A 144,179-nucleotide genomic window follows, 5' to 3' on the forward strand; every position below is an offset into this window, starting at 1 on the left:
TATTCGATGGCAATCGTCCTTTGAAAGTGTACTCCCAGTACGATATGGTCAACAAATACCTCACTGATCCGGGCTTCGAGATTGTTGACAACCCGGACGATGCCGATATCCTGTGGATGACTTCCCACTTCAAGCAATACAAAGAGTTCAGCGAATCAACGCCCAACAAGTACATTAATCAATTCCCATTTGAAAACGTCATAACGATCAAGGACCTTCTGAGTGTTGTCTGCCGGAGGATGGCCAAGAAGGGCGGCAGCCAAGATCGGTTGGGACCGAACCCAAGATGGTTGCCGGTTACCTACAACCTCAAAACAGAATTGGTAGAATTCGTTAGCTACTTCCAAAATCGGGCTGCAAAAGGTTTGGACAACCATTACATCATCAAGCCTTGGAATCTGGCTCGTGGTCTGGACATGTACATTACGAAAAATCTGTCACAAATTATGCGGCTCCAGCAAACCGGACCAAAAATCGTCCAAAAATACATTGAAAACCCGGTACTCTTCGAGCGACCCGAGGTCGAAGGAAAAGTTAAGTTCGACGTTCGATATGTCGTTCTACTGAAAAGCGTCGATGATCCGGCTGCCTACATCTATACCAACTTTTTCTTGCGCTTCGCGAACAAATCGTTCGATTTGACCGATTTCGACGACTACGAGAAACATTTCACCGTCATGAACTACTCACAGTTTCAGTTGCGGCATATGAAATGCGAAGAATTTTTGGACCAGTGGGCCGTGCAATATCCAAAACATCCGTGGCAGACGATCGAAGACGATATTAGCAGCATGCTGAAGGAAGTTGTTTTGGGAGCCACTCAGCGTAAGCCACCTTGTGGAATCGGAGCCAGCTCTCAGTCCCGCGCCCTGTATGCCGTAGATTTGATGTTGGAGTGGACCAATGAGGGCACCCGGGTGCAGCCCAAGATTTTGGAAATCAATTTCACTCCTGATTGCGAACGTGCCTGCAAATACTATCCAGAGTTCTATAACGATGTTTTCAATCTGCTGTTTTTGGATCAGGAAAATGTTGACGTTTTCCGAAGAATCGTTTGACGAAATAGTGGATAATATATAATTATCAGAAATGATTACTTTTAATCGCGAAAGAAACTTTCCCTTGTTATATAATTTGTTACATAATTTTCTAAGCGGAGTGTTTGGTTTTCAAAATTTATCTGGATTTTATCTGTTGGGAAGATCAGGATCAGAGCCAAAGTGAACATGAAAAGAAAAGCACAGCCTAAAGCAAATTTCAGTACCTCGTGATTTTTTTTTCAAATTAGTGATTAAGTTCTGTAAAGCAAAAGTTCGAAGTGTCATAGGATGAGTGCGTGAAGAAATCGAAAAGCATCAACATAGACCGAAAATCCTAACGGTATTTGCCAGGCCTTTGAAAAAACAAAACTAACTCAACAACCTTCATGCAAACTTCATCAACGGTAAGTCAATCACATCTACTTTAAACTCTTAACCCATGCCCACGGTTACTACAAACATGTACCGTGTATTATAATTCAAAACAAACACTCAATTTCAGTTTATCTAAGAGCTGAGACAATATCCATCAAGCTGGTTTGTCAACATAGTCTGTTTTACCCGGTTTACCATTGGGCTCTAAATGGCCCTAGTATCAGTATTTACCAACCCTTTCAAAAATTTCTTGAATGAATTATGTAAGAAATGCATCCTTACATAAAAATTTGAATGATCTATTAAATCCTGTTAAACAGACCAAAGACCAAAATCTCGAACCAAATAACTGTTATTTTCGAAGGCACAATTTTTAATCATCTTTATTTCAGCGTCAGCTTCCCACAGCTATTTAAACGCCACAAAAAAATATTGTTATATTCTTTACGTTCACATTCAATAATATAATATTCTAATATTCTTTCAATCAGGCCAATCTTTCTTGTGGTTCTTCAAATCCTTTGAATTCTTCGTCTGAATTAGTTGTTGTTCCATCTTTCAACCACTGTCAAATATCAACCCCAGAATCAGTATTCACTGAAATTTCTGTTGGTTCTGCTGGTTTGTGGTTGATAGATTCGGGTTGAGAAGAAAATGTAAAAAAAATCTTTTGAACAATGCAGTTTAAATTTAACAAAATTATAGAAAACCAGTTTACTTAATCTGTCAAATGATTTTTTACCTTATCTCTATCCACACCAGCAGGAACTTTGTTGAGATGCTTTAAATTTCTTTATTTAGCTTTCCAATCTGAAGTTTCAGTAACTACTCTAGAATTATTCCGACTAATTTATTAGGATGAATTATATTTTCTACAAGAACAGTATCGCCAACTGCAATATGAGAGACATCTTTCCTTAGTATTTCTGGACTAAATCTTTATCGCGATAATCCGTAGACAGCTGTGATGATATCATCGAGAGTAGGAATCTTCGACTTAATAGTTTTTCCGTACATATGTAAGCGCTGATCGCCGGTCATAAATAATGTTCCTGTTGTTTTAATCTGTGTCTGTGACTTTAATCCATATGCTCGCAAACACCATTATTTGTGATCATACATAAATAAGTCTTGAATAATGAGGGACTGAGGATGGTTTGAAGAACGGTCTTTATTCTAAGAAGTGTGGTTTAGTACTGAACTAAAGTGAACAGTTTTCACTAACAACTAACGGTTGTTTATAATCTTGATTGTTTCGATTTCACCCCCTTTCAATCCGTGAGTCCAGTTCTTGAAAACGGGTCACTTCCAAAGCGTTGGTGAATAAATCGACTAATTGGCTAATTGGGCCTACCAATGGCCGGGATTCGACAGGATCCGTCCCCTGTATCTCACCGGAAAGCAGATGTCCAGTCGCACACACAGCATGGTATACATGATGCCGCCAAACAGCTCTCGATACGGTTCCTTTGTTGACGAGCCTTCACGGCTCAGTTGGAGTTTTTTTTCCATGGGGATTTTGATGTCCATTTGGCGGAATACGAGCCTGTAGCGTACTCCAACCGCAAAAACCGTTCGATCGTCATGAGTTTGACCACCAGTGCCCATGTCTTCTCGAAGTCCACTGCGGGTGGTTGTAGCTACCCTATAATCACGAGGCGTGCCTTGTGTCATACTGCTTGGCCGTTCTCGTTCCCTCTCATTCGGAAGACCCACTTCGTCCTCAGTGGTGTCATATCCGGTGGACAAGCTTCGAACCTCCACACACGGTTGGCTTCTAAGGATTTCAGTTCTTCTTCCACAGCACGTAGCCTTTTCTCACGGTCGTCCCTGGTCATGACATCTTTGATGGTTTCCGGAACGTGTGTAATATGCGAGCCGACAGAATTTGCGCTAAACCCAGTAAAAAAGTCGAAAAACTTACCGGGGAGCTTGCGCTCCCCTTCGCTGCACCTCAGCAATGCTTGGCCTGCGGCCACGAGCTGTTCTAATTGCGAAGGGAGCGCTCGGATATCGTCAGTCTCGTCGGGAAGTCCATCTTAGTCGGTCAGTTCGAGGAAATCAGGTTCATGTGGCTCTTCCTCTTCGTCAGTCGCCGTCGCAACATGGTCGTCTTCAGCAACCAGGGCTTCATCTGAATCAGGAACCTGGATTTAAACATACCCCTCTTGCTCGTGAGGAAATATCGCCATCAGCGTCTTGAATTTCACACCTTCGGGAGCCTTCTCGAGCGGAAAGTTGTTTTCATCGAATTTCACGTCATGAACAATTACGATTTCTCTTAAACTCCGATCCCACAACCGGAAATCATTCGACGCGTAACCAGCCATAGCGACTTCTGGCATCTAGCTATTTACACTGCTGACTCGGGATCCACGCAATGACCTTGCACCCAGCACCAGTAAGATCTAGCTGTGTGGTACCTTTTGAGTCGCAAATTACAGCGGATGAGTTAATGGCTTTTATGAAAGCGACGAAGAATATGGAGGCCCTGGCTTCGACAATACTTTTAACATAGAACTCAAGCACCTCAATAGAAGTACATGTGATTTTATAGCCAAAATATTTAATCGGTGCTTGGAATTAAGCTACTTTCCCTCTTTGTGGAAATTAGCTAAAGTTATCCCAGTATTAAAACCGGGGAAGGATCCTTCTATTCCCAAGAGCTATCGCCCTATCAGCTTACTCTCTTCCCTATCTAAACTTTTTGAAAAATCAGTCCAAAGCCGTATATTGTCATTTGCCGACACAAACAATATACTTCCTGAAGAGCAGTTTGGTTTTCGAAAGGGAAGGTCTACAATCCATCAACTCACTCGAGTTCACAATATCATACAGCGAAATCGGGTTGTTTCCAAAACGACAGGTATGGCACTCCTAGACATCGAAAAGGCGTTTGACAACGTATGGCACGATGGTTTGGTGTTCAAGCTGCAGCGATTCAATTTTCCAATGTATCTTGTTAAGATCATTAAAAACTATCTCACTGGACGAGAGTTTCGAGTCTACCTAAATGGTGCATGTTCCGAACCATACTCCATCGTGGCCGGTGTTCCCCAAGGAAGTATCCTGGGACCCGTTCTGTACAATATCTACACAGCTGACATCCCACCACTCCCTGGCGGAGGTATATTGTCTCAGTTTGCTGATGACACAGCAATTATGTACAAGGGTCGTATTATCCGAACATTAACACGCAGTTTACAGGGAAGTCTCGACGCTCTGGCGCAATATTATATCAACTGAAAAATTGTTATCAATGCAGCAAAGACCCAAACCATTTTGTTTCCGCATTCGAGATCACCCAAACTTATCCCTGCAAATAACGTAAAAATTCGGCTTGGAAACACCGCTATCGATTGGTCCTCCGAAGTGACATATCTAGGCCTCACGCTTGATAGTCACCTGATATTTAAATCCCACATTGATAAAATAGTATCAAGATGCAACATATTGATACGTTACCTGTACCCGCTGCTATGTAGAGCTTCCAAATTAAGCTTAGAAAATCAATTGTCGGTATATAAGCAAATAATATATCCGGTGATTGAATATGCCTTGCCAGTCTGGAAAGGCTGCGCCCAGACACATAAGCTGCGGCTCCAACGAATTCAAAATAAAATCCTAAAGATGATCCTTAAATTGCCCCCCTGGGCGAGAACAACTGAAGTCCACGAAAAAGTATGCATGGAAACCCTAGATGTTAAATTCCAAAATTATATTTCTCGATTTGGAGAGAGGTGCCTCACTTCTGAGCATGAAATCATCCGTTAGTTGCGAATGTAGTAGGTTAATTCATTAGGCTAAGTAGGTAGTGTTATTTTAATAATTCGAACAAAAAAAACATTAATGTTAACACATTGTAACACTTTTATTCTTTATGTAATCAATACTACACAATACAGAAATAACTATAAATGAAGATGAGATGCGATATGCAGAACACTTAAACTGATAAAAAATGTAAGACACAAAAATAAAGAGAAATAAAACTTTTTTAATGCAAAAAAAAATGTAATAAAAACACAGTTGTTATTTAACCGTGTAGTTGGTTTATCCATTCCGATATACGGCTAAATCCTACATTCCTGACGTTCGATCTCAATAGATTGTTCAACTGGAGTGTGAAGCAGCTATTCTTGTATATGACGGCCGAATACCAGACGGAACAGAACGAGCTAAATCAGGTGGTCCTGTGGAACAAAATCATCCTGCGAGGCAAAAACGCTTTGCTGGACTTCAAGAACATGGTCATCGAGAACTACTGCTGGGACGATGACAATGGTTTGAAGTGGTTTTCAATCTGAAAATTTGATTTTGTTTTCAGGGGCCAACAGAGCGTGACGCCGACCCTTTCCGGGAACATCGTTCCAAATGCAGGACTGCTTCCGAATGTATTTGCTCATGGACATCATTGGTTCAAGTTCTCGAAAACCTTCATGCCGTCGCTGCTCTAAAGAACTTCAAAAATTATTACACAGCTACAAGAACTTATCGGTGATTTTAAAAAAGCTCAAAGAAAAACGAATCGATACTAAAATAAGCCACCAAAGGATTCGTTTTCCGCAGAACTGCAGCTGGCGATACAGCTTTCCCATTTATTCCATTCTAATAAATTAGATTTTCGTTTGCAAATTTGAGCTGCCTATCTCAACATGATCAATCATCAATGAAAAACCATCTGCAGGAACATCTGCTTTAACCCTTTCCTTCCCACGAGATTTTTCACGTTTTAAAAATAGAAATATTGATTTGCAGCTAAAGTTCTAGAACAAAAGATGCATAATTTAAGCCTACTTTAATGATCCATTTGATAAATTTGGGTTTTGAGGTGGATCATATGTGCTCCATTGGGAAGATAACAACACATAGGGTATAAATGAAAAACAAGAAATAATTGCCAAAAAACATGGAATTTCATCACTTCATTGATCACAAACTAAAACGATCCTATTTGATGAAAAACTTCTTTGGTATACACATCCCTCGAAAGTCTATTTATTGAAACATCTGAAATTTTCATTTTTGCCTTGAACAATTGGCCGCCATGACACTTTGCGCAAGGGAAACAAAACATGCCGTTTTTCGAGAAAATCTCGAACTTTTACAAATATTTTGAGACATGTGGTCATTTAAGCAGATGAAATAACTATCCTGAAGCGATTTTTTTTATTGACGAAATGATTTTCTTGAGTATTGATAAGAAGCTGCATAAGAAGAAAAGTACGTTTTGTTCCCAGTGTATCACCAGTGATCCACTTTACTTACTCAAAAATTTATATGTTTTAGTTGAAATCTAAGTGAACCATCATTTGATTCTGCTTGCATAAGTAACCTTCTGCACGTCAGTATTTTTATTTGAAGGAAATTATAAAAACTTGTCAAGTTATTGAGCAACAAATGACGACTTGATTTAAATTCGAAAAAAATCCAACTTTTTTGTAGCTTTTGATCTGCCAAGCAAAACCTAGCGAACCGATTTTCTTCAAATTTTGTGCAATGTTTCTTCACACATATCTACACATTCGGTGAAAAAATGGTGTTGATCCAAAGCGCCCAGTTCAAATGCGAGCTGTGCAAAGTTGTGGATCACCTGTGCTACCATGGGAAGGAAAGGGTTAAATGATCCCTAGAACCGTTTGAACTTCTTCCTTAGTTCTTCAATTAGGTATGTATGTTTAGTTGAAAGGAGAAAATGTTCAAAATAAAACGAAATTTGAAATTATTTGATTTCAGTTTTCTCCAAAATCAGCCCTATTGTCAAACTCAGTGTTCACCGATGCCTTGCTTGAACGGACAGCCGAAAGAAATTCATTCCATCCAACTAACCAGGCAAAAAGAGAAAAAAACTGAGCCAAAGTTTCTTTTCACGAAAATCTTGTTTTGGTAAAGTAACGTTTATTTTTTTATGTTTACGTAGTTTTGTTGGTCGCATGAAAAAAATGCTCGGTTTTCAACTCGCATGCAAGTTTAAAACTTGAAGCCTTTTTCGCTGAGTAAACAGCACCGTAAACCAGGCATGTCAAACTCGTTAAGGTGTGCGGGCCGCATTATAAATTTTCTATGACGTAGAGGGCCGCAGCCAAAATCAGTTAGAAAACTTAACATATTAGTTTCGCGGAGATTGGATACAATACAATGGAATATAGTTATAATTAAACTTGGAATGCTTTTAATATTTAACATTCTTTTATTATAATGCATCTATTGTCCTGATGCTTGACATCTTTTCTGAGTAACAGACTTACTGACTTATTTGTAACTGACACTTTCATTATTGGTCATAAATTTTTATCAGATAATCTCGAACGAAGAGGAGTTTTTGTAGCTTTCATTATGGAAAAAAACTGCTCACATAGATAGATACTTGTAAACATAGCAAGAATTCTGGCAACAAATTTCCGTAACTCAACGGAGCGTTCAGGCAAATAGCTTTAAAATTTTTGTACAGCCACTTCAATGTATTTCGCTTTTAATAATGAATCGCACCGCAGCTCTATCATCTCTAGTTGCAAATTATCAGCAACATTTTCAGGAGCAAACGAAAATGGAGATACACACAACGAAAATTCTTGCTCGTATGAATAAAAGTCACGAAAACGGCTTTTGTATGCATCTTGTAAGGATGCTAGGGGAAGTACGTATTTACCAAATGATGTTTTCTTTGGAAGTTTGGTTGATCCATAACCGTAACTTCGCTTGAAAATTTTTTACATTGTCACATGAAGCTATATTATTTTTTTGTTCTTATCCTTGAAGTTTTAAGTTCAAATCTTGCAGGTGGCCAGTGAGATCAACGGCAAATGCCAAATCCTGAACCCAGTCGTCTGCTTGAAAATGTTCAACAGGTTCACCTTTCATTTCAAAAAAAAATATTATTTCCTTTCGTAGCAAGAAAGCCAGCGTACGTCTGTGTAGTAGGAAACACAATCGAATTCATGTCTTATGTCTTCCAAAAATGTCGAAAATTGGCGATGCTTCAAGCCACGGGCACGGGAACAGATAAAATTTATAATATCTGAAACTGGGTTAAGCACATGTTGGAACTTTTATTGCATTAAGTTGAAAACGTTACATTTAACTTTAGTTTTTTGCAGTGATATATTACATTAAAATCAGTGGGGTTTTTTTTTGTCACAATTTAAGACGGGGTACGCGGGCCGCATTGACCAAGGCCGCGGGCCGCATGCGGCCCGCAAACCCCCAGTTTGACATGCCTGCCGTAAACAAACGTATCGATGTCCCAGACTACTTATTCGAAAATCTATGCAGCCGGATATCTTGATAGAATATAATATCTTTGGTAGAAGTTACCTTTTTTGGTTTCACGATCTTGATTAGTTTCCGTGTACAATACTCGCTCGTTAATCGGACGCTTTTCAATCAGACAGGCTAGGTAATCGTAAGTTTATGGAAGCTGAGTCCAGATGTAGTTTTAATCAACATTCGGACGTTTTGTTAAAATGAATCTGCATTCTTTATGTTTCACTGATGGGGAGCATTTTAACCATGTTGTCTGGCAATATACGGGTCATTCCATGTCAAGTGTGCACAGCGAGAAAAAAAATCTTTTACGTAAGAACCAATTAAAATTCCAATATAATATTTCTTGTTTTCGAGATATGAAAGATTTAAGTTGGGTTGTCTAACAAATATTTATTCGCAGCACTCAGTGATTTCACTAAACGGCATAACTCGTCCAAAATTTTAGCCACATCTTTCATACTCGAACACATTATTTGTTTTATAACTTAAAAAAAATTCAAATAACATTTTGAACGAAAGAAAAAAAAATCGATTTACGAAATATTATAATTCCAAAAATAACTATATTTTTCCTTTTTTTTTTCGTTCCAACACTGCAAGTTCAATCATCTTAAAATTGTCTTTTAATTTTGCATACATTTTGTATTTTAAATTTCGTTATGCTTGAAAATATTTTCATTCCAATTTTTCTAATACCAGATTGCGGCATGAAACGAACGGAATCTTCTTCATGGTGTTACAGGTTTATCATGTTGAAAAAGTTGTTGTATTGAGCAACTGCTCCATCAGAAAAATGAGCATTTTCTCCAATTCATTGAACTTGGTTTTGAGAAATTCTACACTGTAGAAATAATATGCTCCAAGCAATTTGAGATGATCACGAAGTTTATTGCAATAACTTTTGAATCATCGGAGTAGTACATCTCAAATGAATGTAGCGATGCCTGGTTGTTGTTGTAGTTATTTATCCACTAAACATTGCTCATGAAGTTCTTTTCCAATTGTCTCGGCTATTTAGGAGCTGAACAATGTGAGTCACTTAAACAAATCCGTACTAATTTAGTTGAAGAAAGCAACTGGAAATTTCAACCGTAATCTTCGATTCAAGAAGTTGTTTTCAAAACTACTAGCAAGTTGCAGCAAGCTAGTGCGTAGCAAGCAAATGCGGCAACAATTCGTTCACAATGGTCAGTGAATCACTTAAAAAATCGCTCATGTTCAGTGCTCCACTCGGTATTAACAAAAAACAACTGCTGTGTTTAAGTTGTATAAATAAATGCGATATACAATGAAGAAATGCTGTACGTCAAAAGTCAATGTTCTTATATCAGTTCCGCCATAGTACATTTAGGGGATGAAATCCCAGAAAAACAAAAACAAAAAAGCCAAAATTTATGAATGTTTTGTAATCAACATACAAGCAGATTCTCGAGATTTACACATTATCTGTGAATAATTGATTTAAGATTTTTATCGCCGATATAATTGATAACATTATTCTAATGGCATGCCCCACATTATTTCACCCGCAGCATCCGCTGAGTAAGCACTTACTTAATGATGGAATACAGATTTATAATGTTTAAAATTGTTACCCAACAGCAAAACGAATTTAAACACAAAAGTGATATTAAGTACCTTTTCTTTGCAAAAGTTTGTTGCTTATTAAAGGTAACTTCAATATGCTGATTTTAAATTTAATTCGTCCAGAACATTGTGAATGGAAGTGTCAAATATTTAAGGGGCTACTGTGAGAAAATATTTGATGGACAGTTTAGTGGAGAACCCCTCGTGTGAACGAGATCGAACATGAATGTTAGAGAGGAACGACGATATTCTTCATACCCGGGATGGATGAAGACCGACCGAGAACCGCCAAGCGCGTGTAGTTTGGAAAAATAAAAGTGTAAGATTGTTCGTAATAAATAACTAATAATAAATAAGTGGTTTTAATAGACAGTAAAACTTAAATCTTTCATATCTCGAAAACAAGAAATATTATATTGAGATTTTAGTTGATTCTTACGTAAAATTTTCTCAAGAAAACAATGAAATCATAAAATTCAAGAAAAAAATATACTCTCCTTGAGAAAATTAACGTTTTATTTTTAGAGCTGTGTTTTGACGTTTAAAACGTCACTATTTCGAAAATTGAATAACATCAATCGATAGATTTTAATAAAATCTACACAACGCATATTTTGTCATTTTGGTATGATTTTTCAGTCTGGAGATATTGTATTTTAAAAATGACGAATTTTTCAAAATCTTGTAAAAAAGAAGGGAGGGTCCTGGAACGAGAGGTGGGCGGATCATTCTCAAAAATTGAGGATTTGTTTTGTAGGCCTCAGAAAGTCTTTCGGTCAAGTTTGGCGAATTTTCGATAAGATTTTTTTTCTGGCTGTGCACACTTGACATGGAATGACCCATACTTATTTTTTATCAAATGTTACTAACATCTTGATCTTGAAACTCATTCAATATAGTTTTTCTCATTACTTTTTTTTTATTTGAAACGGTTCATACCACTCCATTCTCCTGCACGCAGCCAAAGATAATTCTTAACATTCGTCGCTCGAATACTCCGAGTGTGCGCATGTCCTCCTTGAGCAATATCCATGTCTCGTGCCCGTAGAAAACAACCGGTCTAATGAGCGTCATGTACAGGTTACACTTGGATACTTCCTTTGTAAAATAAGAATGGTCTTTCGGATCCCAAATCAAAACAGCGATAGTTTTTGTATATTTTTTAATTTTACATATATGTATATATATATTTTTTGTTCTTACTATTGACAAATTATGTTTAACCTATTTATAATCACATATATTTATATATTATATAATTCATTTTAATAATAGTTATTAAATAGTTAATAGTTTTTTGTTTATACTTTCTTATCGATTCATGTGTGTGTGTGGTGACGATTTCCTCTTCTGGTTTTGTTTTTTTTTTGTTTCTTAAACCGTTTTGTTGTTCATTCAATTTTTCTTCTTTTCTAAGTGGTGAATAGAGAGGTGAGAGTGTTTCCATTACGTCCCTTTCGATTGCCACCGGTTTCTTCGAACGCACAACGGAAGTAAGACAACCGGTGCCTTCTCGCCCTTTGTTTCATACATTGTAGATTGTTTTCATTTGATCTCTCCCAGATATGAACGTGTGACTGTTGTTTGATTTTTCAAGTTCTCGTGCTCGTGTGTGCCGTGGTGATATTTGCTCATTTCGGAACTCACAATCTGCCCGGGCAACCTATTGTTCTTGTGTCGGCCGTTAAAATCTCCCACCTGAATACTTGTTAAGAAGAGAAGATGGGATGTGTTGTAATGTTGTTTCACTCTTGCTATCACACACACTCTCTCTCTCTCTCTTATTTGTCCGTTCTATACTCTCTTTTGGATTTTTTATGTTTTTGTTCTTTTATTTCAGCGGTGTGCCTTTCCCCTGTTTGATTTTACTTTCGCTTTGTTGGTTGATTTTGGTTTTCTTGATTCGATGCTGGGTTTGTTGCGAGTGATTGTAGCTCGTTACGACTTCGTTCTCTATGAGATTAGCCTTGCAACGAACCCTTGCTTGCGCTAGTGTTTTTTTTTTTATTTAAATATTAGAAATGCACCCCGCTTCAGCCGTTTTTAACGCGGGTATGTTTGATGATCTTTCAAACGGCTCTTCAACGCGTACACGTTCACGTAGTTCAGTAGTTTTCTCTTTTTCGATGGCGCTTCTCAGGGTTTGCTTTTTTTTATTTTCTTCTTGGTTTGAAAACGAATAACATCAAGAGAGAGATGCCTTTCGGTTAATTGTTGTTTGTTACACTTCTGTTAACTCAACTGGTTTTTCTTCTTTTCCAATTGATTTCGATAGATTGTGATTTGAATGCGTGTGTATATTTTTATGTGTCGTTTTTTTTAATTATTACTTTTTGTTGCGAACGCTCGCTTCCATTTGATTTTTCGTATTTGGGGGTGGGAAAGTTTAGAGATCGGTCCACTACTAGGTGATAGAAAGTGGACAGACTCTGTTATTCATAATTTTCGTTTTTGGCTTCTCTAGATGCGCGATTTTTGTTATAGTATATTGGTATTGGTCGCACTCCTGTAGTCTGATTCTTGTTATAGAATGCCCTACGTAATGCCGCTGATAAACCATCGTTCTGGATGGTTGGAAGATTTTCGAAGGCACGACCCTTGAAACCGGTGCCATTTGGACTAAGCCTTTGCTATGCGACTGTTACGGGTCGTATTCGGGAAAAGAAACTTGAAAAATGTTGGGGTGCAATTACTAGTCCGAATGGCATAGGCTCGATCTCAAAACACGTCGTTGGTTGCCCCAAAAATACATCTCATTTCGCTAAATAATGCGGCAATTTGCTTGACAGTTTGATTTTTCTTCAAGAATGTTGTTCTATTTTCGGTTTTGGTATAGTACGACATACTTTAGAGTTCTAGTGGTTTTGGTTGTTTTCTTCCTCAATTGTTCATACGAAAAAATATTATTCAATTAAATTTCTTTAATCATATCTGTAATATGTATATGCATTCTCGACACTACATCAACTCTATCTTGAGATTTTTTTTATTTAAATTTATTTTTAAAAGATATACTTGTTATATATTATGGTCATTGTTTATCTTTTACCTCTTTAATTACATCATAGTTATAATAATAGTATTCGCTATTATTACTATTGTGTGTGTGTTATGTTAGCATGGGTTTAGGGGGATTGAATTGAAACTGAAAGAGTAAAGTAATTGGTTCTTTTCCCGTATGTACGCTATACTAACCTAGAACACCTGAACTGATTCTTCCGTTTTGACTAACTTAGGGTACGCAATGAACCTGAATTTCTATGTTTTGTTTTTTTGATATTATGTGCACTGTAAAAAGTGCGTACGAACGATTTTGTCACTATCCAGAAAGGTGTATGTGGTACTAGATCTATGGTGAGAGCGTCTGTAGCAGATTGTTCCCCAACTTTTGGCAATGCTTCAGCTGAGTTCTCAGGAGAAACCGCCTTCCGATTGGCGAAGAACCCTAGACACGGCTCGGTTGCGAGCGCACTGAAACCTAATTCGACACCCGAACGCACCTCCGGAATCGTAAAGCTAGTAACACTGAGCCCCTACAGATTTCTGGATAGCGAGGAATAACGTTTCGTTGCACTGCGTTAGCGATCGATCTATTCCGGACCAGAGTGTGGTAACGCAGTGTTGCTAAAGCTGCTTCTCTCTCTCTCAAACTAAGGCTTCTCAAACCTAACGAACACAGGCTCTCTCAGTAATGCTAAACTGGAACTAAGGCGGAAAGATGAACATATGGCGACCGTGACCGTGCCGAGGATTGATGATTGTTTGTTGTTACAATACGCTGACTTTGTTTTTGACGTTAGATGAATGTGTATAGCTGTGTGCTTTATGTGTCGAGACTCGGTTCGTCCGGTTGGCTTTCTTTTTTTGTTGACCTCAGCCATAGGTTCATCTTCCATCGGGGAGTTTTCGTACATGCATACAACGGTTTTTTTTTGGTGTTCGCACTCCCCTCATCGGGAATGCGACTCTGGTTGTTGGTAGAATGACACTGAGAATGTTATAGGGAACGCACCCCTATAAGTAGATTTTTTTTCTCCGTTTTGACTTTCCGGCTCAACCGAATCCTAACCTGATGTTTCCTGTCTTGAAGCTAAAATCGAATCGGCATTTGTTCCAACCTTCCAATCTTCCTGTCTCGGAAGATTCCGTGCGTTGGCTAAACATTCCCAAGGTAGGTCATTCGTAACCGCGCTGGGCACACCACTAGAGACACTAGTTACGATACTCAATTTTCAGTAAAAGAGAGACCTTCGATCATGCTCTCACAGGTTGCTGTTCACTCACGAATTCGGAGCGGAGTCGATCGAGAGACTCGTTTGGAACATTGAGTGGTGCCATCCAGGGCGTGCTCGCAGCACGGTTTCCGGCAATGGTCAGGTTTACTCGTAATAATAGTTTTGTTTTTGGTTTGTTTTTATCGTTGGTAAAGGAAACTTTTTTTTTTCGTGTCTGCTATTATGAATGGTTACTTTCACCCGCTGCTGTACTATTAAACTAGTTGCATATGTGAATGAATTTTTGTTTTGACTTTAACTTCAAGTGACCAGTATTGGTGAAAATATTTTTGTTTTTGTGTTCAATGTTTTGGTATGCGTCGTTGATGCTCTCTCTAGAGTGAATGGATGTCAAGTTTGGGGTTAATTTTTCGTTTGTTTTTTTTTATTATTTTGTTTTTGGCAAGTGAGTTTCCCTTGTTTCGTGACTAGATTTGGGTATGCTTTGATCTACAATATTCAATAGATTTGTTTTATGTAGTTTTGGTAAAATACCATACAGAACGTAATTGTTCAAATTACAATTTACGGCTATAATTGTTTTTCATTTTTTCTTACGGTACGTAACACCTTTTTGTATCTTTGTTTTGTAACTTAATGCAGTTTTTCTTGTTTGTGTTTATTCGTAGTTTGAACTAAAATAACATAATCAATACATATATGCATCTCACCTATTTCACGCAGATTTGTTCAAAACCAGTTTCTATCGTTGGAGATTGATTCCTCCTGTTCATATGTCTTCTACCTTTTTCTGCTTCTTTGGTTTACATACGCGCACCGTGCTACACTTCCTGCTAGCATTGAAAACGCTTCAAAATATTCCTTCCGGTTCAGTGTATCTCTTATTCCTGTTTATTTCTTTTTTTTTTGTTTTATCCTCTGTTTTTTCATCAATAAGCGTATTAGAATAAGTGTTTTATTTCTTCCATCTCAATTTTACTTTGTTATGTTTCTGTTTCCCTATTTTTATTCGTTTTCTTCTGCTTCCTACCTTGTTTACTAGGGTTTTCCACTAATAATCATAACTTCTCAATCAAATATAATTATTTGCATACCCACCCGGCATTATTAGCTACTTTTCCATTTTTTTTCATCGCTTCCGCAGCTTTTTCTCTCGTTTGGAAGCTTCAGGTGATTGCATTGAAAATTTAATTTTTACCCATTTTTTTTGTTGTCACCTGCTCGTGTGTTTGTGTTTGTTGTGTATAGAAAAATAATAGAAATAAAAATCTCAGTAAATATAGTCAACAACTTTTCCGTATAAATACTTGTGTTAAAGATTTTAGATATCCCTCATGATTTTTCCATCAAACCACCCGTTTCGTCATTTCCGGCGAAGATAACGGATCGTTTTCCCAAATTTCCGGCACGATTTGAGGGTGTTTAATATTCTCGAACCCTGGTTTGTTCGCTCCCGTTTTTTCATTCTCTCTGTTTTTGGTTATGGTTCGCTGCATGAGTCAGTACGGTCTAAAAACATGGTACCCTTATTGTTGTTTTTTTCTCTCTATCGACGAGTTTGTGTTTGTGGTGTTTCAAAACGGGAGTCTTGTGTTCATGTGTATGTGTGTTTTTTGTAAGTGAGTGTATACTACCAATATGTGCTGGAACGAAGCTCAAACATTTGAACTTATATAGTGAATGGAAGAAAAAACATCATCAAAGTAGGTTGAAATGTTTTTCAATCGTTTGTATTATTTACGTTAACTTGAAGTTACTGTTTTGTAGATGGATTCTATAAAAATAATATTGAATAATTGAAAACACTTCAAAACAACAAAAACTAAGACGACACTTTCATAATGAAGAAAAGTGTGAACTTACTGTGTACTGTGTACGTGAAATGTGCTGTTTGCACCCTCTTCAGTGTTTGTGTTTGTGTTTGTGTGTATTGTTCCATTCCTGCATTGTCGAATTTCCCGCTACGAAATTTAGGTTATCGTTTCGTATTGTGTGTTCCTCATTGTTGGTTTGTTTTTTTTTTTGCTCCATATTTTCTTCTTCCTACGTTCCAGTGATTGCTATTTCTTTCTTCGATTGCTTCCACATTTTTTTTCCAATCGAGTAAGAATTAGCACTTTCTCTGCTGAACAATGTTTCCTTTGTTTGATATTACTATTGAGAGGAATTTTTCCTCTTCTGTTATTCTTTCATTGTTTTGCTGCGCACTAGAGTTGTGCCTGTCGGCGCACTATTGTTCCTCAAGTAGTCTGCTTTGGTTGTTTACACACGGATGTTATTTGTTATTGTTGTATTCCTCCGGAGCCATTAATTTAACGTTTCTTGATCGTTTGCTCGATTTGTTACTTTGCTTTTGTTTGTTTTCGCTTCGCGTTAAGTATTGGGCTATAGGATTTCAGTTTTGGTTTGTTTTGTTTTCATTATAGTTTTTTTTTTGGCAAAAGTTTTTTGTTCCCACGGGGTTGAATGCTGTACAGTTAGTAGTTTGCTTGATTTGAATATCGTTTGATCATATTTTGCCTGTTTCCAGAAGCGAAATTAGCACTGCCTGTTCAATGTTTCTGTGTTGTGTTCCTGTCGCATCGTCACATGCCGCCGACTTGTTTTTTTAAACTAGAATTGGATTTATTAGGTGGTTTCGCAACATTTTTATACGTCTCGATGAATATTCCAGTATGATTTGGTGTGTACGTGTGAGTGAATGAATTTACTAATTGTTTTGATTGCCTTTTGTCAATTGGGTTCGCATGTGTGTGTGGATGTGTTTGTGTTCGTATTTCTCAGTGCAGGTGTGTTTGGACCTTGTACTAGGATTTTGTTTTCAGTTTTCAAATTTATTTCTTGTTTTTTTTTTTTTACTACAATTACGTAAGGGTGGGCTGGGGAAGTGCTTGATACCGTTGGTATTTTGTGGATTCCAAAGTAAATCCTGCACGTTTTGCGTTTATCTTTTGAACAGCTGATTTTGCTTGATTATTTCTATGTGTCATTGTTTTTGTTTGTTTGTGTTCGTGCCGATGTGAGTATATGACTGTGTAAGTGAGTGTTCTGTCTGTGAGATTTCAAATCGCTAACTATAAATGTGTCTCCAATATTTCCACTAAATAACTACATTTGTGACGACGTTCTCGTCATCACTAGTTGAGATATCTATAGATCCCATCCCGAGACATGTGTCGCTCACAGACGACAAATGATAGTTTTCGAATTGTTTAACTTAAAAGCGAAAATTCTATTGGGGATCGGTTGCTTTTTAGAAGTTTGGATTATTCTCCTGTCCTAGGGGGATGGTGTTGTGGTGAGAGATGGTTGTGAGCCCGGGGTACCCGGTTCTAATTCCGGATCCGAGTCCGAATGGTGTGGAGCCCTTTCGGTGGCTCGAGCCGTTATTAGCGCCATGGTGGATGTGGTAGTGTCAACAAACGACGAAGCACGTTAAATTAATCGCTCGTTATACCAAATTCAGAAATCGGTATTGTTCGAATCGACCTCTTCCGGTTCCTGCGGGGCGGTCAGGGTCATTTGCATCCCCGACGGTCCCATCACCTGCATCGTGGGTTCGGTGTTTCGGCGCTTCATTTTACCCTTCATCTTTTTCAACATGGTCGCCTGTACCGTCCGGTCAGCGATTTTTTATCATTTTTTTTACATCGTTTGGGTTTAGTTGAGTTGGATTTGTGATGGCAAAATAGTTCGAATTCATTGGGAAAGATGCACACAAGTTCATAGATCGTTTCGTTTTTTGTTTTCAGATCGTGGAAAGGTGCAGAAAAATTATTTGCAACAAATCGATGGACAGTATTTTCATTTTGTTTAGGTTGAATTTTCATCGCACGGTTTATTCGGATTGTTGAGGATGGTTTGGCGTAATCGAAAGTATTTTTTGTGGTGTTAATATGTTGGCATTCGAGTATCATCACGTAGGGTGTTTTCCATGATTTATTTTTCATATTATTAAGAAAAAGAGAAAAGAAAAAAATGCATTTTGTGGTGAAAACAATGTAGGACTTAATCCAATTTTTCGACATCAGCAAATTAAATGTTAGAAAACTGAAACAAAATCTCGTTAAAATGCAAAGGGGAAGTTTAAAATTACTCATTCAAAAATAGCGAAATTTTAGCATATGTCAAACCAGAGAAGAAAAATATAAGAATATTGAGAACAAGAAATCAATGGCATAGCACTTAAAAAAATTTTTTTTGGGTTTACGGACAGTAGCAATGCATCATTCCAATATTGATAAAAGACACAATCACAGTCGAAGAAGATAAAAAAAATACGACGAAATGAATGCGAAAGAGACTGAATTTAGGAAATCAAACTGTAAAATTAGATAAATGACTAGATCTTAATTCAATCATTCTGGAATTCCAACTTTGGGAACAGTTTTTATTAAAAAAAAGATTTAAGGAAAATGTGAATTATGAATGAAAAATTTGAGAAACTAAGAGGTCTAAAAAGTCAGAATCCAAAACCCGATGTTCATAATCTGGAATCAAAATAATAATTCAAATTAAGAATAAAAATTCATAATTCAGAATTATCTGAGTTCTAATTCTGAATTCAAAATCAAGAATCAGAAATCGGAATATAAGTTCAAAAGTCCAATTCAAAATTCAAAATCATCATGTTTAAGAATGCTAATTTCGAATCAGGTTTGAATCAAAATTCAGAATCAGCAGTTAGGATCCAAATAAACAAAAAAAAACAGAATCACAATCTGAAATTCGTTGAACTTCTAGGAACTCGAGCACATTTTTTCAAGCTACGATTTCAGTTGTCTATTCTATCTTTGCCGTTGCCTAAACACACTTTGAAATTATAATAAACATACATCATCAGAGCCTAAAAGGGCTAATTAGATCGTTCATCGAAAAAAAAAACAAGCTAAAATATTCGGGAAAGACGAAAAGCATTCGTAAACAACAGAAAGACCGAGAAAAAAAACTAAACTAACGATGATTGAAGCCTTTTTATCAATATCAAAATAATTTAATCTTCGATTTCCTTTAAAAACGAGCTAGATATGGATTATGCCATTGCGATATGGACACTTCAGAAAATTGTTCTAACATTGAACGGTTTTTTATTTGAAACAAACGGTGAACAGCGCTTATTTTTGATTGAATTTAGATACTAGGTAAAAGGTATTTAAACAGATGAATGAAAGCAATACAAAACTAATCTAAGTAAGAGAGTTGTTTTCGAACAAAAAATAAAAAAGTTAGAAGAATATATTCGTTAACGATTAATTATATACTGGATAACTCAGTGTGTTATTTAGTATACAAAGTGTGTAGGGTGTGTGAGTGTGAGTGTTTTTTATTTGATTCTCGGAGAAGGGACGGAAATTCGGTGAAAATACGTGATAGAGAAATACAGATGACATCACTGGAAGGTGTGAGTGCTTCCGCTTCCGTTCTGTACGAATTCGGTAGATGGTGTTCGTGTTTCGTATTAAAAATTTCATATACTCGGAATAAATGCAATATGGTAAAAAGTGTGGGTGTTCACAAATCGAAAAGTGAGATTCGGTGGCGTGAGAGTTTTGAGGGGATTGGAAACGAAATCTTTTGAGTTTTCCATCACACTGTACAGATGTAGAAAAACTGTCCTACGTCGAACAGTTCGGATCAAATGTGCTATTATTCGTGATATAAGTGTTATATTTGCTTTCATTAAGTTTTACTACTGATGACTGCCATTAACAATTCAAGTTCAAACAGGCTCTCTAGTGTTTTCAACTAATACTTAATCTTTCTGCGAAAGTAATAACAATGCTATACTTTAAGTACACAAAACATTAACCGTTGTTTATAATGCATTTGTTTCGAAAAATAAGATCTCAGCCTATGCATAAAATCCAAAGCTCTCTACTTTTTCCCTTTTCTCTCTCTCTCTCTCAGAGACCTAGCTGATTGTATTCTTCGTATCTTTGGTAGGTCGTATTGGCATTATTGTAGTCTAGGGTTCATTGAAAAACACAAAGTTCTATTACAGGTGGTGCGCATCGTTGAAAGATCCCCAGCCCGCCAAACTTGTCCAGTAGGCAAGAGATATTTTCGGGGTTTTTGTTTTTTTTTTTAAGACGATTCAGTTAGAGGGAGGTTAAGAAATACAGGAAAAGTTTACAGAAAGCAGGAAAACAGAAAACTAGGACCGGACGGACGGGAACTCTATGCTCCTCCGCTCATCGCGTCTTTATCACGGTCTCCATTTTCCGGAGGTCCCCCCTGCGAGAATCCCGCCACGGCCGGCGAGATATGCGGCTCAGTGAGTCTCCGTTTGCTCTTAATCTTTTTCAGCATCGTGGCCTACGTATATAGAGAGAGGAGGGGTTTTTTTAGTAAAGGGTCAGGGACCGAAAGATGGAACGAATTGATTTTGCAGTTTGACGAGAAAACGCAGAAACGAAAAACATAATGGGAAACGGAACTAAAAGAAAAAATAAAAATAAGACACACACACAAGTTTTGATACAACTGGCTTCATTATAGTTGAGTTGTATCGATTTAAATTTAAGTTTAATTACAACAAGTCAATAGTTTGACGTTAGAGACTCTCTGGTCAACAGCCGTAGAATGCCACCCGGAGAGGCTTATGGAATGTCCAAAATAAGCACCGCAAAAACATTGAGCCAGTATAAAACACGCACACACAAACAAAAAAAAACATTTAACATTTTATCTTAACCTCATCAATCACAAACTGATGTGAATTATCCCTGCTAAGTAAATTGATTGCTGATCGGAAATTGCTTCACAAGAGAGAATTTCATCGTGAGCAGAGTTCTCTGGCGATGTTTAATAAGCCAAACTCTACTCTACTATTTCAGCTAGTTTCTTGTCGGAGGAAGATCAGAAGTCTGGATCAGGAGCCACTCTGAATCGTACTGAAGAGAACGGCAAAGTTGTCGGTTATCATGGTTGGCAATTTTCCACCTGAGCGGCTTGAAAAACACACCTCAGTGCAATTTTCCGTTCTCTTCACCAACCCAGCTCGGTTGAGACGCCGGCCTTACACCAAATTAAAGAGCAGTGAAAACCATATTACCGGGTAAAGGCGAGAGTGAAAATTCAAAAGATAAATTCAGAGGATAAGCTCTAGAGTCTATAGCAACTCGGAAGGTTGAAGTTTTTTGCAACATAAGGAAAAAAAAACTTTTCGTAATGTTTGTAACTTTTTTTTTAACTCAAAAGTGAGTATGACCGAGGTTCAAAACATACACTGAACCTCGAAAATACCCAAACTTGAGAACTTTCCCCACCATCCCGAATGAACCTACAGGTTTGGCTATTGACGGCTTAGTCTAAAGTTAAACTCTTGACAGAGAACTGATCCCCCAAAATCTGATACTACAATGAAATGGAAACAAAAAAAAAACGATGTGGGTTCGGGAATCAAACCCATACCGGCAGTGGCGCTGCGATTACCATCTAAGGATGCTAACCGCTCGAACACCGAAGGGCTGTTGGGTATGATTGCTTCAGCAACGTATATGTGAGGCTTTCTATGAAGGAAGCAGGAATAAAATTATCCCCCAAAAAAACAGTTCCTCGCTTTGAACTGACCACCCAAACGTAGATCTGCCACGATGGAGGTAGTAGAAGCAGATTTTCCAACATTAAAAAATCCCACAAAAAAATAGTTCTCCTCTTGAAGGGCAAGTTTGGCATGTTGATAAGCCGTGATTTCTTCACAAACATGAGTTGTCAATATTGAACTCAGGTTTGGGGGGTGGACGTTCTCAAGTTTGGGAACTTTTGATTTTCAGTGTAGTTCGATTCTATGAACTTAAAGTTAAGTATCATTTTTCCTTCTTGCGATGGTTGAAAACGGAGTTCGAACTGCGAACTCAAAATTGTTCCCTTTTTTTCCTTTGGCGAGGGAGCAAAGCTGAGCTCGATCTTTGAACTCGAAATCGAACTTTTTTTGTTGGACTGAAAACACTTAGCAGTTCACTTCCAACCGGAACAGCAACCAACGAACACGACGCAAAATTTTGTCGTTCCGGAACAATTACCGGAAGACTATGAAGGAACTTCATAATGAAATGTCCACCGTGTCAGCGTAAAATTCTGTCCGTCATTGTCATCATATAGTGAGCGGTTTGGAATGTCCGGAAACTTCCGGATGTTATTTACTTCCCGTGAGAAGTAACATCCGGAAGTTTTCTTCGACCGGAAGTGTCAAAACTTTCCAAAGCTCTGTAATTGCAATGCAATGTGCCGGAACAGAAACATCCGGGTACAAATTTGTTTAACCATCCTTTCATTTCCTGAAAATAAACAACTTTCCAATAAAAAGGATAAATTTGAGTTCGACTGCCGAACTTAGTATTGAGTATCCCGATCAGGAGAGCATATCAAAATATTAACTCAAACGTATCTCACCAAGATATTTACATCTGATTCAGTTATAATTAAGTACTCAAAATTTTTGATTTTAAGTTTCTCCAATATGAATTATATCTTATTCTGATTGACAGACTTGAATGGGTTCCCGATCAGGAGAGCATATCAAAATAATAATTCAAACGTATCTCACCAAGATATTTACATCTGATTCAGTTATAATTAAGTACTCAAACATTTCGATTTCAAGTTTCTCCAATCTGAATTATATCTTATTCTGATTGACAGACTTGAATGGGTTTTTTTTCGGATTGTCCCAGAATAAAATGATTATATCTTATTTTGATATACGTACAACTTTTTCTGAAACACGGACATCGAAGTCAACGGCTCAAACCTTACATTAACGAGTTTCGCTCAACAGATTCATAAAATTGAATCCAAGTTTTGGGAAACCAAAAATGGGGCATGGTTTTAGCAAATAATGTTGTTTATTGACATTCCACTAGAAAATTTTCTCGAAGCACTCATATCTGGATAAGTTATAATTTTGATAGGTTTTGCTCTGCCCAATATCAAACTATGCTATCTGAACGAGATATAATCTTGTAAGGAGCATATCTAAAATTGATATAATTTAGCTATGATCGCATGGATTTTTTGATATAATTTGAGATATTTTAACATCCTACGAGTACTGAATAATAACTCATTTAGATAGGAAAAATATTAGTATCAAAATATCTCATCTTGATATAATTTAGTTTTTCCCTCCTGATCGGGTTGAGCTCATTTTCAATGATAAAATTTTTTTGCGGATTGTCCTTAAATAAAACGATTATATCTTATTTTGATATACGAACAACTTTTTCTGAAACACGGACATCGAAGTTAACGGCCCAAACTGTACTTTAATGAAATTCGCTCAACAGATTCTTGAAATAGAATCATAATTTTAGGAAACCATAAATGGAACATGGTTTCAGCAAACAATGTGGGTTATTGACATTCCACTAGAAAGTTTCACGAAGCATGCATATCTAGATAAGTTATAATTCTGATAGGTTTTGTTCTGCCTAATATCAAACTATGCTATCTGAACGAGATATAATCTTGATAGGAGCATATCAAAAACTGATATAATTTAGCTATGATCGTATAGAATTTCTGATATAATTTGAGATATTTTAACATCCTACGAGTACTGAATTATAACTCATTTAGATAGAAAATAAATTAGTATCAAAATATCTCATCTTGATATAATTTTGTTTTTCCCTCCTGATCGGGATGCCTATCAGAACTTAGTTTTGCGATTGTCCAGTCGAACTCAAAGTTGAGGGCTGCCACTGAAGTGCTATTTTGAACAAAAAATTCTTAATTTTGAATTTAAAAAAGGAGCGTGTAGATTTGTTTTGTACTGAAAGTTTTTGAGGTTATATTTTCCCCTGTCTCATCAGTACACGATTAGCAAATTTGCGTGGGAAATTTCAAAAACAACTCTATTGCTGCTTGCCTTTACTCATCTGCCGATGTGTTCGCTTCTGCACTCACTTTTAGTTGCGCTAGTCTTGGTGAAAAAAAGTACCCGAAGGTTCTTCTGTCAACCATAATCGTGGCAGAAGGTAGAGTAGGATTTTTCCAGATTTTTTTTCCAACTTAGGGTACAAACCAGGCTTCATTTTGCTCATCTTGCCCAAAATGAGACAGTGAACTTTTTCGCTCCTAAGAACTGTGAGTCGATTTCAAATGAGCATTTCATCATCTGTTGCTGAGAGAGCGAAGAGAAATTTTTTCTTTAACGAATGATCACTCTTCTACTGTCAGAGTCAGAGCACTGTTGGTGTGTGACTCTGAAAAAACCTCTTCAGCGCTTCGTGTGATGAGTGAAACGAATTACTCAGTGAATGCAAGGGAATAGTTATGCCACAGACAAGTTATGCTATTCTAATCGCTCCTAGGAGAAAAAGAAATGAAAATGGAATAGGGCTGTTTCACCAAATCACGTGGACAGCTTAAATGTGTAAATGAACCGTCCTCTTTTATATGGAATTATGGAACATTGGCCCAAGCATTTGTCAACCTGCCTTTTTGCTGGGGATATTCTGACAATCATAAATTGAAGAATTTGACAGGCCGGAAGTAAAATTCAAATAACAAAAGTTATTAATTTCGAAATTTAAAGAATCAGAGATCACTGGGTCAGCTAGTGCTGAAATAAACCACAACCGAAGCATCACAACTCTGTTCAGTCGTTGATTTCTCAGCCAGTAACTGAGAAGCTGATAAACATTTCTCCCTGCGAGAATGAAATTGGGTGACTGCGTTTTTGAAATGCTCTGCAACAAAACATGGGCTGCTTGATCTCTTTAAGTGTGAGAAAGCATATTTCTCTTAGGCATTTGACAAGCAGATGAGAAAAAGTGAGCAAAAATCAAGAGAATCGAAGAAGCCTGCTGAAAACCGCATGAAACACCCACACTACGGTTATCTCTCTGACGCTATGGTACACCATTTTGAAATCCAACATGACAGCTTCCGCTCAACTGTAAAATATTGTAAATGAGTGAAAATTGCATAAAAAAAACTTACAAACCAATGACAAAAATACACAAAATTATGGAAAAAGGGAAAAATATGTCCAGGGCTAAAAGTTGGTCAGTTTTTAGTAACTTCGTCCCGTTTTTTTAAGCGTGTCACTCACCTGTTTCTTTTTTTAAATTTTGGTCACTGATGTCACTATTATAAATAGTTTTCTTACAAATTCAATTTTATTTTATTGTGCTATTTTTGCTTTAAGTCTCAAATATCCATGTATAAAAACGTATTTTATCAACGTTTATATGTAGCTTTACCCTTAAAAGCTTTGTTTCAGTTTTCTTATATTTTTAATTTATCTTTAAGTGAAGTCTAGACTTTTAATTTTTAATGGAATTCAATGTTCAAAAGTAAAATACAACAAATTTGTCTGGGATACAAAATTTCGACACTTTTTTCGTTAGTCAATTGTTTCAATAATTTTTTTTTTTTAATTTTCATATATTTCTATAATATTTTTACTTTTGCGTCGTTTTCTGGAATCGTCTGGAATTTTCATTTTTCCTCATTTTAATGTACTTGTAAAAGCTTTAATTTATAAAATGTATTATTCTTAAGCTAATTCCAAAAATCAATATAAAAATATTTCCAATATTTATTAGAATTCTCATATTTTTCAGTACTCATTTCCTTAAAAAAGTCTTTTTTGAATTTCTAAGTTTCTCAGGTCTCAAATTTTTCGTTTTGGCTCTAGGGAAATTGAGTTTTGGTCTTCGACAAAATTGTTCAGCAGAACATTGATTGAGTTTTATCAATTGGCACAAAAACGATTAGCTGGCTCATTTCCAAAATAGAAAAAAATATGCTCTTTTTTAAGAACAAAATTTCAAATTTCCCCGTTCAAACCTTAACGTAAAAAATAACTGACCTATGAAAACGTAAAATTCTCAAAAACATGGATGAGTTTTGATTCAAAACTTATCTTTTAAGACCTGAGAAATCCAAATATAACCCAAATTGACTCAGTCTGATGGCATGTATATTTTTTTGCTTGCCAGTAGCCTATGAATCCTCTTTTTAAAAAAATGTTTTAAAACAAAAAGAATTGACTAATAGTCTACACTAGGAAACAGTATTTTTGGTGCCTATGTTTTAATAACTGTTTTTGGAAGACGTTGGCGTCCTGAATTCGAATAATTTGCCAGATTTTGTCTATCAGTTCTGGTTCTAGTGATATGGCGTGTGGAAATGTTGAAATTTATTGATTTTGATTAATGATTTTGAAACTATTTATTATCCTCCATTCAATCAAGGAATCAGATTTTGCCTAGATATTATAGATTCAGAGAAATTTAGATAGATAACATCACAACTTTTTCTGACACCGCTGAAGAAAGTTTTTTCAAAGATTTTGATTCATTAAAGATTTTAATTCATTTAAGTTTTTTTTTGAAGATTGCAAAACGGTTGTACTTCTGGTTTAAGAAATATCTAAGATTCAATTTCAAAATCAAAATTTCTTAAAAATTTAGAATTGCTGTATTTTGCTTAATTGGAAACAATAAACATTAAGAAAACTTTTTCAATTTTTTTCTCAGAAGTCAAAATTACTCGCGATCTTCGGGAAAGTTAATCATTGAATTAAAAACTTTATTTTCCAAATCGTTGTACTCTTCAACAGTTTCATCCAAAAAGAGCACAAATTTATAAAATGAATTTTTACCCACTTTCTTAAGTTTTTTTCAAAAACGCGAGCTGCTAGAAATCATCGAATCCAAATTAGTCTCAATCAGTTCCTAAATTCTTTGCATCTCGGAAAAAAATTGTGTTGTGTGGGTTAATCATTTAATCGTCTGGTTGAAATTTTTGAATTTTCTATTGCCCTAATTTATATTAAAAGTAACTATTTTGATCTACTTTTTTGTCTCACGGTCGCTTCTAGCCCTGTATATAAAAAATTTGATAAATCTGACAATAAAATGCCATGATCAAAATATATAAAAAAAAAAAAAAAACATGACGGAGGGCAGAAATTTTCCAAGAAAATATAAAAAAAAACCTGAAAAAACTATCAAAAAAGTGACAAAAATTTATAATATAAAAAAATTCGAAAAAATACTTTGACAAAAATTTGACATCATTATTGAAAATATGTGATAAAAAAAATTACAACTATAAAAACTAAAAAGAAATGACAACTGGGACAAAATTTGGCAATAAAATTACAGAAATCTACAAAAAAAAATACTACATGTGATAAAAATTGACAAGAGTCGCCAAAATATGACAAAGATTTTGCAAAAATATGATAAAAATATAACAAAAAAAATGGCAAAAAAATATTACAACAAAAAGTTTACAAAACTTTGTTATAGTTCTGTCAGATTTTTGTCATTTTATTGTAAATTTTTGTCATAATTTTGTCATTTTATCATTTGTTAAAGTTATGTAATTTTGTTAAATATTTTTCATTTTACTGTCGTATTTATCATCAGATTATCACTTTTTTGACATATTTTTGTCGGAATTTTTATCCCAATTTTCATAATTTTGTCAGATTTTTGTCATAGTTTTGTCAAAACTTTGTCATATTTTAGCAAATTTGTCATATTTTTTTCATTTTATTGTCAAACTTTTGCCATATTTCTACCATCATTGTCATAGTTTTATCATATGTTTGTGATTTTATTGTAAATTTTTGGTTATTTTTATGTCATATTTGTAAATTTTTTGTCAAATATTTGTGTTATTTTCGATCGGTCTGGTTTTTGCCTTTTTTCCTAATTTTATCATATCACATTTGTCAAAGTTTAGTAATTTTTGTCATTTTTTTTTCATACTTTTGTCATAATTTTATAATATTTGTCATTTTTTCGGCATAATTTTTTACTACATGTGTCTTTTTTATTCCAAGTTCTGTCATTTGTCACTTTTTCGTTTCTCATATTTTTGTCATAGTTCTTTCAGATTTTTGTCATTTGTTTGTCAAATTTTAGTCATAGTTTTTTTTTCATATTTTTGCCACAGTTTTGTTATACTTTTGTCACGTCTAGGACGTGGCCGGCACCATTATTGATGTACAAAGAAAGAGCATCTGTTTTGTACGTTGTGAATGTGCTGTCAATCCCAGACACCATTAGGGGCCGTCCATAAATGATGTCACGCGTTAGGAGGGGGGGAAGGGGGTTTCGATTATTGTGACAATTTGTGACATGGGGGAGGGGGGGTCAGCTTGAACGTGACATCACATATTGTTACCCCCGGTCATTGATATGGAAAGTCATCAACATGATCTTTGGACTTATGATTGAAATGTGTTTTAAGCAATGATTGAAGGCTTGTTAAAAGTTGGTAACCTTTTTTCAATTCTTTGATTGTAATTGAAAATTTAAAATAAACATACATTCTTAATCAATTTTTAAAGAGTTTCAAATTTTATCCCCGGGGAAGGGGGGGTGGGGTTGATGAAAACGTGACGTTATACAAAAAGGGGGGTGACGGAAATTGTGACAATATGTGGCAAGGGGGGGAGAAGGGTCTTTTTTCCAAATTTTGCGTGACATCATTTATGGACTGCCTTTTATTTGCTTGACCTTTGAATAAAATTGGTGGCCTAGGTTTTACTGAGCCACGCCTGCGGTTATGGAATCCGAAATGTTTGAGAATTAATGATGATGGAATAAATTATGAAAGTATCAATTGTATCAAACTAGTTTCCGTCCAAAAGTTTAGACGCCGTTTCGGGTTCAATGAATTAAGGTGGATGTGAGAAGTCAATCAAGCTAAACAGCCGAGCTAAGTTTTTTTATATTTCAGTCAGTATTTTGTCTTATTTTCATAACATTGGTTACATTTTTATACATTTTTTTTCAGTGTTTTTTTTTCAGATTTTTGACATTTTTTTGTTAAATTTTTGTCATTTTCCATGTACTTTTTGAACCCTTTCATTCAATACCCATATTGCAGGAAATTCATGCGATTTTCAGTTATTTACAGCATTTTTAAGATAAGCCGCCATATTGGATTTTAAGATGGCGTCGGATAGCAAAATTCGACTTCTACTTTCACCCAATTCCCATACTGTGGGGGATCGTGTGCTTCTCAGTCACTTCCAGCATTTCAAAGTTGAACGAAATCCGCCAGACACGATTTCAAGAAGGCGTCGGACAAAAAATTGCACTTTCTATCCGTTCAGCCCCTGTACCCTAGTGAACCTATAAGTAAGAGAAGCGACATCTGAAACACAAAATTTCATTCGATGCAAAAGATCTCGTGTTCACAGCGACAGAATTTCATCGCTTTTGTGCAAATGTTGTGTAGTCTATGGTTCGCTTTAGAGTATCGTGTTTACATTACTTGCGGCACTTTTAACCTAATAGGGCGAGGTTAGAAAGTCGGCTCTACTTCATGTTTGTGCTATGAACACTTGATGCTGGAGCAGTTAAGAATCCACTATTTGACCGTGTCTCGTTTAGTAGATTTTTTTATGGAGGCCGAGTAAAATCGAAAACGACCGATTCAATGAAAGTAGGGAGGGGGATGGATTTCTGACAAAGAAGGTCAACCATTTTGTCTAATTCGTTCAGCAGGGATAAAAAAGAGTGGATTTCAGATCCACTTTTAAAAGACAATAAACCGAATACGGTGGCCAAATCATGCACCAATATATTGTACCGTAAGTGGTTGCAGCCTTCAAAATGCTTTTTAACGGTCACAGAACAGCAAATACAAATTTAATGCCACGGATTGAATAGAATGTGTGACATTTTCGCAGCGATTTTGCTCAATTTATGCTCAAATAAGGAAAAGCCTTTTCTCATCGCTTCAGCCAGAAGTATTCTTTTTCACACATCGTATCTGACAATCGTATAGTAGGTAACCTTTTTTCCTTGAAAACTTCCTCTTTTAAATCATGTTACCTAGTTTTAAAACATTCCTTTTAAGGACTTCCATTTAATACCCACACAAATGGGTTAGAAGATAATCAGCTGTGTTGTTTTGTGGGGTTTTATTGCAAAATAAATTGTAGGAAACCAAGGTATGTAAAACAAATCAAACGCAAGTTTAACCCACAATTATTTCTTATGCTCAACTTCTTCGACTCTTCCAAAAGCAATGTATCAAGACTGGGACAAAAAATAGGGGTTCAGCCATCCGCTCTATGCAACAACAACTACCGGCATAGGCAACACAGCAAGCAATCTACTTAGTGGGAACTTATCGCGAGTTTAGTTTGTTGTTTTCTCTCCTCCCTTTTCTCAACAGTTGGTCCCCAGGGAGCGCTTGCAGTTCTCTGTTTGGAAACTCAACTTTTTCCGATGAAAAGGCTTTTCATGACTAGTTTGAGGGTTTTTTTTCAGTGTGCGTTTTGAAAAAAAAAGGGTGGAACAGGTACAGCAACAGTAAGCTATTGGTTAGGGGTCAGGAAAATAACAACAATTTTCAATGGAAAAGTACTGGGGAAAAGAGTTATGTTTTAGGGAATCGAGGTTTGCTAGTTACGGATATTTTTTTGTTGAAATAAAAAGGACAGCTAACTGAAGTTTTGGAAAGCAGATAATGAAGCCCTGATAAAGGTGTTACATTGATCAGCACGTTGGGCTACCCTGACGTTAGGTGCTCATCAACTTAATTATTATGTGGGAGATAATCTTCAGAAAAACATGCTGTTTGGTTCAGTGTATGTGATGCCATCCCCAAAGCTCGCGCAGTGTTTGAGTATACCTTCTATACGTGCAAATTAACCTTATGTCTATGGATAGTTATGAACAATGTCTATTCTAATCGATCAAAATAGTACGAAAGGCGATGCATGCAAAAACTCATAACATTTGAAAAGAATTTAAAGGTTAAGAATAAATCAACTTTAATCCAGATAAAAAACTGACCTTGAGAGCTGATTTCAGTACTACCACATCTCCCGGACTTTGAACCCATGGTTCTCCGTCGACCTGAACTGGTATATCTGTGTGTAGGTGAATTTTTATGTGACCGCCCTAAAAGTGAAACGAGGTGAGTTTAGCTGAATTTACCCGCAAAATAACCATTTTGAATTTTACCTGTGCTATTCGCATCGCAGATCTCAGACCGGACTGTATCTGACCGAGATGTACCACTCCGGTTACTCCGACGACCTCAAGCATCCCGTCCCAATGATTCGGTTTACTGAACTGATCCTCCTTCTCCGGGCCCCATGGGTTTGCACCGGATCCCCAACTGAAAAAAAAAACATTTAAAAAAAATCCTCGATATACTCCGTAACCTAGGTTTTCAGAATGGTGGCTTACCTCAGGATGTTCAGGATGATGATACCCTCGACCGGGGGCAGATCCACCACCTTGCCATCGACCTCCAGCCGCAGCTCCTTGTGCAGATCCTTGCACATCTTCCGGCCGACCATCTTGCGTAGGCCCATCTTCACGTATACACCCTTGTTGTGCAGCCGGGAGTTGAACTTGTTCGGGTTTTCCTCGCGGGCGTTGTGGAAATCCAAGCACAGATCGGCATCGATGCCGATGCCGAAGTAGTTGTTCATCACGAAGATCTGGGAGTTGTCCTCGCTCTGGGTTGCTCCGACGACTGAGATTGAAGATACAGAAAAAAAAGTCGTTTCATTATCACCAGTTCACTAGTGCTTGCCGAGAACGACAATCATTGCAAGCATTTGGGATGCAGGCACTCGGTTTCATTACACCGGAGAGAAAAAGTTTGAGCGGGAGCTGTGGACATTCGTTTAGACCGTTTACATTCGTTTGGAATTGTCATTTTGATGAAAATTTGAAATGTAATTCATACATTTAGATCAATTTATGGGTTCCGTCAACCTTATTGATTCAACAGATTGTTTATAGGTTTTCGCGTTTCAATGAGATAAGTCACCCCACCAGATCGAATCTAAAAAGACACCTCACTTGTAGGCTTAATTTTTATAAAGAGATGCCCCTCATTGCATCTCTTCACATTCATCCACTGGCAGCCTGTCTGTGTTGGCTAGCCTATACAACGAAAATTAGAGAGTAATCAGAGAAAGGTACACGAGAGATTTCCTTGGAGATGCGTGCTCCGCGATGATTTGCCACAATCGCTCTCATATTTTAAGGCACACATTGTGGAATCGCCCTTATCTCCCTCTTTTACATTTTTTTAAATTCAAATGAATCTCTTTATTAAGGGCAAGGCCCATGGACGGCAAAACTCCTCAGATCGGCTTGCTCAGTGAAAGAGAGTGCTATTTTTTTCGTCGGCTCCCCGAAGAGAGATAAATCGCACTGAAATCAAGAGTGAGATCGTCAACACATAAGAGTGAGCGAGAGCATTCACATCCGCTGATGAGGAGAATTCCCTTCTCCAGACAAATCTAATGCACAGTTTGACATCACTTTCGGATTTTGTCTGTTTTGAACTTCTGCCAGATATTTTTTCAGGTTTCTAGACTTTCAGACTTTTAACATATCTTCCAGACAATTCCAGAATTTTAGGTCAGGACAAAAATTGTTCTTAGAAACAATGAAAATTCAAAACGTCCATAGTTTAAGATCACAGGATATGATAAGAAATTATTAATTATAAATTGAGAAGTGTTTGAAGCCTATTAATAATGGCAAATGCTTCGAAGATGTATGTTAAATTGCTATTCAGACAAAACACGCAATAAAGGGTGATACGGTCAAAATTTGATCAATATCAACTTGACGTATTTTTTTTTTAAATTTTGCATTTAAAAAACCTGAACACCCCTCATTTTGAAGGTATGTGTGTGTAGAATGTTGCTCCTATTTTTTTTTTTAATTCACTCTTCAGTTGTCAAAATGCCGTCCAAGGAAGAAGAGCAGCGCATCAAAATTTTGCTCGCGCATCGCGAAAATCCGAGCTACTTGCACGCAAAGCTGGCAAAATCGCTCAAAGTTGCCAAATCAACCGTTACGAATGTAATTAAAGTGTTCTGGGAACGTTTGTCGACAGCCAGGAAGTCTGGATCGGGAGGAAATCGAAAACCGGAAGCCGCTGAGGCGACAAAGAGAGTTGCCGGTAGTTTCAAGCGAAACCCTGACCTCTCTCTCCGAGATGCCGTAAATAAGCTGGGTGTATCGTCTACAACCGTGCATCGAGCCAAAAAACGAGCCGGACTATCGACTTACAAGAAGGAAGTGACTCCAAATCGCGATGATAAACAAAATACGACGGCCAAAGCGCGATCCCGGAGGCTGTACACGACGATGCTGACGAAGTTTGACTGCGTGGTAATGGACGACGAAACCTACGTCAAAGCCGACTACAAGCAGCTTCCGGGACAGGAGTTTTATACGGCAAAAGGAAGGAGAAAGGTAGCAGACATTTTCAAGCACATGAAACTGTCAAAGTTAGCGAAGAAATATTTGGTTTGGCAAGCCATATGTATCTGTGGCTTGAAAAGCAGCATTTTCATAGCTTCCGGGACTGTCAACCAAGAAATTTACGTGAAAGAGTGTTTGAATAAACGTCTTCTGCCTTTCCTGAAGAAACACGGTTGTTCCGTACTGTTTTGGCCGGATTTGGCATCTTGCCATTACGGTAAAAAGGCCATGGAGTGGTACGCCGCGCACAACGTGCAGGTGGTTCCCAAGGACAAGAACCCTCCCAACACGCCAGAGCTCCGCCCAATACTGGTCTATTGTCAAGCGGAACCTAAAGAAGACCAAAAAAATTGCTAAGGACGAGCAGCAGTTCAAGGTAAACTGGCTTTCTGCGGCGAAGAAGGTGGACAAGGTGGCTGAACAAAATCTGATGGCAGGGGTTAAGCGTAAGGCCCGGCAATTCGGATTTGGAAAAGCGGAAGCCTAACTGAATATATTTCCTGAATGTTATACTAATTAAACTTGGAAAATAAATTTAATTTGATTTTTTAAATAATCACCCTTTAGTGTCAGGTTTGTCCGGCCCGGATACGTGCTGGAAAAAAATCTGGCAAACCTAAGTCATACGCAATGCGGTTGCGCGGGGAGGTTAAATATTGCAGGCAGTCACGAATTGAATCATAGCCGCTCGCGTTCACATCTTATGCCAATAACGTTGAAATATCGGGAACTCATGATTGGAGTAAAGGCTGAATTTTGGGTGTACATCTAGTAATAGTCATGAATCTGTAGCTAGCTTGTAGGAAAGCACTCCATGACAAGTGTATTAAATCCTAATATTCTTCTTCATTCTTTCTAGTTTTGAAAACAATATCTTGAGAAAAAGCAGAATTTAAAGCGCTTTACCCTAATCGAATCTTCAGATGGAAAAAATCGAAAAGTCGAATATCTCATGAATCCAATTTTTCTGAATTTGTAATTTGAAATAAAAGGTTGCTTTTGCTACCCCGTGTTTTGACAGTCTCGTCTTGCGTTTTAAAACAAATTTACTCATTTTCCCGCACAATCAGCCACAATTAACATCAAATTCAATCATTTGCTGCACAACTTGCGTGATCATTGGCGTATCTTCTCTCTCCATGCCAGTCCCCCGACTTGAGGCTGATCCTCTCCGAACTGAGTTCATTTAATCGACTGACGAAGGAGATGAAGAAGAGAGTTTTTTCTCTCGACCCGTTTTCTGTATTTTTCGAGCTTTGCTCACTTCTCACATCTTCCGTTTCACCACGTCTCAGGTCTCACGTCTCACGAACAAGTCTCAAATCTCACGATTCATGTCCCACGTCTTAGGTTCGATGTGTCATGCTCTTGTTTCAGGTCTGAGATCTCCATCTCAGGGCCCTGGTCCCAGGTATCAAGTCTCGAGTCTCAGATTTCATGTTTTATATCTCAGGTCTCATATCTCGGGTCATAGGACTTAAGTCTAAGGCCTCAAGTCTCAGGTCTAGAGATTCCGGTCTCGGGTCTCAGGTCGCAAGTCTCATGCTTTTTTAAAACCATTTTTGCAATGAGAACGATTAAAAGTGAAAAAATTAAACTCGTGTATCAGTTTTGAAGTTCAATGTCAGATTTTAAACTGAAATTCATAATCAGAATCTGAATTTCAATTGCAAATGCAGGATGAATATTTGTTATCAAGATTCGTAATCTGAGTTCCGAACCAAAAATCAGAATTCAAACGGTGATTAAAAATTTAGAGTTGAAGTCCCTAACCGGGTGCAGACTAACACTCTGATATCATGGAATAGAAATTAAAACTCTTGTTTTTAATACAGGAATCAAGATCGGAATCCATATTCAGAATAGAGTTTCCATCCCGGAAATCCACGCATCCTGGTAATGATTGAAAAACACCGGGAATTACCAAACCTAAAAAATTTATTTACTTGACCTAATTTTTTTTTTGAGGGATTTTTAACTCACCAGGAGTCATTCGTCCCTAACCCGACCAAAATTGATTAATTATTCTAAACAATGGCTAACACAATGAATTCAAAAATTATCCCGAAATCCAGTGTTAAAAATAAAAATCTACAACGAATCATTGTTTTAAATGTTTTTTTTAGCTTTAAGACGGTCTGTGTCTTTAAAAAAAATTAAACTCTAGCCTTTAGAGACTAAATAAACGTGGACAATTTAAGATTAACATTTTACACCCATTTCCGAGATGGGAATCGAATTCAAACTTCAAATGAATCTTACGACGCTAACCACTTGACCATTGAGGCGTACTTTTGAAATAGGGAAAACAAATTTTTAACAATTAAAAAACAACGGTTTCATAATTGCAAATTGAATTTTTGAGGATTAGGATAAAACAAAAATTTAAAAATATCATGTTGGTATGGTTTTGTTTGTGGTAGAGTTTTTAACACTTTTTTTTCCACTGGGAATTCGTGGAAAAAGAATCATCAGATTTTCCGATTTCCGGGAACGTTGGAATGGCCGGGAAATGGACATCAATTCAGAATTCAAAATATGAATTCAGATATCGCTGATCACTGATGAGGAATTTTTTGATTGGGGAAATTCAAAAGTTGTTTTAAGTATTGGAAATGATTTCATTTTTACACACATTTACATGGACATCGATAACGAAAACATCATTCTAAACACGTAAATTACCATGTTGAAGAATTGCGATTCTAAGCATATATCAAACGAGATGAGCGTTGATATTTCCATAATTTGAAAAACAAATGAAATATTCTAAACATCAAAATTATTTCAGTCAGTTTTCACTCAAACTTTCGGAAACATGCATCTGTGAATACATTCGACAACTTATTTGCACCCCTTTAGTTGCACGATATTCTCCGATATATGCTTAGAATGGCAGTACCCAACACGCACATAAAATTAACATCAAGTTCATCATCCGTTCAGTATGCGATGCTCAACTCAACTTTAACTTCACACATTTACAACGTTACTGCGTTTAATTTGTTATATCAGTGGCGAATTCAGTTCGAAGGAATGTTCAGTGTTCTAGAAAATCATCAAAAGGAAATAAAAATGAGCTTGAATTTTGAAATTTTGAAAACGAAGTGAATTTTGTAAGCCACATTCCCCCAAAAAGAATCTGTGTAAGAATAAGTACTACTTCATGCTTGTTTCGTGTTTGTTCGGTGGTGGGAAAGGGTTTTCGAATTGTTGTGTTAAGTGTGGGTCAATGTTGCAAAACATAAGGTTTAGGTATGTATTTTTAAATGTCTTATTGTACAGCAACTTCAAATTGAATGTTTTTTTAGTTTATAGATTTTTCGCTTTTTTGTGGTATGACTCAGCAAACATAAAATCGTATCAGAAATGATATTCTAAGTCGTTTACAATGGTGTTGCGAATCGCAATTCCAACAGCATAGTGAAAAGATCGTTTAAAATGTCGTCTGAAGTCAGTTTTCATCGGACATGATAGAAAGTCTTCCATTTTTGTCCATTTGAAATGATTTTGCTCTTATCTTATCTTATCTTATCTTATCTTAATCAGAATTCAGAAATCAGCGTTCAGCATCAGAATTCAAAATCAGAGTTTAAAATCAGAACACAGAATTAGAATTCATAGTTCAGGATTCTGAATTCAAAACTCAGGATTCACCATAAGAATTTATAATAAAAAATCAAACTAAGATATCAGAATGTGAATCCAGAATCATATTTCGTTATGTAAGAGTCCAGAATCCCATTTCAGAATTGAACTTGGAATCAGAACCAGTATTAACACTAGAAGCACCGTCAAATTGAATATAACTATTTGGATTTGGACCGTGACCAGTCAAAATGGGAATTGTTCTATTACATATGATTTTGTTTTTTTTTCTTCTGATATTATTTTGTTACTTGTTCTGTAATATTTTTATTATAAAATGGAAATATTTTTTCACCATGGGTGCACGGAATCACCTCATTTTGGTATAGGTGACGAATGCGTGTATGTCATAAAATGATTATTTCAAATTATTTTCAAAAAAATCAAACACATTATCAATCTTATCAGAAAATCATGTTAAATGTTTATGGGTATTGACCATGGGTGCACGGTTTCACTTCAATTTTGTCGTAGTAGATATTTTCTAGCACCCATCCCTCTGAAGTTTTTCAACATGTTGCTTATAAATTATACCTGATATTGTAGGTTTTAAAGCATAGTTTTTCTATAAGTAGAGCAATTTACCATGTGTGCACGGATTCACCGCCATTGATCCAAAATCAACTTTTTTGCATGCTTAAGGTAAAGAATAAAGGGCAAAGGCTTTTATAGATGCGAAAGAACATTTGTGCTATATACATGATTTTTCACTATGGGTGCACGGATTCACTGCATTTTCATCAAATATTGCACTTTTTGCAAATTTTTAAAAAGCATTTTGACAAATCTTAACTAAACCAAAGTCGAAACCATGTTTTTCATGTTGAGACATAACGATTTAAATAACGATTTTTATTTGTAGTTCCGTTTTTTTTCATTCCTGGAAAAGAAATATTTCAATTATATCTTGAAATATTAAATTTATTTATTTATTATTAAAAAACAGGTTTTTGCAATCGTTTATTTGTCTGAGAGTTGATCAACATTCAAGAAATTGGAGAATGGTTACCACGGACCAAGTGAATTTTAGGAATAATGTGCATCAAGTTATGTTATGCGACGGAAAACAGTGAAAATAAAAATAATGAATTTACATTGCTAAATTTTACGTTGATTTGTTTTTCCTAAATTGTTTTTCTACTGTCCAATATTGCATTTCAAATACCTATCATATTCGACTCAATAATATTTTGTGTTCTAAAGCAAGTTGAAAACTATTTCACTCTATATAATTCACAAAGGCGAATTTGCTGCTATTCCGTGCACCCATGTTGAAATATCATTTAAATTATTCAGATTCATAGCCAGAGCTGCCAGGTGTCCTGATTTATCAGGATTTGTCCTGATTTTCGAGAGACCGTCCTGATTTTTCAAAATCCTCGAGTTGTCCTGATTTTTGAAAATTTGTTCCTAAAATGTCCTGATTTTCATAAAAACCTCGTAAATATGATCGAATTTGTCGTTAAACTATGAGAAATTCGAATAAATAGGTTATAGAATAGTTAATCCCATTAAACAGATGGTAATTTTCGGTTCAGATGATATTTGAATGGTATTTATCGATATGAACTACTGGCCAGCCAACAAGCTGCGTATTGTTGTTGCATAAATCAAGGCGTTTACAGCACCTGTATTACACCTTTATTTATGCAATCTAAGTAGAAATCCTTATAATTTTCATAAATCAAGAGATGTCCTGAAAAATCGTGATTTTTAACTTAGCGTTGTCCTGATTTTTGACGAAACCACCTGGCACCCCTGTTCATAGCTTATGTCTTCAAATTTGAATAAATGAGTACACAAGTATTTTACTCATACTAGTTTAGTATAAAACAGGCATGTCAAACTGGGGGTTTGCGGGCCGCATGCAGCCTGCGGCCTTGGTCAATGCGGCCCGCGTAGCCCCGTCTTAAATTGTGACAAAAAAAAACCCCACTGATTTTAATGTAACATATCACTGCAAAAAACTAAAGTTAAATGTAACGTTTTCAACTTAATGCAATAAAAGTTCCAACATGTGCTTAACCCAGTTTCAGATATTATAAATTTTATCTGTTCCCGTGCCCGTGGCTTGAAGCATCGCCAATTTTCGACATTTTTGGAAGACATAAGACATGAATTCGATTGTGTTTCCTACTACACAGACGTACGCTGGCTTTCTTGCTACGAGAGGAAATAATATTATTTTTTGAAATGAAAGGTGAACCTGTTGAACATTTTCAAGAAGACGACTGGGTTCAAGATTTGGCATTTGCCGTTGATCTCACTGGCCACCTGCAAGATTTGAACATAAAACTTCAAGGATAAGAACAAAATATCATAGCTTCATGTGACGATGTAAAAAATTTTCAAGCGAAGTTACGGTTATGGATCAACCAAACTTCCAAAGAAAACATCATTTGGTAAATACGTACTTCCCCTAGAATCCTTACAAGATGCATACAAAAGCCGTTTTCGTGACTTTTATTCATACGAGCAAGAATTTTCGTTGTTTGTATCTCCATTTTCGTTTGCTCCTGAAAATGTTGCTGATAATTTGCAACTAGAGATGATAGAGCTGCGGTGCGATTCATTATTAAAAGCGAAATACATTGAAGTGGCTGTACCAAAATTTTAAAGCTATTTGCCTGAACGCTGCGTTGAGTTACGGAAATTTGTTGCCAAAATTCTTGCTATGTTTGCAAGTATCTATCTATGTGAGCAGTTTTTTTCCATAATAAAAGCTACAAAAACTCCTCTTCGTTCGAGATTATCTGATAAAAATTTATGACCAATAATGAAAGTGTCAGTTACAAATAAGTCAGTAAGTCTGTTACTCAGAAAAGATGTCAAGCATCAGGACAATAGATGCATTATAATAAAAGAATGTTAAATATTAAAAGCATTCCAAGTTTAATTATAACTATATTCCATTGTATTGTATCCAATCTCCGCGAAACTAATATGTTAAGTTTTCTAACTGATTTTGGCTGCGGCCCTCTACGTCATAGAAAATTTATAATGCGGCCCGCACACCTTAACGAGTTTGACATGCCTGGTATAAAACATATTTATCACCTAAAATCACTCAATTTCTCGAATGGAAATGTATTAAATCTAACAATCTTGATGAATTTTCGTCAAATTTCGACAGAAAGTTTTATTATAGTTGAGCAACAAAACAGACCAAAAAAATTGGGAGTCAAGTGCTTGAAGCACACAGCGGCCAATCCGAGAACTTTTTCAACACATCTTCATGATTTCGCATCGAAAATCAATAATTTCATAACGAATGACTCACTCCTGCCCACCATAAAACAACTAGGGCTCATTGTTTTAAATGTAGATTGCAAATGAAACCAAAAGCAAGCGAAAATTTGTTATCTTGTTTGAGTTATAGGGTCGTGAATTTTACCAGCCATTTTGAATGGTGACGGTCCAAGTCCAAGTCCTTGGCGAAATTTTTCTCGCTTATTAAAATAGCTAGTGAAATAAAAAATACACAGATTTGTAGAGATTCAAAATTCATGAAAAGTCGTATTTTTTGCGAATTTTTAAAGCGAAGTATCTAAAAGATATCCAACAAACAAAGTGTCCAACCAGTCATTTTGACTTGTGCGGTCTTTCTAGTGTTAAGAATCACAATTGAATCTAGTAATCCGAATCCGAATTCAGAACTTGGAAGTCTCAGAGTTTAAAAACAGAATTGAAAGTGGAAAACTCATAGTTATAGACGAATTCGAAGCAAAAAATGGATTTCCTAACCAGGATTTAAAATTCAGCGCCCATAAATTATCTTCTAATAAATCTGATTTTTTTCCGTTGTTGCAGAAGAGTCAATTGGTTTCAATCCTCAACCGGTCTGGAGTGTTAATTTGACACTCTTGGAAGTTTGATGGCTTGTAAAAATTTTCAGACGCATCGCAAAAAGATTTATTTTCTTCTGAGCCCCTTGATGAATTCAGGAAATCTTGAAATTTTGCATCATTCCCTTTTTTCTGGAAGCTGCCTGCGAGACCAGACGAAAAAAAATCTTTTTCGAGTTCTATTTAGAGTGTCAATTTGACATTTGAATCGATCTTTTATATATTTACAACTTTTGAAACGAAATATGATGATTAGACAACATACTGCTACAATAATTTTCCGTAAATTCAAGTCGAAGGAAAAAAATCGTTAAAATATGTCCCAGAAATAGGATGTATCGAATGCTAAAAATTTGTGCATTTGTAAGCTCAAGTTATGAGCTAAGTTTAGTATATGAAGATATCAATGTATGGATGTATATTTTTTATTTTATTTTGGATCATGACTACAAAAATATCTAGAAATTGGTGTAACAACTGTACTTTTCAACCAATAAACCGTCATAGTTGTTCCAGTCCCAGTAGAAGAATTTCGGAAAGCAGAATGCCAAGTTGACGTAATTTGACATCACTAGTTTCTTAAAATATGAAATTCAGTATATTTGAACCAATTTTTTGATAACTGTGTTTCGATTTTTTTGCCAATCTTCAATTTTGCAGATTGTTTAAATACCATTGTTTAAAATTGTTACTACAAAATTGTATTGAAAAGTAAGGAAATTTTATACCGATTCTAGTGAAGTAGTTGCGTTAGCACATCGATGCTTTGCCATTATTTAAGGTTGCCAGACTGCCTGCGTTTATCCCGGTTTGCCCGGATATTTAACCTTCCAAAGCCGTTCGCAAAATATCCGTTTCTGGGAAATTTTAGTTGTAGTTTGATTTCGTTCTCCTGGCTGTAAATGTTAACCGATTTTTATGTTATTATATTCATTGTGTAGGTAATTTATTCTAATAACTCAACATTTCAAAATAGAGTCGATATGTTCTACCAGGTTACCAGAAACTGGTTCAGAAAGAAAAAAGTCCGAAAAATCAATTTTATTTTTAAAATACTCATAACTTCTGACAGCTTTTCTGTATTTAACTGTTTCATTGATGTTTGAAATCGTCAAGAATCCATCTATCCGACAATGTATAGATATACTGGGGTCTAATGAAAATTTTGACCGCTATCACAGATCATCCGGTAGAAAAAAATCTTACTTTCAAAAAACGACATCCAATTTTGGCTTTGCTTAGCTGTATTTTATTTCCTTATGAACCGATTTTCAAAACTCAAATTTTAATATTTTGGCGTTAATTTGATTATTATTTTCATAGAACATACTTGGTCTGTAAAAATTACCAGTTCATCAGTATATCGGAATGATGATAAAGATGTTTGAAATGTGGGCTTCGGGTCATATTGACCCGAACAGCTTTGGAGGGTTAATATAAAATTTGGGAAAAGTTCGGTCCGACCCGGTTGCCCGGATTTCATTGGAAAAGCCCGGACCATAAGTGGATGGTGGCGCACTCTGAAAATATTCAGTGTTGCTTGTGCCCTCACCAAAACTATCGTGAATTTTGACAGGTCGTGCTTCCCGAAGTGAACAAATTGTATGGAAGCGAAAACAAAAATCAGCTGGTGATGAATTTTCACAGCTTGATATTTACAGTTGGCACTATCGATTTCACGCACACCAACTATAGAAGAGGGCTAAACTCGATTTATGCTCCTGTTTGGCCGGGATGGTACAACACTCTCGAGTACCGAAAACGAATACGGTATTATCTATACAAGTTGCGAAGGTTTATCTACTATCTAACACGCTGCCAGGTAAAGGAATTTTTGGTTACCACACACGGATTCTAGCTCTATGCGTTTAAAAGTGTGATTCGAAAATGACACAGTGTTAGTGGGAGTTTTGTTGTAGTGTTTGTTTTTATCGTGCAACAGTCTGTGTGTGTGTGAGTGTGAGTTTATGCGCGCTTCTAGGTCTGTTTGCGTAAAAGGATGTGTGTATCGGGAAAAGTAGAAACACTGCCATCGAATGCCGAATTAAAAACCTTGCGTCGGACTCGCGCTGAACGCTGTCGCGGGATGATGATGATGTTGAGTCAGTAGAAGTTGTTGTTGTTGTTGAATTTTCTTCTTCTTACCCGCTGAGTTGGCCGGCGGTTTCGGAGCGGCATCTTCCGGTTTGTCCTCCGGATGGAACACAACGGTCCACCGGTCCAGCCGGATCTCCTCAGCGTCGATGACGTCCCGGAGCAGATTCAGCGGATCTTCACCGCCGGTATAGCCGGCACCCCAACGGAGCACCCGGGCCAAATCGTTACCTGGTGTGGGAGAAAGGACTTAAAGTACTGAACCCCGGACGCTTACACTCTGAATGGTCTTACCGGTTCCCAGGGGTACAATCGCGCACGGTGGACTGGAGCACTCGGAATCCTGACCGACGTTGTCCAAACATTGAAGCACCCACCCAATCGTGCCATCGCCTCCGCAAACTAAAATTTTATAATCCTGAATGTGTCTGAATACATACAGTCTGCAATAGGCAAAATTAAAGATTAGAGATTGGTACACAAAAGACCCGGAATGTATTCCGCCATCCTTACCCAGGCAGTGGTCCACCATTATCCAAATCAAATACTTGATATGGATTTAATAATTTACGAAAACTACTAATAAGCTCTAATCCTTGACATCCGCCAGATTTGACGTTGACAAATACTAGCAACGGTTGGACTCCAGCGGGGACCATCTTCGGCTCGATGTTCGGTAACAGCAACACTAGCAGATGTTTCTCTTCATACTTGGATTCCCTCAAGGCTTGGAATGCACGAACCTGTGAATGGAAAAACAAAATTTCCTTACAACTGTGATTATATAACTATTTCAAGGTCTATCTTACAGCTTTGGATGCGTTTTCGTAGGTTATCACTAGCGATCCGTACTCGTAGTAGATCGGGCCGATACTACTGAACTTGTTCTCGAAACCTAGGAATTCAGTCAGTATGTGCTCGTAGTTCCGTTGCGACAGGCCCGGAGGTAGATTCCCGACGAACAGCGCCAGATTGGGTCCGTGCGGGTCCTGCTTCAGCTGCAGGTAGAACCGCATCACCTCCATCTGCCGGATCGAGTCCTTCCCGAGCTGCTTCATGATCTCCCAGGGCCGCTCGTTCCAGGACAGGACCCGCTCGGTGACGCCCCGGTCCAGCAGTATCTCCGAGCAGCGGTAGTCCTCAATCTGGTGCCCCTGCAGTCCGAACTTCTTCAGCGATTCGCTGATCAGATCCTTCACTGTGGTATCGTTGTCGACCGGGACGTTCACGTACGGGTTCTCCACCTGGAGCTTGCCGGGGTAGACTCTCACGAAGCCGTGATCGTTCTCCCGATCGCTACAATGAGAGGAAGAAAAAATAGATTGTTTAATTTTTTTTACTTTAAAAAGAGTGAGGCTTTCAGAGTAACATCTGGACTGCTCTTAGACGACGAGGAGTGCCAGAGAAACTAGTACATCTCATCGAAGCACAGTACGAGGCATATTCGTGCAAGATCTTGCACGACGGTGTCTTGTCTGATCCAATCCCGGTAACTGCTGGAGTGAGACAAGGATGTATTTTATCAACGCTGCTTTTTCTCATCGTTATGGATGACATCTTGACTGGATCGATTCCCAGACAATCAGAAGTCGTATTTTATTTTACAGATTATATCGTATAGAATGTCATTTAAACACATTTTCGTATATCTGCATCTACAATGTGCGGCCCATGCATATTCTTTATCGTATTTAAATACATTGCATGGTTTTATTACGACAATACAATCCAAATCAAGAATATGTGTGCTAATGTACCTATATGGCCTCTAAAATAATACGTATATACTGGTTTTGCTGCATTATATACGATATGTTTACACGTAGGTATATTTGTGCTGCGAATTCGAAATACCCACCAGATGGTTGTATGGGTTGGCTGTAGACCAAACCGAGGATTGCTGTGGAATCGTTCGACAATAGATCAGCTAAACGACCTTCACCTGGCTGATAATATTGTTTTTGCTCGCCCAAAGACAACAAGACGTGCAGAGCAAACTCGACGACCTCTCCGTAAGCTCCAAGGCATCAGGTCTCAAAATCAATGTCGGAAAGACCAAGTCGATGGAAATCAACACAGAAAATCGTTCCAATTTCGTGGTAGCTGGGCAACAAGTTGAGAAAGTGGAGTGCTTCCAGTATCTTGGTAGCCAGATCACGCATTATGGTGGTACCAGGAAAGCCATCGAAACCCAGATCAGAAAGGCCCAATTTGCGTTTGCGAGTTTCCGGAACATCTGGCGGTCACGTCAGATCTCTATACGAACGAAAATCCGAATCTTCTACTCAAACATCCAATCCGTATTGTTGTATGGGTGTGAAACTTGATGCACATATGCGGTGACGACGCAAAAACTGCAAGTTTTTGTGAATCGCTGCCTGCGGAGTATCAACTCGGTGGTAACTGGATCTCAAATGAGGAACTACATCGCCGGTGTCATCAAAGGGCGCTAAAAATCGAGATTCGGGAACGCAAGTGGAGATGGATTGGGCACACGCTGCGAAGAGATGAGAACGAGATTTGCAGGGAGGTGCTTGAATGGAATCCAGAGGGACATCGAAGTAGAGGCAGGCTCAGAAACTCGTGGCGGCGAAGCCTAGCCGCCGAAATCCGAACTGTCGACGAGAATCTTAACTGGGACCAAGTGAAGACGCTGGCTCCGGATCGTCAACAGTGGAGGTCTTTCGCGGGAACATTAAGTAAGTAAGTAAGTGTTATAAACACAAGAACGGCTAATAAGAGTGAAGGCCCAGCAGAACGATAGATTTTGGTTGCCAGAAAGATCACGATCTTAGTCCAGCCACCAGGCGACAGAAACCTGCATCGTTGAAGGTCTTGGCCGGAATCACCCGTGATAGCCTCACCTCCCTAGTGAAGATCAACCGAACACATTGAAGAGGTGGAGATTAACCAATGTACGTATCGGGACTAGTTCTGCGGCATGCTGTCGAGTCGTTGACATTCTCCCAATTCGATTTTACTAGGTTGTTTTTCAGCAGGACTACGCCATTAGCTCACGAAGAAGAAGAACACACAACCGATCAATTGGGCGAAACTTACAGGCGTAAATGGAATCTAAAACACAAAAAGGCAAAACTCTAAAATTTAGTGAAAAAAGTTAAAGTTCTTGATAATCAACGAACAATAAGTTAATACAATGCACATTTCTTGATTTTTTTTAACAAAAAGTGGTCGATTTTTCAAATACGATTTGATTAGATGTTCCGAAATTTCAAACGCGTTTTTCTCGTTTCGAGCTAACTGCTAGTTTCGCCCTTATGAATGTTACGCTAGATTTGTCATCTACGAACGAAGGAAACCGAGGTGAATGCGAACTGAATCAAGCCTTTGCCGAATTGCTGCTTTTGCTTTAACTCAGACAGGAAACGCTTTGAGCGCTCAAGTCGCAGTGCTACAATTTGTTCTGTGATCAAATGGTGCTTTGCGCTTGCCTATAAATAATAGAATAATAGAAAAAAATCCAAATAATAGATAAATGGATATAGATAAATAGAATAGATAAATAATAGAAAAGATCCAAATATCATTTCTATACTAAACATGTTTAACGTAACTTTCATCATCATTGAACTTACTAAAAATTCACGTAAGTTGCACGTGATTTTCACCAAGCAAAAATTCTTATTAGCGGAGCGTTTTTACTTATTTTATTCGTATAAATTATGTGAAAATCAATTGGATAAAATTCATGTAGTTTTTCACGGAGCAGCTACGTGTAGATTATTTTGGGTGTATCTCTTTCGTATCAATAAACATTTCCAATCTTATTATGTTTTTTTTTTTCCAAAAACAAAGTTAAAAATCCAAAATTTATTTTGTCACAAAAAAATGTAATTTTCGAAATACGTACAAATTTTTAAAAAATCTTTGAAATCTTTGAATTTTTCCAAATTTCTGTGTTCTGTGACACAGAATCTGTGATGAAAATTTGCCTCAAATTCTGTGAAATTATAGATTTTTTCTGTGATTTCGGCAATCTTGCTGGAGAGAGCAGTTGAAACTAGGCACATCGAGTGATTATTTCTGAATATTTTTATCTATATGCCTGTAAAAATGAAACATTTTTAAATCATGTTATCATCAAGCAAAGTGTTTTTGAACCTTGAGGGCAGATTTTCTCATTTTTTGATTGATCATACTGTATGTGCCTCAAACTTCTTCGGCGTTTGTTTTGATCAAATTATCATTTAGTTCCAATATAACACTTCAATTGCCGGACCCCTGTTCATAGTATTGGGACATTTTAAACAGAGAATCAAATTGAGTACTACTGATTATGATAACTGATTAATCACTTGTTTAACGTTCTAGTTCTGAGTGAAGGGTGATACGGTCAAAATTTGGTCAAAAACGCGTGTAAATCGGTGAAATCGTTTATTTATAAAATCAAATTAAATTTCTTTTCAAGTTTAATTAGTATAAAATTCAGGAAAAATATTCAGTTAGGCTTCCGCTTTTCCAAATCCGAATTGCCGGGCCTTACGCTTAACCCCTGCCATCAGATTTTGTACAGCCACCTTGTCCACCCTCTTCGTCGCAAAAAGCCAGTTTGCCTTGAACTGCTGCTCGTCCTTAGCAGTTTTTTTGGTCTTCTTTAGGTTCCGCTTGACAATAGCCCAGTATTTCTCAATTGGGCGGAGCTCTGGCGTGTTGGGAGGGTTCTTGTCTTTGGGAACCACCTGCACGTTGTTGGCGGCGTACCATTCCATGGCCTTTTTACCGTAATGGCAAGATGCCAAATCCGGCCAAAACAGTACGGAACAATCGTGTTTCTTCAGGAAAGGCAGCAGACGTTTATTCAAACACTCTTTAACCTAAATTTCTTGGTTGACAGTCCGGAAGCTATGAAAATGCTGCTTTTCAAGCCACAGGTGGCTTGCCAAACCAGATATTTCTTCGCGAACTTTGACAGTTTCATGTGCTTGAAAATATCTGCTACCTTTCCCCTTCCTTTTGCCGTATAAAACTCCTGTCCCGGAAGCTCCTTGTAGTCGGCTTTGACGTAGGTTTCGTCGTCCATTACCACGCAGTCAAACTTCGTCAGCATCGTCGTGTACAGCCTCCGGGATTGCGCTTTGGCCGTCGTATTTTGTTTATCATCTCGATTTGGAGTCACTACCTTCTTGTAAGTCGATAGTCCGGCTCGTTTTTTGGCTCGATGCACGGTTGTAGACGATACACCCAGCTTAGTTGCGGCATCTCGGAGAGAGAGGTTAGGGTTTGGCTTGAAACTACCGGCAACTCTCTTTGTCGTCTCAGCGGCTTCCGGTTTTCGATTTCCCCCCGATCCAGACTTCCTGGCTGTCGGCAAAAGTTCCCCAAACACTTTAATTACATTTGTAACGGTTGATTTGGCAACTTTTAGTGATTTTCCCAGCTTTGCGTGCGAGTAGCTCGGATTTTCGCGATGCGCGAGCAAAATTTGGATACGCTGCTCTTCTTCCTTGGACGGCATTTTGACAACTGAAGAGTGAATTCCAAAATCAAAATAGGAGCACCATTCAAATACACACACCTTCAAAATGAGGGGTGTTCAGGTTTTTTAAATGCAAAATTGAAAGAAATACGTCAAGTTGATATTGACCAAATTTTGACCGTATCACCCTTCTCGGTAAAAACTGAAAATTGCAAAAAACTGACAAAATTTTTTGTTTTCCTGGATTTATTTGTATCAAATTTTGAGTGATTATGCATCAGAATGAAATGCAGTTTAGCACATGATGTTAGATTTATTTTTTGCGATGTTTTTACGAAAAAATTCGGACAAAGAAAATCACACGGGTATGAGTATGATTATTTAATCCTAGACATTGAAATTTGAGTCAATTGAAAGAGAAATTGTATCGATAGAAAATTCGTATTTATGGGACGCCCAATTGATGTTTTACACTTCTTTTCGGGATTATACGAATTATCTTGCTAAACACTTTTGGTTTTGAGTCAGGGACGGGGTTCTTCCATATCAACTGATTTAAGTTTTCCAAAATATTTGCCCTTGAATTCAATAAAAACACATCATGAACACTGTTTATATATTTTACAGATTTTTTAAGGTTTGTGGGAATGTATTGTTTATTATTTTCAAATGGAATGTGTTTTTAAATTCAACACTCTCGCAATGGGCCAGAGTGATTGGTCTTTTGGACCCAAGAGTAAACAAAAAGACACGAACTGATTCCCTTTTGAATAATATTTAATGCTTAAAAACTGCTTTAGCCAAAACTACCGTCGTTCAAACTTCGTGTTGATTTTATTTTGGCTAAAGGGACAAAAGTTATGCATATTTTATTCTCATATCTTCCTACTTACTCGCTTATTATGTAATTGATGACAAAAGCCGAGCAGTCATTTGCTCGTCTAAATTGTCGCTAAATCCAAATAAAAATTGAAGCATAGTTTCGAATGAAAATGACAACAATACATTTGCTTGCAGGTATCGAAATTCCAATCGGGATATGGCACATCTTTGTCTATTTTAGTCTTTTAGTTTTTCGCAACAATATTTGGAAAATTGTTCAACAAGGTAAAATATCAAATGCCGGAATGTTTTCCAAAATAGATAAACAGATCCATATCAGAGGAACAATGGTTTCCAATTAGTGGGTACACCAACTTCGTTTTGACAAATTTAAAAGCTTCTCAACAAAGGGTTTTGGGCTTTCGATAAATTTTCGCATTTGCAAAACGCAAATATCCTTTCGTGAACTGCCCAAAAACCCACTCGGTAGCTTTTGATAATATTTATCAACAGATTTTCGGAATTTATCCTTGCATAATTCACACTGAAACAAAGCTGCATTCGAAAATAATGTTTTGAAATTTGAACTTTTGAGAACCCAAAAATTGAAAAAACCCTTAGGATCTGTCAAAAGTTGGGTGAAATTTTAGCTGCATCCCACTTGCACTGATGCAAAACCATCACCCAAATTCGGCAGCGCTTCTATCGCCTACTGCAATGATAAATTCGCAGCAAGCCTTGCTCGGAAACCGGACGAGTTTTATTTTCCACTGTCATCGTCGCATATCCTCGGGAAAACGATGGCGCTAATTCGGTTTGTTGCTATAAATACTAGTACATATATTGAAATGAGGTGGAATAATCTGCCGCTGATGGCAATTAACCAGTGATCGTTGGAGGGCAGTTGGAAATATTTTATTGAATTTGATTAAAAATCATGGGTACAACGTGGGAGCTTCCAATTGAGTCTTGAGACTTTAGGTAAATACCTATATGAATCCCAAAATTTCTGTACAGTATTAAGCTTAGTTCATTTAGAAATGGGACAGTTAAGAATATCTCAAATACTATTCGTTTTTTCGAAATACTTTCTGTGATAGAAATGAAGGTAATCTTATGATCATTCATGAAAAAAAATTAAAAGAAATATTTATCGTTTTTTGTAAGAAAAAATTCTATTTTTTCTTGGTATCTCCCATCGACCGGCGAATACTTGTTTCAGTCATGAAATTGATCAGTTTTTTTTACTTCGTCAAATCTGTATTTTAGGTGGCTACATCCTCCTCCTTAAATTTATGTTACTTTTTGGTCCAACACTTCTGTTTTAAAAGAAACTGAGGGCAATTTAGTAGATACAGCTGTTTCAAAATCTACAAAACTTGATTATTTTTAAGCCACTTAAAAGCGGTTTTAATGGAATGTCTGCTAGCAAAATCTGACAATAACAAAGTAAAAACATAATGAGATTGAATTTAAAGTATAATCTGTTAGTATAGATCGTAGGTTGCGATGGGTACATACAAGAATACTCTTTTTAGGCTTTTAAAAACAGCAAAAAACCAAAGTTTTTGTTTTGAAAATTGTTGCTTTTTTCACAAGAACAAAAGCTTGCTAAATCATTATATTAAAAAAACAACCAGCAAACACATACTTTAATATGCTAGGGACCTTGCCACGATTCAAAGGCGGGAATTTGTTTGAAATTCTGGAATCAGGAAAAAATTGTTGTTTGAGGTTAAGTTTGAATAACTCATAACTAGGTAACACTTTCAGCTTATCGGAGAAAAAATTGTTGGACATTTCAGTGATCTACACTTAGTATTTCGCTTATTTAAAAATTAAAATTCTGTTATGAGACTTGACTTCCCTGATGACCCTTAACCGTAGTTGCCGATCTTGTGTTTCACTCCAAATGCTTGATTTTAACTTTGTGGACATTTTTAACAGTGTTTGCATACTTTTCCACCACTCACACACAGTAATTCTTCAAATAATCAACGGTTTTGTCAGCTATCAATTTAATAATGATGGATTTTGAAGGAAACTGTCACAATTATTATTATCTTGCATCGTTAATATCCTAGGACAGATGAGCGAAAACGGAGAGCTGTTTGTAGAATTTTGTGGCAACAACAACATGGTGATCGGTGGATCGCTCTTCCCCCATCGACCAGCACATAAGGTCACTTGGGTATCCCGAGATGGCCGAACAGAAAATCAAATTGACCACATCTGCATCAGCCGAAAATGGAGAAGGAGCCTTCTTGATGTCCGCAACAAACGTAGCGCAGACATTGCATCTGACCATCACCTCGTCCTTGGCGAGATACGACTGAGAGTTGCGCGTGTCCAACGGCGCGAGGAGAAAGTCGGGTGTCGATACGACGTCCGCCGGTTGGAGAATCCAGAGGTGAAAAGGGCATACGTTGAACAGCTAGAATCCCGAGCCTCGGAGCTGCCGACAGACGGAACAGTCAAAGAACAGTGGTGTGGAATCAAGAATGCCTTTATCACGACGAGCCATGGTACTCTCGGTAAAGTTTGTGGAAGACGAAGTGAATGGATGTCGGATGAAACCTGGAGGATGATCGATGATCGGAGAAAGGCAAAAGTCGGAATTGAGCAGGCATGTACCGGGTCAGCCAAAGCAGCCGCCCGCTTACGATATGCGGAGCTGGAAAAGGCAGTTAAACGAGCTTGTAGACGAGACAAGAGAGCCTGGACAAACTCCCTAGCCGAAGAGGGAGAAAGAGCCGCCGCCATTGGAGATATCCGATTATTATATGATACTAGCTGATCCCATACGAACTCTGTTTCGCTTTCAACTTGGAATATGTCATGAACAGTTTGTATGAAAGTCAATTGCCAAGCATTTTCCAGATTCATTGTTAAGTAATAATTGCAAAAATATTGGACGATCACTTCGTCTGTCGTCTGCTACTAAATATGAAATCAGGAATCAAAAACCACGTGTAGAAATTTCGACTAAATCATTGCATAACAACGCAATTATTGCCAAAAAGCTAAACACCTTTCAGGGGCTCTTATATAAACTTTGATATCTGAAATCGATCGCCCTCTCTCAAAACTCCCGTGTCCAAATTTTCAAAACAATCCATTGTATAATAACGTCAATATTGCTAAAAATAGTGAAAAATTAATTTATATGGACGACCCCTTTCGTCGACCCCTGGCAAAATATTTGACATCTGAGATCGATTGTCCGTCCCTTGCTCATCTCTCAAAAACCTCGTGTACCAATTTTCGTCTGAATCCGATGTATAATAACGACAATATCCCATTAACAGTGAAGAGTTAACATGGACGACCCCTTTGGCCGACCCCTTACTTTAATTTGGATAAGTGAAATCTATTGTTTGTCCCTAATAACTCCTAATAGCAAAGTTTCATCCCAATCCAATGTATAAAAACGTCATTATCACTAATATATTGAAAAGCTAATATGGACGACCCCTTTTGCCGGCCCCTTACACTAAATTTGATACCTCAAATCGATTGCACGTCTCTTAAGACTATCGTGTTCCAATTTTCATCTGAATACGATGTATAATAACGTCCATATCGCAAAAATAGCGAACAGTTAATATGGACGACCCCTTTACACAAAATTAAACACCCTAAATCGATTGCTCGTCTTTAAAAACTCTCATGTGCAAATTTTCAACATAATCCGACGAAAAATAACGTCAATATCGCGAAAACATTATTTTTCTTGTATGGACGACCCTCTTCAGAAGGGGTTATCCGAAAATCTGAAAACATTTTTCATCCTTCCTGGTCCTAATGAGCATCCATGGCAAATTTCAGCTCTCTAGCTCTTGAGACGGCTGAGTCTATAGAGGACAAACAAACAAACAAACAAACAAACAAACATACAGAAATTGCTTTTTATATATATAGATTTCTCGCCGCCTTAGTGGTGCAAGGACTAATGCAAGAATGCCGCTGAAAAACCGAGCAGGTCAGCTGCTGACAGATCGAACAGATCAGCTCAAGCGTTGGACTGAGCATTTTGATCAACTTTTTCGAGTTACAAATAGCAATGGCCAACAGAACCCGCAGCTCGAGGCGCCCACAGTAAGTCGCATTAATGGCGTCAACTCGGAAGCGCCCTCGCTGGCTGAAATAGAAGCGGCAATCAAGGACATGAAATCCAACAAAGCGCCTGGAATCGATTGCATTCCTGCTGAAATGCTCTAAGCCGACCCTGCCTTGTCAGCACAAATGTTGCGCCGTCTATTCGCTGACATTTGGGATACTGCAACATTCCCGGCCGACTGGATGCAGGGTATCCTCGTAAAGGTCCCAAAGAAAGGAGACCTTACAGAGTGCGGTAACTGGCGTGGCATAACTTTGATCTGTACAACCCTCAAAGTACTCTGCAAAGTGATCCTGAACAGGATCCAGGAGAAAATCGACGCTACACTCCGACGGCAACAAGCTGGATTCCGATCCGGACGATCATGTGTGGACCACATCACAACGCTACGAATAATACTGGAACAAATCAACGAATTCCAGGACTCTCTTCTGCTGGTGTTCGTTGATTTCGAAAAAGCATTTGACCGACTGAACCAGGAAACATCTGGGCTGCTCTTAGACGACGAGGGGTCCCAGAGAAACTAGTCCATCTCATCGAAGCACAGTACGAGGCATTTTCGTGCAAGGTCTTGCACGACGGTGTCTTGTCCGAACCAATCCCGGTAACTGCTGGAGTGAGACAAGGATGTATTTTGTCACCGCTGCTTTTTCTCATCGTAATGGATGAGATCTTGACTGGATCGATTGACTGTAGACCAAACCGAGGATTGCCGTGGAATCCTTCAACCATGGAGCAACTGAACGACCTTGACCTGGCAGACGATATTGTTTTGCTCGCCCAAACACAACAAGACATGCAGAGCAAACTCGACGACCTCACCGAAAGCTCCAAGGCAGCAGGTCTCAAAATCAATGTCGGAAAGACCAAGTCGATGGAAATCAATACAGAAAATCGTTCCAATTTCGTGGTAGCTGGACAACAGGTTGAGACAGTGGAGTGCTTCCAGTATCTTGGTAGCCAGATTACGCCTGATGGTGGGACCAAGAAGGACATCGAGACCCGGATCAGAAAAGCCCGATTTGCGTTTGCGAGTCTCCGAAACATCTGGCGGTCACGCCAGATCTCTCTACGAACTAAGATCCGAATCTTCAACTCAAACGTCAAATCCGTATTGCTGTACGGGTGTGAAACTTGGTGCACATATGCGGTGACGACGCGAAAACTGCAAGTTTTTGTGAATCGCTGCCTGCGGAACATCATCCGCGCTTGGTGGCCTGGCAACTGGACCTCAAACGTTGAACTTCATCGCCGGTGTCATCAAAAGGCGCTAGAAATCGAGATTCGGGAACGTAAGTGGAGATGGATTGGGCACACGCTGCGAAGAGATGAAAACGAGATTTGCAGAGAGGCGCTTGACTGGAATCCAGATGGGCATCGAAGAAGAGGCAGGCCCAAAAGCTCGTGGCGGCGAAGTCTAGCCGCTGAAATCCGCACAGTTGACGAGAACCTCGGCTGGCAGCAAGTGAAGACGCTGGCTTCGGATCGCCAGCAGTGGAGATCTTTTATCTCAGCCCTATGCGCCGGTCAATCGGCGCTGGACCCTTAGGTAGGTAGGTATCGTTAATATCTGAAAAATGCGTGGATTTTGAATTTAAACTGTCCCATTTCTAAAAGAGCTAAACTTTGCGAAGAGGGAGCTTCCAATTGAGTCCACCGGCATTAAAATTTGGACTATAACATTCAAACATCTACTGAACTGATTTGCATACATAATAGCTATTAATAGGTGACGGATTTCGCGCCAACTCGACACAGTATCTGGCATGACCCTCTCAGCACTGAATGAAACTTTGTGTGTGTATAGTCCTCGCTTAGTTAAGGTACTTGGCATACTTAGTTTTCCCAAAAATTATCTAGACTAACCTATGAAAAGGGCCAAACTTTTTAGGCCAATTTTTTATGAAAGTTTTTAGCGCTAAAATTACAAATCCTACACGAATGTAGTCTAGGGTAGAGTTTTAGAAAAATGATTGAATTTTTAAAAAAATATTTCACAATCATACACTGAGAAAAATGCATTTTATAAACCACTAGCTGACCCGGTGTGCTTTGCTGCACCTTTTAAAAATCAATAAATTGTGTGAACATAGTTTCATTATAAATAAATTTTCGATATCTTTACAATGAGAGCTTTCACATCACATGTATTTCAATGATTGTTTTGAAATCTGATATTAAGTACTCGATTTTATTTGCTTTTCTCCCCAGCAATGTGAGGAGGGTCCACGAACTGCCATAACAACATTTTTCGTAATTAAATAACATCACATTTCACATTTGGCTCTATTTTCTTGATAAGTTTTCAAGCTTTACATACTTTCCTTTTTCCCGTTTCTCCTCTGAAAAAAGGATGGGTCGTGAATCTTAAAAAAAACTTCTCATGTAAAATATGGTTTTTATTGCTTGAAAAGTTTTTAAAACTATGCGATAAAAGCTTCCCCATTCCTGGCTCTGTACTGTATGGATTTTTTCTTTGAAAAAAAATAGAAACATTTTTTGTACTCGAATACTTTTTCTTTCAAATATTTTTCCATTTGTTGGATAAGCTCTCAAGTAATACAAAAAATTGTGCGGAACTATTTTCCCATCTCTTAACCCCACTGGAAGATGAAAAGGGTTCTTAATAACCATAGAATCATTTCTCGTATTCTTATACTTTCCCCTGCAAAATTTGGTTAAATTTATTTGATGAGCTCTGGAATTTGTCAAAACAGACGTACGGCACCTCTCTTCTCTTTCCATCCCGTGAGGGGAACCAAATAATCAAAAATTCATCATCTAGAATTTAAATACTCTTCTCAATTTGTTACCATTTGCAAGATAAGCAATCGAGTTATTAAAAAAATTGTATGAGAGCTCTCCTTCCCCCTCCCTATCGAATCAGTGAAAGGAGGTAGAAGCTTTGAACAATCGTAGAAAATAGATCTAGTCAAATACACTTTGCTATTAAATTTGGATTATAAGTTCTCGAGAGATCCAAAAATATTGTCCCAAATTCTAATTTCAGTTTTATTTTGATAACATGATCATCATTTTCACTGAATGAATATACATAGTATCTCAAATATTACTGTTATTCGTCATATGTGAATTAAAACAAAAAAAATCGTATTTTTCGTACCCGGTTGTTATGATGCGCGCGTTTCTCATTTCCTTATCGTGATTTCTCAAAACTTTTGATCAAACCTGCCCACTTTTTATATACCCAATGATAGATTATAATCTCTACAATCGATTGATATGCTTTTGAAGCGGTTTTTCAAAAATTCGCAGCAACGTTTTCCGAATTTACTAAAACATGTCGGAATTCGACAAAATTTTTCATCTATTTGTAGCAAGCGAATTGGCAGCTTCACAGCCCCCCGGTAGAACTTAAATCGAACAAAATCCATCGCTGATAATATTTTTACGTAATTCATAGTTAAGTCATTGACTATATAATACTAAAAATATCGAGTATTAATTTACATCTGAAATATAAGACGAAATATGCAGAAAAGTAGCTTAAATCAAAATTTGAACTCTTGATGGTGTTATTGGAATAAAAAGATTCTTTTACTGAATCAGTAATTGCCCTATCAATTTGAAAAAAAAAAACATTGTGTTCAAGAAAATTTTCATATTTCATAACATTTTGAGCAGCATCTTTTGTTTCGGTGATATTATTTGAAATAGACATTTTTCTTTTACATAAGGTTGATTTTAATTATTTTACTCATATTTTCTTCGAAATTATTTATAATTTTTAACTTAATATCAGGATTCAGTACACAAATTTAAAAAAAGCTTCAAATAAATTACTCTTCCTACGGCCCTGTTATAGAAAGTCCGTTGTTACTTTATTTACCTTATAAGTTCCAGTCTGCATATTGGAAAGTGATTCGCAATAGGTTTGATTTTAAAAGCTATCGAAAAGTTCATAGAATATTAGCTCCCGGATTAAAATTTTTGGGCGAATGAATAAAAATGACATCAACGGATAAACGCATAGTCGATGAATCTTTTAAGCCTAGAAGGTTCGGAAGAAACTATTGGCTGCAAAGTGGTCAGCCTCACAACGAAAAAGAGTTTATGCTACTAGGCTATTGTTGAAGGATATCCATTTTTCAAAGCTGGAAGTCACTATCAGTAATTAACTTTTCGGACGAAAATTTTTCGAAAGCACTCACGAGACTGAACTGGTTAGCTAGGGAAAATGACTTTGGTAAAAGCCATCATGCGTTTGATGAAATAGCTCTAGCCGAATTTGCCCGGCCTTCATTCCGGTTGATACTTTTTCGAGAATGTTTAAAATTTATTTTGTTCGTAGGAAAACGTAATATTGGAGTTGTTTTTCGTTAAGATTAAATTTTTTCCTAATTAATTATTTAACTATTACTAAGAAATTCAAAGCTGCGAACACGGATCGGAAGAGCATTCAAAATTTCGGAAGACAACAGGCACACCCAGGATCACAGGCAGTTCTAAGTCCGTTAATGATCGAATTTATTCGTTTCAAGCAAAGATAAAGTTGTATAATTAATAAATAAAATCGTTCACCCAGTCCTAAACTTTCATTTCCGTCAATATTGAGGAACATAAAGATTTCGCCTATTAAAAATCAGATTTATTTTTTCACCTTATTTCAGAGCTAGCCTTTTTCCGAATTGGTTGAAATAATGAAAGGTTAAGAAAAATTACTGAGCATATTAATAATACAACTTTATCTTTGCTTGAAACGAATAAATTCGATCATTAACGGACTTAGAAGTGCCTGTGATCATGTGTGTGCCTGTTGTCTTCCAATTTTTTGAATGCTCTTCCGTTCCGGTTTCATAGCTTTGAATTTCAAAGCAATATTCCTTATTTATTGCCATTGTGCATCTACGCGTTTTAACTAACAAAAAAGATTTAAATCATTCTCGAAAAAGTTATCCACCTAAATGAAGGCCAGGCAAATTCGGCGAGAGCTATTTCATCAAACGCATGATGGCTTTTACCAAAGTCATTCTTTCCCTAGCTAACCAGTTCAGTCTCGTGAGTGCTTTCGAAAAATTTTCGTCCGAAAAGTAGATTACTTATAGTGACTTCCAGCTTCGAAAAATTGATATCCTTCAGCAATAGCCTAGTAGCATAAACTCTTTTTCGTTGTGAGGCTGACCACTTTACAGCCAATAGTTTCTTCCGAACCTTCTAGGCTTAAAAGATTCATCGACTATGCGTTTATCCGTTGATTGCATTTTTCTGCATTCACCCAAAAATTTCAATCCGGGAGCTGAGATTCCATGAACTTTTCGATAGCTTTTAAAATCAAATCATTTGCGAATGACTTCCCAATATGCAGACTGGAACTTATAAGGTTTATAAAGTAACAACGGACTTTCTATACTAATGGTAATTGGAGAATTCATGAAAATTTTATTACTATTTTATAATAAAATAGTAATAAGATTTTTTCAAATTTTAACTGATCGATTTTCATACAGAGCAAAAAAGTGATTGCTAGTGTTTGAAATAAAAAAAATATGAGAGTTACGTTGTTTGACAAAGAAGCAGAGGCTATCTAAGAACTTATTTTTTGTATTTTGAAAAACTTTGTTTCCTTTAAATTTATGTTTTCGACCGTGATTGATGTTCTATAGTAATTTTGGCTATCTTTCGCTCTAGGGATTCAATCCAACAACTTAGCTTTTGAAATGCCCGACGTCTTTCTCAAAGACCACCAAAAAATGGTCGAAAGGTTGGGCATTTCCAAATCAAAGTTGTTCGATTGAATCCCTAGACTGAAAGATAGCCAAAATTTGATTTTCCTGTTAGCTACAGCTCCACTTTTGTGTTCGATTGACTCAAAAATATACACACGCTCCTAGGGGGGGGAAGGAGTAAACTCGAGCGTTACGAATTGTGACATGGGGGAGGGGGGGAGGTAGGCTCATCGTTACGTAACGATTTTTTCCTAGAAAATTTTAGTCTTATCGCTGCTGTTTTGATATCATGCCATTTTTGCAAAATGATAAGCAAACCAAAATAAGCTTAAAATTTGTAGGCTTCAACATGATTGAAACTATAGTTTGTAACTTTTCCTCTTTAAAGATTTTGAGAGAGACTCCTTAAAATGTGTATTGAATATCCGTGAAATAACCATTAGAAAACCGAATGCTAGCAACATTTACCCCCAAGAACTTAATTCAACCTTAAGACGGAAATTTTACTATTTTTTCTCAATTGATTTAAAAAAATCAATTTTGATTATTCCGACGAATATTACTAAATGGGAGTATATTCGGCATAACAAGCTATGCTCCTTTAACAAAATAAAGTTAACAAGTTAGGCCATTAGTTAACAAGCACAGAGCAACTCGCATATAGACTATCATTTTATTTTATCAGAAAGTTACCATCAATCTATATATATAAAAATGAATTTCTGTCTGTCTGTCTGTCTGTCTGTCTGTCTGTCTGTTCCCTATAGACTCGGAAACTACTGAACCGATTTGCGTGAAACTTGGCAGGTGGGGGTATTGGAGGTAGGGGAAGGTTCCTATTATGGTTTGAGACCCCTCCCTCTCTCATGAAGGGGGGGAGGGGCCTCCCAAACAAAAGACAATTTTTTGCATAACTCGAGAACCCATCAAGCAAATGGTATCAAATTTGGCATGGGGTGGTATTTGGGAACGAGGAATATTTCTATGAATATCAGGTATCCCTCCCTCCTCTCAGTGGGGTGATAGGAAGGGGGGAGGGGGGCTATCTTACAATTTTTCATATAACTCGAAAACTAATCAAGATATTGGAACCAAATTTGGCACGGGAAGGTATTTTGATACGAAAAATACTTCAATGATTATTTGAGACCCCTCCCTCTTTCCAGTATAAAGGGGGAGGGTCCTCTTTCATATTTTTTTTACATAACTCAAAACCTATTAAAGCAAATGGAACCAAATTTGGCATGGGATGGTATTTGGATACGAAAAATATTTCTATGATTATTTGAGACTCCTCCCTCTTTCCAGTAGGTAGATATAAAGGGGGGAGGGGGCCTTTTTTATAATTTTTTACATAACTCAAAAATTAATTAAGCAAATTGAACCAAATTTGGCATGGGCGGGTATTTGGGAACGTGACATGTTCTAATGATTGTTTGAGACCCCTTCCTTCTTCCAGAGGGGAGAAAGGACCCTCCTTCTTTCAGTTTTCATACAATTTCATACAATTTTTACTGCATAACTCAAGAACTACAACAGCAAATGGAACCAAATTTGGCATGGAACGATATTTGGGTACGAGAAATGCTTCTATGAATATTTGGAATCCCTCACTCCTTCAAAGATGTGGATGAAAAGGGGGAGGAGAGCTCTATTACAGTTTTCAGTATAACTGGAGAGTTGATCGAGCAAATTGAACCATATTTGACATGTGAGGGTTTTTGGATACGAGAAATATTTCTATTATAAATTTAAGCCCCAACTTTTTTCAGTGGAAAGATATATAGGGGGGCTTCCATACAATTTTTTTGCATAATTCGAGAATTAATTGAGCAAATGAAACTAAATTTGGCATCGAAAAGAATTTGAGTACGAGAAATACTTTTTCTTTGTGAAGCAATACCTTTCTTGCAGTAGGATGATAGAATTGGGAATATAGGAAGGGAAGAGAAGGCTTACATTTAACTTTTCTTTTTATTAAATCCGAGAAATGGGCAAAACATAACATGGAAAATCATTTTGCTATGATTCTATGAATATCTGACACACCATCCTCCTTTCAGTGAGTAGGTACCTAGGAGGAGGGAGTTGAGCCCAATACACTTTTGTTAGCATAAGTTCTCAATTTATGCAAACAAAACCAACAAATGGAAATAAGTATGGCATGGAAAGGTACTTGGTTACGAGATAGATTTCTACGAATGTTATAGACCCTTACGTTTTACAGTGTAAAGAGGGGAAGAAAGAAGGCTCCTTTTAAATTATGTTGTAAAGCTTAAAAACTTATTAACCAATTAAGTTATAATTTGATATATAGAGGATTGGACACGAAAAAATGGGTATGATTATTAAAGACCACGACCTCCATTCAGCAGGGGGTGAAGGGAAGGAGAGGGGAGGCTCTCTTATAAGTTTTTAGCATAAATCCAGAGAATATCAAGCAAAAACAGTCATATTTTATAAGTTAGATTGTTTGGGTACGATTAATTTGAGACCCTCCAGACAGATCAAAATTATCAGATCTTTTACACAAATTTATAGAACAAGATATAGAATATTAGTTTAAGTTATCTTTGTGTTGCAATTCGAAACTCCAGCTGCAGCTTCCATTTTATAGCGGTTGCTTATGAATTATGTTATAATGCCAATAAAACAATAAAAATTTGTATAATTTTTGAAAAAAAATCATTTGATTTTGGAAGGTGTAGCAAAGCACACCGGGTCAGCTAGTGAGTACTAAGAAGCGATTTAGATACATATCAATTCCGTTTTGAAGAACGTTAAAAATTTTATGTTAAAATCTTTTCTTACCTTCGAAAATCAGATTTTTAAAACATGAGAAGAGGGGGGGGGGGTTATTATCAGCGTTACGTAATTTTCATAGGGGGGTATGCCGAAGCGTTACGATTTGTGACATACGGGGGGGAGGGGGTTAAAAAAGGGCATTTTTTGCGTTACGTAATTTATGGATGCCGCCTAATGATAAATTAAATCAACTTTATGCTGCTGTATCAAAAACAGTGATATGCAAATATTATAAAATTACGTAAAAAAATACAATTTTGCCATTTGGTCCTTTCTCTGTTTCTTACAGTGGATGCAATTTTAAAATTTTCTTCTGGACCCAATAAAATCCGTGTGCCAGGTCACAAGATTCTACTTCGGTTTACAGGGTGGCCTGCGAGCCGGGAAAATCCTGCAATTCAGAATCAAAACCGGGAAATTTCTTTATATGTAGTTTTTTTTTTTCATACATGAACCATGTACATATGTCAAAAGGAATTAATAAACAAATTAGAAATTCTTATTTGATGTGCTGAAAAAAGTTCAAATTTTTTAGAAGGTGTTGCTAAGCACACTGGGTCAGCTAGTCTAAATATATAAAAAGCAATTTCTGTGGGTTTGTTTGTTTGTTTGTTTGTTTGTTTGTTTGTTTGTCCTCTATAGACTCAGCCATCTTAAGAGCTAGAGAGCTGAAATTCGGCATGGATGCTCATGAGGACCAGGAATGATGAAAAATGTTTTCAGATTTTCGGAAGACCCCTTCTGAAGGGGGTCGTCCATACAAGACAAAGATTGTTTTCGCGTTTTTTACGTTAATTTTCATCGGATCGTGATAAAAATTTGCACACGGGGGTTTTGAGAGACGGGAAATCGATTTCAGGTATTGAATTTTGGGTCAGGGGTCGGCAAAAGGGGTCATCCATATTAACTTTTCAATATTTTTGTGATATTGACGTTAGTGTACATCGGATTGAGATAAAAATTTGTGCTCGGATGGTTTTAGAGACGGACAATCGATTTCGTGTAAGGGGCCAGCCAAAGGGGGCGTCCATATTCACTGTTCGCTATTTTTGTTATACTGACGTTATTATACATCGGATTCAGATGAAAATTGGTACACGAGAGTTTTGAATGAATTCAGTGTAAGGGGTCGGCAAAAGGGGTCGTCCATATCAACTTTTCAATATTTTTGTGATATAGTGATATAGACGTTATTATTTATCGGATTGAAAAGAAAATTTGCGCTCGGATATTTTTAAGGGACACGCAATCAATTGCAGGTATCAAATTTTGTATAAGCGGCAAGTCAAAGGGGTCGTCCATATTAAGTGTTCGCTATTTTTGCGATATTGACGTGATTAAACATCGGATTCAGATTCAGAAAATTGGTACACGAGAATTCTGAATGATGTGCAAACGATTTCGGGTATCAAATTTTGTGTAAGGGACCGACATAAGGGGTCATCCATATTACCTTTTCAGTTTTTTTTTGTGATATTGACATTATTATACATCAGATGGAGATGAAAATTTTCACATAGAAGTTATTAAGGCCATTTATTCCAATTATTCAATTTTGGGTCAGGGGTCAGCCAAAGAGGACGTCCATATTAGCTATGTACTGTTTTTTTGTGATATTAACGTTATTGTGCAATGGATTGGTTTGAAAATTTGCCCACGGGAGTTTTGAAGGAAAGGCAATCGGTTTTAGAGATCAAAATTCGGAAAAGAGGCCACTGATCTGCAACGATTGAGTCGAAATATATACACTGTTTATTGGAGTTCGGACGGTTAATTGATTTATGATTTCAATATTTGTATCAAACGACAAAAATGGGGGTCTATTAACTGTTAAATTTGCTTTGCAATAACAGGGTGGCCAGCAACCCGGGAAAACCGGGAAAAAACCGGGAATTCAAAATAGGACCGGGAAAAAACCGGGAATTTCAAATCAAAACCGGGAAAGTAATTTATGGATTATGTTTCCCTATATAAAACATATTATTTCCTTAAATTCTAAATTCCTTAAACTTTACAATCTATAGTCATTTATTTCAGAATTGTTAGCAATTCGGGAAGAGCGGGGAAACATCGGGATCTTATATTCATGAGGGAAAGGCCGGTAATATATAAAAAAATGATTTTTGAACTCAACGCATACATTTCTCGTACAAAGAAACGTCGTAGAATCACGCATATTGTGCACTGCAGTGAATGAAAAAGTGTTTAAATTTAATAAACATTTCACAACTGTGAAGTTTGATTACGCTTAGTCTTGGTAGTTAACATTTAAAGTGTTAATTAATTAATGATTTTGTATCAGTGTGCACTTTCTTTGCGAATATCTTTAAAAACTATACCTTAAAAATCTGCATTAAAAAAAGGTTGACGGTTGAAATTTATACGTTGAAATTAGACAGTTTTCGATTGAATCCACATCTTGAAAACAAAGATTTAATCTTAACATCTATCTTATAATTGTTACATTATAACAAAGATCTGATGATCAAAGGTTGTTTTTAAATAACAATGAGATTTTTTTACGTGATTTTACTTATTTTAAATTGTTCTCAATTGATTTTACAAAACCTTTATAAAAAAAACAATATTAATCATAACCATACTTCAAATTTTCATTAAATTGATAAAATATTTAAAAAAAATCTAAAAAATACAAATTTCTTTGTTTGTGTTTTATGTACTAACACACAAATAATTGTCAAAATCATTCAAAACGTAAGTAACATCAAATTTTTGAGCAACGACATAACTTCGAAGTACTTATCTTATTTTGTTTCGAACATTTTTTTTTTTTATAATTTAGCTCAATTATAACTTTTGTAAATCGGGACTTGTCCCATGCGGGAAAACTGACAGAAGAAAAGATGCCACCGTTTCATTCGGTTAATTAAAAAACGCACATAAAGCAGAAGATGTAAAAAGAGACCAAGTTTTTGTGTGATATACTTGTTTACATTTTTCGCTTAAACTAGTAGGTTTCCAATTGAAAAATCGCCTAGCGGCCTTTCTCAAAATCATGCATTTTTGAGATAGGCCTGAAAATTTCGACTTAAAATTTAGATAAATTTACCCGAGTTTAGGTAAATAGATTCAGCCATCCACTACTCAGGGCATTCTAAATTTTTTTTAAAGTTATCCAATCAAAAAACAATTTAGTATCCAATATGAGAACCGAAATAAAATTTCTGATTGTTTAGCATTAATAAGGTGCGTCGCAATCTTTTTTTTAAATTTAGAAGTAAAATATGAGAATATCAATCAGTAGATTTCGATAGTAAAATTCAGTCTTCCAACTTGAGAAGACGAATGACCAAGCTGGTAAAAATTTTCTATAAATAAACAAAATAAAATGAACTTGAAATTTTAAAAGTACTATTTACATGACATAATGCCAAAACTTTAATTTATCTTATGTAGATAATACAAATAAAGCGTTTCCCTTCTGATAAGCGAAAATGATGTGAAAGACTGGAAAGACTGGCAACAATTTTCGGCTAAGGTAAGGACAATTGGAATTACTTTCTTACCGTAATACCATCATCGTAATTTGAATAACTTTCGAGTTTCAAGATTAAACTAGAAAAAATTAATTCTTCACACGTTTACGTTAAATTTACATAAACATATCTCCATTCTTTGTCAAAAACCCTGATGGATATATTTATTTGGGTATTTTGAAAAAAAAGGAAAATCATAAAATCACAATTAGGAAAACCGGGAAAAAACCGGGAATTTGAAAATGGAAACTCGCTGGCCACCCTGCAATAATTGCGTGAGTTTGTATCGTATCGGAACGAAAATTCATAAACTAGGATATTTTGGCACTGGTGGCTCGAGACCAGAATTTACCCGAAAAACCGCAAAGAACTTTTTCTTCGGACGAGTGACAAAAACGCGTGTTTGTTGAACCGACGTAGAATTGATTATATTAAGATAACATATCAAACTCAAATCTTGGTAATCTGGTTATGTAGAATTTAAGTGACATTTCCATTAGCATCGTTCAGGGTCAACCTTATATTACGCTCTAACAGGCACGATCAATTGATTCCTGATTTCAAACTTAGTAGCATACGACAAAAAAAAACTGAACGTACATATAACGTGTTCAACATTTTTGCAATTATTTTTTTTTTAAAAGCATTCGGAATTGCATTTGGAAAATGCCTGTAAATTGACAATAATTCAAACTATTCCTGACATATTCTAAATTGAAAGCGAAACGGAGTTGGTATGGGATCAGCTAATAGGTTATAAAAATTAAGGTTGATTGGAATAAAGTATACTTGAATACACTTCATTTCCAAATGGAATTTTGTCAATAGTAAGATGTAATAAAATTTTCATGAATTCTCCAATTACCATTAGTATAGAAAGTCCGTTGTTACTTTATAAACCTTCTAAGTTCCAGTCTGCATATTGGAAAGTCATTCGCAATTGATTGGATTTTAAAAGCTATCGAAAAGTTCATGGAATCTCTGTTCCCGGATTGAAATTTTTGGGGGAATGCAGAAAAATTCAATCAACGGATAAACGCATAGTCGATGAATCTTTTAAGCCTAGAAGGTTCGGAAGAAACTATTGGCTGCAAAGTGGTCAGCCTCACAACGAAAAAGAGTTTATGCTACTAGGCTATTGTTGAAGGATATCCATTTTTCAAAGCTGGAAGTCACTATCAGTAATTAACTTTTCGGACGAAAATTTTTCGAAAGCACTCACGAGACTGAACTGGTTAGCTAGGGAAAATGACTTTGGTAAAAGCCATCATGCGTTTGATGAAATAGCTCTAGCCGAATTTGCCCGGCCTTCATTCCGGTTGATACTTTTTCGAGAATATTTAAAATTTAATTTGTTCGTAGGAAAACGTAATATTGGAGTTGTTTTTCGTTAAGATTAAATTTTTTCCTAATTAATTATTTAACTATTACTAAGAAATTCAAAGCTGCGAACCCGGATCGGAAGAGCATTCAAAAATTCGGAAGACAACAGGCACACCCAGGATCACAGGCAGTTCTAAGTCCGTTAATGATCGAATTTATTCGTTTCAAGCAAAGATAAAGTTGTATAATTAATAAATAAAATCGTTCACCCAGTCCTAAACTTTCATTTCCGTCAATATTGAGGAACATAAAGATTTCGCCTATTAAAAATCAGATTTATTTTTTTCCCTTATTTCAGAGCTAGCTTTTTTCCGAATTGGTTGAAATAATGAAAGGTTAAGAAAAATTACTGAGCATATTAATAATACAACTTTATCTTTGCTTGAAACGAATAAATTCGATCATTAACGGACTTAGAAGTGCCTGTGATCATGTGTGTGCCTGTTGTCTTCCAATTTTTTGAATGCTCTTCCGTTCCGGTTTCATAGCTTTGAATTTCAAAGCAATATTCCTTATTTATTGCCATTGTGCATCTACGCGTTTTAACTAACAAAAAAGATTTAAATCATTCTCGAAAAAGTTATCCACCTAAATGAAGGCCGGGCAAATTCGGCTAGAGATATTTCATCAAACGCATGATGGCTTTTACCAAAGTCATTCTTTCCCTAGCTAACCAGATCAGTCTCGTGAGTGCTTTCGAAAAATTTTCGTCCGAAAAGTAAATTACTTATAGTGACTTCCAGCTTCGAAAAATTGATATCCTTCAACAATGGCCTAGTAGCATAAACTCTTTTTCGTTGTGAGGCTGACCACTTTACAGCCAATAGTTTCTTCCGAACCTTCTAGGCTTAAAAGATTCATCGACTATGCGTTTATCCGTTGATTGCATTTTTCTGCATTCACCCAAAAATTTCAATCCGGGAGCTGAGATTCCATGAACTTTTCGATAGCTTTTAAAATCAAATCATTTGCGAATGACTTCCCAATATGCAGACTGGAACTTATAAGGTTTATAAAGTAACAACGGACTTTCTATACTAATGGTAATTGGAGAATTCATGAAAATTTTATCACTTTTTTATAATAAAATAGTAATAAGATTTTTTCAAATTTTAACTGATCGATTTTCATACAGAGCAAAAAAGTGATTGCTAGTGTTTGAAATAAAAAAAAATATGAGAGTTACGTTGTTTGACAAAGAAGCAGAGGCTATCTAAGAACTTATTTTTTGTATTTTGAAAAACTTTGTTTCCTTTAAATTTATGTTTTCGACCGTGATTGATGTTCTACAGTAATTTTGGCTATCTTTCGGTCTAGAGATTCAATCCAACAACTTAGCTTTTGAAATGCCCGACGTCTTTCTCAAAGACCACCAAAAAATGGTCGAAAGGTTGGGCATTTCCAAATCAAAGTTGTTTGATTGAATCCCTAGACTGAAAGATAGCCAAAATTTGATTTTCCTGTTAGCTACAGCTCCACTTTTGTGTTTGATTGACTCAAAAATATACACACGTTGAAGAAATAAAAAATTTGATTTTAGTTTTTGTTGTTATACAAAAACAGTTTTTCCTTGCGTTAATGATAAATTAAATCAACTTTATGCTGCTGTATCAAAAACAGTGATATGCAAATATTATAAAATTACGTAAAAAAATACAATTTTGCCATTTGGTCCTTTCTCTGTTTCTTACAGTGGATGCAATTTTAAAATTTTCTTCTGGACCCAATAAAATCCGTGTGCCAGGTCACAAGATTCTACTTCGGTTTACAGGGTGGCCTGCGAGCCGGGAAAATCCTGCAATTCAGAATCAAAACCGGAAAATTTCTTTATATGTAGTTTTTTTTTCATACATGAACCATGTACAAAATGTACATATGTATGTCAAAAGGAATTAATAAACAAATTAAAAATTCTTATTTGATGTGCTGAAAAAAGTTCAAATTTTTTAGAAGGTGTTGCTAAGCACACTGGGTCAGCTAGTAGGTTATAAAAATGGAGGTTGATTGGAATAAAGTATTCTTAAATACACTTTATTTCCAAATGGAATTTTGTCAATAGTAAGATGTAATAAAATTTTCATGAATTCTCCAATTACCATTAGTATAGAAAGTCCGTTGTTACTTTATAAACCTTATAAGTTCCAGTCTGCATATTGGAAAGTCATTCGCAATTGATTTGATTTTAAAAGCTATCGAGAAGTTCATGGAATCTCAGCTCCCGGATTGAAATTTTTGGGTGAATGCAGAAAAATGCAATTAACGGATAAACGCATAGTCGATGAATCTTTTAAGCCTAGAAGGTTCGGAAGAAACTATTGGCTGTAAAGTGGTCAGCCTCACAACGAAAAAGAGTTTATGCTACTAGGCTATTGTTGAAGCATATCAATTTTTCGAAGCTGGAAGTCGCTATCAGTAATTTACTTTTCGGACGAAAATTTTTCGAAAGCACTCACGAGACTGAACTGGTTAGCTAGGGAAAGAATGACTTTGGTAAAAGCCATCATGCGTTTGATGAAATATCTCTAGCCGAATTTGCCCGGCCTTCATTTAGGTGGATAACTTTTTCGAGAATGATTTAAATCTTTTTTGTTAGTTAAAACGCGTAGATGCACAATGGCAATAAATAAGGAATATTGCTTTGAAATTCAAAGCTATGAAACCGGAACGGAAGAGCATTCAAAAAATTGGAAGACAACAGGCACACACATGATCACAGGCACTTCTAAGTCCGGTAATGATCGAATTTATTCGTTTCAATCAAAGATAAAGTTGTATTATTAATATGCTCAGTAATTTTTCTTAACCTTTCATTATTTCAACCAATTCGGAAAAAGGCTAGCTCTGAAAAAAGGGAAAAAAATAAATCTGATTTTTAATAAGCGAAATCTTTATGTTCCCCAATATTGACGGAAATGAAAGTTTAGGACTGGGTGAACGATTTTATTTATTAATTATACAACTTTATTTTTGCTTGAAACGAATAAATTCGATCATTAACGGACTTAGAACTGCCTGTGATCATGGGTGTGCCTGTTGTCTTCCGAATTTTTGAATGCTCTTCCGATCCCGGTTCGCAGCTTTGAATTTCATAGTAATAGTTAAATAATTAATTAGGAAAAAACTTAACGAAAAACAACTCCAATATTACGTTTTCCTACGAACGAAATAAATTTTAAACATTCTCGAAAAAGTATCAACCGGAATGAAGGCCGGGCAAATTCGGCTAGAGCTATTTCATCAAACGCATGATGGCTTTTGCCAAAATCATTTTCCCTAGCTAACCAGTTCAGTCTCGTGAGTGCTTTCGAAAAATTTTCGTCCGAAAAGTAAATTACTTATAGTGACTTCCAGCTGCGAAAAATTGATATCCTTCAACAATGGCCTAGTAGCATAAACTCTTTTTCGTTGTGAGGCTGACCACTTTGCAGCCAATAGTTTCTTCCGAACCTTCTAGGCTTCAAAGATTTATCGACTATGCGTTTATCCGTTGATGTCATTTTTCTGCATTCACCCAAAAGTTTTAATCCGGTAGCTAAAATTCTATGAACTTTTCGATAGCTTTTAAAATCAAATCTATTGCGAATCACTTTCCAATATGCAGACTGGAACTTATAAGGTTAATAAAGTAACAACGGACTTTCTATAACAGGGCCGTAGGAAGAGTAATTTATTTGAAGCTTTTTTTAAATTTGTGTACTGAATCCTGATATTAAGTTAAAAATGATAAAACATTTCGAAGAAAATATGAGTAAAATAATTAAAATCACCCTTATGTAAAAGAAAAATGTCTATTTCAAATAATATCACCGAAACAAAAGATGCTGCTCAAAATGTTATGAAATATGAAAATTTTCTTGAACTCAATGTTTTTTTTTTTCAAATTGATAGGGCAATTACTGATTCAGTAAAAGAATCTTTTTATTCCAATAACACCATCAAGAGTTCAAATTTTGATTTAAGCTACTTTTGTGCCTATTTCGTCTAATATTTCATATGTAAATTAATACTCGATATTTTTAGTATTATATAGTCAATGACTTTACTATGAATTACGTAAAAATATTATCAGCGATGGATTTTGTTCGATTTAAGTTCTCCCGGGGGGCTGTGAAGCTGCCAACTCGCTTGCTACAAATAGATGAAAAATTTTGTCGAATTCCGACGTATTTTGGTAAATTCGGAAAACGTTGCTACGATTTTTTGAAAAATCGCTTAAAAAGCATATCAATCGATTGTAGAGATTATAATCTATCATTGGGTATATAAAAAGTGGGCAGGTTTGATCAAAAGTTTTGAAAAAATCACGTTAAGGAAATGAGAAACGCGCGCATCATAACAACCGGGTACGAAAAATACGATTTTTTTTTGTTTTAATTCACATATTACGAATAACAGTAATATTTGAGATACTATGTGTATTCATTCAGTGAAAATGATGATCATGTTATCAAAATAAAACTGAAATTAGAATTTGGGAAATTGGTTCAATTAAGAATGAGATACAACGCTGCAAAAGTTTAAAGAGATTCCAGGCTTGCGACCGAAACTTCCATATGACTCTAAAATTTTTATATATGTTTGAAAAGGTTTATTTTTCACAATTTCAAACTTATAAAATAATTTCATTACGCCAAAGCGATTAGAAGATATGAGAAATCTTAGAAGACATCATTTTCTGGTTTTTTTACACTGTTTTATTATTAGTTTACCTTAAATTTTGAAAGCTCACTAATAGTTTTTTGAAGTTATCGTATACAGATCATCTCTAAACCGGAATCACCAATCCAATGTTTCTATTCTTGGGCACAAACATCCCATTAATTATTTTGAAGAGTAATCAATGTTAAATTCTAAGATATCATTTGTTTGAATTTGCACTACTAAACAGTTTAACAATAAATTTTCTCAAAATTGGATGGTTGAATCGACTACATTGGTCATCAATGATAACTCAAAAGTTAGAAATTGGCCAATGAAATTGAATTGTATTAAACTCAAAACCTCAGATCTAATAATCTAATCAATTTTCTAATCCCCCGTTTAAATTCCTCGAAGGCTATTGAAGCTCTGAAATCGCAGCCTTGACCTTATAACTCGGAATCTAATAAATTTTTCTTTCCCTATGAGGATTTACAAAAATATGGAAATGGTTGGCTTTTAAAAGCTGGAAGTTATGGAAATCGGTTCATCAGTTTTTCAGCACTCAGTCCAAATAGTTATTCAGCAGAAGAAGTCAATTAATTGATCTATTCAGTTCACTATTTGTTTTTGTAGACCCTCAAAGCCCCCCAGCAGCAGCGGCAGAGAGCACTTGGAAAGCCACTAAAATTTTGGTCAATATATTCCTAACAGGTTTGTAGTATTTTCCAATCCAACATGTAGGCTCATTATTGCATCCAAATATTCCGTACCGGTACCACGTGCTTTAAACAGTGGAATGAAAAAAAACATCTGCCAAAATTTCCCCGTTAAAATTTTTGATGCTTAGCAAGCTTTGATTTGCTATTACACTCTGGATGGTTGCTTCTAATAGGCCATGGAAGCGCTGCCGAATTTGGGTGATGGTTTTGCATTAGTGCAAGTGGGATGCAGCTAAAATTTCACCCAACTTTCGACAGATCTTACGGGTTTTTCTGCAGGAGAGAAAGAATAATTTTTCGATTCTATCGCCTATGCTCAGCCCATGGTGATGGTGAAAATAACTACGCCAAAGGAAACGAAAATTGCTTGACAAAATGGGTGTCATGACTTTTTGTTTGTTTGAATAAAAACAAAAGTTGTATGGGAGCCCGCCCCCCCCCCCCCCTCCCTTAAGTCGGAGCGGTTTGTAACTATTTTAGAAACCATCTTCGGCCCCCAAAAGCTTTTTTCTAAAGTAAATGGTATTGAATTGACAACAGTAGTACAATTTTTCATATCAGAATTAATACATTTTATAAAGCAATCAATAAATTTCTCCAAAATTTATTCCATGTCTGATGGAGCAGCAGCATATTATAAAAATAGAAATAATTTTAACAGCTTATGTAACTTTAAGAATAAGTTTAGGTTGGATGCTGAATGACACTTCTTCGGCACTTCACGCGGAAAAGGTTCTTGTGGAGGTACGCTTAAAATAATAGCAAAACGAGCAAATCTTGCTCGGGATTATGGAAGTACTATTACAACTCCAATAGTACTAAACGACTGGGCAGTTAAACAAACAGAGAAAGGTATCACAAAATTATATTTCTCTTACGTATTAAAGAGCAATACACGCAAATGTCAAATGTCAGAGGAACATGAAAATTTATTTAACTCTAGAAGGACCGGCAAATTGAAAATACCTATTCGAACCGTGACCATTCAAAATGACTGGTGAAGGGGAAATTTTTTATAACTCTAAATTTCCATCTTTTTCCTTCAGATATCATTAAATAGTTCATTCGAGAATATTTTGGTTATAAAATGAAATTTTTTTTTTGATATATTATTAGTTTTAAAGCATAATTTTTCTACAAGCAGAGTAACTTACCATGGGTGCACGGATTCACCGCTTTCAATCCAAAACTAACTTTTTTGCATGTTTGCATTTTTAAGGTTCTTCCCTATGAGTGCACGGATTCACCGCATTATCATCGAAGATTGGGCCTTTTGAATATTTTTGACATAAAAAAAACGATTATAACTGATATGTAGGATTATACTGAGTCGATTTGGGGTCATTTTCGAATTTCTCAAATACTGGGGTCTTAAAAACTTCGTTTTGATTCAAAACTCATCCATGATTTTTTGCAGAATTTTTAAGTAACGTTTATATGAGTAAATTTGAACTTATAGGTATGTATGGGAAAATTGAATATTTTGTATTAAAAAATCAACATAATTTCTGTTTCTTCTGTGCAACCCAGCCTGCTGATGATTTTTGTGCCAATTTATACACTCTCTAAAGGAAATTTTCTGCCGAACAACTTTGTCGAAGACTGTAACTTCTTATCTTATCAGACAAGAAAGTTATTAGCTGTTTCACAGCACCCAGCAGTGGTGTAAATTGATTTTTTTTGTTTATCAATGCCGAAAGACATATCCCTGTTAAGAAGATAATAACTGTTTTTGACTAATAAGATACGCAGTTACAGTCTTCGACAAAGTTGTTCAGCGGAAAATTTCCTTGAGAAAATTTATTGGCTCAAAAACTATAAGCAGGCTCGGTTTCACAGAAAAACAATAATGATGTTAATTTTTCAGTACAAAATATTCAATTTTCCCATACAAACCTAAAAGTAGAAATTTACTCATGTAAACGTTACAAAAAATTTCTGCAAAATATAATGTATGAGTTTTGAACCAAAACGAAGTTTTTTAGACCCTAGGGTTTGAGAAATCAAAAAATGACCCCAAATCGACTCAGTCTAATGTAGGATATCACTCGATGTGTTCGAAAATTTACTTTTTTTTGCCTAGTTACTAGTGCTAGTAACTAATTGATAAAACCAATACTATATTCAAAGACGATGTTGATTTCGACGGGATTTGGTAATTAGCTTTCATTTATTTAAATCTATGTTAAAATGTACGATCCTTGAAATATAAATGCTATTTATCTATCAGTAAATTTTTTAACTCAGTCTGTAGAAAATCATACAAGTATTTTAGAATGTATAAAAGGTACTGAATCTGATTCCTAGTCAATTTAATTACTTTTATCCCAATCGTTTGGCAAGTACCTGATTGAAATTTGAGCCATTGAATGGGATTATTGGCGAAACAGGCATATCGACATATACATTAGACTGCCTTTAACTGGCACTTTTTTTTTGACGTCCAATAACAACTGTGCAAAATTTCGTGGGTCCAAGATTCGGTAGCAACTGTAGAAAAACATTCACAATCTGTGCAGTTTTAATCGATGTAAAAAATCAATTTTCATACTCAATTTTAGATCTGTCATAACTTTCGATGGAAGCCTTTTAGGGGTTTACCGTTTTCGTTAAAGTTCCTTTTTAATCTAGCCATAGAAATAAGACTGTTAGGAAGGATTTTTTTTAAAGGAAAAAATAATATTTCTTACATAAATTTTCATACAAACTTTGAATTTTCCAATACAGCACTTGGAAAATCGTAGAGCCACAAAACTGTGCACAGTTGTTATCATGCCCAACAGAAACCTCAAACCGTTTATTACTTCTTAAGTTCAAATTTGAGCCGGTCCAATGTTACATATGTTACGTATGCCTGAGTCTGATAACTAATTAGCAATTATGGAACAAGTGTTGTTGTGCCAATCTAGGAACATCCGGGAATTCTTCGAAACTTTATTTTTCATCCCACGTCTATGAAAATCCCATAATTAGAAATACGCGGGAAGGCACTTCCGGATAGCAAATTCGGAAATGGTGCATATTAAACGAACAGCAACGGTGGCTCCAGAGAGAGATAGAAAGGTCCTTCCGAATTGCGTAGCTCTGTCAAATTGCATTGAAATTCAGAAATTTTGACTTTGGTCCTTTCCAAAGAAAACATTCATGTCGTTTGCTTGACGCATACGAATAACATACACATCGAACTTTTGTATCCAAAAAATATAGAGTTGGAAGAGAAAAAAAATGCTGCTCCGAATGGTTTATTCTCGGAAAGTAAAATCAAATGCAGCATCAAATTGATTAAGCGAAATGAAATTACTTTCAACCGTGAAAAACACTTAATCGTGAATTTCAATTCAATTAGCCATCACGCAGCTCTGGAAAACGGTAGTTTACTCTCTGGAGCCACCTTTAGTTACTCAGTAAAACTTTAAAAAAAGAATTTTTCTTGTTTAGCTTAAAGGTTGCCGTCAAGCTTTGAGCTATTACAATCCTTACAAACTGAGGTCTTTTTTGATGCTCAACGTTCAAAACTAAAAGTATTCCAAGAATTGTACCTTAGGTTTTAGTTTGAAGCCATTCCTTAACCCTCAACCGTCCCTGAAATTTTTACACGTTACAGCACTTAAAACACTTACCGAAATCGCAAGTAAATCGCAGGCCGTTTTCCCTCCACGCGGTTCAAGTTTAGTACCGGTGTCGGATCTTGTAGTCTTATTTCATCGCCGTAAACGTCGGTAAGAAAAAATAACTGTGCGCGGAGAAAGAAAAGGTCGATCGAGCAAATTAATTAAATTGTTTTTTTTTTAAGTTGAACTGTACTTTATACTTACATTAGAATCCCTGGCTATATGAAAGGCCCTCAAGGCGGTGGTCAGTAATTGTTCTAACGAGCATGTTCTAGGTACGGTGATGGCTCTAAATATTTTCCTCCGATATGAACAGTTGCCGTCGAATACTTTGATTGTTTCTGAAATCGGGGAGAGAGAGTGAATGTTAAAATATTGGTTTTGCAAACAGGAACGATTTGCTCAACTGTCACGAGCTACCCACGAATTTGAGTTTTTTTTGTGCTTCGAATACGAGGTCAGTTTTAATGATTTTTTTCTTTTTGTCAGAATTATAATCAAATATAGCATAGTATAAAGCTGAATCTGAATAAAAAAGATTCAGAAATTTTGAAAAAAAAAATGAAGTAGTTTGAAGTTTAAATTCCGAATTAGTATAGAGAATTCCGATTCAGAATTTGAATTTAAATTAACTTAAACTCAGATTGAGAACTCGGATTCAGAATAAGGAATATAAATTCAGATTCAGAACACAGATTCAGAACTTTAAACTCAGATTTATGAATTTCAGATTCAGTTTTAAGATTCCACATTCAGATTTTAGAATTTATATTATGATGCAGATTTCAGATTCAGAATTCAGATCTAAATTTCAGATTCCAGATTCAAATTTAAAATTCGAATGTAAATTTCAGATCTGGATTTTAGATCCGGATTTCAGATTCAGATTTCAGATTCAGACTCAGAATTAGGATTCAGAATTTAGATTCAGATTTCAGATTAAAATTTAAGATTTTTTTTTTTTGAAAATCAGTACATCAGGAATGGTTAAAAGCCCAGAGAGAAAATGAAAAAAAAACTTCTTGTTTAGGAAATGTCGAAAAAAAAACGGACTACATGTACAGGATTTGAACCCAAAATTTCTGATTTTCTAAGCCAAACTAACAGATACACAAACTCCAGTAACAAAGTCGGCAATGCGTAAGCCTAATTTCAGATTCAGATTTCAGAGTCAGATTGACATGAAAAATCTCAAATCTAATATTTCAGATACAGATTTCAGATTCTGATTTCAGATTCAGATTTCAAATTTCACATTCAGATTTCAGATTCAGATTTCAGATTCAGATTTCAGATTCAGATTTCAGATTCAAATTTCAGATTCAGATTTCAGATTTAGATTTCAGATTCAGATTTCAGATTCAGATTTCAGATTCAGATTTCAGATTCAGATTTCAGATTCAGATTTCAGATTCAGATTTCAGATTTCAGATTCAGATTTCAGATTCAGATTTCAGATTCAGATTTCAGATTTCAGATTTCAGATTCAGATTCAGATTTCAGATTCAGATTCAGATTTCAGATTTCAGATTCAGATTTCAGATTCAGAATTCAGATTCAGATTTCAGATTCAGATTTCAGATTCAGATTTCAGATTCAGATTTCAGATTTCAGATTTCAGATTCAGATTTCAGATTCAGATTCAGATTCAGATTTCAGATTCAGATTTCAGATTTCAGATTCAGATTTCAGATTCAGATTCAGATTTCAGATTCAGATTTCAGATTCAGATTTCAGATTCAGATTTCAGATTCAGATTTCAGATTCAGATTTCAGATTTCAGATTCAGATTCAGATTCAGATTTCAGATTTCAGATTTCAGATTTCAGATTCAGATATCAGATTCAGATTTCAGATTCAGATTTCAGATTCAGATTTCAGATTCAGATTTCAGATTCAGATTTCAGATTCAGATTTCAGATTCAGATTTCAGATTCAGATTTCAGATTCAGATTTCAGATTCAGATTTCAGATTCAGATTTCAGATTCAGATTTCAGATTCAGATTTCAGATTCAGATTTCAGATTCAGATTTCAGATTCAGATTTCAGATTCAGATTTCAGATTCAGATTTCAGATTCAGATTTCAGATTCAGATTTCAGATTCAGATTTCAGATTCAGATTTCAGATTCAGATTTCAGATTCAGATTTCAGATTCAGATTTCAGATTCAGATTTCAGATTCAGATTTCAGATTCAGATTTCAGATTCAGATTTCAGATTCAGATTTCAGATTCAGATTTCAGATTTCAGAGTCAGATTGACATGAAAAATCTCAAATCTAATATTTCAGATACAGATTTCAGATTCTGATTTCAGATTCAGATTTCAAATTTCACATTCAGATTTCAGATTCAGATTTCAGATTCAGATTTCAGATTCAAATTTCAGATTCAGATTTCAGATTTAGATTTCAGATTCAGATTTCAGATTCAGATTTCAGATTCAGATTTCAGATTCAGATTTCAGATTCAGATTTCAGATTCAGATTTCAGATTCAGATTTCAGATTCAGATTTCAGATTCAGATTTCAGATTCAGATTTCAGATTCAGATTTCAGATTCAGATTTCAGATTCAGATTTCAGATTCAGATTTCAGATTCAGATTTCAGATTCAGATTTCAGATTCAGATTTCAGATTCAGATTTCAGATTCAGATTTCAGATTCAGATTTCAGATTCAGATTTCAGATTCAGATTTCAGATTCAGATTTCAGATTCAGATTTCAGATTCAGATTTCAGATTCAGATTTCAGATTCAGATTTCAGATTCAGATTTCAGATTCAGATTTCAGATTCAGATTTCAGATTCAGATTTCAGATTCAGATTTCAGATTCAGATTTCAGATTCAGATTTCAGATTCAGATTTCAGATTCAGATTGCAGATTTCAAATTTCATTCAGATTTCAGATTTCAGATTCAGATTTCAGATTCAGATTTCAGATTCAGTTTTCAGATTCAGATTCAGATTTCAGATTCAGATTTCAGATTCAGATTTCAGATTCAGATTTCCGATTCAGATTTCAGATTCAGATTTTAGATTCAGATTTCAGATTCAGATTTCAGATTCAGAATTCAGATTCAGATTTCAGATTCAGATTTCAGATTCAGATTTCAGATTCAGATTTCAGATTCAGATTTTAAACTCAGATTTCAGATTCAGATTCAGATTACAGAATCAGATTTCAGATTCCGATTTCAGATTCAGATTTCAGATTACAGAATCAGATTTCAGATTCGAATTTCAGATTCAGTGTTCAGATTCAGATTTCAAATTCTGATTCAGATTTCAGATTCAGAATTCAGATTCAGATTTCAGACTCAGATTTCAGATTCAGATTTAGATTTCAGATTCAGATTTCAGATTCAGATTTCAGATTCAGATTTCAGACTCAGATTTCAGATTCAGATTCAGATTACAGAATCAGATTTCAGATTCGGATTTCAGATTCAGATTTCAGATTACAGAATAAGATTTCAGATTCAGATTTCAGATTCAGATTTCAAATTCAGATTCAGATTTCAGATCCAGATTTCAGATTCAGAATTCAGATTCAGAATTCAGATTCAGAATTCAGATTCAGATTCAGATTCCAGATTACAGAATCAGAATCAGATTCGGATTTCAGATTCAGAGTTTTGATTCTGATTTCAGATTACAGAATCGGAATCTGATTCGGATTTCAGATTTAGAGTTCAGATTCAGATTTCAAATTCACAATTCAGATTCAGATTTCAGATTCAAATTTCAGATTCAGATTTCAGATTCAGATTACCGAATCTGAAATCTGAATCTGAAATCTGAATCTGAATTCTGAATCTGAAATCTGAATCTGAAATCTGAATCTGAAATCTGAATCTGAAATCTGAATCTGAAATCTGAATCTGAAATCTGAATCTGAAATCTGAATCTGAAATCTGAATCTGAAATCTGAATCTGAAATCTGAATCTGAATCTGAAATCTGAATCTGAAATCTGAATCTGAAATCTGAATCTGAAATTTGAATATGAAATCTGAATCTGAAATCTGAATCTGAAATCTGAAATCTGAAATCTGAATCTGAAATCTGAATCTGAAATCTGAATCTGAAATCTGAATCTGAAATCTGAATCTGAAATCTGAAATCTGAATCTGAATCTGAAATCTTAATCTGAATTTGAAATCTGATTGTAATTTTCTGATTCAGCTTTGGGTAACAGATTCAGATACCAGTCTCCAGATTTTTATTTTAGATTCAATTTTAGAACTAAATTCAAATTTTAGTTTTTGATTTATTTGTCCGGTTCAGAATTCGTAATTTAGATTTAAAATTTAGCATCCAATTTCAGTATTCAGATTAAGAGTTTAGTTTCGTTATTCTGATCTAGATTATAATATCAAACACACTTTTCAGATTAGGAATTCGGAATTCAAATTCTTATTGATAAAGCTAAATCGTTCATTAATAATTTTGGAAATTTTTGTGTCGGTGAGAAATATTCCAAAATGAATGTCGATTCGAAATAATGATTCGGAACTAGGAGAAAGATTTCAGGTTCAGTATTAAGCGTTAGATCTTGAATTTTCAATCACGTTCAAACAGAGCATACTGGTACAGGATTTAGATAAAGAATTTGAATTCAGCACTCAGATTTTTTATTTGAATTCGAATCAGATTTGATATTAAAAATTCTGATGGAAAATTCAAATACAGAATGAAGCGTTTTAGAAATAGAGACTCGTAACTCACGAACAGAATTCAATTTTTGGAAATCCTATTTCGATAAAAAAAAATTTCAAATTGTTGTTGTATGATTACCGATATCAAGATTCAAATTCGTAGATCAGAATATTATGTCAACTTATTAATTTAAAACCATCCATGTTTTTAAATTCCAGTGTCTTCTACTTTTCGTACAGCTGAATTGGGGATGGGGAGAAAAATTATTGTTACAATGTAAAAATTGACAAATTCATTACTTGATACCCCCCTTCCCTCGATTCACAGGTGAGTTCTTGGATGCTGTTGAGTGAACTTACTCAATATGTTTGCTCACTGCCCAAGAATGTAGTGAGTGTCGAGATCGCGTCGTGAGTTCAAAGAGCACCAGAAAAGAGTGTATGAAGTGCGGACGCTCAGTAACAGTTGGGCGAAGAGCAAACAACAAAACAGTCAGTGTAGGTACTTACCTTCATCACGTTCCTCCTTTTCCTTATCTTTCTTATCTTTATCTTTGTCACTCTTGTGCGCAGAATCGAGCTTCGAGGAGTGAGTGCCGCCGCCGCCACCGCCAGAACTGCTCTCTGCCTTCGGTTGATCGTCGCAGCGTGCGGCATCAATTTCCTCTGAGATGCTGCGAGCTACGCAAACCGAAAACCGAAATCGTTCGTTGTCGGGAACCGCGTGTTTCAGGCGGGTGCGTACCACACACGCAGATCCACATCCGGAGCACGGGCGCCAAATTCGGGAGCATTTTCGTGTGAGTTTGGTTTTTGCCGAGAGAAGAGAAATAAACAGACACGAATGCATGAGTTTACGAGCTATCAGCAGAGCACACCGAACCAGGAGAGTGGAAGTGTATAAATTTGGAGGAGAGATAAAAAAGTTTATTTATTTCTAAGAATTCTCGGAAACAAAAGCTAATATCAGAATTAGGTACTCGTGTTAGCGGTTTGTTGAACTTGTTTTTCTCCGCAGGCATTTGGGAATAAGTCGAAAAAATGGCTAGTTAAAAATCAGTCAAGAATTTTTTTTCACTTAATTTATAACCGTTTCGATTGATGGGACCCTGTGTGTAACGGAAGCAGGGAGCATAAAGTATTGCAACGATACATTAAAAGGGGGAACATCCTACATCAGCTCCTCACCTTATTTTTTCAGCACCACACTCCCACCAGGCCAACGAAAAGATCTACAACAACAACAAACAGTGCGGTGTGATGTTGCTGCTTGAAAAATAGAAAGAAACATCGCAGCACCAAGAGCACGTCAAAGCCAGGGACGATATATTATCTCCCTTAAGTTTATTGGTTTTGCTTCCATACGAGTTTTGAGTCTGCCAGAACGCATCGTCATAGCTGATTGTGATGAAATGTTGGACGAAAAAAAAACGCTTTCACAGGTATCCATTTGAGTTCCATTAGAAAGTGCAAAGACGTTATAAGTCCATCCAAGTTTGATGGACTCCTTTGAAAAAAATCATGAGTGAAAAAGGCTTCAGTCAGTCCAATTTCTTGAGAGGCTACCTTAAACATCAATTAAAGAACCTTCAAGCTTAATGGAAATTTTATAAAGAAGAGTGGGCAATTTCGTTTTCCTTTTGTTGACACGAATGTGCTACATACGGACCGAGAGGTCTTGACAAGACCAGGGTGGCCAGAGACCCGGGAAAACCGGGAATTGAATATAGAACCAATAAAACCTGGAAAAACCTGGAATTTCGAATCAAAACCGAGAAAACTGATTACGGATTTTTTTTTATATGTACACTGCCGGCCAAAAGTTTGGGATCACCCGCTAAAAAGCATGCAAATTTTGATCGTTCATATCTCAGCCGTCTTAGGACATATTGCAAATCTTCTGATCTCATTTGAAAGATAATGCGCAATAGCTATTTTGGAGGTATTTTGCCCAGAAATAATGTTTTAGTTTTGTTCCTTAAACTGCATCTAAAGTTAGAACATTTTCAAATAATCGCACTCAATATTCAAAGCCGATCATCTCGGGATAGGGTGGACCAAATTTCAAAATCTGAGTTGCATTAAAATCCTTATTCTTCTCAAAACACAATAAAAAAAATTAGTGCAAAAATTTGAGAATGTACTTTTAATTGATAATATAGACACTTAAGTTATCGTCCAAAAGTTTGGGATCACCCCTTAGTATGGCACGGTGTCTCTGGGCGAAAACTTTATTTTTAGAAAATTAGCATCGCTAATTTTTGCACCATTCGAAAGCTGGGACTTTCCCCTTTCATTTGAGCCCAAATTTGAAATAATCCACCGGGGGGTCTAGAACATTTTATTTTTTTGAAGATTTTTTAACCAATTTAACGGTTTTTTTTCAAAGACAAAATCATACTAATAACTGTGAAAACGTTCGTCTTACCTTTAGCGTAAATCCAACATTATATGTCAATAACATGATATAAAAGAAAATTTTCCTAGCTACAATTTTGTAGAAGACATCGAAGTGATACAAATTGAGAGAAAAGAGTTGGAATGTCACAAACAGAGGGATTATTGTTTCATTTGAAAATCTAATAAAACTTCTCACCACTGATTGTACTATGACCAGAAAAAGTATTCTACGAGCTTAGTTATTGATTGTAGAGTGTTCAAATGTTCAAAGCGGTTGAATTACATTGAAAAATCACTCTTTTACATAAAATGGATCAGGATTATCTGAAGTTATGAGCATTTGTGAGTTATTCTGGAAAAAATGTCTTCCGCCTTTCTCGAAAATTTAGTTATTTATATTTTGAGCTATGTTAGTTTGAAAACTTTATGAACAAACATTTGGGACCAGGAAACAAATTAGATTCACTTCTTACATTTAAGCCCAAATTTTAAATAATTCACCTGGATTTTAAAATCAAACATCTTTATAGAAAATCTTTCATCCTTTTTTTATGTTTTCTAAAGGTTTTCATACTTTTCACTTTTGATTGATTAGAAAACCTTAGACACGTGTATCACAAGCATGATAAAGTGTCATATATAAAATTAAAAAAAAGATCAACATATTGTTTATGTTTGATTGCATAAATTAGTGATTTTGCAGGAACTCATGTATGTAAAAATGTGGTCGAATTCAAGTTTTCAAGCAAAAACTCTAGATTGTTCATTTTTCTCCAAAAGCCACGAATTGAACCTAATGTCATTCATTTTTTTTTTGATAAAAAGGAAAAAGAAGATTACAAAATCTCAACATCAACTTTGTTTTCAACAATATTAAGAGGTTGATTTCATGTAGGTAATACTATTATCTGAAAATATTCTCTTAATTCACTTTAAGTTGTCAGATCTGAAATAATCAGATTTTTAAGAATTTTTAATTTCGTTTTCTAAAATTTTTTCATTTGTTCAAATTAATGATTTTTTCATATTTCCTAGATTAAATAAAAAAATCTTTATCTGATTTTATCTGATAGTATGGAGCACTGCAAACAATTGTCTGTGGATATCTGCATTTTAGGCTTTCCCCTGGAATGTTATATTCTTACTTCTATGAAAACAAAACATAGCATCGTGTCATGAACAGTGTTTAAAGCAGGGCTTGAAATGCTTAAAATAATTTTTCTACATATATTTGCCCAGATAACGCACTTTTTAAAAATGTAACATTGCTCAAAGTATGAAATGAGTAACAAAATTTTCAAGTCAAGCAGGTGCCATCTTTTTTTTTATATGGCCGGAACAAATTTGAAATCTATCTTCTGTCACTTGGAGTTTAAACATCACGAGGAGGAGGGGGAGGGAATTCAAAATAAAAATTTATTCAAATTTTCAATACATTAAAAAAAATTGAACCAAAGCTGGCTTGCAACAAACTTTTATACAACCTACATTGCACAAAATCAAACAATCGAGAAAATTAAGATCAAACATTTGAAAAAAATTCTAAACGACAGATGATGTTACTTCCATCCTCTACAGTTTGGCTTTCGCTTTTTCAACTGTTTGAATTTTCGAAGAATGTATCAAATTTTTGTTTGAAATACCTTAAACTCTATTTATTCCCCATTTCGGGATTTTTGGTAAAATCGGAGTGCCAAAAAAAGAAAAGAATTTGATATGTGTTCCGGAATAATAAAACACCAAAAATGCTAATAACTTCAGATAATCTTGATTAATTTCATGTAAAAGATTGATTCTTCAATGTAAATAAACCGTTTTGAATATTTAAATACATTCTCAATCAATCAATCAATAACTAAGCTCGTAGAATACTTTTTCTGGTCATAGTACAATCAGTGATAAGAAATTTTATTAGATTTTTCTAATGAAAGAATAGTTCCTCTGTGTGTGTCTTTCCAACTCTTTTCTCTCAATTTGTATCACTTCGATGTCTTCTACAAAATTGTAGCTAGGAAAATTTCCTATTAAATCATGTTATTGACATAAGATGTTGGATTTACGCTGAAGGTAAGACGAACGTTTTTACAGTGATTAGTATGATTTTGTCTTTGAAAAAACCGTTAAATTGGTTAAAAAATCTTCAAAAAAATAAAATATTCTAGACCCCCCGGTGGATTATTTCAAATTTGGGCTCAAATGAAAGGGGAAAGTCTCAGCTTTCGAATGGTGCAAAAATTAGCGATGCTAATTTTCGATAAATAAAATCGTTCCATCAGAGACACCGTGTATGGTGTATCGGCCAACGGTTTTGGATCATTTTATCAAATCCTAAAGTTAATTCATTTTATCAAGACAAAACTTTTACTCCATAAATAATCGCTTATTCAAGAACACGGTGTCTCTGATGGAACGATTTTATTTATCTAAAATTAGCATCGCTAATTTTTGCAACATTCGAAAGCTGGGACTTTCCCAAATTGAAAATAATCCACCGGGGGGTCTAGTACATTTTTTGAAGACCTTTTTAATGGTTTTTTTTTAAGACAAAATCATACTAATCAGCGTAAATCCAACATCATATGTTTATAACATAATTTAATAGGAAATTTCTCTGGCTACAACTTTGTAGAAGACATCAATGTGATACACATTGAGAGAAAACCTGCTTGCTTGGCTTGAACATTTTGTTACTCATTTCATACTTTGAGCAATATTACAGTTTGAATAAGTGCCTAAACTGGGCAATTATATGAAAGAAAATTAATTTAAGCATTTCAAGCAATCTTCCGAAAATCAATCAAAACAAACACTCAGGATGCGTTTCCTTTTGGAAACATTCAGATTGTATAATGGGATAGCGCCTCTCGCAACTGCTTCGCCTGGCTGGTATGCAATCTCGATCAGCGCTCCTATCAGCTATGCAAACCAAGTCGCATCATTCAGAATAATCGGTTTAGCAAACATCGCATATCGGAGATGAGTGAGATACAAACTGATCCATTCTGAATGTAGCTCACTCAGTATCTGCCTGAATTATATGAAATTCAGAATTATTTTTTGCAGGACGAGAAAAATCAAACAGTTGTGCGGAACACCATAAATTCTCAGTAGTTTTAACGTGACGGACGACAGTTTAATAAGAGAACTTGTAAAAATTGAAAAACTCGGCGAAATTGAACATTTTTCCCTCACAAACACAACTACAATTTGATTTTGATCATACTGATGTTAAAAAACGTTATAACAACAAATAAATTTATTAATTTGCTATATATCAAATCAAACAAAATACGCTAATGATCGGCTTCATGTATCACTCACTCACTGCCTGATCTATTCACTCCTGATCGAAACCAACAAGATTCGCCATATGCATTGCGCATTAGTGAGATTCCAATTTGATGATGGTGCTGCACTGTTTTGACAGCAAGCATCGTGCGAGGTGATCTGTATTTTAGCGATGAATTGAACGATCGATGATCGGGTAGGTCCAGTAGCAATCAATAACGAAACCCGACCGCTGTACGTTCAGGTGCGAAGTGCAATCAGAAACATTCATTGAAAATGAGTGATTTTCGGAACACTGATTCAAGCCACTGCTTTAAACACTGTTCATGACACGATGTTATATTTTGTTTGCATAGAAGTAAGAAAATAACATTCCAGGAGAATGCCAAAAATGCAGAAATCCACAAAAAATGTTGCAGTGTTCCATACTAAGTTAGTATTACTAACAGATAAAAACCCATGTTTTTCTTATTTTATTTATTTTATATATTTTCAGATAATAGTGTCACATCAAATCAACCTCTTAAAATTGTTGAAAACTAAGTTTATGTTGAAATTTTGTAATCTTCTTTTTCCTTTTCATCAACAAAAAAATCAATGAAAGACATTAGGTTCAGTTCGTGTACTTTTGAGAAAAATGAACAATCTGGAATTTTTGCTTAAAAACCTATGACTGCAAATTATAGAAGCTTTTCCAAATATCGTAATCAACCAAATTTTAGGTGTGAACTGAAAAATTGTATCGTGAAATGTGGAGAAAGATTTAAGAAATAAATGGTTCCATCCGGTGTGAAGTCAAAATATTATTTGACACAATAATCGAAAAGAAAATGTTGTTTTATTTATTTAAAGTAAGCATTTCAGGTTGCAGGACTTATCTGGACTTGCCTGGGTTTTCAAAGAAACATTTGACATTCTTTTCACTTTACCCATAAATCTCGGTAATGAAAATTGAATTTTGCTCGGGTTTGCTTTCGGGTTTCGATTCGAGAAAAATTCGGAATCGAATCTACAGATTTTTCAAATTTTTTCTAGAAAAAAAAAAAACATTCATATTTGCCTGGCCTGGATACGTGCTTCAAAAAATAAAGAATGCTTACACTAAAGTATGTTTCACATAGAATCTTTTCATTTACTGCAGCGCCCCTAGTTGTCACATCGTGAATCTATTGACAGTTTTTTGACCCGGATGGTTTGTTTACTTAGTGGTGAAAATTTCATCAAAAAAATTTATCGACGATGGAACGCGAAAGGCGAGAGAAAATTCTGCACACTCACGTAGAGAAACCGACGTGGTCAAGGGTAAAGATCGCGAAATTCCTGAAATATCCAAAATCGACTGTAAATTCGGTGCTGCAACGTTACCGGGAGACCCTTACGGTGGATCGAGCAAAACAAACCAGGCGTAAAAGTGGAACATATGACCGGAAGCTGCGAGCAAAGCTAACTCGATCAGTTCACAATAATCCTGGAATCTCCTTGCGTGATTAGGCGTAAAAGTTCAAGACGAACCACAGTACAGCTCGACGAATTTGTTGCGAGAAGGTTTGCGGTCGTATCATGCAAGCAAACACCCCAACAGGACGCTGAAACAAAACCTGGTTGCCAAAACCAGGGCAAGGAAGTTGCACGAGAAAGTGTTAACCAAGTACAACGGATGCATTTCGATGGACCACGAAACTTATGTCAAAATGGATTTTGGACAAATACCCGGTAACAAATTTTACCTTGCGAAGCGTGAAGGGAATGTTGCGGGTAGATTCAAGTTTGTTTTCGCAGATAAATTTGCTCGTAAGTTGATGATTTGGCAAGGGATCTGTAGTTGTGGGAAGAAGACTAAGATTTTCATCACTGGGGACACAATCAATGGAAATGTTCACAAAGAAGAATGTCTCCATAAGAGGGTTTTGCCATTCATTCGGTCCCACAAAGGTCCGGTGAAGTTCTGGCCAGACCTGGTAAGCTGCCACTACAGCCGGGATGTCGTTAAGTAGTATAAGGAGAACAAGATCGATTTTGTTGAAAAAAGTATCAATCCGCCAAACTGTCCGGATTTTCGTCCCATCGAGAAATATTGGGCAATAGTTAAGCGCAAACTGAAGAAATGTGGCAGAACCATGAAAAAACCTGCTCAAATGGAAAAGTGATGGTATAACAAAAAAAGTTCGAAAATTCATCCGAAAAGCTGACGAATGATTTTTATGTATTTTTTCCTTAAAGTGCAATAAAAACCCTATGAAATGACATTTTTACTTTTGTTGTACGTTATTTCTTTGCGGAGAAATGATCTTTTTTATCCGACCAGATTCTATGTGAAACAGACTGAAGGGGCCCCCCCTGAACTTCCGTAAGTGTAAAATTTCTGAGCCATGATTTTAGAGGGGGGCCCTATATACTATTTTATTTAACGTTTCAATAGGGGAGAAAGAGGATACTTGATCCCTGGGAATACTTGATTCCTTCGCTATATCTCGAAACAGGAATGTCTTACTGGGTTGCTAGCGAACCGGGAAAACCGGAAAAAGCTTTGAAATTTCATCACGTCACCGAGAAACCGGGAAAAAAGAGTCTCGATATATATTTATCTTATAAACGCTTTAGTAAACAAACGAAGTTTGAATCGCATTTTTAACTAACTGCGGAGCAATATGAGATATCTCATTTTTTCGCTCTCCGCAAGTGTGCTACACTTGCAAGCATAATTCAAACAATAATGAAACTATTATCGACAAAACTAACTAGGGGAACATACCCTATTATGCGCCACCTAAGCGAATCGCTGATTTTCTATGTATACCACGTACAAATTGTGTTAAAAATGGGTGTAATCGTTGAAGAAAAGTGTTTTCTACAAATGCTTATGATTTTTTATTACTTAAATTGCTATAGTTGCTCGAAAAACTTGATTTTTAAAAACCATATTCAAAGCAACAGAACAAAACTGTGTTGCAAATACGCGCCGCTGTGTATTCAATACGCGCCTAGCAGCCGAACACACCCGAAAGTAGCAGAAGACCGAAAACACACCAATACTTACAGACACTTTGACTGAAAAGAAAACCAAAATGGACTGAACAAAATTTAAAAAAAAATGGGAAAGTAGATATTTTGGGCTGAATTAACGCTCAAAACATGGTTTTAGACTTTTTGTTCATTTTCCATGAAAATTGACCTTTTTGAAAAATGTATGCTATTTTCAGCCTACTACGATTGGCGCGTTATAACGAGCGCATGGGCCATGATAGAACATACCCATAAAAAGCATACCTTTGCGAGTTCAGTATGATTTTTTAGCATAAAATCATAGTTTAGATTCTCCTCTATCAATGTGTCAGAAAATATTGTCTTATTCGTTTTTCTCTGCTTGGTGACACCTTATTGAAAGTGTTTTAAAATTTAGATCGAAATGAAGATAAACCTAAATTGTGAAATTATCACGACACAGGGGCATTTTAAGGAAAAAATCACACTTGCCATGGCGTATCACAACATTTAAAACAAATTGGTAATATTTTGCAGGCTTAAAATGTTTCAGATTCTTCAAAACAAGGATGGCGCGTATTAGCCACATGGGGCTTTATATGAACTTTTCCCCTACAGTCGAATCTGGATAAGTGAGAGTCGAAAGGACTAAACTTTTTTTCTCGCTTAAAGAGGTTCCTAACTTAATCAGGTTCTCTCAGGGTCAGCAACATACAAATGCATTGAAATGATCTAGAAATGCAACTATTCAATGTCTATTAGAGGAATCCACTGACACCAATTGATGCATCAGTTCGAAGTTTTCTCGAGTGAGTTTCAATATGGAACTATGGATATTTGCTTTTTGGTGACCCAATATCATTTTGGTACCAGAAATTCAATACAAAAGTGGTATTTTCTCTTATTTCCTTGTTCTAGTCAGGAAAACGACTCTAGCTTATGGAGGTTTTACACTTTCGCTTGAAGAGGTTTTGTGTTTTGCAAGCTTGGGACTTGATGTTTCCTCTCACTTATAGAGGTTTCTCGCTTATCCAGGTTCGACCAGTATGCCAGTTTTAGTTTCGACGTCAAATGATTCAGTGTTCGATATACATATTTCATTAAATTATTTATATTTTATGCAAAAAGGCAAATAATTTGGCAGCATCCCAATCAACCAAAAGTCCTATTTCTACTTAAACGCGTGCCTCCAAAGTTCTAATTTCGCTGAACAAAGGTTCCGAAGGGAATTGGAACCGACTTTTCTCGAATGCGAGCATGAAAGTTACAAAATGTTCCTCAAATAGCCTTTTTGTGACACGTCAACCGCATTACTCAGTATTGAAGTTACAAATAGAGCCTCAAATAGCCTTCTTTGGACCTAAAGTTCCAACATGTTCCTCAAATAGCCTTTTTTGTGACATGTAAATCGTATCCATTCAGTATAAAAGTTACACATTTGGTCTCAAATAGCCTTCCATGAACTTCAAGTTCCAACAAGTTCCTCAAATAGCCTTTTTTGTGACATGTAAATCGCATCATTCATTATTAAAGTTACAAATAGGTTCTCAAATAGCCTAGAATTAAAAACTTAACATTTGCGATATAATATTATATCGCAAGTGATAAGTTTTTAATTCTTCCTGCGTTATGCTTTTGCTTAAAGTTTTCAAAGTCTAAGGTCTTAATATCTTACATTCAAACAATTAAAGCTCAACCCTGTCTTATACACGATTTTCTATATTTTCATATTTTCACTTTAGTTCAAAGTTCAAATTACTGAAGTTATTCATGGTTTGGTTTTAAAGAACAACATTTTTTTCTAAAACAGGTCTTTGAATCTGTACATAAATATAAATGCATTTAGATAATAAATCAATATTTTCCTACTATCTGATGATTTCAAGTTTTGTAAGACAAATCCCATTGAAGTTGTTTTTATTTCGATGTATTGATGTATTTTTTCAAAAATTCTAGAAAATTTCATAGTGGCTTAAAAGTATAGTACCGTCAAACGGGGCATCATGCAAAAGCAGGGTTAGATGCAACATTTGTATACCACAACACTCATTCAATTTTTATTTCAATATACTGTAATAAAGTTATCATTGAATGATAACAAATTGCTGATGACATAGTTTTTAACATCGTAAAAGAGTTTTTTAAAGTTTTTGACTCTTATAAAAAATTTAAAAAATTAAGCGATAGATGTACAAATTTTTACTTTTTTCGATGCCGTAAAAAACTTTACCTAGTATGACGGATTGGCTTAATGATATCAGATATCACCTACAAACATTATATAAATATTATTATAATTCAGCTAGCTGTCTGGGACAAATTGCAAATCAGAACTAAATCTCATAAATCCTGTTTCCATATGCTGGGATTTGATTGTTTTGTATTATGCGTTTGTTAACATTAAAATTTCATCCATCCTAAGATTAATTTTCACGATTTACGTTAATAGAATGTTTTGTAGTATTTTTTCACCTCTAAATGTACCCAAGCAACCAAAAGTCACTTATTTACTTGAATGAAGGCTTTAAAAGTTACATATTGGCTGACAAAGAGAATCAACTGCCCAATTCACTTGAGTGAACTTTATGCGCTCATTAATGAACTTGAAAGTTGCACAAGTGATCATCACATGTGACTCATTTTGCTCAATTCCCATAAGTGAACTATTTGTACTCATTAATGAACTTGAAAGTTTCAAAAGTGATTTATATGTACGTTGTAAGGGACTCAATTCACATAAAGGGTACAAAGTACTCAAACGGGATTGACTAAGTCACAAAAAGTGCATTGAAGTGCTTTCTTCTCGGCTGGCTGGCTGTCTGGTTGGATGAGTGCGCTATTACCACTTCGAGTTTTAAATTCAGTAAGAACAACATCTAGGCGTGGTCTAGTGATAGCGTGATTGATTCTCACCACAAAGGTCGGGGTTCGATTCCCAAGGCGGGCAAGTTTTTAGTTCAATAAGCAATTTGATACTTGAGTGACCATTCTGATGCGATATGTGTAGGAATTGTAGGAAAGAAGTAATTGAGCAATTTGTCGAGTTTGGAATCCGGCGCGTGGCATCAATGCGGCGCCATGTACTGAACATAGAAATAATCAAGAGGAGGTGCAATTGAGATAGAGAGAGAATTTTTTGCTCATTTTAAGATTTTTGGAGCTGAATTAAAAGGCCGTTGGAAGCTGAATAGTAGGTCATGGTCATGGTTATCATGAAATTACAAATATTTGTCCAATAACTAATGTGAATTCAGTAATTATCTATTGAAAAGAACTAAAAATACTGCACTTATCTTAAAACTTGAAAATTGCGCTGTTATGTATGCAATGACAAACAAACTTTTGGAATTTTCTTTGTCTGATACTTACAAACTGGGAAATGAGAACTAATGTAGCAAAAAATATCGAACGGATTTTATTATATTTTTGTCAAGGGTCAGGGCATCCTGCATTGAGGATCAAGCCTCCTTTAGTAAAGGATCAAGTCTCCTGTAACTTAAAAAAATCACAGTTTTTTTAGTCTCAAGAAAATGCTTCTAGTTTATCTACGAGTTCATGTATCGTTCCAATTTTTGGTGTATATAAACTTGAAGTTACACGCTCTCAGAAAATGCAAAAGACGGTGAGTTGCAAAATATTTCCCAAAAAGATATGATGAAAATAAGAAAAAGGGATCAAATATCCCCATTCTCCCCTACAGATTTTAAAATTCTTTTTCCAACTATGGTTTCTATAACTAAAAGCAGTGTGATTTTTCCTATGTTTTGACCCCCCCTACCTTAATCCGGCCTTGCTTTGGAAACACCTGGTGGACTAGCCGAAAAATAAAATCTGTTTAAAGAGTTTGTTGGGATTTTACCACAATTTTCGAGGGTTAGCTTGTACGTCTGTTCTCGGTGATGTTAGTTTGCAATCATGTTTAATTATGTTAAAACCATTAAAACTATTGTTTCGCATCAAAAGTAATGTTGAACAGCAAGACTCATCATTTTGAAGCGATAAATATTAAGCATTTCGAACAACAAGTTAAAGACTTTAAGCTTCGTGTTATCAACTGATTTGCCAACAAAAAAAACAGTTAATCAAAATCGTGTAGGTAAATACCAAACAATGCAAACCAAACTAAGGTAGTAAGCCCAAAATACGAACGCAGAAATGCAAATCACAACTTAAACACAAAACAGTCACCTCTACGCACTCTACATCCCGTTTTGCTCCAGCCCATCGAACACTTTCGCATCCGACGGTAGATCCTACCGAGCAAATGACCCCGCCGTCGATTTTCCTTATCCTCCCCATCGCCGAGGGCGGCGGCTGCCATCAACATCAACTGCTGCTGGGCGCTATTGGGTTTATTACTGCATTTATTGCTGTTGCTTCTAGTGCTGTCATCGCCGTCAACAATTTCTACTAGCGCTACGAATGCCCCACCACTACTACTGTCATCCTTTTCCCGGTTTTCAATCCCGGAGACTAACATTTCTGGTGCAAGCATACTGCTACTGCAAGTGGATGTTTTCAAACTAGTACAGCTGATGTTGGGACCAACCTCGACAACCTTCGACAATCCATCACAACAATAATCAACGTCCGAGTCCTCGTCGATGTACACAAAACTACTGACGTCACCATGGGACAAGACTCTCCGGCCCGGTTCGCTTCTCATCAGATGCAGGATTGCACTTTCGACGTTGCTGCTGTTGATAGCTCTCGGATTTTGTGCTGTCAGCAAAGGTGCTCCAGCTTCCTGCTTTTCTTTTCGCTTGCTGCCGGCACCCTCATCGTCGAGCCAGCTACATCCGATTTTATTGCTTTCTTCATCCGTTGACGATGGGATGGTGACAGCGGATGCTGTAGCCGATGTTGATTCTGACGTCACCGCCGATATTGCGAGGCTCGATGAGGGACGCGTCTCGTTACTGCTGCCGCCGTTTGGAGATAAAAGCAATTTTTTCGGTCGATCCTTGGAACGCAAAAACAGCCTCGACTTCTGCAGCATTTTCAGACGTTGCGGTATACTGTTGGTTTGGTCCTGGAAAGATTTACTGCGGATCACTTCCTTCGCCGGTGCTAGCTTTGATTTTCGCATTGCCGGATGGATTAGATTACGGCTAGGGGTTGGTTTGAAGAAACGCGATTCCTGGAAACTTCCAAACTCATCGCTCCTCAACAAATCGTTATCACTGGCAAACTGCTGACTGCATTCACTATCCTCACAATCGTCGTAAAATGCAAAAATCGGAAGCTTCTGGCTGCTGTCACTGTTCAACTGACCACCATTCGCAAGGGTCCCACTATCCCCGTCTTGTTGCCGCACTTGCTGGTCAAATGTCCACAATTCCGCTAACGCGCGTTTCCCCCATTTGGATCGCATTGTATGATTCGAGGCGTTAGTCGAGTACAACATCAAGAGCACAGAGAGCGTTGTAGAAGGGAAGTAGGCGACATGAACCGAAAAATGGTACACATAAAAATAAAGAAAGGTAAAAGAAAAAATACCACTAATTAAAATAAGCCAATGAACGGAATCTTAACTTAACTCAAATAAGGTAAAACGACACTGGGGTACACATTCGAGATGAAGTTATTTTTGATGCAAAGTTCTTAAGACCCTATAGGTATCATACTGTTTGCCAATGGATACATCCATAAAATTCTTCATAAAAAGAAAACAACCCAACACTTACGGCACGAGTAATCCCGCTGCATTCCCGGCGTGACCTGTTTGCTCTTGTTCTGCACCCCTATGATTGCTTCCATTGGCACTTCTGTTCGCGGTATGGAGACGGCGTGCGGCGGCAGGTAGATGGGCTGCAGCAGTCCGAAGGTGCACTCGGACGACTGGAGGTGGTTCCGGCAGCCCCCGTGCACCGTTGCCCCGCACCACTCGCAGCGATAACCTGAAGAAATGGGCGGAAAGGTTGGTCAGTTGAGTTAGAAAAGCTTCGAATCTGTCGGAACAAAGAAAATCATGGTTGTTATTCGACGAAGATTTTAATCAGTGACAGTAATACATAGTAGTAACTCCACGAAACCAAAAGTTTCATTACAACCTTAACTAGGTTGCTGTTACATAACGACCCTTTTCAGAACCGGCTACTGAACAAACGTTGATAGTTTAAAATTTGTAGTCAAAATATCTGAAGTATGTCCACATTGATCGGGATGCTTAGAATTTTCAATAAAAAACGCTTTTCTATACTGGAGGTTTCAGGTTGAATTTGTCTAACTTTGTTTTTTTTTTTAATTTTTGAACGCTAACTTCAACTAGAGATTTTTGAACGACTTATGTTATTGGAACGTTGAACCATTTTTTTTCTTTTTATTTATAATATCTTTATTTGAAACGGCTCATACCTTTAGGCTTTAAGGAGCCGAAGTCTTTTTTGTATTTACAATGTTCTACTTAACTTAACACTTTTTTTCATAATTTTAGAGAAAAAGGCGGATAGAAAAGAAAATCTGAAAATAAAAAGAATTATAGACGAAGATCAATAGCTTTTTGGAAAAGGTATATTTCGAACATGTAGTCCAAGTCTATCACGGCCAGCACATCTCTCACTGGAACATAGGGTGGTTTTCCTCGGGCCTGAAGGGAGTCTATGAAATTCGTTCTAGCGACAAGATGGACCTCACAGTATGCTCGATGTCATGGTAAACTTGCCCACAACCACACAAATTGCTGCCAGCAATGTCAAAAGGAGTCTAAGGAATAATGATTGGACATAAGACGGGAAAATAAACAACTAAAATCCCGACTCAGGTCCAATCTATTAAACCAGGGTTTAAGGCTTACCTTTGGGATAATCGAGTGGAGCCACCGACCCAACTCATCATCGTCCTATTTGCGCTGCCAGTTGACAAGGGAGTTTCTTCGAACATAAAGGTAAAATTCGTCGAAGACGATTTCACGTTGATACGTGTCGCCTTCCATGGCCCCCACCTTTGCCAGAGAATCTGGCATTTTTAAGGAACGTTTACATGAGTAAATTTGGACTTTTAGGTTTGTATGGGAAAATTGAATATTTTGCACTTAAAAATCAACTTAATTTTTGTTTCTTCTATGGAACCAAGGCTGCTAATAGTCTTTGTGACAATTTATAAAATCTCTCAAGAAAATTTACCGCTAAACACTTTGTCGAAGACCGTAACTTCGTATCTTATTAGACAAAAAAGTTATTAGCTATTTAACAGGGGTATGTCTTTTGGTCTTTAAATTCAATTGACACCACTGCTGGGTGCCAAGCGAGGTATTGCATGACTACTTTTCATACAATACTTTCAAATTGACCACATCTGCAACAGCCGAAAATGGAGAAGGAGCCATCTTGATGTCCACAACAAACGAAGCGCAGACATTGTATCTGACCATCACCTCGTTCTTGGCGAGATACGACTGAGAGTTGCGCGTGTCCAGCGGCGAGAGGAGAAAGTTGGATGTCGATACGACGTCTGCCGGTTGGAGAATTCAAAAGTAAAAAGGGCTTATGTTGAACAGCTAGATTTCCGAGCCTCCGAAGACGGAACAGTCGAAAAACAATGGTGTGAATTCAATGCCTTTATCACGACGAACCATAGTCATACTTGTAGTTTTCTCTGACAGTCGCACAGCCTGCTTTTATCAATTTCAATGTTCGTGCCATCAAACGAATGCGACCAAACACTTGCGGAACAGTCGACTACCATCAGACGCAACGACATGCATTCTTCTATGTGTGATTGTCGAACGAAATTTCGTGTATTGGCACACGAGAGCGATGATGACCAGAATTCCCGACAGTTTACGACGTTGCCTATCTCTTTCACGCAGCAGAACCTACAGACTCAATAAGCAAATGGAAACCTTTTTATTCACTCTCTCCGGTGGAACAAAAAATCCGCCGCTGAGTGATGTTTGGATGTGTTGGTCGAACAATGTGGAGTGATTATTTAGGCTGATGTCATGCTGAAGCTACAAGCAACGCAACGCGTTCACACGACAAACCAGCTCTTATTTGATCTCCATGGAAAAAGCGCAGACCTGTCATACTGAGCGCTTTGTAAAGCGCGACAAATCCATGGAGATCAAATGAGAGCTGGTTTGTCGTGTGAACGCGTTGCGTTGCTTGTAGCTTCAGCATGACATCAGCCTTACGCATCTGGAATGAAAGTGAAACAATTAACCACTACAAAGATCATGACACTGCTCGCCATCTTAGTTGTGCAAGGACTTCTGCTTTAATGTCGCTGAAAGACTGAGCGCTGAAAGAAGATCAGCTCAAACGATGGACTCAGCACTTCAAACAGCTCTTCCGAACAAGGTTGCCGAAAGAAAATTCTGTGAAATTTGTGAATATTTCAAAATTCGGTGTTCTGTGATACAGATTCTGTGATGAAAATTTGCTCAAAATTCTGTGAAATTACAGATTTTTCCGTGATTTCGGCAACCTTGTTTCCGAGTCACAAATAGCGATGGCCAACAGAACCCGCAGCTCGAAGCGCTAAAAGTAAGTCGCATTAATGGCGTCAACTCGGAAGCGCCCTCGCTTGCTGAAATAGAAGCGGCAAACACATGAAATCCAACAAAACGCCTGGGATTGATTGCATCCCTGCTGAAATGCTGAAAGCCGACCCTGCCTTGTCAGCACAAATGTTGCACCGTCTTTTCGCTGACTTCAGGGATACTGCAGTGCGTTAACTGGTGAGCCATAACTTTGATCTGTACCCCTCAAAGTACTCTGCAAAGTGATCCTGAACAGGATCTAGGAGAAAACTGACGCTACCCTTCGACGGCAACAAGCTGTATTCCGATCCGGACGATCACGTGTGGACTGCACCACAACGCTACGAATTATACTTGAACAAATCAACAAATTCCAGGACTCTCTCCTGCTGGTGTTAGTTGATTTGAAAGTTGATGAAAGCATTCGACCGACTTAACCACGGACGGCTCTAAGGCGACGAGGAGTCCCAGAGAAACTAGTCAATCTCATTGAAGCACAGGTCTCAAAATCAATGTCGGAAAGGTCAAGTCGATAGAAATCATCACAGAAAATCCTTCCCATTTCGTGGGTTGTCCATCACAAGTTGAGAAAATGGAAGTATTCCAGTATCTTGGTAGCCAGATAACGCCTGATTGTGGTACCAAGAAAGACATCGAAACCCGGATCAGAAAGGCCCGATTTGCGTTTGCGAGTCTCCGAAACATCTGGCGGTCACGCTATATCTATCTACAAATGAAAACCCAAATCTTCAACATCAAATCCGTATTGTTGTACGGGTGTAAAACTTGGTGCATATGTGTGGTGACGACGGTGACGATTTGCAGAGAGGCGGTCGAATGGAATCAATCGATGAAGAGGCAGACTCAGAAGCTCGTGGCGACGAAGCCTAGGAACTGTCGACAAGAACCTTGAATGGGACCAAGTGAAAATCGTCAACAGCGGAGAATCGACGCGGGACCATTAGTAAGTAAGTAGTCCGGACGGTATTAACACCCGAAACTAGCGAACGGACTCTTTTATTTACACACTCGTAATCACGAGGTTAAAGACACTTGAAATCACGTCTGAACCCGACGAGTGATGCCAGTAGATTGCATATGGCAGCATGTTGTTCTCATAAAAAATGAATCTGATTCAAATTCCTGGTAGAATCAAACACAGCCTTTTGACATGAACCACAATATTGTTTTCTGCTTTGAAATCATACACCTTGTAAATCATTCCATCTTTGATTTTCACTTGAAATTATGAACTTCACTGATGGTTATAGAACTAAACTCAAAGTCTACTTATAATACCACACATTTTACAGCGGCATTTTTTGGTGTTCGGATATGGAACCTTATATTTATGATTCAACCTGTTCGAAAAAAGTTATGCCTCATACATTGAAGCTGAACGTTGCACACTGATTTCGGTCACTCAAGACGAGAAAACCCTGTATGGTACGGCCTTGTTAAACAAAATGTCGAAACTCTTCCGAACAATATAAAAGATTTACAACTCACGTATCAAGTCGCCTTTTGACCTCACTAGGCTCTAGCCTTTTTGTGGGGTCGAGCCATTTTTTCAATCGAATATACCACGCAATCGTGGCGAGTGCGTTTCTCATTAAAAGGGAAATTTAAACATAATTATCGTCCTGCAGGCAACCAGTTTAAATATGCAGTTGGTTAAACCGAAAATGATATTTGTATGGGTTTCAAAAAACAAAATGATTGAAATTACTGTTTAAACGCCAACGCACGCGTTACTGTTGAAAGCAGCAATATTGTTTTACGCAGAAGCGATTAAAATTGGCACCTTGTATAATTGCATCTCCATGCATTTTGCATTCGAACAATTTAAACGGGATTGATTAGTGTAAAACGAAACCTTATTCGAAATTATTCGAATGAAACTGTTTGATGATGAAACCCAGTAATGTTGGGTTTGAGGTATAAACTCGCAATGGTTATACTGAAAAGCTTTTAAGCCTTGCCAATTTTACATGTTTTTTTTTATATATTTTAAATATGAAAGTTTTCTAAAAAATATGGGAGAGCTACAAGTTTTTAAAGCTGCAGCCAAATTTCGTATCACGTCGCCTAGTGTTGTCCAGATTCCTTTTTTTTGGCAAATATAACGCGCACTCGTGGCGATTTCTCATATTTCAATTATCATGATGTTGTTCGGACAAATCAGTTCATCCGGTTCGTCCGAGAAAAATGTCGATATTGTTCTTAGAAAAAATTCGTTTGATTAAAATTTCAACTTAAATTGAAACACATCCATTTCGTATGAAATAAATCGACAGTATTGATTTTATGTTGGAGCGTTTGAAGTCGACACCTTGTGTAATTTTTGTTCCTGGATGTGGTTTTTCGTTGAGTTGCTAGCAATAAGACTTAATTATTCGAATGAATCCCTGATCTATTCGGTTACTCAGAATCTCATCTCTGCAACAACTTTGGAACTTCAAAAAAGTTGTGTTCCATGGAAACTGAAAGAGGAACATTCGTTTTGGGCACTCACGTCGAACATCATGCATGGTTGAGCTCAAAAATTGTGAAAATTGAATGGAACTTTTTTAGGCATATGAAATTTTTATTGGTTTTCTGGAACTCAGCACAAAAATAATTATTTTATATATTTTTCCCCATTTTAACACTCAATTTCGCCTCACTTTTTCGGTGAATCCTAAAGAAACAGATTGATGCATAAAACAGGGTGGGCACATAACCGGGAATTGAAAATAGAATCGGGAAAACCGGGAAAAAAATCGGGAATTCAGATCCAAAATCGGGAAAAATAGACAAGGAAGTCAAAATGTATTTTTGATTCCAAGATCAGGGATTCAACCTAAAATTCGGATTTCAGACCTGTAATTTAATTTTCCGAGTCAGAATTCAACAGATAAAAAAAAGTTGTGGGAGAGGATCATAAGTTTTGAAATTCAAAACTTATCTGATTTTGCTCCAATTACCCTAAATTAAAAAAAACACACACACACAATTTTTACCGGAACTCAGAGTTTGAAACTGTCCCTAAAAAAAGAATCAAGATTAAAAAAGTCACTTTAAATTTATTCATGTCATTAGAATTATTAAATCAATCGATTATATGGAAACAAGTAAATCAAAGTTAAATTTTGAACTCAGAACTGTTTATTGCAAACTTGGAAATGTAAAAAAAACTTTTATTATCATTTTACAGTGGGGCGTTTAGTTGAAGAGCTAAACACAGGACAATGGAACAATTAAAAATAAATCTAAACATCATCTTGACGTACGACACTGTGTCTTTTTTGTTGCTTCAAAACAACAAATAGGAAACTCTCTGTCATTGGACGAACTATTTGTGAAAAAGATTCATCAGAGGGTCTGGAACTATTTTTTTAAGTTTCGAAATTTACTTTTTTTATTCAAATTAGTGGTCTCCATTTAAACAGAAAATTCCGAATTACAATTTTCAGAGCTTAAGTATATTACGATTTCTTTGAAAACTTAGGAAAATTAAGAATTTACAAGAGCTTTGTAATGAGGGTTTTTGTGTAGATTCAAAGCAATGGTTTAAATCTGAAAAATATTCAATTATTCAACAATACATTGTATCTCCCACGCAATATATATTCGTGTTTCGAGTAAAGTATTTATATAAGAAAAAAAACCGTGTATTCAAATGTTGAGAAATAAAAGGGTTTGTTTAATTACACAAATTGGAAACAATCTCACTCATGGGAAAACTCGTTGAAAAATTAAAATAGCAATTAAAATATTTTTATATGGTTCAATGCCTTAGAAATTTGAACAAAAATCATTCTTTTCACAAAATTTCTTGAACAAGGGTAATTTTTTTCGATTGATTTATTTTAAGACTCGGAAATGAAATTTTTGTTAAAAAATTTCTATAAAAAGTCTAATTGGCCATTTTCATAACGGTGAACTTGTTTTTAATGTCTCCAAGTCTTCGAATATTTTTAATGTTTTCAAACATCATAAAAAAAAAGATGAAAATATAAAGAACTGGATCTAGCTCATCCAATTACTGAAATATGAAGTACCATTTTTTTCCATGAACTGCCAATAATAAAAATATTTATGTGTTCGTATTTTGGACCAAATTTGTGAATTTGAAAAGAGTAAAAAAACTGATACGCAAAACGGTTAACAAATTATTTTCCGTAATAATTTAACTCTAGGAATTTTATTTAAATTTCAATATTTTTTTTTAAAGTTATTCTGTTAATGCAACTTTTTAAATGAGCTATTTTGTAATTTTTCGTTTACTTCAAAATTATAAGCAGGGCTTTCAAAAGTCAATGAATTCAACAACAGAACCTGGGAACTGGGGATTAAAATATTATTAAAAAAAAAATATTCACGAACCACCGGATAAAAATTTAAAAATTTTGTATTCGTGTCTTTAGTAAACTTGTGAATCACAAATATTTAAACAAACAAAGTCAAATGAAATTCATCTATTGGTTCAAACATTCTGAAATGTCAAACATTTAAGTTTTTAAGCTGCTTTATAATTTGGAGACTCCAGATGAAGTTTTTTTTTTTAAATAAGTATATTCTACATTTTAGTGTTGGTAGTAGTCTCGTGGTCGTGATCTCGAATGTCTTACCTAACAAAATAATAACATTATTGCATTAGAATTGAATGGTTTGACTGTTTTTTCTCCTGCTCGATAAAACAAGGCCAAAAATTTCCATTTTTCTTTTTGACAAGAGGTTGAAGTTAGGGCGCTGTATCCAAATATGCATCTTGTTTTTTTCTCTACGTTTTTGATAATAATCATCATAGGTTAACTTTTGAAAAAAGGTTAGCAATCCATCTAAAATTTTTGGGAATTTTCACGATATTTAGAATTTTTTTTCAATCAAATTGAATCATAGATATTTTTTTTTTTCATAAATCAAATCGATTCGCATTCTTCAACAAATTAGTAATGGAATTACAGTCTCCGATAATAAGCCTCATAAATGTTCACCAGTGATGTCAGTTAAAGTTACACTTTTACTTGTGGATTTTTGTTTGCAAGCATAATTTCTCTGGAACTAGAATAGTTAGCGAAAATCTTTTATGAAATGGAGGGTAATAAACAGATTCATAATCAGTTTTTGTATTTATAGGATTGTTATTTCGTTTTTTCATGTAGGTGTCAGTTCATTAGTCATCAACGGTTGATATCACTAAAAATTTAGTTATTTTTAAATTTCAGTACGCAATATTCCTAACACTAGAGGTTTTATAACAAAGTTTCCATAGCTTCAAATAATATTATGATAATAATATAACTTTTGAGTTCCTTTGAATTTGACACCTTCTTCAAAACTAGTTTTAAGTCTAAATAGTTTGATTCACCAGATACCTATAAAATCTGTTTTCTGAGAACCTCACTTAAAAATATATTTTGGAGGAAGTACAATGCAATGTTGAACAAATAACTGTATCTTTTTCACTGATTTGATATCCACTATTTTTTGCATTACAAATCTTATATATTTGAATTTTTTAACATCTTAAACTTCAATAACTGTAAATTTTTGACTATGAAACTCGCTGAACATATTTTGTTTAACTGTTGAGATTAGAATTTAAAATTGAAATCGGGATTTCCTATTTCTGCAATAAGAACGTCAAATGACGCAAAAGCAATGTATAATTAATGGTTTTAAAAACTCCTTCAGCAATATATATTTAAAAAATTAATTTGTTTTTTTTAATGCATTGGTTTTGGTAAACAACAGTTATAACACACTTGGTGTAGAAAAAGGGTCAGTTTATATGTATAACATATTAAAATATGATGAAATTTCACATTTGATTTTTTTTATGTTTCTTTCCACGGCCCTTATGACGACTGATTGGTTGAAAAGTCCTGTTCTATGCACCATTTTTAATTTTTTTGCGAGCATGATTTAAACACATCCTGTTACCGTACACACGTACTGGTAGCAATCGTTGTAAATTTGTAGAACCCATCCCATGTATATATTTAATTAATTAAAATAAAAATTGTATTTTTAAGGCTACTTTTTTTTGACAAGTTAGGTACATTGTAAATAATTGTATGGTGTCTGATAGGAAGCTTAATTGATCATGTCCGTTGTCCATCCCTAATTCTCACTCCTACCCCTCAACACTGAGCGCACGATAAATAAGCGTAACGCACCATAACTCGTGCGCTCAAAATAAAGATGACGTGGACATGACAGCTGAAGTTCCGGAGAAGAAGAAGGAAGGAGAGAAAGCTGCGAAGAGGAGATCCGTTGGGCATTCGAAGTTTGGCTACGATCGAGGACGGTGCATCGTTGTCCAAGATCGAGAGTGCAAGTTCGGTGACCGCGTGGAAAATATTATCGTGTTGGCCGAAATCCATCAGACGAACCGTTTTGGGAGGGTCGCCAATTGCCCCCATAAATCGGATTCCGGTCAAGTGGCCCAGAGAGACGACCTTGTCAAGCGGTCCGAACCCGAGCACCATCAAGCCGAACCACGCCATCCAGCAAATCGAAACTACGCACCGTCCTGCAGATCCAAGCGGCACGCCGTCCGTAACCATACGGCCAGCCGTATAGCCAAACTGAGCGGCACGCCGTCCGTAACCATACGGCCAGCCGTCTAGACAAACAGCGACACGCCGTCCGTCACCATACGGCAAGCCGCCTTGTCAAACCGAGCGGCACGCTGTCTAGCCGAACCAGATAGCACGCCGTCCAGCCAGATCAAACAACCACGTGGTCCCGATAATCCGTGCGACTCTCTTTGTCCAGCCGAACCAAGCGGCCAATCGTCCAGCCGAATCCGACGATACGTCGTCAAGCCGAACCAGGCGGCGCGCCGTTTGGTCCTACTATCCGGAAACGCCGACGAACCGAACTGGGGAGCTCCCTATCCAGGGGAACCGAGCAGCATGCCGTCCAGCCGAACCAGGCGGCCCGCAGCTTCACTCCATCCGGGGACGCCATCTATCCAAGCCAACCGGGTACATTGTCCAGACAGGCTGGGGGGTCCACCCACCAACCAAGGTAACAAACACCTTCCTTTTTTTATTAAGTGGCCTCCGGCTTTGGCTGTCGACCAAGCCCAGACCCAGCAACATAACCTCAAACCCATGAAGCCCATCATGTGGCTAACTCAACTTGCCCGGGAGATCATCTGCAGCAGATCGGCCGCACCGTAATCCCTTTTCCTTTTATGTTTTTTTTTGTTTGTTTAAAAAAAAAAAACTTAAATAAAATGATGTAAAATTTAAAATTTGATACAAATTTAGTTCTTTCGAGCCGATATACCTCGGAATGGTTCTGGGGGGAATTTTCTGGGGCGCGGTCCCTCTTCCTAGTGACCTTTTGTTGAGCCATCCCTTTGCAGCGCCGACCCTGAGTGTTCGAGCCGCCTGAGCTAGTCGATCGTTACAATCCTTTAAAAATCTATTATACATTCATTATAGTTTCGTTAACCCCAATGTTCACTCAGATAAGCTCAAAATGTTACTAATTTCACACAGAAAAGTGTAAATTACTGTATCAGTGCACACCGTTTGAAGCCGTTAAGATTCTTAACCTAAGAACACTTTCTAGACCAGTAGGGGAAAGTGGGGTATCATGTCGTGGGCCATGAAGAATTGGGGTCACCAACTAATAGACTGAGTCGATTTGGGGTCATTTTTGAGTTTCTCAAACACTGGGGTCTTCTAAGCTTCGTTTTGGTTCAAAACTCATCCATGATTTTTTGCAGAATTTTTACGTAATGCTTATATTTGAACTTTTATGTTTGTATGGGAAAATTGAATATATTGTACTGAAAATCAACATCGTTTTTGTTTCTTTTGTTTGTTAATGGTTTTTGTGCCAATTTATAAATTGGGAATAAATCATCGAGAAATTGTGAAAAGTCGGCAAAATAAATTTTTTGAAATGTTGGCTGTTTTATGGAGAATGTGAACTACTTTCTTAAGAAGATGAAATTTGTATCAAAATTAACTCGGAAAATTTGCTGGTTATGTTTACACTGAATTGTGTTAACAAACTATCAACAAATCTATAAAAATCTACAAAATATTTGGCATGAAAATAAGATTTATGAAAATCTATATATATAAAAAGCAATTATCTGTATGTTTGTTTGTTTGTCCTCTATAGACTCAGCCGTCTTAAGAGCTAGAGGTCTGAAATTTGGCATGGATACTCATTAGGTCCAGGAAGGATGAAAAATGTTTTCAGATTTTTGGATGACCCCTTCTGAAGGGGGTCGTCCATACAACACAAATATGGTTTTCGCGATATTGACGTTATTTTTGTCGGATCGTGTTGAAAATGTGCACTTGAGTATTTTGAAAGACGAGAAATCGATTGCAGCTATCAAATTTAGGGTCAGGGGTCGGCCAAAGGGGTCGTCCATATCAACTGATGAATGTTTTTGCAATATTGGCGTTATTATACACCGGATTATGATGAAAATTTGCACATGATTGTTTTGAGAGACGAAAAATCGATTACAGTTATTAAATTAAGGGTCAGGAGTCTGCCAAAGGGGTCGTCCATATCCACTGATTAATGTTTTTGCGATATTGGCGTTATTATAGTTCGTATTGTGATGAAAATTTGCACATGAGTGTTTTGAGGGACGAACAATCGATTACAGTTATCAAATTTAGGGTCAGGGGTCGGCCAAAGGGGTCGTCCATATTCACTGATTAATGTTTTTGCGGTTTTGTCGTTATTCTACATTGGATTGAGATGAAAATTTCCGCATAGGAGTTTTGAGGGACGCTCTTTTGCTTTCAGGTTTCAAATCTTGACTCAGGGGTCGGCCAAAAGGGTTATTATCTGTTCACTGTTTTTACGATATTCTTTTGATTGAGCACAGAATTGTAATGCAAATTGGCACATGGGAGTTTAACAGAAAAGATAATTGATTTCAGGTGTCAAGTTTTGAATCGTGGTCAAAAAAAGGCTGTCCATGTTAGTTGCTCACTGTTTTCGTGATATTGTCGTGGTCATGCATCGGATTGAGATGAAAATGTTCAGATGAGGGTTATAAACTATGAGCAATTGACTCCAGGTAGCATGTTCCATGTCAATGGTCGGCGAAAGGGGCGTCTATATTCACTGATCACTGTTTTCAAGTTCCTGACGTTATTTTACATATAATTTGAAAAGAAAAAATGGCACAAGGGAGTTTTGAGGAACGTAAAATTGGATTCAATTATCGAATTTCGGCCCATGGGACAGAAAAAGAGGGTTTCATTGAAAGTTCAGTGTTTTGTGCAATAATTTTGTTGGAGGCAGTTAATTGATACCAATTTAAGTGTGAAGGTCAAGCAAAAGAGTCGTGCACATAAAGAAATAGTACATGTTTCTGCCATAATGTCTAGATTTTGCAACCGATCGAGAAGAAAACACTCTCACATAAATTTTAATAAAAAGCCAATCAACTGTTTAATTTGAATTTCAAGTAATAGTAATAGTAGCAAATTTAAACACTGTTGAATTTTTTCCCCAAAATTGTCGAAAGAATGTTTCGAATTCATTTTCTAAACTCATTTTGACGTACCAATGATTTAAAGCGAAACGAAGTTCGTATGGGATCAGCTAGTCACTTATAAGTAGTATTGTCTAATTACTTACAGAATCCGGTTTTTTAAAGGAAATAACGCGCCCTCGTGGCGATGGCATTTGGTTCGAAAGTAATAATTATCATCAGGGAAAATTTAAAAAAAAAATCATCTTCCTCAAACAAACCGATTCGCATTAATTGAAGTTTTCATTTCAATGGAAAATTTATATATCAATATCTTCCTCAGACAAACCAGTTCATCTCATTGATTGATCAGAGGGAAACATCGAAACTGTTGTCAACAACAACTGATTTAATTATAATTTCTGCTTACAATTGAGAGCAGCCGTTTCACAGGAAGGTAAATCGACAATACTGTTTTCGGTAGAAGCGTTTGAAGTCGGAACCTTAAAAAATTCTTGCTCGTTAGAGCGAATTTGCATCAATATTTAAATTATCAGAATTTTAATATTTCAATTATTTAGAATCTCAATTTATTGCAAAATTAACAGCAATGAAGGATTTTGCCTTATTTTAGTAGAATTTTATTTTAGAAATTTTGTTTTAGTAAACTTTTTCTAGTTCGTTATAGAGAGTAACAATCGGGAATGAGAATTGAAAGTAACGATATTGATATGAAATATAATCTGTGATCGTAAAATTTGTAATTTAACTTTATTTACAATGGAAGTTTGCAATCAACATTTAAATCAAAATCAAATGTTTTTTAGAGATCTGAATTCAAATTTTCTATAAGTGTCAATGGTTCAGATTCAAGAAAGCGTACAAAATGTGCAACATTTTTGACAGACACAGATTATTTTCATCATTGTTTTTAAAAACCTATGCACAATAGATTTCTATTCTCTGAATTTATTTTTAAATAAATGCCTTAATATTATCGACTGAGCTGTTCTAGTTGCTTAAGTTGGCCCTTGATAGAAAACGAGCCTCACTCAGACAAGAGCAGAACATATGAATTCATGGATGCATGGTATTGATGGAAGGGAAGCAGAACAATTTTTTTTATTGTTCTAAAAAAAAGTCGGAAGTTTAGCTGATTCGATTAAATTAAGCTGATTCGATAGATTTCGCTCTACTAACATTTAAATGAAAAGTTACCTAGGCTTTCTTTCGTGACTTTAGTATTCCCAGTATCATACAGAAGCGTTGATCCTTAGAGAGGTTTTGCACTACGGTTGACAAGATCGTAGAGGTGCTTACGGGGAGAAGCCCCATCGTTATAGCTGGCAACTTTAATGTGTGTGCCGAGGAATGGGAAGCCGTCTCACAAACCCTGGAGGTCAAATCCTGCTAGAAGCCCTGGCCGGGCTGAATGTAGCCCCGGCGAACGTAGGTAACATTAGGACCTACCAAAGGAGCGAGTCAACTATAGATGTCACCTTCGGTAGCCCGGGGTTGGTGTGCGATTGGATGGTGAGCGAGGCCTACAGACATAGCGATCCACTATCGTTTGGGCTCAAGTACGCGGACAGGTAGACGAGAGTCTAGGACAGGTGAACGCCTCTGGAAGACAGCACAACTCGCCCAGAACTTCATCGTCGAGGTATTGCATTGTGAGAGTATCCGGGACACAACAACCTGTCAGCTGAAGGACTGACGAAAGTACTAGCTCGCGCTTGCAATGCTGCGATGACGAGAAGGGCCAAGCGTAAAGACACTAGGTCACCCGTCTACTGGTGGACAGAGGAAATCGCGAGTTTGTGTGCCGACTGCCATAGGGATGCAGGACGCAGGATGCAGAACGCAAGGATCCATGAAGGGAAAGCGGAGCTTAGGCCACTCTTTCCAAGCGCGAGATCGGCCATCAAATAACTATGCTGCGACGCCAACTACTGTTCATGGGACGTAGCCTATCGGATAGTCATGACTAAAAATTCTCCTTCTCTCACAGTAGCGTTGCTATTGGGGCACCGCTTTTGCTCGGCACTCGGCTTCGGTAGTACTCGGAAACGAGTGTAGAGCATTTCGGAAGGAAGTGTGGTGCTCTACAAATCGTAGAAGATAACGGTGCGATTTACACAGCGCACTGTCTGATTTGAGAAGTGCGGACCAACCATGATTGCAACGATATGTGATGGAACGGGTGTTTCCTGATACGTGGAGGCGATAGAAATTAGTCCTGCCAAAACCGAGTAAGCCTCCAGGAAACTCATCGGCGTTCCGGCTGATCTGTGTGCTGGACACAGCGGGTAAGGTCCTGGAGAAGGTGATTCAAAACCGACTTCAGCGTACACTGAAAGTTAGGGCGGACTCTCGGAGAAACAGTTTGGTTTCCGTAGAGGACGAAACACAGTAGACGCCATCCGCTCTGTCATTGAGATAACGGACAGAGCCAGGCTAACGAAGCTCCGCTTTTGCGCGGTGGTCACTTTGGACGTGCAGAACGCCTTCAACAGCATCAATTGGACAGCGATTGTGTCGTCGCTCATCCAAATTTCCACAGGTGTTCCGGGTGTGCCACAGGGGTCAATACTTGACCCGGTCCCCGGGTTGTAGGATTTGCGGATGATGTAGTCTTCTTGGCGGAGGTACAGCTACTTGCCACAGTAGCAATCCAGGCAGTGGAAAGCTGGATGCACTCTAAGTGCCTGCGCCTGGTGGATCACCAACCTGATCTCACCCCAACCAGGTACCATTGCAGTTGGACCGTGTGGTATCGTGTCCAAACGCGAAATTAAGTACCTAGGGGTGATGATCGACGACAGACTCTGCTTCACGAGTCATGTCCACGTCAATCCTGCAGTATGGTGTGGTGCTGAGAAGAGAGTGTAACCTGCCGAGACTTAGCAGCGTTCAGAGACTGATGAACCTACGGGTTATCAGTGGATACCGGACTATCTTGTCCGAAGCTGCCTGCGCAATGGCGGTCCATCTTGGTTCTGCTAGAGGAGAATGTCTATTGTTACGACAATAAAGACATGCCCAACGTACGAGATCTCGCCAATGAGGAATCGAGGTACAACTGGCAACAGCTGTGGGACAGCTAAGAGAAAGGAAGCTGAACCCGTCGTCCGCACATCGAGAGCTGAATCGGAAGAAGACACGGTAAAATGGTGACCAAGAGGAAACACTCGAACACGTGGTGTTTGCCTGTCCGAGGTTTGCGGTGGTGTAGGATGACTCCATCGCCGGGGAGCATCTGAGTAGTGTGCTTCGGGTCCCTTTATCGAAGCTTGAAAGATAAGACAACATCTTCTGCGTATTGGAACTGCGGGGATTAGACAATACCTTTGCCGTATCGGACCTCGTAGGAAAGGGGTAAACCACTGTCAGGGGATACCCACGTTTTTAGAGGTTCTCGATGCCGAGCGAGCCTCTCGAGTCGGTTTAGGTTGTCCTCACTGCCGGGAAACATACGAGTAGTAGCGTTCTAAATCCCGAATAAAAGAGATAAAAGACGACCGAACATCGGTAGGAGTAGACTGACCCCATCGAGGGGGGGTTTTCGAGTACAGTGCGTCCGAACCCACGGTTTGAAGCTACAAAGATAAGGCAACATCTTCTGCGTAGCGGATGCCGTGAGTACGCCGCGTTCGTGCGTATGATGCTCAACCTTCGGGGAGTATCTGAGTAGGGCGGTTCTCGACGACCGAAGCGACCTTCCAACGGCCTTTCTAGCAGTGGAAATCGTTCGGAGAGGATTATTCCACGATCGAGGATTACCCACGAGTAGAGTGGCTCTCGACGCCGGGTGCGCCATTCGAGTCGGAGTAGGTTGACGTCTTCGTCGGGAATCATGCGAGTAGTTGCGTTAAGCCCCACGCGAGTGACCTCGCGAGGTGTCGAATCTCGAGTCGTAAGAGGAGAGATCAGGCCTCGAACCGTGAAGAGGAGAGGTTTATGTGGGAATCTCGAGTGATTGAGAGGAGATGTTGGTTCTCGAGTCGTTAGAGGAGAGTTCATACGTCGAGTCGTAACGGTGAGAGGTTTTGCTGAAAGTCGTCTCGTCTATGTATGGGTATTGCACGCGCACTAGCGTGAGCAGACGTCCCACTGTTGAAGTATAGTGTGTTGAACAGTTCGAAGTGGGAACTAATTTAGGGAGTAGGAGATATACACGAGTATATCATGAGTCTTCCCATTGTACCCATGGACTCAGAGTAGCAAACTGGGGCGACACGGGTACTCACTGTGCCTTTGAATACAATCCGTAAACCGGGATTTACCACCTGTGGTTACCAACTAAAAAAAGAGTACAACGACGCGCTGGACGTTTAAACATGTGTACGTCTTAATGGACTTTGAACAACTCTCGGGTCGGGGTTTTCACCTTATTAACCGTAAATAGAATGTCACAGATAGGTTCAAATTTGTTTTCGCGGATGAATTAACCCGCAAGTTAATGATTTGACAAGCCGTCTGTAGCTGTGGAATTAGACAAAAGTTGGAGCAACCATTTTTTCAAAATTTCGTTTCAATTATAGTCGCTTTAGTGGTTTTTCCATTTTTATGGCATTTGCGACTTTATATCAACGTTGCAGTTGATGGATAGTTATTGAGAAACATGATAGATTCGGTACAACTGATTTCGATGTTTACCTTTTGGGCTCGAACTCACGAACATCGGCTCAGGAGACAACTGAGTAGGTACTTATGAACACCTGACAAGCTTTTTTATAAAATGATGCGCATTCTGCCCCAGGGGTGTTCTCAGTTTGCCCCCCACAATGACTGGTTTTTAGAGTTCGACACTCGGTTGTTGTTACTTCAAATTAGGCTTGACACTTGTTTTCGAGAGTAAATAGTGTTTATTACAGCAGCTTCAAAGCTAAACATAGTTTTGTTTAGTACAAAGTTGGAAGTTAAAATTCGATCACACTTACATTTTAAAGCGAGAAATTTGCCTACACTAAGCTACTCGTTTTTCGATTCTGGATCTATCCGATTCGAATGGTTTCTAGTTAAAACAACATTAAGCACTTACGTTTAACGAAGTGCAACGAAGCTATAAGACAAGTATCGATTGCCTACTATTCGAATGGTATCGGAATAGTGGGATCACTGTACGAACAAATAATCGCTAATAAGCTAAGTCGATCCTAGCTTATTAATATAAAAAAAGACAACTTACTTTTTGAGAAGAGAATGGATAACCGCATTTAACCAAGTGATACTTTTTACGGGATAGTCGCGGAAATTAACATAAACTCGCGGCAAACTACCTTTTCACTCCATAACCTGCTCAACTAGACGCTTACAATTTAGAAGAAATCAAAACAAGTTGTTTACAGACTAGAAAAAAGAGGTCACACAAGGTGTCGCTTGTTGACAATCTGAGCAGTGCTGCTAGTTGTGCCGACAGTTGTAAAATGCGTATTCAACGTTATATTTTTTTTTTTCAATTTTAGCCAGATAGGAAATAAAATACTTTGGTGTCTGAACACAAAACAGTGATTTAACTCACATGTTATAGCTATTTTGTATGGTTGAATAATTACGTGTTTTTTTTCGATTCTCAGTTTGCTTCTTATTTCGTCCGAATAAAGAAACGACTTTCGATTTTCGAGTTATTCCATTCGCAGGTGAGCGTGAGAACGAGCGCGATGTTTACATGCAGCTGTCATTTTGTTTTCCATCCTGGATTTTCTTCACTCGGTTCTTTACATCCGGATTATCTTTTGTCCGTGTCGTGTCGTGCACTGGCCAGAAGTTAGTAGGATTTTGCTTGACTGAGAGATTTAAAATCCTGGCAACAATAATTTTTCCGTCCATTACTTCGACTGTTTTGCTTTCAGCCACAAACAGCTGTTCGTTGTTTTGACAACATTGGTAACAGTATAGGTGAAATTCTTACAAAACTGACTTTCTTATCAGGGTGACTCGGTCCGTTTTTCGTGCGAAACTAGTTTGCCATTAGAGCAATAAATGAGCACGATGACATCAGTTAGTGCGCAACTAGGTTGCAATTGGTTTGCCACTAGGTGAAAAAACACCCTATAAGCCTCTTCCCGAAGGTGCTCATTATGCCCCATCCCCTCCACCTGCATAAGCGTTGACTGGATGGTTTGGTTCTAAGCCAAATCATTTTAGCGTACTCAGTACAAGATGCATGTCCTAATAACAATAATACTAAGAGTACAAACTTACCGGTAAGGCATTCGAAGGAGCCGCACGCTTTCTTGCAGTACGAACACTTGGACGCCTGCGGAAGATTGCCTTCGCGCCAGTGATGCTGATGCCGGACGCTTCCCAGCTCCTTCCCGGGCACGTACGTTGCGTTCTCCTTGCAGTCCGGGATGGCAAAGTCCTGGCATTCGACGTGGGCAAAGTACTCGCAAACTGTTTTGTTTTGGAGGGAAAAAAAGGGAAATCGTGAGAAAAGCACTAGTATCGATTACCTCCTCCTAGAGAGAGACTTTTGTGAGGCTAAGATTTGTGACCCAGTTCCGCGAAACGTAGGTAGATACTTACTCATGCAGTGAACGGCAGACTGGTTCTCATCCAGGCGTTTCCGGCACACCGTGCAGAGCTTCCGTTTGACGTGACCCGGCTCGGACCAACAGTGTGCGACCGGATTTCGGATCAGATACGGTGCGATGCCAGAGCATGGCGTTATCACACTTGTCGAGCACTTTTCGTGCACCACAAAGTTGCAAACTGTTGTTCCGTTATAGTTGTTGTTGTTGTTGATTTTGTTTTGTTGGTTTTCATTTTCGATAGGAGAAGAAAAAGCAAAAACAACGTATTTGAGTGATTGACGTTTTTAAAGTTCATTGTTTGCAGCATCATCCAGTACGATACGGAACATCCGGAGCTTCAGTGGCATGTTTACAGTTTGGCAAGTAGAACAACATCGACGTAACAAAAAATATGAATAGACTAGCTGATCCCGTACGAACTTCGTTTCGCTTTAAATCATTGGTACGTCAAAATGAGTTTAGAAAATGAATTCGAAACATTTTTTCGACAATTCTGGGGAAAAAAATCAACAGTGTTAAAGTCGCTACTATTACTATTACTTGAAATTCAAATTAAACGGTTGATTGGCTTTTTATTAAAATTTATGTGAGAGTGTTTTCTTCTCGATCGGTTGCAAAATCTAGACATTATGGCAGAAACATGTACTATTTGTTTGTGTGCACGACTCTTTTGCTTGACCTTCACACTTAAATTGGTATCAATTAACTGCCTCCAACAAAATTATTGCACAAAACACTGAACTTTCAATAAAACCCTCTTTTTCTGTCCCATGGCCCGAAATTCAATAATTGATACCAATTTTACGTTCCTCAAAACTCCCTTGTGCCATTTTTTCTTTTCAAATTATATGTAAAATAACGTCAGGAACTTGAAAACAGTGATCAGTGAATATAGACTCCCCTTTCGCCGACCCTTGACACGGAACATGCTACCTGGAGTCAATTGCACATAGTTTATAACCCTCATCTGAACATTTTCATCTCAATCCGATGCATGATCATGACAATATCGCGGAAACAGTGAGCAACTAACATGGACGGCCTTTTTTTTAACACGATTCAAAACTTGACACCTGAAATCAATTATCTTTTCTGTTAAACTCTCATGTGCCAATTTTCATTACAATTCTATGCTCAATCAAGAGAATATCGTAAAACAGTGAACAGATAATAACCCCTTTTGCCGACCCCTGAGTCAAGATTTGAAACCTGAAAGCAAAAAAGCGTCCCTCAAAACTCCTATGCGGAAATTTTCATCTCATCATCATCCAATGAAAAATAACGTCAAAATCGCAAAAACATTCAAGTTGGATATGAACGACTCCTTCAGCCGACTTCTGATCCGCAATTCGAAACTTGAAATCGATTGCTCGTCTTTCAAAACACTCATGTGCAAATTTTCATCACAATCAGGTGTATAATAACACCAATATCGCAAAAACATGAATCAGTGAATATGGACGACCCCTTTGGCCGACCCCTGACCCTAAATTTGATAACTGTAATCGATTGCTCGTCTCTCAAAACACTCATGTGCAAATTTTCATCACAATCCAATGTAAAATAAAGCCAATATCGCAAAAACATAAATCAGTGGATATGGACGACCCCTTTTGCCGACCCCTATCCCTAAATTTGATAACTGTAATCGATTGCTCGTCTCTCAAAACACTCATGTGCAAATTTTCATCACAATCCGATGTATAATAACGCCTCTATCGCAAAAACATAAATCAGTGGATATGGACGACCCCTTTTGCCGACCCCTATCCCTAAATTTGATAACTGAAATCGATTGCTCGTCTCTCAAAACACTCATGTGCAAATTTTCATCACAATCCGACAAAAAATAACGTCAATAACGTGAAAACAATATTTCTCTTGTATGGACGACCCCCTCCAGAAGGGGTCGTCCAAAAATCTAAAAACATTTTTCATCATTCCTGGTCCTAATGAGCATCCATGCCAAATTTCAGATCTCTAGCTCTTAAGACGGCTGAGTCTATAGAGGACAAACAAACAAACAAACAAACAAACAAACATACAGATAATTGCTTTTTATATATATAGATAAACAAAAATTAGCGAAACAAAAGCAATTTAATATCGGTTAAATAGCTGTTTTCGACTCGAGCATTGCTCTAATTGAATGGGTTCTGAAAATATATTCACAGGGATTGTTGATTTCCTTCATTGATACAATACTCTAATACTCATGCATGTGTATACTCAAACAGTTGTGTATAATTGGGTGAAAAATTATGTTTTTCGAGTTTAATTCAAATGATTAAGAACTTCTTTTTCACTTAGAAGTCTAGGAGAGCATTGAGAGAATTGAGTACCAATGTATAATTTTATGTATCTAACCTTTATCTAACCCAGCCTCACCACCTGTTGAAGTTCTGTAGGAGCTTTTATTTGAAATTACAGGTTTAAATCATAGATTTTTTTTTCTCAACAAATGATTTTTAGATATTAAATACTTACAAACATATAGAAGTTGAATGGAGTGAGAAATGAAAACTTATTAACGTACACCATTAAACTAGGGTTGCCATCCGTCCCGCAAAAGCGGGACATGTCCCGCTTTTTGTTGAACGTCCCGCTGTCCCGCTTTTTCCTCAAAATGTCCCGCTTTTTTTCTTAGAAAACTTTCACATAGTTATCTGATTCACACGGGAAAAAATCAAACTTTAGTCTCAAATCAAATTCTGTAAGAAACAGAAATGCTTTCACATACATTTTTTTTTTCTAAAAATAAGCAGAATTTTTCATAGTTGACAATACTGAATAACTCTGAAGCTCTTTGCATTATAGCAAGATTCTGATTCAGTTGAGTGTTCAGTGTACGAAGAAATATTGTTTATGTTGATTCCAAAAAATTATAGATTAAGGAATTAAAGAGATTAATTTTTTCGCCGTAATCTTAGTTGAATTGCCTTATATTGTACCAACTTTTTTAACTCAACTGTCCAAAATGTATAAAAAGTTTTCTTGAGTTTTCAAATTTTTAAACAAATCACCAAACAACTAATGTTCATACGAATTACACAAAGGATTTTCACGCGGTATCGAATCCGCCGTTTACAAGTACGACTTGAAATATTTTCTCTCTAAAAACGTGTTAAGGCGGCATCCATAAATTACGTAACGCAAAAACTGCACTTTTTTGACCCCCTCCCCCCCGTATGTCACAAATCGTAACGCTTCGACGTACCCCCCTATGAAAATTACGTAACGCTAATAACTACCCCCCCCCCCATTATTTTTAAATACTGATTTTCGATGGTAAAAAAAAAATTTCAAATAATTTTTTTAACGTTCTTCATAACGAAATCAATATATCCATATCGCTTCTTAGTACTCATTGATGATAATTCTCTTATAAAATAAATTGAATGTGCTATTACGATTTGCTCTGTGCTTGTTAACTGATGATCTATCTTGTTTACTTTATTTTGTTCAAGGAGCAAAACTGGTTACGCAACCAAAATTGCATTTTTTTTTATCAATTGAGAGAAAAAATAGAATCATTACCGTATTAAGGTTGAATTGAGTTCATGGGGATAAGTATACCTAATATTCGATTTTCCAACAGTTATTTCACGGATATTCAATACACATTTTAAGTAATCTATATCAGAATATTTAAAGAGAAAAGGTTCCAATCCAGTTTCAATCATGTTGAAGCTCACAATTTATAAGCTGATTTTGGTTTGCTTATCATTCTGCTAAAATTGCATGACATCAAAATAGCTGCGATGAAACTGAAATTTGTAAGAAAAAATCGTTACGTAACAATGAGCATACCTCCCCCCCTCCTCTATGTCACAATTCGTTACACTCGAGCTTACTCCCTCCCCCCCCCCTAGGAGCGTTACGCAGCGATGGAAACGAAATGATTTCGATTCGATCAACGTTTAGTCGCAACGTCGCAAGATCTCAGTATGTTACAAACCAAGAGCGAACTCAATCCCGTCGGCAGCCGAATCAAGTTGGCATGATGATGGTTGAATACCTACATGCAACATTTTGGGAGTGATGTAGCTCCGAGAAGGATGCTACTCTCTATGCTCGGACTTGAATAAATTCCTAAGTACGCGTCGCTCGCGTAGAGTGAGTGTCACTCTTGCACACGATTGGACCCAATCGCAAGTTGTAACACACCGTGATCGGGAAAACTCGAGACTTGTACACTTTGGGATTTACCTACATCTTGTTGCAACCACTCCCAAAGTTCGGCACTTGTTGGTTAGGTAGGATGGCTAGGATTTGTTTTGCTCTCGAGTTACCCAACCGCCCGGGTATGGATAGATACAAAAAAACCCGATTTAATACACTTAACAGTGGATTGGAGCCTTTCTAACAGAGTGTAAGTTATATTTGGAAATATTTAAAATAATATAGAATAGACATGATAGATTCCTTCCCTCTGCATCATATAAGTATGATTTCAGATATTCAAACACGAAAAATTCCGATCTCAATATAAAAAAAATGATGCATAGTACGTTTTTTGGGGAAAAGCGAACTGGTATGTAAGGAGTTCATTTTATGTATGGAAAGAATGGTATTTAAACAGTTGAATTTCCAAAACTTATATCTCGCTGAAATGGTGCCGTGGTAGCAACCAGAACTTTCACGATGCTGGTCACGGTTCGAATCTTACTGTTTTTTTATGCTTTTTTTACTGAATAAGTAAAACCAACTACAATATTGATGGATAGCCGTAACACGTGGCCTAGCATGATACCTTTTTTAGAGCTCAACCATGCATAAAAGAAAAAATTCTCACAAAAGGAGGGGAAAGTAATATGACTATTAAATGATTAATCTCATTCTGGAAACTAAATCTGAAATCTTATTCTGATTCTAAAGTTTGAATTTTGAGTTACAACACTTAGTCTAATATTTGAATATAATTTCCAATTTCAAATTCCAGGTTGATCTTTTATCCGAATTCTTAATCAGAATTCTAAATCTGAATTCTCAATCTGAATTCTGAATCTGAACTCAGAATATGAATTATGAATCTGAACTCTGAATTCAAATTCAGAATTAAGATTTTAGAATTAAGAATTTAGAATTCAGAATTCAGAATTCTGAATTCTGGATTCTGGATTCTGAATTCTGAATTCAAAATTCAAAATTCTGAATTTTGAATTTTGAATTTTGAATTCCTAATTTTAATTCTGAATCTAAATTCTAAATCTGTATTCTGTATCTGAATTCTGTATCTGAATCTGAATCTAGATTCTAAATCTGAATCTGAATTCTTTTTCTGGATTCTGAATCTGAATTCTGAATCTGATAAAGATGGATAGAAAAATGAAGAGAAAAGCGCAAAAGAACATTTTTGCAAGGAAAACTTATAAACACACACCATACTTTACCCCGCAACATCAATCATAATAAATTTTCCATTCCGATATCCTTTCTCCAAGAATCTAAATTTTCACCGATATGCTGAAAATAAATTTACAAAAATCTGAATTCTGAATCTGAATTCTAAATCTTAATTCTGATTGTGAATTCTGAATTTGTATTCTGAATCTGAATCTCAATTCTGAATCTGAATTCCGAATCTGAATTCTGAATCTGAATTCTGAATCTGAATTCTGAATCTGAATCTGAATCTGAATTCTGAATCTGAATTCTGAATATGAATTCTGAATCTGAATTCTGAATCTGAATTCTGAATCTGAATTCTGAATCTGAATTCTGAATCTGAATCTGAATTCTGAATTCTGAATTCTGAATTCTGAATCTGAATTCTGAATCTGAATTCTGAATCTGAAATCTGAATCTGAATTCTGAATCTGAATTCTGAATCTGAATCCTGAATCTGAATTCTGAATCTGAATTCTGAATCTGAATTCTGAATCTGAATTCTGAATCTGAATTCTGAATCTGAATTCTGAATCTGAATTCTGAATCTGAATTCTGAATCTGAATTCTGAATCTGAATTCTGAATCTGAATTCTGAATCTGAATTCTGAATCTGAATTCTGAATCTGAATTCTGAATCTGAATTCTGAATCTGAATTCTGAATCTGAATTCTGAATCTGAATTCTGAATCTGAATTCTGAATCTGAAAACTGAATCTGAATTCTGAATCTGAATTCTGAATCTGAATTCTGAATCTGAATTCTGAATCTGAATTCTGAATCTGAATTCTGAATCTGAATACTGAATCTGAATTCTGAATCTGAATTCTGAATCTGAATTCTGAATCTGAATTCTGAATCTGAATTCTGAATCTGAATTCTGAATCTGAATTCTGAATCTGAATTCTGAATCTGAATTCTGAATCTGAATTCTGAATCTGAATTCTGAATCTGAATTCTGAATCTGAATTCTGAATCTGAATTCTGAATCTGAATTCTGAATCTGAATTCTGAATCTGAATTCTGAATCTGAATTCTGAATATGAATTCTGAATATGAATTCTGAATCTGAATTCTGAATCTGAATTCTGAATCTGAATCTGAATCTGAATTCTGAATTCTGAATTCTGAATCTGAATTCTGAATCTGAATCTGAATTCTGAATTCTGAATCTGAATTCTGAATCTGAATTCTGAATCTGAATTCTGAATCTGAATTCTGAATCTGAATTCTGAATCTGAATTCTGAATCTGAATTCTGAATCTGAATTCTGAATCTGAATTCTGAATCTGAATTCTGAATCTGAATTCTGAATCTGAATTCTGAATCTGAATTCTGAATCTGAATTCTGAATCTGAATTCTGAATCTGAATTCTGAATCTGAATTCTGAATCTGAATTCTGAATCTGAATTCTGAATCTGAATTCTGAATCTGAATTCTGAATCTGAATTCTGAATCTGAATTCTGAATCTGAATTCTGAATCTGAATTCTGAATCTGAATTCTGAATCTGAATTCTGAATCTGAATTCTGAATCTGAATTCTGAATCTGAATTCTGAATCTGAATTCTGAATCTGAATTCTGAATCTGAATTCTGAATCTGAATTCTGAATCTGAATTCTGAATCTGAATTCTGAATCTGAATTCTGAATCTGAATTCTGAATCTGAATTCTGAATCTGAATTCTGAATCTGAATTCTGAATCTGAATTCTGAATCTGAATTCTGAATCTGAATTCTGAATCTGAATATGAGTTCTGAATCTGAATATGAGTTCTGAATCTGAATTTTGAATTCTGAATTCTGAATCCTGAATTTTAATTCCTAAACCTGTATCCTGAATTTGAAAACTGAATCTGAATTCTGCATCTGAAATTGAATCTAAATTATGTATGAGTATGTAGAAATGAAAAAACATAAATTCATTCTTCAACACGGGTAAAAAAACGAGGGTCATAAAATCTTCATATAAATTCCCCCCAACGCAGTTTTCTGTACGGCTCTGCATTTTGTTGACACCCGGCATGGCTATAGACACTATAATTTCATATATGAAATTATAGTGTCTATAGGCATGGCGGACTCTGAAGGAAACGCCCATCCGCCATTTGCTGCATTGAAAAGCAAGAAGTGTAAGATATAAACACTGTTGCCGTATTCGCCCCAGCAGACTGAGAAACTGCCCAGACCACGGTGCGTCTTAGTAATGCCTTTCACCTATTTGAGTTTGAGCCACTCTTAGTCAAGCGTGCCGATGGTTTATTGGATAGCGTTTGCGACTTGGGATCTTGAAGGTTAATGGTTCGATTCCCGAGTCAATAAATTTTAATTTTTTATTTTGATTATCTCTAATCTAATTTATAAATGATTGCTGGTGCTGCTGCTTCGAGGCGCCACTAGCAACTTTTTTTTATGCCATAATAAGTATGATATGTATTTGGTAAAGAAAACGGTTTCAACTATTTTGTTTTTTTCCCGTTTTTGAAAGGGTTGTGTAGAAAAAAAAATGCATTCTTTTAAGACTAAAATCATTTTAATAGTGCAGCCCAGTTTCGCAAAAACGTTCTTGACATTTTTAAAATGGCACATACAAATCCACGGACATCAACAGAACTCGTCAAGCTGAGTCGATAGGTACCTATAAAGGTATGTCTAAGACCCATAATTAATGATCTCCCCAATCGACCGATAACCAAACCTTTCTGTTAGAAAGGCAAAAAACATACGCACGGGCGTTGTTCTATGAGAAATTTGTTTGGAACTTTTTAAATCTTCCCATGCCGTTTGCAAAGTTTCCGTTAAAACTGATGTCGTTTTTTTATTTTATTCGTAGTTTGTAGTCGTTCCACTTGCTATAGAATGTGTTCAATATGTATGATGTTAGATTTATTGGGTACGTAATTTATTCTTGTTTCTCAACATTTAAAAACTGGTTCAATATGTTTTAGTAAATTAGCCGAAGCTGGCTTTGAAAAGAGTACCAAAAAAGAATCACTTTAAAAAATGCAAAACAACTTTAGACAGTCTTATTGTATTAAACTGATTTTACAATAATTGTAATTGTTAAGAACAAATTTATACTAAGGTGCATAAATGGACGAGGGTTCAACGGAAATTTTGACCGCTATTTCAGAAAATTTGGTTAAAAAAAATTCAGACAAAAAATCCATTCATTGCTTTGCTTCACTGTATCTCATTTAATTTAATATTTTGTCTATTTTATTGGTTTACCAAATGTTGTGAATTTTTTAAATTTTTTCAATAGGTTATATTTCCTCTATTTTATCAATGCTGTCAATGTAGTCAGTTTGTTTACTTTTGTATTTTTTTTTTCAATTGATTCCATTTTGCGAAATCGGCCAATATGTAATATCAAAGCAGTTTATTTTGTCCATTTTTTTTTTCAAATTCATTCAACTAATTAGTTTGGTCATTCTGATGGTTTCTTAATTTATGGTCATTTTTAAGTTCTAATATTTTTGTCATTTTTAAAATTGTTGTCAATTTTCACAATTGGGTCAATTTTGTAACTTTGTAAACTATGAAAAAAATATCAATTTGTCTATTTTGTCTTTTGTAATACTTGAATTTTTTTCTTCAAATTTTGACGATTATGTTAATTTTGTCAATTATGAAAGTTTTGTCAGTTTTTATTTTCTTCTACATTTTGAGCATTTTGTTGAATTTTTTAAATATGACCCATTCTAGCATGTGGTCACAACGTTTGCAACGTTCATATCACACATTAAAGAAAAACATACCTCTATGTTAAGAATTTAATTTGCTACAATATGAAATCAAAAGAATTTTTCTTGAACAAATAGTTATCCAAATTTTTGCAAAAGAAATCGTAACGTCACAACGCGTAACTTTTTCCACTTTTCTGTTTTTTAATAAAACCGCATTTTTCTGCTCTTCTCTCCGATCAAATTTTAATGAAAATTTCAGAAAAGTATCGATTCATTATAATCAACGAATCTCTGTAGTATCCCAAGGCCCCATTTCGATAAGGGTTATGGTAAAAAAAGATAGTGTGTTCGAAATTAGACGCTCATATACCTATCTAAAAGCTTAATAACTGTTTTATGATAACTCTAATCGAAATGCGTTCTTCAGATGAAATATTGTCATAATTAAAGCTTAAAACATTCAGGTTAAAAGACAAATCGGTTGATAAAGCTCAAATTTATTGGTGAAAAACTGTTTTTTTTGTTCTTCCCGAACAAAATCCACGTAATTCTATACAAACTTTAGGTTTCCATAATATACTCTGGCCCTTATTTTGCATGGAACCCTGTGCTAGTGCCTTCATTTTATTGTTTTGTTATACCTTCAAAAGTCTCTCCGTGGGATTTAATGTGAATACGGGGCTCGATTTGGATTTTCTAGTAATATTCTTTGAGTTTGAAGTTTCAATAATGGACAGTTAAACAAAAAAAAATATATGAGAAATTTATTTTCCATCAAAGTCTTATGAATTTGTTAGAAGGAAAAAATGTATCTATAAAATTTACCATGTATAAAGATTTTTGAATTTTGTTGGCATTTGATCCATGGATACTTAGTTATTTTGTTTGAACATAATGTCAGCTAGTAATAGAAGCTATTAGCGCGGTTTTTCATTCTTATATAGAAGATCATGATCTTTTTGCAAGATTTTTATTCAAGCCACAGATAATTATCTGCAGTCACAACGCTTAAAAATACATACCTTTATCACCGGTTCTAGAACGTGAAGTTGCTGTAGATATTCTTAATCTAATATCATGTTTCAAAATGTCCTTTTACAATCATTTTGCAATTTTTTATATAAGGTACACCGGGGTAAGTGGGGACGGTTTTTCGTATAGTTCAGCTTTAAAAAATCATTTAAAAATTAGCAGTGGGTCAATTTTGATAAAATCGCGTTCAATGTGATGAAGAACATGTTGTTCACAAATGCTGTAGAGATGAGCTTGATACTTACAAAGCGAAAAAAGTTTTCACGTAAATTGTTATGGATTGCTGGCGTCTTCACTTGCCCCGCTTTATGGGGTAAGTGGGGACGGTAGATTTTCCCTTTGATTTCTAAGGAAATTTTCAACAAATTTTTGTTTTTTTTGGTTGAATACGTTACTTTATTGCTCGAACCGTCCGAAATTTTGAGAAAAGTTCATGGTTATATTAATATGGCAGCTTTCAATGATTATCGTGTGTAACCCGATATTATCGAAAATATATACTTATTTTAGAAAAACCAAGTACTTTTCCCAACTTTTCATGATCTGAATGCTTAATATAGCTAAATTGTATTGAATGAAGGACAGAAAATTGAAAAAATGTGTAAACATCAAGTATGTATAAAGCCGTCCACATTTACCCCAGGTAGAGTTTGGTGACAAAATTTTAGATTTTTGCAAATAAACCCTTTTTTCTCAATTTTTAACCGTCGTTCCTTTTCCTAACTGGTTGTTTCGAATGTAAGGATTGTGTCAATGTAGAGTTTTTCGTCCAGGGTCAGCTACACAGCAAAAAATAATGTAACGATGGACGATGTAATTTCTGGGGATTACGTATTTCTGTTGCAATAATACATCTAAATGATGTACACAACGTGAATACGTCGTGAAGTGTAATATCAAAACCTTCTATGTAATATCGCATCAAGTAGTCAATGTTTTCCTTTGTTGACGTTGGAATTTGATTTCATTTCAAAAATAAAGAAACGGATTATGGACCTCAGCTGTATTTGTTTGGCTTGTAAGTACTTCCAAAATTTATTAAAAATATAAGCAAACCCACTGCTTCAAAGCAAATTTCATTATTTTTCCATTTTTAGGAAATTTGGCCCATATGGATCAGCGGTACGAAACAAATTATTTGTCTCCAAACAGCCGGGTACATCAATACAATGTAAAATTAGGTACCATTTGCGACTCAAGTTATGTGCAGGTATTTGATGTAATATAGCAATACTTTTTTTGCTGTGTAGTTTACGAGAAACTTGCGATTGAAAAAGATGCACATCAACTTCACATTGTAGTTGAAAATAGAAAATTTACAAAAAGTCACCGTAAACATTCGCAATTGTCGGAACCGTATCTCTTTTACAGTTATTGGATAAATTACAAGTAAATTTAACATTCTGCATTAAAAGTTTGAAAAAATAGTTCTCAGTACTGTTTTAATAGCCACCGTCCCCACTTACCCCGGTGTACCTTAGTTAGTTTTTTGACAAAGTTTTGTTTGAAATAAAGAGTAATTGTTGAAATCAGTTAATTTCATACTAAAGTTCTTAAATTTCAACAACAAAAAACTCAATTCTAAAAAAAGGTAACTATTTTATAATGGAAAATGAAGCTCAAGAAATAGCCATTCTAATGCTGTACAAAATCCACGTTTCGTTTGTTTTCCTTAACCTGAATTAATAGTTCATTGTAACTGATAGGCTACGTTTAAGTTAATAAATTACAAATTACAAAATTACAAATTATTTTTAAATAATGAAAAATAAAAATAGGTTCTCAAGTTGAGAGGCGCTTTAAATGGGTCATATTTTTACCTGTTGCTATGGTCATAAAACAGAAACTGCCCCACCCCCTCCCACCCACAATCGGAGGGATTTTTTTTCAACAGTACAGCAATAACACTCCATGTCGCTATCTTTCTAAATAATTGCGAACGAATCGATTCCAACTACTAACGAACGAACGACCAAGCAACATACAACAGAGCAGGATCATTCAAAAAATCATGATTATGAACACCATGATTCGATCCGATCGCAAGTTGTAACACACCGTGATCAGGGAGATTCGGGAGTTGTATCCTTCGAGATTCGTAGCTTGTTGTAACCACGCGCAACAAGCCATATAGAAGATATGGGATAGCGTTGCGAGTGCACGCAACAGGATTTTTTCTGTTCTTGCATCTTAGAATCTCTGGTCACTCGTCGCTCTCTGAGATCTCTCCATGCAACATAAGCAGAACACACGGCGTCGTCTGCCAGCAGCAATTGGAACGAGTCCGAACGTTGGTCGTTCGCTGCTCAAAATCGTTAGAAGCGATTTTTTTTCCATCGCTGGCGTTACGTAATTTATGGATGCCCCCTAATTCGCTAGAACCGTGGAAAATAACGGTGCATATAGCAAAAAACCATCTAAATGGAAGTCATGTAAGAAAAAAATAGCAAAATCAATCTGCGGTGAAAAAAAAAACCTAAGTGTACTTTCTATAAACAATTTTGGCTGATGATAATCGTATATGTTTGGCTACACAATTAAGTTTTTTAAATATATTTTCTTAAACGTCCCGCTTTTTTTGGCTAGATTTATTCAGAGAAATTTTAACTTGAATATTTGGGGAAAATATAAACTATACGAGCTTCTAAAAAGATAGAACAAGTGTTGCTGCGTAACAGTTTTTCGTAGAACTAGCATCGGTATGCGTTTTGATTCTACCTAAAAGTGTCACACGAAGCATTTTTGGTAGCAGTAAATGTTTTTTTTTTGGCACAAAACATTATAAAAGATTTAACTTGAGCTGTTCACTTCGAAAAAATTGACGGTGATTTTTCATTTTGAGACAAAAATTGGAAATACAGCTGGTAATTTCAATCGCGTTTTCCTCGTTTGTACGTTTCTTTTACATGGAACAATTTTGCTTGCAACGGCAGTAATAGAAAAACAAAATTTTGCATTCAAAATTGACTAGAGTTTAATTTAAAATCCTGAAAAACATATATTTTCTAGTTTTTGCAATGCAATTCATATGAACAAACCGTAAACCAAACTTGTATTGAAACACGTCCAAAAATCGTAAAAAGCTCTTTGGCAAAAGTCACATTTGGGTATTTATAGATCCTTGGCAAAAACATTTTATTGAACGAATTTCTAAGTTCTACCATTAGCAAGCAAAAACTAACATTATGTATAAGTTTTATAGGAATTGTTCAGCTTAAATTAGAATAAGACAAAAAATTAAGATTGAGAATGTCGCAATGACACAACAGGGGTTCTCGTTTCGTCCTAAATCTGATTTGCTTACAAATCAAAAACATAAGATAGGTATTTAAAATGCAAAATTAATCAATTGAAAAACTTTTTAGGAAAAACAAATCAACATTTAACAATGTTGATTCATTATTTTGGTTTTCACAGTTTTCCGTCGCACGACATAACTTGATGCACATTACTCCTAAAATTCACTCGTTCAATGGCAACCGTTCTCCAATCTCTTTGATGTTGGTTCAATTACCATCTTATCAGATAAATATACGATTGGAAATACTTGAATTATAATAATAAATAAGTAATATATAGTTTCAGGATATGATTGAAACTTTTTTTCCCAAAAATGAATAAAACGGAACTATAAATAAAAAGTGTTGATTTAAAATTCATGTTAAGATACGGTTTAGAGTTTGGTACAGTTTTTGTTTTATTTTCATGTTAATCCGCCTGTCGATATAACTTTACCAACAAAATTCCTAAAATTCAACTGTTCTCCGATTTCTCTTCTTTTTTTCTTCGCCGAGTACCCTTCGATTTGGACGTTTCAAGAGTCACTTTCCGAAGAAAAATTTTAATGGTATCGAGGACTGTGTTGACTAAGGTAGTTTTTAACTTGTTTGTAACTCATTATATTATTAAGCTATCATTAAGATCAACAAGTGATCCATTGATGTTTTTACACAAATATACAAATATAAGTAGAGCAATTTACCGTGTGATTCACTTCCATTCATCTAAAATAAACTTTTTTGCATGCTGAAGGTAAAGAATAACGGCATTTATAGATAAGAAAGAAAATTTGTGTTATAAACATGGCTCTTCACTATATGTGCATGGATTCACCGCATTTTCAGTTTGTTATAGTTAAGATTTGTCAAAATACTTTTTCAAAACAATGTAATGTTTGATGAAAATGCGATGAATCCGTGCACCTATAGTGAAGAACCATGTACATATATTAGACTGCCCCAAATTTGAATGAGAAATTTGAAGCCAGAGTAATGTTATGCGCTGCAGGCTTGAATTAATCATAGGCCTAGTACAAGGTCTCATGCTAAATTTGGGCCAGATCGGATCACGGGAAGGGGTCGTTCAACGAGCCTAAAGTTTGTATGGGATTTTGGGACATTTTGTTCGGGAGGAACATGAAAATCCAGTTTTTCATGAAGAACTTTGGTTCCCTTCTGCCGATTTCTTTTGAAAACGATTATTCTTGCAGCCTAAACTAGGACAAATATTTTATAAGAAGACTGCATTTCGATTCAAGTTAAGACACAAAAGTTGTTAAGATTCAAAACATAGTTATCTTTTTTCAGGGTGATATTCATAACTATCGATGAGAGACACAGATTCGAACATTTTGACGCAGCATTAACAGTGATGAACATCATCCTAAAAAAAGTTACCCCATTTTTGAAGTTTAATAACCTTTTTATCATAAGTCGAATGGAAATGCAGTCTTCGGATGAAATATTTGTCATAGTTTACGCTTCGAGAAAAACCGTTTTTAAAAGAACTCGGCTGAAGGGGACCAAAGTTATTCATGAAAAACTGGATTTTAATGTTTCTCCCGAACAAAATGTCCCAAAATCCCATACAAACTTTAGGCTCGTTGAGCAATTCCTTCCCGTGATCCGATCTGGCCCAAATTTGGCATGAGACCTTGTACTAGGCATAGGATCAAATTTAGCCTGCAGCGCATAACTTTTTCAAATGTCGGGTCATTTGGGGCACTCTAATGTATATATCACAAATTTTCTTTCGAATCTATAAATGTCGTTATTCTTTACCTTTACCATGCAAAAAAGTTGATTTTCGAAAAATGGCAGTAAATTTCAAAGAAAATTTAAGCCGTTGATCATCCAACCACTATTCAGAAGTTATTTATTATTAGTCTTGTATTTACTTAGCTGTTAATTTAGTATAATTAAATGTAGTTTATTAAATTTTTTGTAGTATTTCAAATTTAATTTTATTTGTAATCAATATCAAATATGTACACGGATCTCTTAAAAGGACATATTATTTCCACTGAGATTCATTTTGCAATTAAATTTTGTAACGTAACATCTCCTCGCACTAAGTAACTATATTATTTAAGTTTTCAGCATGAGTAAATTTTGGTTCACGTTTTGTGTTTTTCCTTTTACTGTCAGACATGCTGAGAACAGTTAGCGTTCATTACCAGGGGGCTCATATGAGCTTCTTGGTGTGGGGGAGTGTGGCGGCCCGCTTAGAAAACAAAATTCGTGCACCCATGGTATTTTGCTCTAATTATAGAAAAATTATGCTTTAAAACCTATAATATCAGATATGAGTATAAGCAATATGTTGAAAAACTTCAACGCGGTGGGTGCTAGAAAATCTACTACGTTAAAATTAAAGTGAAACCGTGCACCCATGGTCATAACCTATACTTATTTATCATTACTTTCTAATAGGATTGGTAATGAATTTGAATTTTTTGATAATTTTTTTAGATTTTCAATTTATGACATACACGCGATCGTCAAATATGCCAAAATGAGTTGATTCCATGCACCCATGGTGAAAAAATATTTCCATTTATAACTGTTGATACTTACGGTTTTCGATACCGCTCCGTCGGCGAAACCAAAACACTTTGTTTTGGTTCCGCATGCTTTGAGTCAATTCGCAATTGAAACAATAGCGGTGATGATTGATGATGACAGCTGATGATGGTAAACACGGTACAAATGTTTACATCATCACACTGTGAAGCCAAACAACTCAAATTGGGTCCGTGGTAACACTACAGTGTTGCCAGATATTCTGGGTAAGAGTATCAAAGTACTCATTAAGAAATGAGTACTTTCCCGGTTAGGGAATATAAGATGTGGAAGTGACAATTAGCTATCGCTAATTAATATGGTTGTATTCTAATGACCTCATTGACGAAACTGAATAAAGATAACTCTATTCCATCACTGAAACCTGCGTTTTTCAACAATAACAAAAATATTATCGAATAAGTAACAAAATAATATCAAAAGAAAAAAGTTAAAAATATTATGTTATAAAAAATACCCCCATTACCAGTCATTTTGACTGGCCACGGTCCTAATAGGTATATTCAATTTGCCGGTCTTTCTAGAGTTATTTGCAGTTTGTTATGTTAAAAAAAATTATCATAAAGTTTTAGGACTCAATTGTGGATAAATGATATGCAGAAAGATGACATATGTATCTATACGATTTGATTTTTTAAATATTTTTAGGCCCATGTTTGACATGTAAATCACCAAAATGCATTTTGACATGCCAAGATAAGGAGCATGCCAAGTTAAGGCTCACTATCCCTCATAAATTCAGTGTTGCGATGAGTGGTTTCAAAAGTGAGAGTTTGAAAAAAAAACTGTTTTAATTGGAAAGATCAGATTTGTGTGCTTCCTTTATAAATCTATTTTTTTTTTTGGGAAATATAGTCTTCTCTCGTATGCGTCGTGGTGCTCCGTGGGAGATTCTTTAGTTTTATCCATGATGAATCCATGATTCGCTAGTTAACTATTTACCTTATTAAACTAAAAAATAAACAAAATGAAGCACAATCGACACATTTTGTTGGCGTGCGTGATGCGTTTGCGATCAGGTTGCCTTGACAACAGCCAGCGTGGGGGGGTATTTTGGCGTCGCGTTTTTTTTTAAATGAACCAGCGCTTGCTTCGATTGGTTCGATGTGGTTTGAATAAATTGATTGAAGATGGTGGTGAATCTCAACCAGTTGAAAGGAAACAATAAAGGCAAATAATCTAGGCAGAAAAGAGCTGATTGCGCTGTGAGGAAATCTGTGTTTCTATGATATGTTGCTCTGGTGAAGAAGCTCGCCTAAGAGAAAATGAACATGAGTTTGTAGGGATGAACTCAATCGTATTAAATTCTGTGGATTGTGTGATTGTGTATTCCTAATAAAAAAAACATTCACTAAAGAACTGTAGAATTAAATGAAGAATTGAAATTATTCGTAATTATTATAAATGAATAAGTATTGAACTGGAATAGGTATGAATTTGAAAATATAGGAAAGGGAGGAAGGAAGTGTTTTTAAAAACTTATAATATGGTTTAAATTTTGAAAATTTTTGCTATTCCTACATTCCTAAAAGTTTTTAAATTTTTGGTATTCGGAAATTCGAATTTGTAAGATTTATAAAAAAAGTGGTAATATGAACTTTATTCAAAACATTTTAAATTCGGAAACTTTGAATGTTTATAATTTGAACTTCGTTTTTTTTAATTAGACTAAACTTGAACATTAACATATTGGACTTCGATCGTTTAGAATATGTAGATATTTGATTTCAAGGAGCTATAATTTTGTAAATTATGAAGCGGGAAACGGTTTTTTAAAAACTTTTATTAAATGTTTAGTTTACACAATATCCCATTTTCATTCAATCTGTGCTTGAAAAGAACGGGAACGTAATTGTCTATAAACAGAGTTGTTGATGAAAACTGGTTTTAAAAGAGTACTTTTTATCAAATTAAAATTTGAGGTTAAATCTGCGGTGAGATGTACACGCTCGTATTTTTTCAACCATTAATGACTTTTTTTGAACCATTTTTTGCGATTTCCGAAAAAACTGCCATTATTGCTGTTTTTCAATCATGACGTACGGTTCAATTTTAAGCATTTTATAAGTTCTAATGAACAAGTCAAAAAATGGTTAAATTTCCATCGTTAAATCGCCATCTTTGCAAGCGAAATTGTTTGTTTTTTCACAGCTGTGCGGTGAATTCAACCTTTTGCTCTGAAGTCAGTGCGTGGTTTTAGTTTATTTAGTGGAATTTACAGTTTATGATAAACATTATCAGACAATAAAAGGCGTAAGAATGTTTTGGATTTCAAAAAAGTGTTTATAATGAAAAATTTCTTAACCCCATTATTTTGTTTCTTGCAGAGAACAGAAACTTGGAAGGACCAGAATTACATTCGACAACTACATTTCAATTCGATGGAATCTACAGTCTTCTTTAAAAGGAATCGGATCAGATGCTTCCAGGAAATAATATGCAAGAGCTTCCGGAAAATGATCTGCTGGAGCAGACAATATTATGAACAACAATATCAGAACGACACGGACAGACGAGACGGAGACTGCCGGTAGTTTGAGGAATGGCAAACATTTGCTACGAATCGCTCATCTTAAAAAAGGTAAGCATTATTAACATTATATAAAATTTTTTCAATCCGTCTTTTGATTTCTTTGCATCATATAAACGATTTTCTATTTTTCTTTCAATTGCAGTATTCCGATTCGAATGTTGCGCGCGGTTAGAACCCAGAATTAAAAAATAAGTGGAATGGATACAGAGCATTGTACCAGTAACCTGGGGAGGAGGCAGCGTTCGCAAATGTGATGGCAGCAGAGGCCGACGAAAGCTAAAGTTGCTGATCGATCTAACTTTACATGGGATGAATCATCCAATAGGATGAAAATCCCTTAACAAAAAAATTAACCATTCCGTCCCGATGCAACAAAATGTGCATCTTTTTATTGACAGCTACCGTGGGGATTCCGGTGATGGCTACAAGAAATTTTTTTAAATGAATTTAATATTTCCTTCAAGACATCTATTTTGAAATAAAACACGGATTTGTACAAATAAGCATTTAGTCTTGTCGTTTCACATTCATTCAAGTGGTTTCCCCAAGAATTTCTGCTCATTTTTCGCTTTTTTGGGTATGCTTGAAAAATAACCATAATCCGAGTTCTCCTCGAAATCTCATTTAATGAGTTTTTGCTGAAAACTCATAAAACGACTTGAGCCACAAAACTTCGATTATGGTTATTTTTCAAGCATTAATGGTTCAATATGGCCGAGCGTGTATGCTGTATAAAGGCCAAGGTAAGATGAAAAGTAAGATTTGTGTTTCATTAAAAGGTAAGAAAGGTTTCATTTTATATGATACCTAACATTAGAACAACCAATCACTTGGCAACTGGGTAGGTATTTAAACACGTGTGCATAACACATGTCGTGTTGAGTGGTCCAACCAAGTAAAATATCTAGGACTAGCTGATCCCGTACGAACTTCGTTTCGCTTTAAATCATTGGTACGTCAAAATGAGTTTAGAAAATGAATTCGAAACATTTTTTCGACAATTCTGGGGAAAAAAATCAACAGTGTTAAAGTCGCTACTATTACTATTACTTGAAATTCAAATTAAACGGTTGATTGGCTTTTTATTAAAATTTATGTGAGAGTGTTTTCTTCTCGATCGGTTGCAAAATCTAGACATTATGGCAGAAACATGTACTATTTGTTTGTGTGCACGACTCTTTTGCTTGACCTTCACACTTAAATTGGTATCAATTAACTGCCTCCAACAAAATTATTGCACAAAACACTGAACTTTCAATAAAACCCTCTTTTTCTGTCCCATGGCCCGAAATTCAATAATTGATACCAATTTTACGTTCCTCAAAACTCCCTTGTGCCATTTTTTCTTTTCAAATTATATGTAAAATAACGTCAGGAACTTGAAAACAGTGATCAGTGAATATAGACTCCCCTTTCGCCGACCCTTGACACGGAACATGCTACCTGGAGTCAATTGCACATAGTTTATAACCCTCATCTGAACATTTTCATCTCAATCCGATGCATGATCATGACAATATCGCGGAAACAGTGAGCAACTAACATGGACGGCCTTTTTTTTAACACGATTCAAAACTTGACACCTGAAATCAATTATCTTTTCTGTTAAACTCTCATGTGCCAATTTTCATTACAATTCTATGCTCAATCAAGAGAATATCGTAAAACAGTGAACAGATAATAACCCCTTTTGCCGACCCCTGAGTCAAGATTTGAAACCTGAAAGCAAAAAAGCGTCCCTCAAAACTCCTATGCGGAAATTTTCATCTCATCATCATCCAATGAAAAATAACGTCAAAATCGCAAAAACATTCAAGTTGGATATGAACGACTCCTTCAGCCGACTTCTGATCCGCAATTCGAAACTTGAAATCGATTGCTCGTCTTTCAAAACACTCATGTGCAAATTTTCATCACAATCAGGTGTATAATAACACCAATATCGCAAAAACATGAATCAGTGAATATGGACGACCCCTTTGGCCGACCCCTGACCCTAAATTTGATAACTGTAATCGATTGCTCGTCTCTCAAAACACTCATGTGCAAATTTTCATCACAATCCAATGTAAAATAAAGCCAATATCGCAAAAACATAAATCAGTGGATATGGACGACCCCTTTTGCCGACCCCTATCCCTAAATTTGATAACTGTAATCGATTGCTCGTCTCTCAAAACACTCATGTGCAAATTTTCATCACAATCCGATGTATAATAACGCCTCTATCGCAAAAACATAAATCAGTGGATATGGACGACCCCTTTTGCCGACCCCTATCCCTAAATTTGATAACTGAAATCGATTGCTCGTCTCTCAAAACACTCATGTGCAAATTTTCATCACAATCCGACAAAAAATAACGTCAATAACGTGAAAACAATATTTCTCTTGTATGGACGACCCCCTCCAGAAGGGGTCGTCCAAAAATCTAAAAACATTTTTCATCATTCCTGGTCCTAATGAGCATCCATGCCAAATTTCAGATCTCTAGCTCTTAAGACGGCTGAGTCTATAGAGGACAAACAAACAAACAAACAAACAAACAAACATACAGATAATTGCTTTTTATATATATAGATTGACAATTTTCCAGAAACTACTCTTCCGATCGCACGTAGAGAATATTCTACTGAAATGTTCCGCACTGGTTAAAAATCTATATCCGTAAATCTCGACTCTCGAAAACCAACAAGCTGGCTGTTTACATTCAAAATATTGCGGTGTGGGAATCATGCACACAAACACCTATGAACAAAGTACAGGTAGCATAGAACAGGATCTTACGGATGATCCTTGACCGCTCGATGTTGACTAGGATCTCGGACTTTCACGAGGAAGCTAACACGTCAAAAATAGACTCTAAAATCCAACAAATGAAAGAGACATTCATAGGGAAATGTGCTATATCCGAATATCGGCTTATTAAAAACCTGTTAATAGTACGATAAGTTGTAAATAGTAGGTTAAATTTAGAAGTAGGTTGTAAATAGCAGAGTAGTTAGTTTCCTTTTAAAAAATTCAAACAAACAATCCCACCAAGTGGTCAAATCGAAAATATTTGTCTTTGACATACAAATGTAAATAGTATTTTTATACAAAATGTTGACTAAAGATGTACATAACTTTGAGGAATCAATTAAATCACAAAAATATTTACATTGTAAAACAATCAGAGGAAATAAACATAAATTGAACAACGACCTGTCGTGCATAACGCCTTGCAATTCACAGGAAAACAAACTGTTGCGAACCTACAGGACAATTTGACATTTGTTTTCCTGAGCGATTTTGCTGTCCTGATATCGTCCTGTAATTTCAGCTGTTGAATATACAGGACAAAATGCCCCCGATCACAGGAGAAAAGATAACGTTTGTAGGACACAACACGTAACGTTCTTACAAACGGATTCAATACATAAATTTAAAAACAAAAAAAATAGCTGCCAAGTGCTTGAAACGCCATATGTATAATGGTCATTTCGAGAGCCCTTTTTTATTGCAAATAAGCATTATTCCTCTTAAAAAATCTCAAAATTTATTATGGCAAGTGCACTTATCCAGGCCAAAAACTTATTAGAGTTCACAATATTGAAAGTCCATTCTAAAAAAAACGATAAACAGACTTCTCGTTTCTGTTATAAGGTTCCATTCAAAACCAACGTAAAAAAACAAAAAAAAACTTTGCAGTCATTTTGACTTGTACGGTTTTTCTACTGCTCAAATTTCCTCGTTTTGAAGAATGGGGAAAAATGGTGATATATTGGGATCATTATTTCGAAAGTTGGGCTTTCTTATGGGTAATCAAGCTATCGACGAACTGACGCAATTGGTCGCAAATTTTCATAAATCGATTGAATATTCCGCAGGAAGGTAGCTGCTAGAAACTGCGTTTGATCTACATGGCTGCTGGCTGATCGAACCGCCAAAGGGGTGACTGTGCTTTCCCCAACCATTACCCCCTACAGAACACGTCCAATGGAAACTCTATTCGCGGCACGTTGCTCATCGTTGTGTGTTTGCTTTCGAAGTATTTTTCGTTTTTTTTTTGCTTCTGCCGGACCAACCGGGACACCCGACAGGTTGAAGGGCTTTTTGTGCGTCACAGATTTACAGTTTTCGGTGCCAGAACGCTTCGGTTTCTCGCCCCCACTTCCTTCCTCGCAAGTCTCCGGATGGGCGGCAAAGAACCGTGCGCCATACGCACCGCTTTCCGCTAATGATCACTATTTGTTTGCAGCGGACATTATGGCGTGTCGAGTTTTTCGGTTTTTTCGAATGAAGCTTTAGTTATTTTATTAAGGATTTTATAATTCTGACCCGCTGTACTTTGCTACACCTTTCAAAAAAATATATATATATTTTCAGAAATTATTCAAATTTTTATTGTTTTGTTGGCATTTTTTTGAATCAAATTATGACATAATTCAAAAGCAACCGCTATAAATTGAGAGCTGCAGCTAGAGTTTCGAATTACAATACAAAGATGACCTAAACTTATTAATTATCTGAATCTTGATCTATAAATTTGCGTTAATAATCTGATAATTTTAATCTGTTTCACCCCTCAGTATGGTGTATCGGCCAAAAACATGTACACAGCAAAAAAAATGTAACTGTGGGCGATATAATTTTAGGTGATGTTAGCCAATCTATGTATTATTTTTGATTTTGGTTAAATATTTTCATTTAAACGATGTACACAATCTGAACGCGTCATGCACTGTAATATTATAACCTGCTCTGTAGTATAACATCAAGTAGTCAATGTTTATTCCAAATGACATTTTAAATTTTGTTCGTATCGAAACGGAAGAAACCGATTGTGAAACTCAGGAGCATTTTTTCTGCTGGTAAGTCGTGTCAATATTCATAATACAACTAAGCAAAACTATTGGTGATAGTTTCTTAACATAATTCTTCGTTTTCAGGAATTTTTCCCAATGTTTATCGGCGATGCTAAAGATATTCACAGATTTTAAATAGCTGGATCTGAAGGTGAGTATTTTATGTTAAACTTTTTATCCTCCTTGTGAACTATTTTATTTGATGTTTAAACAGGAATTGATTAGCGTTTTCAAAAGCGAAATTACATAAGCCATCCAAGGGACAGAACATTTCCAAGTCTCGAAATGCGTGCGAGAAGCTGGAAGAGTGAGATCGTTCAAATCCCAGAAGAACGAAACAAGGCTGAACGTTGGATACACAAATATCTTCGGAGTTCGTGTTCAAGTAAGGCAGTCCATGATCAAACATACGAAATATTTCAAAGAGATTCTGGTGGGATCGCCGGTGCAGGATTTACTGGATCTGTTTTTTAACAGTTTCTCTTTCTAAGACCTTATCAATAAAGCTTCCCGTATTCAAACAGTCCCATAAGAGAAGTGCTGTTTCAGAAACGAATCTAACAATGAATTTTGTGATTTTTTTTATATTCATCATTATATTAAAGGAATAAGATCATCTCTTTGAACTTTATTGCTGTGTTTAAATCTGATTTAATTTTCTAATCTCGACATGCACATAGAAATTCCAGCCTGAAGCTTATTCCTAGTTGAATTCTTACGTCGCATAATATTGTAAAAAACGAATGTGTAAGAAATTTAGCCAAATTCAGAAAAAAAAGATAACGGCAGCATCATCTTCGTGCTAGAGTTTGTCTGCTGCAATACATACTTTTAGTGTAATTTTTTTACATCAAAATCGTGTAGTACCTTGTATATCAAAACAATGTAATATTAGATACCTTTAGCGATTCAAGTTAAGTGCAAGTTTTTGATGTAATATAGCAACACTTTTTTTGCTGTGTAAATTTATCTCATTCATATCTTTCTCATCTAACATCGTATTGCAGATCTGAAGGGTGCATTTGAAAGCTGAGGAATTGTTGTTTCTTCATAAATTCATAAAAAAATTATATTTTAAAGTGATAATCATAAAAAATTTACCTGAAATTAATTGTTTTTTAGAAAAATCACTCTTATGATTGTGAATTTTTTATGGTTATGGATTTAAAATATATTTTTTTAATGAATTCATGAAGAAACAACAATTCCTAAGCTTTCAAATGCACCCTCCAGATCTGCAATACGATGTTAGATGAGAAAGATATGAATGAAATAAATTTGCATGTTTTTAAAAGAATGATCCCAAACTTTTGGCCGATACACCATACAAGGGGTGATCCCAAACTTTTGGACGATAACTTGAGTGTCTATTTTATTAATTAATAGTACATTCTTAAATTTTGATAATGTTTTGAGGAGTATAGAATAAGGATTCTAATGCAACTCAAATTTTGAAATTTGGTTCACCCTATCGTTAGATGATTGGCTTTGAATATAGAGTGCGATTTTTTGAAAATATTCTAACTTTGGGTTAAGTTTAAGGTGCAAAACTAAAACATTATTTATGGGCAAAATACCTCCGAAATAGCTATTGCTCATTATCTTTCAAATGAGATCAGAAGATTTGCAATATGTCCCAAGACGGCTGAGATATGAACGATCAAAATTTGCATGTTTTTTAGCGGGTGATCCCAAACTTTTGGCCGGCAGTGTATATCTTTCCGCTGAAAAAAATGGGACTTAAATTTATAATAGAAACATTTCTCGTATCCAAATACCCTCACGTGCCAAATATGGTACAATTTGCTCGATCAGCTCTCCAATTATACTGAAAATTGTAAGGGAGACCTCTCCTCCACCTTTTCATCCAACTCTTTGAAGGAGTGAGGGATACCAATTATCCATAGAAGCATTTCTCGTACCCAAATTTCGTTCCATCCCAAGTAACAATTTTAGCTTTATTATGGTCAGCAAAATGTCGTTTGGATAATAGCATTAATCTTCATAAAAAGCTAAAGTACATTCTATAACATCACCTGGACTCTAATAAAGCCAAAATTAGGCTATTTGGCCCTATCCTAGGAACGTCATCATGACCAATCATTGTTAGTCATCAATATTGGTCACCAAAGCTTTTAAAAAGCTATTATAAAACATGTTAGAAATTTTTGTTTTTTTTCGGTTCTGTCAGTTCTCGGAGTTTTTTTTATTTTGTCCAGCAACCGTAACGGTTGATGAATGATGATTGCATTATTCAGATATGAATCTGGTAAAATTAATAGCTAAAAAAACCAATGTTTCACCCATATAATGAGCGTCTTTTCTACTGCCAGTCAAGATTTTAGGTAAAATGTATATGAAATAGTATCTTAAAATAAATGCGCCTCGTCAAATCTAATGGTCAATCATGATGGGATTGATGGAAAAAAGGCCTGAAAAAATATTTTCCAATGCTGGCATTGTGAATTCATCAACATGGCGTCATTTTGTACCCTTCGATTTTGCAACCAACATGGCGTGAGTCAATTCATAGTTTTATTATGGTTTAATGATGACCCCAAAAAAAGCTACGATTTGACGTTTCTCTCGCAAGCAAACCAATTACACGCTAAGGTTGAGTTCCTCATTTCTGAGTTTTTAATCATTAGTACAGTAAATGAGGACAGACTTTTTGAATGAAAAGGGATTGGTTTTCAATGACCCGTGGAATAAATCATGAGTTGAAGTCAAATTTCGTTGTCTGACGCCATCTTGAAATCCAAGATGGCGGCTTCCGCTCAACTTTAAAATGGTGTAAATGACTTGAAATCGCATGAAACCCCAACAAAATGGGTATCGGGTGAAAGTGCTAAACGAGTAGAAGTCGAATTTCGCTATCCGACGCCATCTTGAAATCCAAGATGGCGGCATCCGCTCAACTTTTAATGCTTAATGCTGACAAAAAGTCGCATTAAACCACCACTATACGAGTATTGAATGAAAAGGCTAAGCTAGAAGATGTCGATTTTTTTCTTTCCGACGCCATCTTGGAATCCAAGATGGCAATGAAAATCACTTGAACACAACTTTTTTTCACGTAATACTACATTAAAACTACTATTTTAAAACAATTTAGATCATTTTAAATCACTTTTTTTTTCATTATGTTTCTAATGCATTTAGAACTTTTCTTGTTTTGTTTATAGTTTTTGATTTTTTTTGCCATTTATGTAATTCTTTTATTCCTATCATGCAATTATGTCTAAATTGTATTGGTCTTATTCTAGCGAAAACTATAAGGTTATGTTGTTTCTGTTAACCGTCTGATTTTGGCACATGTGCCAAATTCGATGTTTCCAAAATCGAATGTTGCCAAAAACGAATGGGATCTGTATTGTGGTAGTTTTTGTGGGATTTTCAGTCACTTACAGATTTTTAGAGAAACGCGAAAAGAGATATTTGACTTCTATCATTTAGCCTTAGCACCCAATACAATATATTTGGGAGTTTCATGCTATTTTCATTCATTTACAGTATTTTTAAGTTCAGCTGAAGCCACCATCCTGGATTTCAAGATTGCGTCAGAATGCAAAAATAAACTTTTTATAGCTTTTTCCAATTGACAAATATCCATATTTTGGAGGTTTCATGCGATATTCAATGATTTAGAGCATTTTTTAAGTTTATAGAAAGCTGCCATCTTGGATTTCAAGATGGCGTAAGATAGCAATATTCGACTTCTACTCGTAAACCCCTTCACCCACTACCAATCTGGGTTTCATGTCATTTTAAGTCATTCACTACATTTTAAAGTTTAGCGGAAGCCGCCATCTTGGATTTCAAGATGGCTTAAGATAGCGTAATTCAACTTCTACCGGTTGATTTCTTTTAACTTATACCCCTATAATATAGGTTTTATGCGATTATCAGTCATTTACAGTATTTTTAAGTTGAGTGGTAGCCGCCATCTTGGATTTAAGATGGCGACGGGCAACGAAATTTGACTTCTACTCGTTTATTACTTTCACCTTATAACCATATTGTGAAGGTTTCACGATATTTTCAGTAATTTACAGCTTTGAAAATAAAAGAGGAAGCCGCCATCTTGAATTAATGATGGCGTCAAGCTTTTTTTTCCTACTATTTGGGCCCTTTCACTCAATACTCATATTGTAAAGATATTCATACCACTTTCGGTGATTTCAAGTTTCAAAGATGTATTTTTTTTTAATTTAAACTCAAAACCAACACGCATAACTTACCGAAAATGTGTAAAAATGGGAGTTCCAATTCAAATATGTGCTATCTAATCTGAGCGTGTCCTGTTTTGACGTTTTGATCGAGAACTGTCACTAAGTTTTATGGCGGTTTAATAATCAGGCACTGAGTGCTATTATAGAACATGCAAAAGAAAGCTTGGAGCAAACCTCTAAGTTTGTGTTTTATTATAGTTTTAAAAAAGCATTCATAACTCTTTCAAAATAACTTAAACAGTATGTTCAATAAAAGTTTTATTAGCGTTTTCAAAACCATCTGCAAACATATGGTCGAAAAAAAATATAAGCATTCTGCATGACCATAATAAAACCGTCATAAAACGAGCTGCACAAAAAAATGCCATAATTAAACCATAATAAAACTTCCTAATGCTAGTTGGCATAATCTGTGTTACTTGGGATGGCAAATTACGTTTCATTTGTTGTTTAAGTTCTCGAATTATACAGTAAAAATTGTATGAAATTCCCCTCCCTCTTTCCTTTCTCCCCGCTGGAAGAAGGAAGGGGTCTCAAACAACCATTAGAACATGTCACATTCCCAAATACCCGCCCATGCCAAATTTGGTTCCATTTGCTCAATAAGTTATTGAGCTATGTAAAAAATTAAAAAAGAGGCCCCCTCCTCTCTTTATGTATCCTTACTGGAAAGAGGGAGGGGTTTTCAAATAATCATAGAAACATTTTTCGTATCCAAATACCCTCCCATGCCAAATTTGGATCCATTTGCTTTATTAGTTTTAAGTTATGAAAAAAATATGAAAGAGGCTCCCTCCTTTCTACTGGAAAGAGGGGAGGTCTCAAATAACCATTGACTTATTTTTCGTATCCAAATACCCTCCCATGTCAAATTTGGTTCCAGTATCTTGATTAGTTTTCGAGTTATATGGAAAATTGTAAGGTAGCTCCCCTCCCCCATTCCTATCACTCCACTGAGAGGAGGGAGGGGTACGTAATATTCACAGAAATATTCACAGAAATAATAAATAATACCATTTGTCTGATTGGTTCTCGAGTTATGCAAAAAATTGTCTTTTATTTGGTAGGCCCCTCCCAAAAAATTGGTTCAATAGTTTCCGAGTCTATAGGGAACAGACAGACAGACAGACAGGAATCCATTTTTAGATTCTGAGCTGTAGGTCAATCGGCAAGGGCATATTTATTTACAAAAATTGTAGTAAAGATAAGCCCGAAAATGGAACAATTTCCTAATTTTCAAACTTTATGATAAAGTTTAAATTTTTTATTCACATTTCGTTCCAGATTGTCGTTATTGATTTTAATTTTCACAATTAAAAATTTCGGATTTTCAAGTTTCAAGTCTGATACGATTTCACAATTCAGTTCTAAAAATGGTTCTTAATTGAAAATATGTAGGGGAAAAGTTCATATAACGCCCCATGTGGTTAATACGCGCCACCCTTGTTTTGAAGAATCTGATACATTTCAAGCCTGCAAAATATTACCAATTTGTTTAAATGCCATGATTGGTCGAGGCAAGTATGATTTTTTCCTTAAAATGCCCCTGTGTCGTGATAATTTCACAGTTTAGGTTTTTCTCCATTTCGATCTAAATTTTAAAACACTTTCAATAAGGTTTCATCAAGCAGAGAAAAACGAATAAGACAATATTTTCTGACACATCGATAGAGGAAATTCTAAACTAAGATTTAATGCTAAAAAATCTTACTGAAGTCGCTAAGGTATGCTTTTTATGGGTATGTTCTATCACGGCCCATGCGCTCGTTACAACGCGCCAATCGTAGTAGGCTGAAAATAGCATTAATTTTTCAAAAAGGTAAATTTTCATTGAAAATGAACAAAAAGTCTAAACCCATATTTTGAGCGTTAATTCAGCCCAAAAAATCTACTTTTCATTTTTTTTTAAATTTTGATTAGTCCATTTTGATTTTCTTTTCAGACAAAGTGTCTGTAAGTATTGGTGTGTTTTAGGTCTTCGGCTGCTTTCGGGTGTGTTCGGCTGCTAGGCGCGTATTGAATACACAGCGGCGCGTATTTGCAACACAGTTTTGTTCTGTGGCTTTGAATATGGTTTTTAAAAATCAAGTTTTTGAAGCAACTATAGCAATTTGAGTAATAAAAAATCATAAGCATTTGTAGAAAACACTTTTGTTTAACGATAACACCCATTTTTAACACAATTTGTACGTGGAATACATAGAAAATCAGCGATTCGCTTAGGTGGCGCATAATAGGGCATGTTCCCCTATGTGGTATTTTAGGCCACCTGAATCGGTTTGCGAGATACTTGGGAGGTGGGGATATTAGAGGCCGAGGAAGGTTGCTATAATACAGGCTTACTGATATTCGCTTCATTTACTTCAAAATTTCTAATCGTTACAGCCGCAACCACAATACGACCCCGTTTAGCATTGACTCGAGAACGAATCAACACTTGCAAAAGAAAAGCACTGTCTTAGTGAACTGTGCGAACGGATTAACCGACATTGCGTCATTCGCCATTAGCGTGCGGGAAGTCAGTCAGTCAGTCAGTCAGTCAGTCAGTCAGTCAGTCAGTCGGTGATCAAACGAGCGAGTCAATTAGTGTGTGTTACCCTGGTTGTTCTTGATCCGGCGGTGCACCGGTGTTGCTTCCGAGCTCCGAAGCTCATGCACATTTGGCGACCGTGACAGGTTATTTCTCGTAAGCTTCGTTAAACGATAAATTATAAAGAAAAATTGAACCGAAAAAAAGAAAACGAACGGTTCACG

The 144,179-nt window shown here is 36.2% G+C and overlaps 2 protein-coding genes across 4 annotated transcripts in view; one reads left to right on the top strand and one right to left on the bottom strand.

Annotated features, from left to right (window-relative positions):
* Positions 1–1,090, top strand: part of LOC129738513 (tubulin--tyrosine ligase-like protein 12) — a 2,663-nt gene extending 1,573 nt beyond the window's left edge. The window contains exon 2 of the mRNA XM_055729730.1: positions 1–1,090. This exon is cut by the window's left edge and continues 173 nt beyond it. Within this exon, the coding sequence (XP_055585705.1) occupies positions 1–1,058 (1,058 nt within the window). The 3' untranslated portion in view covers positions 1,059–1,090.
* A 10,326-nt stretch (positions 1,091–11,416) lies between these two features.
* Positions 11,417–113,970, bottom strand: LOC129740461 (diacylglycerol kinase theta). Of its 3 annotated transcripts, none has more exons than XM_055732145.1 (14): positions 113,836–113,970; positions 113,512–113,703; positions 95,056–95,268; positions 81,209–81,379; positions 76,243–76,379; positions 76,048–76,160; positions 44,126–44,612; positions 43,830–44,059; positions 43,611–43,759; positions 43,368–43,547; positions 31,684–31,975; positions 31,456–31,612; positions 31,285–31,392; positions 11,417–18,112 (listed from the first exon to the last, which is right to left on the bottom strand). In XM_055732145.1, exons 1-14 carry the CDS (start codon positions 113,837–113,839, stop codon positions 17,966–17,968), a joined length of 2,580 nt encoding a protein of 859 aa, XP_055588120.1. In that variant the 5' UTR covers positions 113,840–113,970; the 3' UTR covers positions 11,417–17,965. The 3 variants fall into 3 exon arrangements, with proteins under 3 accessions (XP_055588120.1, XP_055588119.1, XP_055588121.1); XM_055732144.1 differs by having other exon boundaries at positions 43,275–43,547; XM_055732146.1 differs by lacking the exons at positions 95,056–95,268; positions 113,512–113,703; positions 113,836–113,970 and adding an exon at positions 93,557–93,874 and having other exon boundaries at positions 43,275–43,547.
* Positions 113,971–144,179: the final 30,209 nt, after the last annotated feature.

Source organism: Uranotaenia lowii, chromosome 1 (genome assembly GCF_029784155.1).
Source record: "Uranotaenia lowii strain MFRU-FL chromosome 1, ASM2978415v1, whole genome shotgun sequence".
Lineage (NCBI taxonomy): Eukaryota > Metazoa > Arthropoda > Insecta > Diptera > Culicidae > Uranotaenia > Uranotaenia lowii.

Coding starts and splice junctions, on each gene's coding strand:
- LOC129740461 (XM_055732144.1), bottom strand. Junction 76,161..76,242: donor ATATAGCCAGGGATTCTAAT/GTAAGTATAAAG, acceptor CTCCGCGCACAG/TTATTTTTTCTTACCGACGT. Junction 43,760..43,829: donor AATGGTGGACCACTGCCTGG/GTAAGGATGGCG, acceptor TGCCTATTGCAG/ACTGTATGTATTCAGACACA.